Source organism: Coregonus clupeaformis, chromosome 21, assembly GCF_020615455.1.
Source record: "Coregonus clupeaformis isolate EN_2021a chromosome 21, ASM2061545v1, whole genome shotgun sequence".
Taxonomy (NCBI): domain Eukaryota; kingdom Metazoa; phylum Chordata; class Actinopteri; order Salmoniformes; family Salmonidae; genus Coregonus; species Coregonus clupeaformis.
In genome coordinates, this window is record NC_059212.1 from 22,783,131 (window position 1) to 22,927,309 (window position 144,179).

The following is a 144,179-nucleotide window of genomic DNA, read 5'->3' on the forward strand; positions in this document are numbered from 1 at the left end:
CTTCAGACGGGCCTGGACATGCGATGGCTTGAGCAGGGGGACCTTGCGTGCGCTGCAGGATTTTAATCCATGACGGCGTAGTGTGTTACTAATGGTTTTCATTGAGACTGTGGTCCCAGCTCTCTTCAGGTCATTGACCAGGTCCTGCCGTGTAGTTCTGGGCTGATCCCTCACCTTCCTCATGATCATTGATGCCCCACAAGGTGAGATCTTGCATGGAGCCCCAGACCGAGGATGATTGACCGTCATCTAGAACTTCTTCCATTTTCTAATAATTGCGCCAACAGTTGTTGCCTTCTCACCAAGCTGCTTGCCTATTGTCCTGTAGCCCATCCCAGCCTTGTGCAGGTCTACAATTTTATCCCTGATATCCTTACACAGCTCTCTGGTCTTGGCCATTGTGGAGAGGTTGGAGTCTGTTTGATTGAGTGTGTGGACAGGTGTCTTTTATACAGGTAACGAGTTCAAACAGGTGCAGTTAATACAGGTAATGAGTGGAGAACAGGAGGGCTTCTTAAAGAAAAACTAACAGGTCTGTGAGAGCCGGAATTCTTACTGGTTGATAGGTGATCAAATACTTATGTCATGCAATAAAATGCAAATTAATTACTTAAAAATCATACAATGTGATTTTCTGGATTTTTGTTTTAGATTCAGTCTCTCACAGTTGAAGTGTACCTATGATAAAAATTACAGACCTCTACATGCTTTGTAAGTAGGAAAACCTGCAAAATCGGCAGTGTATCAAATACTTGTTCTCCCCACTGTATATATATATATATATATATATATATATATATATATATATATACAGATCATGGTTTTATTGGTAAAATATTTTTATATATTCACAGATCATGGTTTTATTTGTGAGTTATGGTGAATATACACATGGATTGTGGGACATTATACAGACAAAACATTGAGAATTTTCTCACTCCATACTAGATTACCAGGCGTGTGTTTGTGTGTGTTGTGTGTGTGTGAAGAACATTGTCCATATGATTTGTTTTTGCTGCCAGGATGATCTATCTAAGTCAAAGATCTCATGACCTGAAATGCACAGTATAGTAGATCATCAACATCAGGAACTTTTTGGTGTAGCTAAACACTGACAAACTGTGGACCACCAAAGATTTTTGTAAAAAAATGTTTTTTTTGTTTTTAGTCAAAAAGACCACTAGGAATTCAGCCAAAAAAGTTGTTTAATTTGATAGTTCCCAATATTCCCACAAATAAAAAGAGATGTGATCATATCTCAAAATGCAATCAAGGTATTAAATAATGTTATTTTCAAATACAATCTATTTTTGGGCTTAGCTGTGGTCAATTTGCGATGGACAAATTATTATAATTATTTTATCTCCGACAAAAATCGGACTTTGGCTGAATCTAGTTGCCTACAGATGTAGCTGCGGAACACATTAACGTTAACAAGTGTATGGGACTTCTATAAACGTCATGTGGCTCATGGTCATGGTTGGCACGCTGTCACTCATCATCGCTCAAGGCGGGAAGAAGTCTGCATGCCACGCATATCTCTCGCGCCACGGAAGGAGAGTGTATTCCATCCCACGCGCTCATGTTCTAACCCGCCCCACAGTCTTTTTCTATCCTAGCGCTCACTCTCGCATGGACCTCTGAGCGGTGTCAAGACTGAGCTCGCCTATTCACCCAACACAATGTTTTATGGATTATCTTCCATTGTAGTAGCGAGAGATAGATGTGGATGGAACGCGGAGCGAGGTGGAGTACTGGACGGGTTACAGCAGTAGCCTAAAAACCGGGCGGCTGTGGGTTCCATTCAACCGGGGTTTTCTGATGCCCGTGGATCTCGTGGGGCTCAGTTCGCTTCACCTCTGTGACCATGCTTTACTTCCAGCTGGTGATCATGGCTGGGACTGTCATGTTGGCATACTACTTTGAGTACACCGACACTTTCAACGTGCACGTCCAAGGGTTTTTCTGCTATGACAATGCCTACACCAAGCCCTACCTTGGACCCGAGGCGTCCAGCGCTGTACCTCCTGCCATACTTTACGCAGTGGTCTGCGGATTGCCGTTGCTTTTGGTGAGTTTTGGGAAATGGGCAAATGTATGGATAAGGAAGGCATAAACTAATGGACACACCAACTGCATAGGGATGAACCACACAAATTTACAACTTTAGGTTAAAACAGTAGCAGTGGAACAGGTCTCCTTTAGGAAAGAGGTATTCTGACCTCAATGGTGCAACCAGTCTAGGTAAACATTCAATATTTGTTTTGCTACATTGGTAAATAATCGATGGAGATTAGTCGTGCCAACCATATATCTTATTGATAAGCCATACACTATATCCCCGTTGCTCTTACATGCCTTATACTATGGAGCACTGTGTTGTACCCTTTTGACAGTCCCCCTGGATGTATTCAGGTGTTTCATGACATGTAACATTCTACTGGGCAAAAACTGGTTGAATCAACGTTGTTTCCACGTCATTTCAACAACAAAAAAAATCTATGTGATGAAGTTAAATCAATGTGGAAAACTAATTGGATTTGGGGAAAATGGTGCTGAGTTATTAGTGCTTTTTGAGGTCAGCTCCGTTCGATTATAAGAACATTATCATTGTTTTCAAATGCATTTTGTGGGTTGAATGCTGTAACAACACATGATAAAACAATTAATAAAATCCCCATGATGGTAGTGACTGCTCATTACTGCTTATTTACATTTGAGTCATTTTAGCAGACACTCTTATCCAGAGTGACTTACAGTTAGTGAGTGCATACATTTTGCATACTGGCCCCCCATGGGAAACGAACCCACAACCCTGGCGTTGCAAGCGCCGTGCTCTACCAACTGAGCTACAGGGGACTTATCACTTATTAAACATAGTTTATTCACATTACTTTACTTAAATAAAATATTTCAGTTGTTATGTACAAGGGTTAGAATGGTTCAGGGAACAGAACCTAAAACTGGAAAATAACGATATTGCTTGAGAAACAAAACCCACACCGGAAGCGAAAGTGGTCTATACTGTTCCAGAAGAGAAACATTATTTTAAAAGCATGGGAACCGCTTAATAACGTTATTTTACGTTCCGTGTATATTTTTCCTGTCCCACAAAAATCGCAACACAGCGCCTATGCAAAGCCCTCACTCTGTCACTCAGAAACTTATTCCGGCTTCTGCCTGTCAGCTGGAAATCTTGTGCCAGTGGGTGTGCTTGTGTGTGTAGGCTACATGCCCCTCCCCTCTGAAGCATAGGTTACTGTAGCCTACTGACCACGTTACAAGCGTGATTCAAAAACTAGGGAGAGATGTTTAAAATAATGCATTAACTTTTTCAATGCTAGTTAACGATACTATACTTATCACGTTTCACATTGGGTTTATTAACTCCAAAAGGTAAGACTTGTTTTTAATTCTAGTGCTGCACACACAAGCATGTTAGCTACCGTAGCTAGCTAGCTAACGTTTGCTCTGGTCCAACATTAAACCAACTTGGAAGTTCAAAGACATTCAAAGTTCCTCCATAGAAGCCGCTCCTCCTTAGGTATAATCTGTGGGCCAAATTCAGATAATGCATGTCATCACAAGATGCCCAGCTCTTCAAGGCAAGCTTCCTCCATCCTCTCTCTCTCACTCTCTCCTCACCCGCAACATTTTTGTTGCATCTCGCGCCCTACACTGTGACTGGCAGCACAGTGTGTGGGTTTGTCTTTCATTATGATTAAACCATGCTGTTACGGAAAAATACAATTAGCTCTTAACGCTCCACAGTATGCTGCTCTATCCTCACTGATTGGTGAAGTAATTTAATGTTGAGCTAAATGTAAAAAAAAAAAAAAAAGGAACAGGAAGGAACGATATAAACCGGTACCTTTTTGGGGTTCTAACTGGTTCAGAACTTTATTTTGCTGGTCGGAACAGTGGAACGGAATGAAAAAAATTATGGTTCTGTTCAGAACAAAACGATTGGAAAATACACTGAACAAATATATAAACACAACATGTAAAGTGTTGGTCCCATTATCATGAGCTGGTATAAAAGATCCCAGAAGTGTTCCATACGCACTAAAATATTATTTATCTCAAATTTTGTGCACAAATTTGTTTACATCCCTGTTAGCTTTTGCCAAGATACTCCATCCACCTGACAGGCGTGGCGTATCAAGAAGCTGATTAAACAGCATGATCATTACACAGGTGCACCTTGTGCTGGGGACAATAAAAGGCTACTCTAAAATGTGCAGTTTTGTCAAACAACACATGCCACAGATGTCTCAAGTTTTGAGGGAGAGTGCAATTGGCATGCTGAATGCAAGAATGTCCACCAGAGCTGTTGCCAGAGAATGTAATGTTCATTTCTCTACCATAAGCTACCTCCAATGTCGTTTTAAAGAATTTGGCAGTATGTCCAACTGGCCTCAAAACCGCAGACCACATGTATTGCGTTGTGTGGGCGAGTGGTTTGCTGATGTCAACATTGAGAACAGAGTGCCCTATGGTGGCGGTGGGGTTATGGTATGGGCAGGCATAAGCAATGGACAACGAACACACCTTCATTTTATCGATGGCAATTTGAATGCACAGAGATACCGTGACGAGATCCTGAGGCCAATTGTCGTGCAATTCATCCGCCAGCATCACCTCATGTTTCAGCATGATAATGCACAGCCCCATATCGCAAGGATCTGTACACAATTCCTGGAAGCTGAAAATGTCCCAGTTCTTCCATGTTCTGCATAATCACCAGACATGTCACCCATTGAGCGTGTTTGGGATGCTCTGGATCAACGTGTACGACAGCGTGTTCCAGTTCCCGCCAATATCCAGAAACTTCGCACAGCCATTGAAGAGGAGCGGGACAACATTCCACAGGACACAATCAACAGCCTGATCAACTCTATGTGAAGGAGATATGTCACGCTGCAAGATGCAAATGGTGGTCACACCAGATACTTACTGGTTTTCTGATCCATACCCCTACCTTTTTTTAAGGTATCTGTGACCAACGGATGCATATCTGTATTCCCAGTCATGTGAAATCCATAGATTAGGGCCTAATGAATTTATTTCAATTGACTGATTTCCTTAAATGAACTGTAACTCAGTCAAATCTTTTAAATGGTTGCATGTTGCGTTTATATTTTATTTCAGAATAATTTTGGTTCCAACCCCTGGTTGTGTATATTACATTTGTTTTATTTGATTACTTTATTATTTCATTCCAAATCATGTGTCTATCGGTTCACCTGTGTATTTATACCCTCACTTCCCTGTGTTCCCTTGCTCAGTTTTCTCTGCTAGTTTCTCTATGTCCAGCAGTACTACTCAGTGTCTGATCGGAGATCTATGTACAGGTACTTGAGGAGTGTTCTGCCTGTTTCATTATTTGTTTCAGTCTTAGGTAGTGTTTCGTATTTTGGCTGTCAGCCAGTTTTTGGAGACTTATTTGCTCCGCCTTTCTTTTATCGTAATAAGTCCGTTATTTTGTATTTTGGCTTTTGGACCACCAGTAAAGATCCTTGTTTCACCATCTCTGCCTACTGCCTACTGTATATCCTGCACGGCACCTGGGTCACATCTCACCTCAACCCTTACGGTAATGTTCCATATAAATAGATGTATGTCTGTGCTTCAAGCAGATGTCTGACAGGAATAGTGAAGTCACCATATGGCCAAATAGAACTAAGGCATAATGTCACTTTTAATATAGTCATGCAGGTGCTGTACTCTGCTGTTTTGGATTTAGCCTTAAAAAACAGCTAGATGCATTGGGTAACAAGGAAATATTAAAATATTGGTTAAATACTAAATATAATGTAATTATTTGCCGTGGCCCATGGGCACTGCCATTTGCCAAACCTATCTGGTTTATTTGTGAAAAACACAGCCAAACCCTGTCTATGAATATACTCATATTCTTATACTTCTCTCTTCTTATCTGTCAAGATATGGTCCATTTGTCAAGATGTGGTCATCTTTAGTGGTCCCCTGAGTCATGACACCCACCTTTAGGGCTGTGGCGTTCACGAAATTCTGTCAGCCGGTGATTGTCAAGCAAAAAGCTGTCGGTCTCATGGTAATTGACCGTTAATTAACATAAACACATTTAGCATCTCCTGGTTTCCACACATAGCCTACAAGCCATTTTAAAAAGTCTAATAAATCCATGTAATATAGTCTACACCTTCACAATAAATCCATTATTCATTTTAGACAGGTCTAAAGAAGCATGATATGAAGAAAATGTAGTCTATTTCAGAAGAAAATAATAGCATACTCTGAGTTGTCCTTATGTTAGGTCCTGATGTGGCTATGCCAAATGGTTGTGGGCTACACTAGTTCATTTAGCAGACAAGATTTGCTTATAATTCCGTGGCATTATTTTATATTATTTTATAGCATGAAGAATACAATTGAACAAAGCTGAATAAAATATACATATTTTCTCCAAACGTTTTGAGGGAGTGCGCACATGCGGCTATTCTGTGTTGAGCGGTTAACAAAGAAATAGGTACTCCTATGCTTAATTTAGAGTTATTAATGTAACTTGAGTTGTTCTACAAACATTTGGCTATACAGTGGCTTGCGAAAGTATTCACCCCCCTTGGCATTTTTCCTATTTTGTTGCCTTACAACCTGGAATTAAAATGGATTTTTGGGGGGTTTATATCATTTGATTTACACAGCATACCTACCACTTTGAAGATGCAAAATATTTTTTCTTGTGAAACAAACAAGAAATAAGACAAAAAAAACCTGAAAACTTGAGCGTGCATAACTATTCACCCCCCCAAAGTCCCTGCCGATTAAAAACATCCCCACAGCATGATGCTGCCACCACCATGCTTCACTGTGGGGATGGTGTTCTCGGGGTGATGAGAGGTGTTGGGTTTGCGCCAGACATTGTGTTTTCCTTGATGGCCAAAAAGCTAAATTTTAGTCTCATCTGACCAGAGTACCTTCTTCCATATGTTTGGGGAGTCTCCCACATGCCTTTTGGCGAACACCAAACGTGTTTGCTTATATTTGTCTTTAAGCAATGGCTTTTTTCTGGCCACTCTTCCGTAAAGCCCAGCTCTGTGGAGTGTACAGCTTAAAGTGGTCCTATGGACAGATACTCCAATCTCCGCTGTGGAGCTTTGCAGCTCCTTCAGGGTTATCTTTGGTCTCTTTGTTGCCTCTCTGATTAATGCCCTTGCCTGGTCCGTGAGTTTTGGTGGGTGGCCCTCTCTTGGCAGGTTTGTTGTGGTGCCATATTCGTTCCATTTTTTAATAATGGATTTAATGGTGCGCCATGGGATGTTCAAAGTTTCGGATATTTTTTAATAACCCAACCCTGATCTATACCTTGGTCTTCATGGTGCCGCTTGCTTGGTGGTGCCCCTTGCTTAGTGGTGTTATAGACTCTGGGGCCTTTCAGAACAGGTGTATATATACTGAGATCATGTGACAGATCATGTGACACTTAGATTGCACACAGGTGGACTTTATTTAACTAAATATGTGACTTCTGAAGGTAATTGGTTGCACCAGATCTTATTTAGGGTCTTCATAGCAAAGGGGGTGAATACATATGCACGCACCACTTTTCCTTTATTTATTTTTTATAATTTTTTGAAATTGTAAGGCTGCATGACTAATGATGATTAGAAAAAAGTTGCTTGAAAGGCATGAGCTCTGCTTTGTTTTTTTGCGCAAGATGTACACACTCCAATAGTCTCTCATTCAAGATTTGACATGCACTTGATAATGCCTCGAATTTCTCGGCGGCATCCCCTTTGTGGCTGTAATCCACCCTAAAAAAATCCATGCCTTTTGTGGCCCGGAGTGTTGCGTTGTGCCCTTCTCCTTGATTGTCCGAAGCATCTCTCACTCACACGGCTCTCCATCAGGTGATCGGGTCTTTCTCACAGGCTACAAGTTAAGACAGACACAGAGGACGCAACTGCGCGCATCCTTATCCAATTCCGAGGTGCATATTGAAGATATTGGAAGAACTGTCCACATTTACTTTTCGTCAGCCAACAAGATGAGTAGGCCTAATGAACAGCTAAAGCACTAGCCTATGTCAATCTACTATCCCCCATAGTACAAAAGTCGACCTATTCTATTCTGTGCGAGAAATAAATATTCCAAACATAGTCTGGGACAGTTTTGGGATGCAATAGATCCCAAATTAATACAACCATTAGCAACAGATCAGAACGTTTGGCTTAAAATGTTGATAAACTATTAGGCTATTTCTTCACATTATAAGCGCAGCAATGCACACATGGTAGTAGGCTATAAGTGCGAATGTTCCATTAGCGGAAAACACCATTATCAAAAGTGACAGCAAATGCAATTATGCATGTAATGCTGTGCATTTTTATGGTGAAAATGATCTTCCCCAAACTTGAAACTCATGCGCTGCTTATACAGTGAGGGAAAAAAGTATTTGATCCCCTGCTGATTTTGTACGTTTGCCCACTGACAAAGAAATGATCAGTCTATAATTTTAATGGTAGGTTTATTTGAACAGTGAGAGACAGAATAACAACAACAAAAAATCCAGAAAAACGCATGTCAAAAATGTTATAAATTGATTTGCATTTTAATGAGGGAAATAAGTATTTGACCCCCTCTCAATCAGAAAGATTTCTGGCTCCCAGGTGTCTTTTATACAGGTAACGAGCTGAGATTAGGAGCACACTCTTAAAGGGAGTATAAAAGACACCTGTCCACAGAAGCAATCAATCAATCAGATTCCAAACTCTCCACCATGGCCAAGACCAAAGAGCTCTCCAAGGATGTCAGAGAAAAGATTGTAGACCTACACAAGGCTGGAATGGGCTACAAGACTACAAGACCATTGCCAAGCAGCTTGGTGAGAAGGTGACAACAGTTGGTGTGATTATTCGCAAATGGAAGAAACACAAAATAACTGTCAATCTCCCTCGGCCTGGGGCTCCATGCAAGATCTCATCTCGTGGAGTTGCAATGATGTCAATGGCTGATGTGGATGTGGTGTAGGAGTCAGGCGCAGGACACAGAAGCTACTTCCAACAGACTTTACTAGAGGACACGACAATAGAAGAAAAGGGCCTCAACAAAACAAGGAGGCGAGCGATTACGCAACAGTGCGCAAAAACACTCCAATGCACAAGCAATACGCAAAAGTGCGTCTGGACTCTAAACACAATAGAGCAAAATACCAGCACCTACGGACAGGCGGAACAATTACACACAACTCACTACAAACAAAACGAGACACTTATAGGGAACATAATTAACACTAACAGGAAACAGGTGAACAAGGAAGACAAAACCAAACCAACATCGATAACATACAACGGTGGCAGCTAGTACTCCGGGGACGACGACCGCCGAAGCCTGCCCGAGCAAGGAGGAGGAGCAGCCTCGGCCGAAACCGTGACAGTACCCCCCCCTTGACGCGCGGCTCCAGCCGTGCGCCGACCCCGGCCTCGGGGACGACCAGGAGGACGCGGAGCAGGGCGCGTGGGATGACCACGGTGGAACTCAGTCAGGAGAGATGGGTCTAAGATGTCCCTCCTCGGCACCCAGCACCGTTCTTCCGGGCCGTACCCCTCCCACTCCACGAGATACTGGAGACCCCCCATCCGACGTCTCGAATCCAAGATGGACCGAACTGTGTGCGCCGGAGCCCCCTCGATGTCCAATGGGGGCGGAGGAGTCTCACTTATCTCACAGTCCTGGAGTGGACCAGCTACCACCGGCCTGAGAAGAGACACATGGAACGAGGGGTTAATGTGATAATCAATAGGCAGTTGTAACCTGTAACACACCTCGTTCAACCTCCTCAGGACTTTAAATGGCCCCACAAACCGCCGACCCAGCTTCCGGCAGGGCAGGCGGAGGGGCAGGTTTCGAGTCGAGAGCCAGACTCGATCTCCAGGTGCGTACACCGGACCCTCACTGCGGTGGAGATCGGCGCTCGCCTTTTGTCGACAGATGGCCCGCTGCAGATGGACATGTGCAGCGTTCCACGTCTCCTCCGAGCGCCGCACCCACTCATCCACAGCAGGAGCCTCGATCTAGCTCTGATGCCATGGTGCCAGAACCGGCTGATACCCTAACACACATTGGAAAGGGGTTAGGTTGGTGGAGGAGTGGTTGAGAGAGTTCTGTGCCATCTCTGCCCAGGGGATATACCTCGCCCACTCCTCCGGCCGGCCCTAGCAATACGATCTCAGAAACCTACCCACATCCTGGTTCACTCTTTCTACCTGCCCATTGCTCTCTGGGTGGTACCCCGAGGTAAGGCTCACCGAGACCCCCAAGCGCTCCATGAACGCCCTCCAGACTCTGGAGGTGAACTGGGGACCTCGATCAGACACTATATCCTCGGGCACCCCGTAGTGCCGAAAGACGTGGGTGAACAGTGCCTCAGCGTTCTGTAGGGCAGTAGGGAGACCCGGCATTGGGAGGAGACGACAGGCCTTCGAGAACCGATCCACAACGACCAGTATAGTGGTATGCCCCTGAGAGGGGGGAAGGTCTGTAACGAAATCCACCGAGAGGTGAGCCCAGGGTCGTAGTGGAACGGGCAGGGGTTGTAACTTTCCCCTGGGCAGGTGTCTAGGCGCCTTACACTGGGCGCACACCGAGCAGGAGGAGACATAAACCCTCACATCCCTGGCTAACGTTGGCCACCAGTACTTTGCGCTAAGGCAGTGCACTGTCCAGCCAATACCTGGATGTCCAGAGGAGGGGGACGTATGAGCCCAATAAATCAGACGATCCCGAACCTCGAGCGGAACGTACGTCCGACCCACAGGACACTTTGGGGGACTAGGGTCGGTACGCAACGCCCGCTCGATTTCTGCATCGACCTCCCACACTACCGGTGCCACCAGACAAGACTCCTACAGGATGGGAGTGGGCTCAATGGACCTCTCCTCTGTGTCATACCGCCTGGACAGGGCGTCTGCCTTACCGTTCTGGGACCCAGGGATGTACGTTATTTTAAACACGAACCGGGTTAGAAACATGTTCCACCGAGCCTGACGAGGGTTCAATCTCCTAGCTGCCCGGATGTACTCCAGGTTACGGTGGTCAGTCAAAATGAGAAAAGGGTGTTGAGCCCCCTCAAGCCAATGCCTCCACACCTTTAGGGCCTGTACCACGGCTAACAGCTCCCTATCCCCTACGTCATAATTTCGCTTCTTGGAATAAAAAGCACAGGGGCGGAGTTTAGATGGCGTGCTGGACCGTTGCGATAGTACGGCCCCAATACCGGCCTCTGACGCATCCACCTCTACCTGGAATGGTAAAGCGGGGTCCGGATGCGCCTGCACCGGAGCCGAAGTGAACAGGTCCTTCAGTCTCCCAAATGCCCTGTCCGCCTCAGCTGACCACTGCAAACGCACCGGGCCCCCCTTCAGCAGGGACTTTATGGGAGCTGCCACCTGTCCAAAACCCCGGATAAACCTCCGGTAGTAATTTGCAAAACCCAAGAACTGCTGCACCTCTTTAACCGTGGTTGGGGTTTGCCAATTACGCACGGCTGACACACGGTCAACCTCCATCCCTGACGCGGACAACCGATAACCCAAAAAGGAGACCGACTCCTGGAAAAACAGACATTTCTCTGTCTTGACATACAAGTCGTGCTCCAACAGCCTCCCCAACACTCGGCGCACCAGGGCTACATGCTCGGCTCGGGTAGAAGAGTACACTAGAATGTCGTCAATGTACACGACCACACCTTGCCCCTGCATGTCCCGGAAGATCTCGTTCACAAAGGATTGGAAGACTGAAGGAGCATTCATCAACCCGTATGGCATGACGAGATACTCGTAATGACCCGAGGTGGTACTAAATGCTGTCTTCCATTCATCGCCCTCCCTATTGCGCACCAAGTTGTAGGCGCTCCTGAGATCTAGTTTTGTGAAGAAACGCACTCCGTGTAATGATTCCATCATAGTCGCAATCAGAGGGAGTGGATAACTGTATTTCACAGTGATCTGATTGAGACTACGGTAATCAATACACGGGCGCAACCCTCCATCCTTCTTCTTCACAAAAAAGAAGCTCGAGGACACAGGGGAGGTGGAGGGCCGTATGTATCCCTGTCTCAGAGACTCGGCTATGTAAGTCTCCATAGCCCCCTTCTCCTCTTGAGACAGAGGATACACATGGCTCCGCGGAAGCGCTGCTCCTGCCTGGATGTCTATCGCACAATCCCCCTGTCTATGAGGAGGCAACCGCGTCGCCCTCGTCTTGCTAAACACGAGTGCTACATCCTCATACTCAGGGGGAATGTGCATTGCGGGCACTTGGTTCGGACTCTCCACCGAGGTCGCCCCCACGGAAACACCTAGACATCGCCCTACACACTGGGCAGACCACTCCTTGAGAGCCCTCTGTTGCCACGAAATGGAGGGATTATGGGTAATCAACCAGGGAAGCCCCAGCACCACTGGATACGCAGGAGAGTCGATCAGATATAACTGAATAGTTTCCTCATGACCCCCCTGCGTACTCATCCTAAGTGGTGCTGTGACCTCCCTAATCAACCCCGATCCCAACGGGCGGCTATCTAGTGCATGGACAGGGAAGGGAGCATCAACAGGAAGGAGGGGAATCCCTAACTTTACACAAAAATTCAGATCAACAAAATTCCCAGCTGCGCCTGAATCTACTAGCGCCTTATGCTGGGAATGAGGTGCAACCTGTGGAAATTTTACAGGTATACATAAGTGAACAACAGAGAGCTCTGGGTAAGTGGGGTGCCTACTCACCTGGAAGGACTCCCCAGTGCGTGGCCTGTTGTCCCTTCCCCCTGGAGACCCTCCCCAGCACCTAGCCGCAGTGTGCCCTCCACGGCCACAGTTGGTGCAGGGGACGGCCCCCCTCGGGCTCCTTCTCCTCCTCTCTCTAGCGCCAGCACCCCCGAGCTCCATAGAGCTCGGCTCGGAGGTGCTGGAGGATGGAATGGACGGCCCCCACTCGGGACGTCCGCGGGTGGCCAGCAGGGTGTCGAGACGGATGGACATGTCCACCAACTGGTCGAACGATAGGTTGGTGTCCCTGCAGGCCAGCTCTCTCCGAACGTCCTCCCGTAGACTGCATCGATAGTGGTCGATGAGGGCCTGCTCATTCAACCCCGCATCCGCCGCTAGAGCCCGGAATTCCAGGGCGAACTCCTGTGCGCTCCTCTTCCCCTGTCGGAGGTGGAATAGACGCTCCCCCGCCGCTTTCCCCTCAGGTGGATGGTCGAACACTGCCCTGAAGCGGCGGGAGAACTCCGCGTAGGTGATGGTGGCGGCGTCTATTCCCCTCCATTCAGCGTTGGCCCACTCCAACACCTTGCCGGAGAGACAGGAGATGAGGGCGGGAACGCTCTCGTATCCCGAGGGCGCCGGGTGTATAGTGGGCAGGTAGAGTTCCACCTGCAGGAGGAACCCCTGACACCCGGCTGTGGCGCCATCATACGCCCTCGGGAGCGAGAGCCGAATCCCACTGGATTCTGGAGCTTGGATGGGAGGACTGACCGATGGTGGTGGTAAGGTCGGAAGAGGTGTGGGCACTCCTCTGGTCTCCCATCGGTGCAGAGTGTTGATCACGTCCTGCAGGGCGGACCCGAGTTGAAGGATCCGGTCGTCTTGCCCGCTGACGCGCTCCTCCAGCGACTCGGGTGCTGCTGCTGCTCCTGCTGACTCCATGATGGTGTGTAATTCTGTCAATGGCTGATGTGGATGTGGTGTAGGAGTCAGGCGCAGGACACAGAAGCTACTTCCAACAGACTTTACTAGAGGACACGACAATACAAAGAAAAGGGCCTCAACAAAACAAGGAGGCGAGCGATTACGCAACAGTGCGCAAAAACACTCCAATGCACAAGCAATACGCAAAAGTGCGTCTGGACTCTAAACACAATAGAGCAAAATACCAGCACCTACGGAGAGGCGGAACAATTACACACAACTCACTACAAACAAAACGAGACACTTATAGGGAACATAATTAACACTAACAGAAAACAGGTGAACAAGGAAGACAAAACCAAACCAACATCGATAACATACAACGGTGGCAGCTAGTACTCCGGGGACGACGACCGCCGAAGCCTGCCCGAGCAAGGAGGAGGAGCAGCCTCGGCCGAAACCGTGACAAATGATAATGAGAACGGTGAGGAATCAGCCCAGAACTACACGGGAGGATCTTGTCAATGATCTCAAGGCAGCTGGGACCATAGTCACCAAGAAAACAATTGGTAAAACACTATGCCGTGAAGGACTGAAATCCTGCAGCGCCCGCAAGGTCCCCCTGCTCAAGAAAGCACATATACAGTGGGGGAAAAAAGTATTTAGTCAGCCACCAATTGTGCAAGTTCTCCCACTTAAAAAGATGAGAGAGGCCTGTAATTTTCATCATAGGTACACGTCAACTATGACAGACAAAATGAGGAAAAAAAATCCAGAAAACACATTGTAGGATTGTTAATGAATTTATTTACAAATTATGGTGGAAAATAAATATTTGGTCAATAACAAAAGTTTCTCAATACTTGTTATATACCCTTTGTTGGCAATGACACAGGTCAAACGTTTTCTGTAAGTCTTCACAAGGTTTTCACACACTGTTGCTGGTATTTTGGCCCATTCCTCCATGCAGATCTCCTCTAGAGCAGTGATGTTTTCGGACTTTCAACTCCCTCCAAAGATTTTCTATGGGGTTGAGATCTGGAGACTGGCTAGGCCACTCCAGGACCTTGAAATGCTTCTTACGAAGCCACTCCTTCGTTGCCCGGGCGGTGTGTTTGGGATCATTGTCATGCTGAAAGACCCAGCCACGTTTCATCTTCAATGCCCTTGCTGATGGAAGGAGGTTTTCACTCAAAATCTCACGATACATGGCCCCATTCATTCTTTCCTTTACACGGATCAGTCGTCCTGGTCCCTTTGCAGAAAAACAGCCCCAAAGCATGATGTTTCCACCCCCATGCTTCACAGTAGGTATGGTGTTCTTTGGATGCAACTCAGCATTCTTTGTCCTCCAAACACGACGAGTTGAGTTTTTACCAAAAAGTTCTATTTTGGTTTCATCTGACCATATGACATTCTCCCAATCCTCTTCTGGATCATCCAAATGCACTCTAGCAAACTTCAGACGGGCCTGGACATGTACTGGCTTAAGCAGGGGGACACGTCTGGCACTGCAGGATTTGAGTCCCTGGCGGCGTAGTGTGTTACTGATGGTAGGCTTTGTTACTTTGGTCCCAGCTCTCTGCAGGTCATTCACTAGGTCCCCCCGTGTGGTTCTGGGATTTTTGCTCACCGTTCTTGTGATCATTTTGACCCCACGGGTTGAGATCTTGCGTGGAGCCCCAGATCGAGGGAGATTATCAGTGGTCTTGTATGTCTTCCATTTCCTAATAATTGCTCCCACAGTTGATTTCTTCAAACCAAGCTGCCTACCTATTGCAGATTCAGTCTTCCCAGCCTGGTGCAGGTCTACAATTTTGTTTCTGGTGTCCTTTGACAGAAAAAAATCTCAATTTGTCTGTCATAGTTGACGTGTACCTATCATGAAAATTACAGGCCTCTCTCGTCTTTTTAAGTGGGAGAACTTGCACAATTGGTGGCTGACTAAATACTTTTTTCCCACTGTACATGCCGGTCTGAAGTTTGCCAATGAACATCTGAATGATTCAGAGGAGAACTGGGTGAAAGTGTTGTGGTCAGATGAGACCAAAATGGAGCTCTTTGGCATCAACTCAACTCGCCTATGACCCCAAGAACACCATCCCCACCGTCAAACATGGAGGTGGAAACATTATGCTTTGGGGGTGTTTTTCTGCTAAGGGGACAGGACAACTTCACTGCATCAAAGGGACGATGGACGGGGCCATGTACCGTCAAATCTTGGGTGAGAACCTCCTTCCCTCAGCCAGGGCATTGAAAATGGGTCGTGGATGGGTATTCCAGCATGACAATGACCCAAAACACACGGCCAAGGCAACAAAGGAGTGGTTCAAGAAGAAGCACATTAAGGTCCTGGAGTGGCCTAGCCAGTCTCCAGACCTTAATCCCATAGAAAATCTGTGGAGGGAGCTGAAGGTTCGAGTTGCCAAACGTCAGCCTCGAAACCTTAATGACTTGGAGAAGATCTGCAAAGAGGAGTGGGACAAAATCCCTCCTGAGATGTGTGCAAACCTGGTGGCCAACTACAAGAAACGTCTGACCTCTGTGATTGCCAACAAGGGTTTTGCCACCAAGTACTAAGTCATGTTTTGCAGAGGGGTCAAATACTTATTTCCCTCATTAAAATGCAAATCAATTTATAAAATGTTTGACATGCGTTTTTCTGGATTATATTGTTGTTATTCTGTCTCTCACTGTTCAAATAAACCTACCATTAAAATTATAGACTGATCATTTCTTTGTCAGTGGGCAAACTTACAAAATCAGCAGGGGATCAATTACTTTTTTCCCTCACTGTATATGTGCCAGTTAGGCTCTACACCCCTTGTAAAGATTAATTTGCTTAATTTTAAGAAGTTATATGTCCACTTTAGTTGTGATACTGTCACGATCGTTGAGAGACGGGTCGGACCAAGGTGTAGCGTGAAAAGCGTACATGTTTATTAACTAAATAAACATTCAACAAAACAAGAAACAACATCACGTGAAGTCCAAAGGGCTATACACATACCAGCCTAACAGGAACAAGATCCCACAACACAGTAGGCAATAGGCTACCTAAGTATGATCCCCAATCAGAGACAACGAGCGACAGCTGCCTCTGATTGGGAATCATACCCGGCCAGACATAGAAATAGAAAACTAGAACATCAACATAGAATTTCTAACATAGATTTCCACACCCTGACTCAACAAACTAGAGGGTCCGGGTGGGCTTTCAGCCTCGGAGGCGGATCCGGCTCCGGGCGTGACGACCTCTGCCTCCCCGTTGCGCCTCTGGCCTGGTCTGGACGTCTGGGCCTGGATCGGCAATCCTCCTGCAATGCACCAAGCCCTGTCTGGACCCTGGTGTGGGAGGCCCCGACCCTGGAGAGGGGCTGACTTCTGGGTCTGAAGTGGAGCCGCTGACCGGAGCTGAACTGGCCCCCGGTGGAGAGGACTGCTCTGGCTCCGGAGTGGAGCCGCTGACCGGAACTGGACTCGGCACCGGTGGAGCAGACCGCTCTGGCTCCGGAGTGGAACCGGTGACCGGAGCTGGACTGGGCACCGGTGGAGCAGACTGCTCTGGCTCCGGAGTGGAGCCGCTGACCGGAGCTGAACTGGACCCCGGTGGAGCGGCCTGCTCTGGCTCCGGAGTGGAGCCGCTGACCGGAGCTGGATCAGGCACCGGTGGAGTGGATTGCTCTGGCTCCGGAGTGGATCCGCTGACCGAAGCTGGACTGGGCACCGGTGGAGCGGACTACTCTGTCTCCGGAGTGGAGCCGCTGACCGGAGCTGAACTGGACCCCGATGGAGAGAACTGCTCTGGCTCCGGAGTGGAGCAGCTGACCGGAGCTGGACTAGACCCCGGTGGAGCAGACTGCCCTGGCTCCGGAGTGGAGCCGCTGACCGAAGCTGAACTGGACCCCGGTGGAGTGGACTGCCCTGGCTCCGGAGTGGAACCGCTGACCGGAGCTGAACTGGGCACCGGTGGAGCAGACCGCTCTGGCTCCAGAGTGGAACCGCTCACCGGAGCTGGACTGGGCACCGGTGGAGCAGACCGCTCTGGCTCCAGAGTGGAACCGCTGACCGGAGCTGGACTGGGCACCGGTGGAGCAGACTGCTCTGGCTCCGGAGTGGAGCCACTGACCGGAGCTGAACTGGACCCCGGTGGAGCGGCCTGCTCTGGCTCCGGAGTGGAGCCGCTGACCGGAGCTGGATCAGGCACCGGTGGAGTGGATTGCTCTGGCTCCGGAGTGGATCCGCTGACCGAAGCTGGACTGGGCACCGGTGGAGCGGACTACTCTGACTCCGGAGTGGAGCCGCTGACCAGAGCTGAACTGGACCCCGATGGAGAGAACTGCTCTGGCTCCGGAGTGGAGCAGCTGACCGGAGCTGGACTAGACCCCGGTGGAGCAGACTGCCCTGGCTCCGGAGTGGAGCTGCTGACCGAAGCTGAACTGGACCCCGGTGGAGCGGACTGCCCTGGCTCCGGAGTGGAACCGCTGACCGGAGCTGAACTGGGCACCGGTGGAGCGGACTGCTCTGGTTCCGGAGTGGAGCCGCTGACCGGAGCTGAACTGGACCCCGGTGGAGCGGACTGCTCTGTTTCCGGAGTGGAGCCGCTGACCGGAGCTGAACTGGACCCCGGTGGAGCGGACTGCTCTGGCTCCGGAGTGGAGCCTTTGACCGGAGCTGGACCAGGCACCGGTGGAACGGGCCGGGCCGGACTGGGGACACGCACCACTGGTCTGGTGCGAGGAGCACGAACGGGCCGGGCCGGACTGGAAACACGCACCACAGGTCTGGTGCGAGGAGCAGGAACGGGCCGGGCCAGACTAGGGACACGCACCACTGGTCTGGTGCGAGGAGCAGGAATGGGCCGGGCCGGACTGGAAACACGCACCACTGGTTTGGTGCGAGGAGCAGGAACGGGCCGGGCCGGACTGGGGACACGCACAAATGGTTTGGTGCGGGGAGCAGGTACAGGCCTTACTGGACTGGCGACACGCACTACTGGTTTGGTGCGGGGAGCAGGCACGGGTCGCACTGGAGGTCTGGAGCTTAGAGCTGGCACAACCCGTCCTGGCTGGATGCCCACTTTCGCACGGCACGTGCGGGGCGCTGGCACAGGACGCACTGGGCTGTGAACGCGCACTGGCAACACAGTGCGTAGGGCTGGCCCAGGATATACTGGACCGTGGAGGCGCACCGGAGACCAGGAGCGTTGAGCCGGCACAACCCATCCTGGCTGGATGCCCACTTTCGCAGGACGCACTGGGCTCCTTCTGTTGCCTGACCAGCTCCTCTCTCCGTGCCTCCACTACTTCCTTCTCCCTTTGAGCCTCCTGTAGCGCCTCCCTCTGAACGGATAACTCCTGCTCCCTCTGAGCTAACAGCCCCCGTAACGTGGTGGCCTCCTCTCTCAGGCTGCTCCAGTCCTTCTCTCTCTCTCGCCAATTCTCCTCCAGTGAGGACTCCTCCGGGAGCCCCCACGAGTTAGGGAACAGAACCTCATCGTCGTCGTCATCCTCCGACTCCTCCGTGTAAAACTGTTCCCATTCCTGTTCCCATGGTCGTAGAGACTCCAACTGGAACCCAACCAGGTGCAGTGGTCGGGGCTCTTCTCTCTCGATCCCCGACCACCCCTCTAGCCCCCCCCAAAAAAATGTTTTGGGGTTGCTTCTCGGGCTTGCTCAGCGGTTGGTCCCGTTGGCGTTGTCATTGATCCTCTCTTGCCAGGGCCTGTACCTTCGCCCAGGGTCCTTTCCCAGCGAATATCTCTTCCCATGACCACCATTTGCCCACCTGTGACAAAGCTATTCGCTCTGCCTCGGCACGCTGCTTGGTCCTTTTATGGTGGGATCTTCTGTCACGATCGTTGAGAGATGGGTCGGACCCAAGGTGCAGCGTGAAAAGCGTACATGTTTATTAACTAAATAAACATTCAACAAAACAAGAAACAATGTCACGTGAAGTCCAAAGGGCTATACACATACCAGCCTAACAGGAACAAGATCCCACAACACAGTAGGCAATAGGCTACCTAAGTATGATCCCCAATCAGAGACAACGAGCGACAGCTGCCTCTGATTGGGAATCATACCCGGCCAGACATATAAATAGAAAACTAGAACATCAACATAGAATTTCTAACATAGACTTCCACACCTTGACTCAACAAACTAGAGTTCTATAGGTCAGGGCGTGACAGATACAAATCTTATTGAAACATATAGGCCAATGGGCTAGGCTACATGAGGTGTGCAACTATGATTCGAACAATTCGCAAAAAAAAGGCATTGTTTCTTATGCTGGGCATCATTCACAAGTGATACTATATAATTCACAAGTGATAGGCTAATATTGTCACCCATCAGACTATTGTTGATTTATTCTTGTCTTTACATATACTAAATAATATACATTTACATTTACATTTACGTCATTTAGCAGACGCTCTTATCCAGAGCGACTTACAAATTGGTGCATTCACCTTATAGCCAGTGGGATAACCACTTTACAATGTGTTTTATTTTTTTATTTTTTTTGGGGTGGGGGGGGGTTTGGGGTAAGGGAGGGGTAGAAGGATTACTTTATCCTATCCCAGGTATTCCTTAAAGAGGTGGGGTTTCAAATGTCTCCGGAAGGTGGCGAGTGACTCCGCTGTCCTGGCGTCGTGAGGGAGCTTGTTCCACCATTGGGGTGCCAGAGCAGCGAACAGTTTTGACTGGGCTGAGCGGGAACTATGCTTCCGCAGAGGAAGGGAGCCAGCAGGCCAGAGGTGGATGAACGCAATGCCCTCGTTTGGGTGTAGGGACTGATCAGAGCCTGAAGGTACGGAGGTGCCGTTCCCCTCACAGCTCCATAGGCAAGCACCATGGTCTTGTAACAGATGCGAGCTTCAACTGGAAGCCAGTGGAGTGTGCGGAGGAGGGGGGTGACGTGAGAGAACTTGGGAAGGTTGAACACCAGACGGGCTGCGGCATTCTGGATGAGTTGTAGGGGTTTAATGGCACAGGCAGGGAGCCCAGCCAACAGCGAGTTGCAGTAATCCAGACGGGAGATGACAAGTGCCTGGATTAGGACCTGTGCCGCTTCCTGTGTAAGGCAGGGTCGTACTCTCCGAATGTTGTAGAGCATGAACATACAGGATCGGGTCACTGCCTTGATGTTAGCGGAGAATGACAGGGTGTTGTCCAGGGTCACGCCAAGGCTCTTCGCACTCTGGGAGGAGGACACAACGGAGTTGTCAACCGTGATGGCGAGATCATGGAACAGGCAGTCCTTCCCGGGAGGAAGAGCAGCTCCGTCTTGCCAAGGTTCAGCTTGAGGTGGTGATCCGTCATCCATACTGATATGTCTGCCAGACATGCAGAGATGCGATTCGCCACCTGGTTATCAGAAGGGGGAAAGGAGAAGATTAGTTGTGTGTCGTCAGCGTAGCAATGATAGGAGAGGCCATGTGAGGATATGACAGAGCCAAGTGACTTGGTGTATAGCGAGAATAGGAGAGGGCCTAGAACTGAGCCCTGGGGGACACCAGTGGTGAGAGCACGTGGTGCGGAGACAGCTTCTCGCCACGCCACTTGGTAGGAGCGACCGGTCAGGTAGGGACGCAATCCAAGAGTGAGCCGCGCCGGAGATGCCCAGCTCGGAGAGGGTGGAGAGGAGGATCTGATGGTTCACAGTATCAAAGGCAGCAGACAGGTCTAGAAGGACAAGAGCAGAGGAGAGAGAGTTAGCTTTAGCAGTGCGGAGAGCCTCCGTGACACAGAGAAGAGCAGTCTCAGTTGAATGACCAGTCTTGAAACCTGACTGGTTTGGATCAAGAAGGTCATTCTGAGAGAGATAGCAAGAGAGTTGGCTAAAGACGGCACACTCAATAGTTTTGGAGAGAAAAGAAAGAAGGGATACTGGTCTGTAGTTGTTGACATCAGAGGGATCGAGTGTTGGTTTTTTGAGAAGGGGTGCAACTCTCGCTCTCTTGAAGACGGAAGGGACATAGCCAGCGGTCAAGGATGAGTTGATCAGCGAGGTGAGGTAGGGGAGAAGGTCACAGGAGATGGTCTGGAGAAGAGAGGAGGGGATAGGGTCAAGCGGGCAGGTTGTTGGGCGGCCTGCAGTTACAAGTCGCAAGATTCTATCTGGAGAGAGAGGGGAGAAAGAAGTCAAAGCATAGGGTAGGGCAGTGTGAGCAGGACCAGCAGTGTCATTTGACTTAACAAACGAGGATCGGATGTCGTCAACCTTCTTTTCAAAGTGGTCGACGAAGTCATCCACAGAGAGGGAGGAGGGGGGGGGAGGATTCAGCAGGGAGGAGAATGTGGCAAAGAGCTTCCTAGGGTTAGAGGCAGATGCTTGGAATTTAGCGTGGTAGAAAGTGGCCTTAGCAGCAGAAACAGATGAAGAAAATGTAGAGATGAGGGAGTGAAAAGATGCCAGGTCCGCAGGGAGTCTAGTTTTCTTCCATTTCCGCTCAGCTGCCCGGAGCTCTGTTCTGTGAGCTCGCAATGAGTCATCAAGCCACAGAGCTGGAGGGGAGGACCGAGCCGGCCGGGAGGATAGGGGATATAGAGAGTCAAAGGATGCAGAAAGGGAGGAGAGGAGGGTTGAGGAGGCAGAATCAGGAGATTGGAGGGAGAAGGATTGAGCAGAGGGAAGAGATGATAGGATGGAAGAGGAGAGAGTAGCGGGAGAGAGAGAGCGAAGGTTGCGACGGCGCATTACCATCTGTGTAGGGGCAGAGTGAGTAGTGTTGGAGGAGAGCGAGAGAGAAAAGGATACAAAGTAGTGGTCGGAGACATGGAGGGGAGTTGCAGTGAGATTAGTAGAAGAACAGCATCTAGTAAAGATGAGGTCAAGCGTATTGCCTGCCTTGTGAGTAGGGGGGACGGTGAGAGGGTGAGGTCAAAAGAGGAGAGGAGTGGAAAGAAGGAGGCAGAGAGAAATGAGTCAAATGTAGACGTAGGGAGGTTGAAATCCCCCAGAACTGTGAGGGGTGAGCCATCCTCAGGAAAGGAACTTATCAAGGCGTCAAGCTCATTGATGAACTCTCCAAGGGAACCTGGAGGGCGATAGATGACAAGGATATTAAGCTTAAATGGGCTAGTGACTGTGACAGCATGGAATTCAAATGAGGAGATAGACAGATGGGTTAGGGGAAAAATTGAGAATGTCCACTTGGGAGAGATGAGGATTCCTGTGCCACCACCCCGCTGACCAGATGCTCTCGGGGTATGCGAGAACACATGGTCAGACGAGGAGAGAGCAGTAGGAGTAGCAGTGTTTTCAGTGGTAATCCATGTTTCCGTCAGCGCCAAGAAGTCGAGGGACTGGAGGGTAGCATAGGCTGGGATGAAGTCTGCCTTGTTGGCAGCAGAACGGCAGTTCCAGAGGCTGCCTGAGACCTGGAACTCCAGGTGGGTGGTGCGTGCAGGGACCACCAGGTTAGAGAGGCAGCAGCCACGCGGTGTGAGGCGTTTGTGTAGCCTGTGCGGAGAGGAGAGAACAGGGATAGGCAGAGGCATAGTTGACAGGCTGCAGCAAATGGCTACAATAATGCAGAGGAGATCGGAATGAAATGAACTAAACATCTGGGAAAGGAGAGAGCGGGGCCTCCCTCAGCACAACTCCCAAATATAACTCTCCCAACTTCCACCTCAGAAACTATAATTGTTGTAAACTACAGCGGTTCAATGTTTCTAGGAATAGACTAACTCAGTTTATTCAGCTAGCTAACTAGGTGCAGTATTATTCCGTGAAAATCGTCCGGGCATCAGGTCATATGACGCCACAGCCAGCTAGCATGCCGGACTCCAGCAACACAGTTTAGCGTCAATACTCTGCCACAACAAACCACCAGTGTATCAACACGCAAGCAGATCGTTCGTGTCCGTGTCTAACGTTGTGGGTTAGTCCCGACAGCTTGAGCGAGTCCGTCGTCAACTTATTCAGCCAGTTAGTTAGCTAGAATAGTTAGCAAACTAGCTAGCCATTGCTTTCAGACAAAGAAGAACCCCTCCTTTCATGGCACGAACACACAGAGAGAGCCAAACTAACGTTAACTAGTCACCCATGTCCCAAATTCCTTGAACGACTCGGGCTATCAATATGTAAAAAACAAAACAAATGTAGGTTATGACTTACCCCTAGCAGCTACTGTTAGCTAGCCAAGTGCAAAGCTAGCCACTGAATTGACTCAGCCAGTTCGCGTCTGTTCACACGGTCGTTCCAGCTATTGTTTACTAGTAGCTATCCAGGTAGCAACAAGCTAGCTAATATTTCAAGCACAGTAGCCGCTTGCTACCTAACGTTAACGGTTCAGACAATGAGGTTAGGAAACAGCTGAATGGTAGGCAATTATTGTATGTAATTATTGTAGGCAGCCAGCTGGCGTAATTACAGGCACTCTCAGGCGTGAAATAACTATACCGTTGCTAATAGCTACTCGCCAGCTAGTCCCGGTGGTGGGTTAGCTAGCTAGCTTCATGCTACGCTGGGCTACGCTGGGCACAGCCGAATACAATACTAACCTACAATAATTACATACAACAACCCACAATAACTACCTACAATACCTAACTACAATCTAAATACATAGTTTAAGCCTTACTCGACAAAGCCCAAACTATGTGTAAAGCCAAGCTTACCCGACGACCCGACGACCTCCCCGATGACAACAACACAGAATTACAAGTGTGTGACATTTGTTTTGATTTAGAATGGATCATTATCATGCACCTGTATCGAAACAGGGGTCAGCGGGAAAAAATACATGCCATCTATGCACTTAAATAGCGAATGGAGGACGCTTTTCCCAATGGTTTGTTTTCATGCCAGCCAGGTAGGCTATACTCCTGTTGTAAATATAAGCAATGTGCTTAATATTAGGAAAGTTGATAAATAAATATAGTAGGCCTAGCCTATAGAAAGCTGATGGGATCCTCCTCTTTTTATTAGCGGCCATCACTGTTATCTCCCGCAATTATATAGCCTATAGAAATGTTGCGCAACATGAGCTCATGGGCTCTCATGAAGTGATTCGATTTTCGAAGACATTTGAATTGATGTCAGAGTGATTAGAGGGACAATAGAGTGCTGAGTACCAGGCAGTTAGCAAGTTTGTTTGGCTACTAATGACCAGCAGCAGCATCAGAGCTTGGAGAAGCCTAATTACCGTGACTAAACTGTCATGTGGAATCATATTTTTGGGGACTCGTGACTGCCGGTGTGACGGTAATACGGTCACCGCAGCAGCGCTAGTCTCGAGTAACATTTACCTTTTTAGGAAATTGAGCACATTGATATATATTAAGTCGTCTTTGAATAAGAACGCAATTGAAACTGTACAGCCTACCTGTGCTGGAGGACATCTGCAAGATGGTGCTGGCAGGCTTAAATAAGGAAATTAATGTCAAATCAATTGCACTAAATTGTTGTTCTTTTTGTTTGCTGTCACAATTTACCGTATGTTGTAAAAAAACTAGTTCTTAAGTAGTTTTTTGACCGGATACTTTTTTACTCTTACTTGAGTAGTTTCTTAAGAGGGCTACTTTTACTTGAGTAAATTACAATCTAAGTAACATACTTTTACTTAAGTACTGATTTTCTGTACTCTACCCACCTCTGGTTAAAAGGATAGTTCACCCAGCAGTCTATGGACAAGGTATGACAGCAACCCATGCTTTGGTTTGTTTACCTTGTGTGACTGTCCTTGTCTATCAGTGTATCAGTGTTTTGTTACATGTCATGTTTTGTGTTTTTTTGTGGATCCCAGGAAGAGTAGCTGCACTTTCTGCAAAAGCTAATGAGGATACAAATAAACAAATCTGGTCACCATTTAAAATGCAATCCTTTTAGAATTTGTGGCACAAATTCTATGCAAGTGAATGGTACCTATGATAGCATTTAAGCGCTTCATTTCCAAATCATCTATAAGTAACATCATTGAGTTACACAATCCATTTTTAGATAATTTAGGATAATTTGGATATGAAGTGTGAAAATGCTAATATACAGTAGAAGTCGGAAGTTTACGTACACTTAGGTTGGAGTCATTAAAACTCGTTTTTCAACCACTACACATTTACATTTTAGTCATTTAGCAGACGCTCTTATCCAGAGCGACTTACAGTTGTGAGTGCATACATTATTGTTTATATTTTTCATACTGGCCCCCCATGGGAATCGAACCCACAACCCTGGCGTTGCAAACGCCATGCTCTACCAACTGAGCTACATCCGGCCATTCCCTCCCCTACCCTGGACGACGCTGGGCCAATTGTGCGCCGCCCCATGGGTCTCCCGGTTGCGGCCGGCTACGACAGAGCCTGGATGGGACCACGCAGCCGTCATACACAAATTTCTTGTTGACAAACTATAGTTTTGGCAAGTCGGTTAGGATATCAACTTTGTGCATGACACAAGTAATTTTTTCAATAATTGTTTACAGACAGATTATTTCACTTATAATTCACTGTATCACAATTCCAGTGGGTCAGAAGTTTACAGACACTAAGTTGACTGTGCCTTTAAACAGCTTGGAAAATTCCAGAAAATGATGTCATGGCTTTAGAAGCTTCTAATAGGCTAATTGACATAATTTGAGTCAATTGGAGGTGTACCTGTGGATGTATTTCAAGGCCTACCTTCAAACTCAGTGCCTCTTTGCTTGACATCATGGGAAAATCAAAAGAAATCACAAGACTGGTTCATCCTTGGGAGCAATTTCCAAACGCCTGAAGGTACCACGTTCATCTGTACAAACAATAGTATGCAAGTATAAACACCATGGGACCACGCAGCCGTCATACAGCTCAGGAAGGAGACGCGTTCTGTCTCCTACAGATGAACGTACTTTTGTGCGAAAAGTGCAAATCAATCCCAGAACAACAGCAAAGGACCTTGTGAAGATTCTGGAGGAAACAGGTACAAAAGTATCTATATCCACAGTAAAACGAGTCCTATATCGACATAACCTGAAAGGCCGCTCAGCAAGGAAGAAGCCACTGCTCCAAAACCGCCATTAAAAAGCCAGACTACGGTTTGCAACTGCACATGGGGACAAAGATCGTACTTTTTGGAGAAATGTCCTCTGGTCTGACTAAACAAAAATAGAACTGTTTGGCCATAATGACCATCGTTATGTTTAGAGGAAAAAGCGTGAACTTACAAGCTGAAGAACACCATCCCAACCGTGAAGCATGGGGGTGGAAGCATCATACTGTGGGGTTGCTTTGCTGCAGGAGGGACTGGTGCACTAAACAAAATAGATGGCATCGTGAGGAAGGAAAATTATGTGGATATATTGAAGCAACATCTCAAGACATCAGTCAGGAAGTTAAAGCTTGGTCGCAAATGGGTCTTCCAAATGGACAATGACCCCAAGCATACTTCCAAAGTTGTGGCAAACAAAGTCAAGGTATTGGAGTGGCCATCACCAAGCCCTGACCTCAATCCTATAGAAAACTTGTGGGCAGAACTGAAAAAGCGTGTGCGAGCAAGGAGGCCTACAAACCTGACTCAGTTACACCAGCTCTGTCAGGAGGAATGTGCAAAAATTCACCCAACTTATTGTGGGAAGCTTGTGGAAGGCTACCCGAAACGTTTGACCCAAGTTAAACAATTTAAAGGCAATGCTACCAATGCTACCAAATACTAATTGAGTGTAACTTCTGACCCACTAGGAATGTGATGAAAAAAATGAAAGCTGAAATAAATCATTCTCTCTACTATTATTTTGACATTTCACATTATTAAAATAAAGTGATGATCCTAACTGACCTAAGACAGTGGATTTTTACTAGGATTAAATGTCAGGAATTGTGAAAAACTGAGTTTAAATGTATTTGGCTAAGGTGTATGTAAAATTCCGACTTCAACTGTAGGTACCATTGACCTGCATTGGATTTGTGCCACAAATGCAAAAAAGTTAGCATTTGAAACAGTGGCCTAAAAAACCAAAGCATGGGTTGCTGTCATACCTTGTCCACAGACTGCTTACAGGCTAAGGAAACTAATATGTAATTTAATAATTTGGGTGAACTATGCCTTTAGCATTAAGGGGGGAGTTCTTCAAACTTTCTTCACCTAATAGCAGGAACAGCACCATCTAGTGGTCAGAACCTGGTAATATTTGGATGTAGGATGGGACATGAACCTAACAAATTCAATGACTAATTTCTCTGAACAGGGGAAAGAACCATCACCTAATTCACTGAGAATACATTGCATAGGATGAAGAAACAATACTCAGAGCCACAGCTCCATACTACTTGTCAGACATAGAGAACTGGCCTACTGTAGCTCAGTTGGTAGAGCATGGCGCTTGTAACGCCAGGGTTGTGGGTTCGATTCCCACGGGGGGCCAGTATGAAAAATGTATGCACTCTCTAACTGTAAGTTGCTCTGGATAAGAGCGTCTGCTAAAATGTAAATGTAGAACTGATACAATATACGCGTTGTTAAGGTGGGATTTGCGTGGGTGGCTTTTGACAATTTCTTTGGATTCCTTATGTCTATCTAATTATTAGAAAAATGTTTGGTCCAAAAATAATGTTGAAGGAATGCTAATCTTATCTAACAACATAAGCTATTTCAGAATATTCTGAGATGGTGGGTGTTGAAATCCTCTTTCTTGTGCTTTTTGAGGTGGAACGACCTTACAGTGATGTTAGAGCAAAATTCATTCGTTTCAAACGCATTCATTGTAGTCCTGCTGCCATTTTAAACTCTTACATGGGAAATCATTAACAGTAAGATCAAGCCTCGAGCTGCAACATGCTTCTCAAGGATGCCATAAAAATGTAAGCTGTGTTTGTTCTTGTGTTTGTGTGTGCATGCATGTCATGTGTACCTATGTGTATGTGTGTATGTGTGCCTGTGTGTGTGTCCTCTTGGACTTAATTGAGCCTATAATAAAAACGTAATATCAGAACTCTGACTTTGTGATAGACTGAGTCAGGGTAGGCTTTGGGTCAGTCCTAACCTCATCTCTCCCCTCTCCCAAACTGAGTCTGACTACCCTGCACCTTTGTGCCGTTAAGCGCTTACTCAACTACGCTTTTACTCAACTGCACTGATACCTTAGCTTTGGACAAATTGCCAGAGGTAGAGAGCTAGATTAAAAAGCATGATTCGACACCTCAGTGTAGTATTGCAGATTTGAACTAGCTAGTGAGAGCTAGCCATTGCTTATCGAGTGGTCACCTTTCTTGATACCTGAAGTACTGCCATGGTTTTGGTAGGCAACCGGTTGTCAGTAGCTATGGTCTTACGTATTGTTGTGAACTCGAGTCCTTTTCAACCTTGCACCCAAATACTTTTGTCTAAGGACCTTTGAGTTGAGTACACCAATCCTTGACTCTGTGAGTTCCTATCCTGCGTTGTGCAGGGATGGATTTTACATCATTAGATGGGGTTGAAGCCTGGCACAGTCCAACCCCCGAATCCTAGGCAGACGAGAATCAGTAATGGTTGAAGCCTGGCACAGTCCAACCCCCGAATCCTTGACAGACGAGAATCATAAACATCCACTGAAGAGTGTCTCACCCCTAGCCTTCCCCTAGCCTTCCCCGGACATCCCTTATGGCCCTATGTAATGTTGAGGGGGAATTTATGATGAACGGATATTGACGGACTTAGCTATCAATAAAACAGTAGCAGCATGACCATTGAGACGCATTTCTAAACACCATAACTTGATCAATGAAAGGTTTGCCTTGCCTGATACCAAGGCCTCTTAGATTCCCTCTCCTAATCACTAATATTATCTGCTATGTTCTGGGGAGTTGTGTTCGATAACGGGCTAGGATGGATGAGACTACTATCAGGTCATAATCTCACACTCCACTAGACACGTAATGGTAGCCATTATTATCATACCCCTCCAGAAGCTGTTCAGGGATGCACTAAAAAGCGAACAAATTCACTCCTGCACCCTGAGGGTTATGGTGGTGTACATCCATTTGGTTATCTTGACAATGCCTAAGGGCGCTAGCTTTGCTGCAAGGTTGCTAACTTACAAAGAGAGTATAGAAACAAGGACAGAAATCATGCTTGATTTTTTAACGTGTTATAAACACAAACACATGTAATACATAGATGATACATGTTATGAGCTAAAAAGGGTATTCCTTTGGTATTTTAGGGATGGTGCTCCTTGAACTAAAGTCTCACAACATGAGGGTGACAAGCCGTTGTAAACATTGACTTTACAATCAAACAGTTTTTGATTCAGAACCACAGGTCCTCACTACTCTGTCTCGTCCTGACCCACAGCAGTAACTCACAGCTGTAAGAAACACACTCAGCAGGAGAAATCGATATGTGTGTGGAGAGCTGTCTCTGCATACACACAGACATACATGCAGGCACGTACGAACACACATACACACACTGACAATTCAAACAAGGACTAATCAAGCTGAATCAAAGGAGATGGCCCAGTTATCCAATGTGCCATCTGTCTGTCTGTCTAAACAACGCAGTTATGAAAAAATCAACACAGAGACTGTAAAATACATACCACAGTGGAACTAGAGAGAGGTGTATTTGGTTGTTGGGGAGAATAGAATTGAAAGCATCAAGCTGCGATTCCTACGCACATTGTGGGACTTTTAAATGAATTATGTGTACATCATGAGCTTGGTTTAACTGTTGTACCCCATCAGAACCCAAAATATAAGCTTGTTTTACTCCATTGATTGTAAACAATGTACACTGAACAAAAATATAAACGCAACATTTAAAGTGTTGGTCCCATGTTTCATGAGCTGAAATAAAAGATCCCAGAAATGTTGCATACACACAAAAAGCTTATTTCTCTCAATTGTTGTGTACACATTTGTTTAAATCCCTGTTAGTGAGTATTTCTCCTTTGACAAGATAATCCATCCACCTGAAAGATGTGGCATATCAAGAAGCTGATTAAACAGCATGATCATTACACATGTGTACCTTGTGCTGGGGAAAATAAAAGGCCAGTCTATGGAGCTGAAGGGAGGGAATAAAAACAACAAGATAACTAATGTAAAATATACTGTGTCCGTAAAATGTATATATGTTCAGAACTTTTGTGAAACAGCACAGTTACATATTTACGTCAAAACAGAAATCAAACTGGATTGGATTATGATATACAGTGGGGAGAACAAGTATTTGATACACTGCTGATTTTGCAGGTTTTCCTACTTACAAAGCATGTAGAGGTCTGTCATTTTTATCATAGGTACACTTCAACTGTGAGAGACGGAATCTAAACAAAATCCAGAAAATCACATTGTATGATTTTTAAGTAATTCATTTGCATTTTATTGCATGACATAAGTATTTGATACATCAGAAAAGCAGAACTTAATATTTGGTACAGAAACCTTTGTTTGCAATTACAGAGATCATACGTTTCCTGTAGGTCTTGACCAGGTTTGCACACACTGCAGCAGGGATTTTAGCCCACTCCTCCATACAGACCTTCTCCAGATCCTTCAGGTTTTGGGGCTGTCGCTGGGCAATACAGACTTTCAGCTCCCTCCAAAGATTTTATATTGGGTTCAGGTCTGGAGACTGGCTAGGCCACTCCAGGACCTTGAGATGCTTCTTACGGAGCCACTCCTTAGTTGCCCTGGCTGTGTGGTTCGGGTCGTTGTCATGCTGGAAGACCCAGCCACGACCCATCTTCAATGCTCTTACAGAGGGAAGGAGGTTGTTGGCCAAGATCTCGCGATACATGGCCCCATCCATCCTCCCCTCAATACGGTGCAGTCATCCTGTCCCCTTTGCAGAAAAGCATCCCCAAAGAATGATGTTTCCACCTCCATGCTTCACGGTTGGGATGGTGTTCTTGGGGTTGTACTCATCCTTCTTCTTCCTCCAAACAAGGCGAGTGTAGTTTAGACCAAAAAGCTCTATTTTTGTCTCATCAGACCACATTACCTTCTCCCATTCCTCCTCTGGATCATCCAGATGGTCATTGGCAAACTTTAGACGGGCCTGGACATGCGCTGGCTTGAGCAGGGGGACCTTGCGTGCGCTGCAGGATTTTAATCCATGACGACGTAGTGTGTTACTAATGGTTTTCTTTGAGACTGTGGTCCCAGCTCTCTTCAGGTCATTGACCAGGTCCTGCCGTGTAGTTCTGGGCTGATCCCTCACCTTCCTCATGATCATTGATGCCCCACGAGGTGAGATCTTGCATGGAGCCCCAGACCGAGGGTGATTGACCGTCATCTTGAACTTCTTCCATTTTCTAATAATTGCGCCAACAGTTGTTGCCTTCTCACCAAGCTGCTTGCCTATTGTCCTGTAGCCCATCCCAGCCTTGTGCAGGTCTACAATTTTATCCCTGATGTCCTTACACAGCTCTCTGGTCTTGGCCATTGTGGAGAGGTTGGAGTCTGTTTGATTGAGTGTGTGGACAGGCGTCTTTTATACAGGTAACGAGTTCAAACAGGTGCAGTTAATACAGGTAATGAGTGGAGAACAGGAGGGCTTAACAGAGGAAGAACAATGATTTCAATCACCACCCTACTTTTAAAGCTTCCAGTCTGTTATTTTAACTCAATCAGCATGACAGAGGGATCTCCAGCCTTGTCCTTGTCAACACTCTCACCTGTGTTAACGAGAGAATCACTGACATGATGGCAGATGGTCCTTTTGTGGCAGGGCTGAAATGCAGTGTAAATGTTTTTTTGGGATTAAGTTCATTTTCATGGCAAAGAGGGACTTTGCAATTAATTGCAATTCATCTGATCACTCTTCATGACATTCTGGAGTATATGCAAATTGCCATCATCAAAACTGAGGCAGCAGACTTTGTGAAAATTAGTATGTGTGTCATTCTCAAAACTTTTGACCACGACTGTGCTAACGACCTGTCCATAAAGTTCCCAGCTGCACCTGAATCGACCAGCGCCTTACACTGGGGAACTCCTGTGTAATCAGGGGAGTGGATGTGTAGGGTACAGTGCTCAGCAGAGGGGTCTGAACAAGTGTGGGTGTTCGATACCTGGGGTGACACGAGAGTGCCCTGCCTGTCGCCTCCAGACCCAAAAGAACACTGATGACAGCGCGCAGTAAAATGTCCTCTCGTGCCACAAGAGTGACACTGGCGCTGTCATCCTCCGCTCTCCCGGATCGTCGCACCACCCAACTCCATCATCTCGTGATCCGGGTTGGGGGGAGGGTGAAATGGGCAGGCCCTTTCCAGGGCGTCCTCTAGAAGCCAGCAGGTTGTCCAACCGGATGGCCATGTCCACCAGTTGATTGAAGGATGACATTGTGTCCCGGCAGGCTAGCTCCCTTTGGACGTCCTCTCGCAGGTGGCACCAGAAGTGGTTGATGAGGGCCCATTCGTTTCACCCGGACCCAGCCGCTAGAGTTCTGAACTCCAGGGAAAAATTCCTGCGCGGTCCTCGTCCCCTGCCTCAAATGGACCAGCTGCTCGCCTGCCTCTCTCCCTTCGGGAGGGTGATCGAAGATGGCCCCGAAGAGGCGAGCGAACTCCCTGTAGTTGTCCAACGCGGCTCCTCCTTCACTCCAGACTGCGTTTGCCCACTCCAGGGCTTTGCCCGAGAGGCAGAAAACGAAGGCGGACACCTTCTCCCGTTTGTATAGCAGTGTGTGTTACTATATTTAGTAGCCTCAAGCATCCTGACATATACTGTACCTCTCCCCAACTCATCAACCAATGTATTGGTTGCATTCACTTTGCTCTCATTGTAGCATTGATAGGACCAGGAAAAACCCAGGGCCCTCCAAACCATTCATTATTGAGTAGTGTTTTGACATCCATTATCCACAATGTGAAAAAGTCAATGCCTGCTATTTAATTATTGTCATGGTATCATGTATAGCATTTATGTTCATGGGAAGGGACACATTAGCTCTACACATTGTGCACTGCTATTAACATTGACTTCATCAGGACCTCAGTCTCTCTCCATGTCCAGTAGAGTATGTCCACATTGATTAAAACACACATGAACACACCCATGCATCCACTCAATCATGCAGACACAATCATTTGGACACACACACACACACACACACACACACACACACACACACACCCTCATACACCCTTATTACTTCCCCTTGGTTGTTGGACAACAATTCCCTTTTTCCTTTTACATTTACATTTAAGTCATTTAGCAGACGCTCTTATCCAGAGCGACTTAGAAATTGGTGCATTCAATTTAGGATAGCCAGTGGGACAACCACCCAATTTATTTTTATTTTTATGGGGGGCTGGGGGAGGGGGGGGGGGTAAAAGGGTTACTGTTATACTATTCCAGGTATTCCTTAAAGAGGTAGGGTTTCAAGTGTCTCCGGAAGGTGGTCAGTGACTCCGCTGTCCTGGCGTCGTGGGGGAGCTTGTTCCACCATTGGGGTGCCAGAGCAGCGAATAGCTTTGACTGGGCTAAGCGGGAACTGTGCTTCCGTAGAGGTGGATGAACGTAGTGCCCTCGTTTGGGTGTAGTGTCTGATCAGAGCCTTTTGATGGATGATTTCATTAAAACCGGAACTATGTGAACCTGTCATTACTAGTACAGTCTCCACACATATAGTGAACTTGCTTCCTCCCCACTTCAGCTGCCAGCTTTATGTATACTGTGCATCATCTGTTTAAAGCACTTAAGGCCCTGCGATTGGATCTCAGGATGCTTAAAGAAAGCCGGTTGAGAGGCCACTTATTAATCCACAGTGCTGTGTTGTGAGATTTTCCACTCGTCTTGCTTTAAAAGAGATCATGAATAATTTGACTCCAGGAGGTGGGCTCACTTTACCAGTGGGATTTTCGTAAGTGAGTCTTTAGGGTGAGTTTATCTCTTCCCCTAATCTCAAAATTGTGACAGATTGAATTTGGGTCATCATTGGTAGTCACTGGACTTTATTTCAAGTGGAAATGTTCATTTGTAATTCGTTAAATGAATCAGTTATCTTTTTACAAGATTCTCCAAGGCATTAGATAACAAATAGTTAATTACTATAGCAGTTGTAGACAGATCTGTCTTTCAGGCTTTTATTTAACTGTTTTGCTGCTTTGTTCAGTTCTTCAATGTCTTCACAAGTTCTTCAGGGGCTTACAAAATATACTAGTTAATAAACTAGTTAAGTTATACAGCAGTTAAGGATATTCCAAATGTAAAGGTTGTCCAATATGTCCTCTGTGCAGTCTCATGCTAGCACATAATTTTCAGATGTAGCCTAGCTCTGATTGTCTAGTCCAGCTCTGATTGACCACTAGCCACACAGCTTGAGTAACCTCTAACTAATAATCAACTCATTTCAATTTAATTTGAAGCTTCAAATGAGCAGTGTAAACAGCAAAGTTTAAAGCCATCTATGATGTACACACAGAACCCCACTATCTCTTTCATTTGGATCTTTCACCTAATCAAATGTGTATTTATGAGAGACATACAGTGCAAGTATCAAATTCCACCCAAAGTTGTGCCCCATATGAGAATGAGGTGTCATTTGTGACAAAGCCACAGGTATGGGTTTGGTGTCAATACTAGACCAGTGGTTCTGAACTGGTTTTGCTTCGGGACCCAAATTGAACCAGGTTGTCTCAGTCGCAATCCAATATAAACATCGCAATGTTTTTGTTGTTGCCAAAATGTAATGTGTAAAACTATTTTTAATGCTATATTGATAGTACATGTACCAATTATATGACAAGGGAACAACAGTCCCAACATATTCATTGTCAATCATTTCATTTAGCCTATATTCTTGATGAAGAATGTTAAGCTCACTGGTATGAGACAAAATCAACCAAATACGCTAAATAGCGCTGCTAATAACTCTATATTGAAAATACTGTTGATTGAAAAAAGTATTTAGTCAGCCACCAATTGTGCACGTTCTCCCACATAAAAAGATGAGAGAGGCCTGTAATTTTCATCATAGGTATACGTCAACTATGACAGACAAAATGAGGAAAAAAATTCCAGAAAATCACATTGTAGGATTTTTATGAATTTATTTGCAAATTATGGTGGAAAATAAGTATTTGGTCAATAACAAAAGTTTTTCAATACTTTGTTATATACCCTTTGTTGGCAATGACACAGGTCAAACGTTTTCTGTAAGTCTTCACAAGGTTTCACACACTGTTGCTGGTATTTTGGCCCATTCCTCCATGCAGATCTCCTCTAGAGCAGTGATGTTTTGGGGCTGTCGCTGGGCAACACGGACTTTCAACTCCCCTCCAAAGATTTTCTATGGGGTTGAGATCTGGAGACTGGCTAGGCCACTCCAGGACCTTGAAATGCTTCTTACGAAGCCACTCCTTCGTTGCCCGGGCGGTGTGTTTGGGATCATTGTCATACTGAAAGACCCAGCCACGTTTCATCTTCAATGCCCTTGCTGATGGTAGGAGGTTTTCACTCAAAATCTCACGATACATGGCCCCATTCATTCTTTCCTTTACACGGATCAGTCGTCCTGGTCCCTTTGCAGAAAAACAGCCCCAAAGCATGATGTTTCCACCCCCATGCTTCACAGTAGGTATGGTGTTCTTTGGATGCAACTCAGCATTCTTTGTCCTCCAAACACGACGAGTTGAGTTTTTACCAAAAAGTTCTATTTTGGTTTCATCTGACCATATGACATTCTCCCAATCCTCTTCTGGATCATCCAAATGCACTCTAGCAAACTTCAGACGGGCCTGGACATGTACTGGCTTAAGCAGGGGGACACGTCTGGCACTGCAGGATTTGAGTCCCTGGCGGCGTAGTGTGTTACTGATGGTAGGCTTTGTTACTTTGGTCCCAGCTCTCTGCAGGTCATTCACTAGGTCCCCCCCGTGTGGTTCTGGGATTTTTGCTCACCGTTCTTGTGATCATTTTGACCCCACGGGTTGAGATCTTGCGTGGAGCCCCAGATCGAGGGAGATTATCAGTGGTCTTGTATGTCTTCCATTTCCTAATAATTGCTCCCACAGTTGATTTCTTCAAACCAAGCTGCTTACCTATTGCAGATTCAGTCTTCCCAGCCTGGTGCAGGTCTACAATTTTGTTTCTGGTGTCCTTTGACAGCTCTTTGGTCTTGGCCATAGTGGAGTTTGGAGTGTGACTGTTTGAGGTTGTGGACAGGTGTCTTTTATACTGATAACAAGTTCAAACAGGTGCCATTAATACAGGTAACGAGTGGAGGACAGAGGAGCCTCTTAAAGAAGAAGTTACAGGTCTGTGAGAGCCAGAAATCTTGCTTGTTAGTAGGTGACCAAATACTTATTTTCCACCATAATTTGCAAATAAATTCATTAAAAATCCTACAATGTGTTTTTTTTTCACTCAATTTGTCTGTCATAGTTGCACAATTGGTGGCTGACTAAATACTTTTTTCCCCCACTGTAGTTCAAAGGTTACTTTCTACCTGGTTTTAGTCATTTAAGTTCAGACTGGAGTATTTTTTATTTAAGAAATCTGAAACTTGTGACCCATTTAAAACCTCTCACCAGTTGAGAATCACTGCTCTAGACTAGCTCCCCTCCCCTGGTCTCCTGTCAATCATGATTAGGTTTGCAAAATTCCGGGAACTTTCAATAAATTCCCTGGTTTACGCAAAATCACAGTTGGAGTATTCCCTCCTGAACTATTGAAAGTTGCCGGGATTTTGCAACCCTAATCATGATTGAACACCATAGATCGGAAAAGACTTGACCATTCCCATCAACAGGACACATTTGGGAAGGCTTTGGGACACACACTAAGCAGGATGTAAAGGCAACCAACAACTTCACAGAATCCTACTATAAATTTGAGAGTTTTCATTGAATAGATAGGCTGCAAATATAGCTGGGAGCTGTCAATATATGGAAAATGAACAAGAATAAAATAATAACCTGCTGAAGTCCTTGTAAAGCGGCCAGAGGAACATTCCCACTCATCAGTGTTATACTGTTTGACATTTATGGGCCAAAGATGGCATGATTGCTATTATTAGTGAGCAGTGAATAAGGCTCTGGCTCGCTCCTGTTCGCAGTAGTAGGGTGATGGGTTTGCAGTGAGATGTGAATAAACTGCATAGGGTTTAGGTCCCCGTGCTTTGCGGAGATACAGTGGAAAGGGTTGAGCATGTCAGAGCTTCATTAATGACTATGAGCTGCCTTTTTATCCTTCACAAGTGCAGTTTGAGACACATTAATTATGTTGTTTTAATGAAATATGAACAATATTTGTGCATGTTTTATCGTAAAGAACGAGTGATGCGTCATTAAGCAGATTGACAAACTCATGTCTTATTTACAGTTAGGCTTCTAAAGCCTAAATGATGACTGTTAGACAACATTAAAAGAAAAGTGGAAATATATTAAATGGATGGTTTGTTCAGTCATATAAAGGAATATTTATATTCTGTACAGGCTTCCTACTTTTCACTCTGTCAATTAGGTTAGTATTGTGAAGTTACTACAATGTTGTTGATCCGTCACAGCCATTAAACTCTGTAACTGTTTTAAAGTCACCATTGGCCTCGTGGTGAAATCTCTGAATGGTTTTCTTCCTCTCCGGCAACTGAGTCAGGAAGGACGCCTGTATCTTTGTAGTGACTGGGTGTATTGATACACCAGCCAAAGTGTAATTAATAACTTCATGCTCAAAGGGATATTCAATGTCTGCTTTAAAAAATATATATGTTTATCTACAAATAGGTGCCCTTCTCTCATTGGAAAACCTCTCTGGTCTTTGTGGTTGAATCTGTGTTTGAAATTCACTACTCGACTGAGGAACCTTACAGATAATTGTATGTGTTGGGTACAGAGATGAGGTAGTTATTCAATTATCATGTTAAACACTATTATTGCACACAGAGTGAGTCCATGCAACTTATGTCACATTTTTACTCCTGAACATATTTAGGCTTGCTATAACAAAGGGTTTGAATACTTTTTGACTCAAGACATTTCAGCTTTTCATTTTTTAATATTTTTAATTTTGTATTATTATTCCACTTTGAAATTATGGGGTATTGTGTGTAGGCCAGTGACACAAAATCTAAATTTAATCAATTTTAAATTCAGGATGTAACAACAAAATGTGAAAAAAGTCAAGGGATGTGAATACTTTCTGAAGGCACTATATATTATACATATTTGATCAAAGAGATAATGTTACATTTATTTATAAGTAGATGCATTGAAGATGACCCTTAGACCAGAGGGGAAGAGTGAAGGTAGAAGTAGCAACTTCTTTGAAGAAGGCAGGATTGCTAATACAGTATTATTGTCACGACTTCTTCCGAAGCTGTGAGAGTGTGATTTGAAGGAGTCAGGCACAGGAGGGTAAATCACAGAATACAGAGTTCATTCCGTAGTACACAGTTACGCTGGATTGCGTCAACAGTCCAGTGCACAAAACAGGTGCACTGGAACAAATACAGGCTGTGATGTCACGAGAGGCTGTGTCCTGGAGGGACGTTACATCCCCCTGAGGTGGCTGCAAACCCAGACAGCTATGGCTCCATCTGCTGGTATGGTCGGGAACTCCACCCCTCTATGGCCAATCTTCCCACGCAGCTGAAACAAATGAGGAGCTGATGAGCTGAAGGTTTGGGAAGGGAAGAGACACACTGAGGGAGTGTGTGGGGGGTGAAGAGACAGTCTCCAACCTGGGCTCTCTGGAGGACAAGAGTGCTGCACGTCCACTTCCACGAGGAATATAAGGATTTGGAGATACTTACCTTTGGGAAATACTCACCTTTGGATATATGCACCTGTGGAAATACGTGAGAGACATTTGGAAGGACTTTTTGCTGGGTTGGCCACTAGCTGCAACGTGGACTACAGTAAGGCTGGGGAAAAGTTATCTGAGCGAGTGAGAATTATGATTCTGGATGTGGAAGAGACATCCCTGAACTGTTAACCCTTAAAGAGCCACAAGAGAACAGAATTTTGTTATATTTTCGTTAATTTCCCAAGACCTATAATAAAATCCTTGTTTTGTTTGAACCTTGTCTCCTTGCACTACTTGAGCAATCCCGCTGAAAGCTGTGTAGCCTCTCGTGACGTCACAAGGCATACGGGAAAAATATACCCCGGCAATACAAAGTACAGGTAGCTCCACCGAGCTACACTAATCTCACATGAAACAATCACCCACAAGGACAAGGGGGCAGAGGGAACACTTAAACACATACTAATGAGGGGAATATGAACCAGGTGTGTGTAATTGACAAGACAAGACAAATGGAATGATGAGAAATGGAGCGGTTGTGGCTAGAAGGCGGTTACGACGAACTCCGAAGCCTGCCCGAACAAGGAGGGGAGGCAGCTTCGGAGGAAGTCTTGACAGAAGCTGCCTCCTCTCCTTGTTCGGCCAGGCTTCGGCGTTCATCGTCACCGGCCTTCTAGCCACTGCCGCTCCTCATATGTTCATTCCATTTGTTTTGTCTTGTTTATTACACACACCTGGTTCATATCCCCTCATCAGTACCTGTATATATGTTCCCTCTGCCTCCTTGTCTTTGTGTGTGATTGGTTATTGTAGAGGAGATTATAGCTCGGTGGAGCTTGATTATATTGTGTATCGCCGGGTTATTTCACCCGTGTGCCTTGTCATCCCCAGTGTGTTTGTCCGCACTGTTTATTGATTAAACCATTTATTCCGTGATTTACCCTCCTGCGTCTGACTCCGTCCAACATCACCTGCAACCCGCAACAATTATGCACAATTGATTGCATGAACTTGTCAAACCTTTGATATTTACCTATGGAAAAGTTCTATAACAAGAATAATTGAAAGTGGCACAGTTAGGGTGGCACACTCAAATTCAGAGATTAAATAATTAAAATCTGGCTTTATTCCAGATGGAAACAGGAAGGAACATATGTTATTGCTGGATTTCTGTCCGATTTTTGAGCGCTTCAGAACGGTGCCATTATGACTTGTAAAATGAAAGTTAACAGCTTACAAAGTGCTGAAAATCTAAGTACTTACAAGGCATAGGCCCAGTTGGCGTACTTTTCTGGTGTGATTCCATCATGATTCTGTTCTTGATTGGACCACACTCATTAGGTCTGGTAAGGACAGCAGCTAGAGTCTAGGGACACTAGGGAGACAGTGGAATATAATCTCACTGAAGTCAGAAACAGCTCTGAACCCATAGCTGTATACTGTGTGGATAAAACACAGTATCCCTGATGCGCTGGTCTAGGTGTTGGGAAAGGTAAACCTGCAGTCTAGAGCTGATGCCCTGTCTCACCAATTTGTCATGATTGCCAACCTACAGTGAGGGGAAAAAAGTATTTGATCCCCTGCTGATTTTGTACGTTTGCCCACTGACAAAGACATGATCAGTCTATAATTTAAAGGTAGGTTTATTTGAACAGTGAGAGACAGAATAACAACAACAAAAATCCAGAAAAATGCATGTCAAAAATGTTATAAATTGATTTGCATTTTAATGAGGGAAATAAGTATTTGACCCCTCTGCAAAACATGACTTAGTACTTGGTGGCAAAACCCTTGTTGGCAATCACAGAGGTCAGATGTTTCTTGTAGTTGGCCACCAGGTTTGCACACATCTCAGGAGGTATTTTGTCCCACTCCTCTTTGCAGATCTTCTCCAAGTCATTAAGGTTTCGAGGCTGACGTTTGGCAACTCGAACCTTCAGCTCCCTCCACAGATTTTCTATGGGATTAAGGTCTGGAGACTGGCTAGGCCACTCCAGGACCTTAATGTGCTTCTTCTTGAGCCACTCCTGCCTTGGCCATGTGTTTTGGGTCATTGTCATGCTGGAATACTCATCCACAACCCATTTTCAATGACCTGGCTGAGGGAAGGAGGTACATGGCCCCTTCCATCGTCCCTTTGATGCGGTGAAGTTGTCCTGTCCCCTTAGCAGAAAAACACCCCCAAAGCATAATGTTTCCACCTCCATGTTTGACGGTGGGGATGGTGTTCTTGGGGTCATAGGCAGCATTCCTCCTCCTCCAAACACGCGAGTTGAGTTGATGCCAAAGAGCTCGATTTTGGTCTCATCTGACCACAACACTTTCACCCAGTTCTCCTCTGAATCATTCAGATGTTCATTGGCAAACTTCAGACGGGCCTGTATATGTGCTTTCTTGAGCAGGGGAACCTTGCGGGCGCTGCAGGATTTCAGTCCTTCACGGCGTAGTGTGTTACCAATTGTTTTCTTGGTGACTATGGTCCCAGCTGCCTTGAGATCATTGACAAGATCCTCCCGTGTAGTTCTGGGCTGATTCCTCACCGTTCTCATGATCATTACAACTCCACGAGGTGAGATCTTGCATGGCGCCCCAGGCCGAGGGAGATTTACAGTTATTTTGTGTTTCTTCCATATGCAACTAATTGCACCAACTGTTGTCACCTTCTCACCAAGCTGCTTGGCGATGGTCTTGTAGCCCATTCCAGCCTTGTGTAGGTCTACAATCTTGTCCCTGACATCCTTGGAGAGCTCTTTGGTCTTGGCCATGGTGGAGAGTTTGTAATCTGATTGATTGATTGCCTCTGTGGACAGGTGTCTTTTATACAGGTTACAAGCTGAGATTAGGAGCACTCCCTTTAAGAGTGTGCTCCTAATCTCAGCTCGTTACCTGTATAAAAGACACCTGGGATCCAGAAATCTTTCTGATTGAGAGGGGGTCAAATACTTATTTCCCTAATTAAAATGCAAATCAATTTATAACATTTTTGACATGCATTTTTCTGGATGTTTTTGTTGTTATTCTGTCTCTCACTGTTCAAATAAACCTACCATTAAAATTATAGACTGATAATTTCTTTGTCAGTGGACAAACGTACAAAATCAGCAGGGGATCAAATACTTTTTTCCCTCACTGTACCTTGTCACACACAAAAGATTAACACTCTACCACCACAAAACGCCTATGTTTAGTTGACTGTTTCAGGAAATGATTGCAGACATTATTCTGGGCGTCTGCACAGTGTCTTTACCTAAAGGCGCTTATCAATGTTTCACCTCATTGAACTTTGGCAATTGAGCTAAATGGGCCAATCAAGGCCAACAGCTGTAGTGGAACACTGGCATTACAGCTGAACCGAATCAGAGCCCAAATCAATTTAATTGTTCATTGGTGCAGTATTCTTCCGCCTTAGGTCTATCTGTTGTACTCTATGCTTGGTTGCAGACAGAAAACAGAATAGGTCTTAATGCATGCCGTCAATACGACATTTGGTTAAATGTGGCACAAAGGCATTGCTACAGGGACCATGGTTTATCGGGGACCATGGTAGCATTTTTTGCTAAAAAACATCACAATATTCAGATCCTGTTATCAGTGATTAAAGTCTCTCTCTCTCTCCCTCTGTACATTAGATCACAGCCATAGAGTCTGTGTTGTTTCTGCTCCAGTATGTGTCGGAGGACCTGGACAACAGGGAGAAGATCATCGTCATGGGAGACTGCTGTTACCTCAATCCTCTGGTGCGCAGGACCTTCCGCTTCCTGGGTACGTGTTTTGGCAGTAACCTACCTCCATACCACTTGCCGAATTATTACTGTCCCCATGCAGAATGGCTGCCCTAACTCATGACGCGGTAGCAAGGAGCTTTGTTGCAATATAATGTCAAAGGTCTGCACTCAAAATAAGACAAAATTGTTGGTATACAGTAAGTGGTGTACAGGAATTGTCTGACTCAAAATGATAAGTGATGATAAGTGATGTTTACCTATATTTAATGCAGCTAGTAAAGTACAATGTAACAGCATCTTCTAAGCTATCATCAGTGTCAACAAAGTTATACCTACCCACATATGCCTGTTCTGGCTGCAGTCAAGATGGTGAATGGAATGTTTGTCATTGCCGTGTGCTTGCTTGAAGCAATGCTCTGGGGTGTTCACCCTTGCAGTAAGAAAATAAAATTAACAAAAGCCCTGAATAAATTAAATGGAGCGGAATTGATTGGATAAAAGCTGTTTGAATATCTATAATAAAATCCGCAAAGTTTCCTAAGAGCTAGTCGCGAGGCCGACATCTCCGTGGGTGCCACTGTCTGTGTGGGTGGACCACTTCAGATTGTCAGTGATGTGTACTCAGAGGAACTTGAAGCCTCACCTTCTCCACTGCGGTCCCGTCAATGTGGATAGGGGTGTGCTGTCTCCTGAAATCCACGATCAGCTCCTTCGCTTTGTTGACGTTGAGGGAGAGGTTATTTTCCTGGCACCACTACGCCACGGCCCTCACCTCCTCCCTGTAGGCTGTCTCATCATTGTTGGTAATCAGGCCTACTACTGTTGTGTCGTCTGCAAACTTGATGATTGAGTTGGAGGCGTGCGTGGCCACGCAGTCATGGGTGAACAGGCAGTACAGGAGGGGGCTGAGCACGCACCCTTGTGGGGCCCCTGTGTTGAGGATCAGTGTAGTGCAGGTGTTGTTTCCTACCTTCACCGTCAGGAAGTCCAGGACCCAGTTGCACAAATCGGGGTTCAGACCCAGGGCCCCAAGCTTGATGATGAGCTGGGAGGGTACTATGGTGTTGAAGGCTGTGGTACAGTAAATGAACAACATTTACATATTCCTCTTGTCCAGATGGGATAGGGCAGTGTGCAGTGCGATGGCGATTGCATTGTCTGTGGATCTATTGGGGCGGTATGCAAATTGAAGTGGGTCTAGGGTGTCAGATAAGGTGGAGGTGATATGATCCTTAACTAGCCTCTCAAAGCACTTCATGATGACAGAAGTAAGTGCTACGGGGCGATAGTCATTTAGTTCAGTTAAATTTACTGCTCGACTGAGGGACCTTACAGATAATTGTATGTGTGGGGTACAGAGATGAGGTAGTCATTCAAAAATCATGTTAAACACTATTATTTCACACAGTGAGTCCATGCAACTTATTATGTGACTTGTTAAGCACATCTTCAGCCATAATGTTGTAGAAAATTATGAAAACAAACAAAGTACTTTCAGAGTTTTTGTAGAATCAAGATATACTTTTTTTACACAAGCAATAGAGCCGAGCTGGTCTGCAGAGCAACTGCCGTCCCAGACTTGGAGCTCTCTTTTTATACAGCTTCATCTTTTCATATCATATCTGAGCCACTATGGTTTCTTTGTCTAGCTTCTTTCCTGTCTATCCCCATGTCTGCTTGGCCTTCTTTTCATATCATATCGGAACCCCCTCTTTATCCAAACAGCCCCCCTCCCTTGACCTGGAGCCACTATGGTTATCTTCTTGTGGCTATGTGTATCGGGTCATAGCGCACAAACAAGTGATAACTTTAGTTACGTTACTACTCATATCTCCACACAGCTGTGCCCTTGGAAGATAGTAAAAGACAGGATGAACTGAAAAACTGTGGTCACTCTGAGGCTCTTTGTCTTGACCGTGTCACCAGGTTACTCAGAAGCAACAAGAAATGTAAACAATACAGGTCTATCTGTTCCTAAAGTTTATCTCCATCCCATGTCCTTGACTACACGCCAGACCAGCTGCAGGGAGCTAGAGGGAACCATCCTTTCTCAGAATCACAGCATTTGCACTAAAGAAATGTCTCTACTGATGTTAAGCATATTATAATATATGTTATGGAAAAATACCTGTAGAGCCATTTCATCATGGCTCTGTTTTAACCCTTTCATTGATTTATTGGGGCGGCAGGTAGCTTAGTGGTTACGAGCATTGTGCCAGTAACCGAAAGGTCGCTGGTTCTAATCCCCAAGCCAACTAGGTAAAAAATCTGTCAATGTGCCCTTGAGCAAGGCACTTAACCCTAATTGCTCATGTAATTGCTCATTTTTAACATTCTTAATCCATAGGCATATAGGTGTTTCATTCTACAACATTCATATAATTTGTTTGTTATGTTGTCTGCCCTTAAGTGAGACAGTGTAGTTATAAAGTCTCCCCTTTATGACTTTATAGGTCCCACACAAACACTACAAATGTACAGTTGAAGTTTGAAGTTTACATATACTTAGGTTGGAGTCATTAAAACTCGTTTTTCAATAACTCCACAAATGTCTTGTTAACAAACTATAGTTTTGGCAAGTCGGTTAGGACATCTACTTTGTGCATGACATAAGTAATTTTTCCAACAATTGTTTACAGACAGATTCTTTCACTTATAATTCACTGTAACACAATTCCAGTGGGTCAGAAGTTTACATACACTAAGTTGACTGTGCCTTTAAACAGCTTGGAAAATTCCAGAAAATTATGTGATGGCTTTAGAAGCTTCTGATAGGCTAATTGACATAATTTGAGTCAATTGGAGGTGTACCTGTGGATGTATTTCAAAGCCTACCTTCAAACTCAGTGCCTCTTTGCTTGACATCATGGGAAAATCAAAAGAAATCAGCCAAGACCTCTGAAAAACAATTGTAGACCTCCACAAGTCTGGTTCATCCTTGGGAGCAATTTCCAAATGCCTGAAGGTACCACGTTCATCTGTACAAACAATAGTACGCAAGTATAAACACCCTGGGACCGCACAGCCGTCATACCGCTCAGGAAGGAGACGCGTTCTGTCTCCCAGAGATTAATGTACTTTGGTGCGAAAAGTGCAAATCAATCCCAGAACAACAGCAAAGGACCTTGTGAAGATGCTGGAGGAAACAGGTACAAAAGTATCTATATACACAGTAAAATGAGTCCTATATCGACATAACCTGAAAGGCCGCTCAGCAAGGAAGAAGCCACTGCTCCAAAACCGCCATAAAAAAGCCAGACTACGGTTTGCAACTGCACATGGGGACAAAGATCGTACTTTTTGGAGAAATGTCCTCTAGTCTGATTAAACAAAAATAGATCTGTTTGGCCATAATGACCATCGTTATGTTTGGAAGAAAAAATTGAAGGATTGCAAGCCGAAGAACACCCTCCCAACTGTGAAGCACAGGGGTGGCAGCATCATGCTGTGGGGGTGCCTTGCTGCAGGAGGGACTGGTGCACTTCACAAAATAGATGGCATCATGAGGAAGGAAAATTATGTGGATATATTGAAGCAACATCTCAAGACATCAGTCAGGAAGATAAAGCTTGGTCGCAAATGGGTCTTCCAAATGGACAATGACCCCAAGCATACTTCCAAAGTTGTGGCAAAATGGCTTAAGGACAACAAAGTCAAGGTATTGGAGTGGCCATCACAAAGCCCTGACCTCAATCCTATAGAAAATGTGTGGGCAGAACTGAAAAAGCGTGTGTGAGCAAGGAGGCCTACAAACCTGACTCAGTTACACCAGCTCTATCAGGAGGAATGGGCCAAAATTCACCCAACTTATGGTGGGAAGCTTGTGGAAGGCTACCCGTAATGTTAGACACAAGTTAAACAATTTAAAGGCAATGCTACCAATTACTAATTTGAGTGTATGTAAACTTCTGACCCACTGGGAATGTGTTGAAAGAAATAAAAGCTGAAAGAAATAATTCTCTCTACTATTATTCTGACATTTCATAATCTTAAAATAAAGTGGTGATCCTAACTGACCTAAGACAGGGAAATTTTACTAGGACAAAATGTCAGGAATTGTGAAAAACTGAGTTTAAATGTATTTGGCTAAGGTGTATGTAAACTTCCAACTTCAACTGTACATAGTGACTAATATATGAATATAGAGATATGTAGTGACTAACATCCTTGCTTTAAATATATATTTTCAAACATCACAGTCTTCAGCAGTAAAGGGTAGCTCAGTTAATCATTCGCAACATGCATTCTGGCCCTGGGTCATGGCAACATTACATTTGTTACCAGTTTTAAACACATATTGCAGCAAAATTTTAACATGAGGATGAGCAGCAAAATCAATACAATGACTAAAACAACGGTCAGACACAGTTGCATGATCCACCCTCCAAACCCGGTATTATCTTGCCTAGCAAACGAAGGTGGGCCTGTGTGGTTGTGTAATACAGAGAACGTCATGGGGTCAGGGTTACATGGTATCTCTACTAAGAATGGTACGTTTATTTACATATTTAGATTTACACCTATGGGAACTCCCACAAGCGGTAAACCTGCTCCTACCTTAACCGGCCCCAATCCACACAACCTACACTCTTTTTGTCAAGATGTAAGATTAGCAACCATTTCTGCTCTAGATCAAATTGTCCTTTGTTGTTGTGAGGGACAAGCAGGGCTCTCTTCCGACGATGACATCTACTTCTGGGCCTCTACTCCGGGCCGGCGTTGGGTCCCTTTGGCTCGGGACCTTCTTCCGTCACTAGGGTCTCGGGCTCAGGCAGAGTCTTTCTCAATTTATCAACATCGGTCTGTGGAGTGTGTCCTTCTGGCAGCGTACCAATAGGGAAGCTGAGAGTCACTGCTGCAAAGACACATAGACACAGACAGGCAGAAAATAAAACAATGCTACGCAGTAGCGGGCCATCTTCCTCTTCTTCTGTTTCTGTTTCCTCTCCGTCCCTACTGGGTATTTCGGCAGCCTCAGCCTCCTTATCTCTCGGTCGTCGGTTTCCATGCGGTACTCGGGTGCAGTGGTTTAGATGATACCAGGTCAAGCTCCCCTCGACCCTTACGGCAGTTGGTGTAGCCTGGGTGACGGTGTAGGGTCCCTTACGTCTCTGTTTGTTCCACTTCCTTCTGAAGACCCTGACGTAGACCTTCTCCCCCGGGACCACTGTCGTGGTGGATTCACCTCTGGTTCTGGAACTCTGCTTCTCTCCTGTTGGTATATAACTTAATGTATAACAGTTAGTTGCCTGATATACTCTTCTAATTCCCTTTCCAACTGTTCTAGAGGTGGACCCTCATATGGTCCCGTAAGCATTTCATGCGGTGTTAGATGCGTTATTCTGTTAGCTTGCATGCGATAGCTCATTAGTGCCAGAGGTAAGGCATCTACCAAATTCAATCTCGTACTCTCACAGATCTTTGCAATTTTCGCTTTCAGAGAACCGTTTACTCTTTCCACCATACCCTGCGATTGGGGATGGTAAACACATCCTCATCTTTGCTTTATGCGCAACTGCTGCATCACTAGTTTTGCCATGTTATGTATAAATGCTGAACCATTGTCTGAACTGATTACTGTCGGAATCCCAAATTGTGGCATCGCTTCTCTTGTTAAGAATTTTATTACTGGTGCTGCCCCTAGAGTTTTAGATGGAACTGCTTCTACCCATCTGCTAAATCTGTGAATTGCTACCAACATATATACCTTTTCCCATTCACTGGTTTTATCATATCCACATAGTCTATTACTAGGTGTCTAAAGGGTCCCTCTGGTACTGGAATATGTCCAATTGGTGCCGTTATTCCTTTTACGATATTCTTTTGTGCACGTTTCACATTCTGTTAATCTTGTACAGTGAGGGAAAAAAGTATTTGATCCCCTGCTGATTTTGTACGTTTGCCCATTGACAAAGACATGATGAGTCTATAATTTTAATGGTAGGTTTATTTGAACAGTGAGAGACAGAATAACAAAATGTTATGAATTGATTTACATTTTAATGAGGGAAATAAGTATTTGACCCCTCTGCAAAACATGATTTAGTACTTGGTGGCAAAACCCTTGTTGGCAATCACAGAGGTCAGACGTTTCTTGTAGTTGGCCACCAGGTTTGCACACATCTGAGGAGGGATTTTGTTCCACTCCTCTTTGCAGATCTTCTCCATTCATTAAGGTTTCGATGCTGAAGTTTGGCAAATCGAACCTTCAGCTCCCTCCACAGATTTTCTATGGGATTAAGGTCTGGAGACTGGCTAGGCCACTCCAGGACCTTAATGTGCTTATTTTTGAGCCACTCCTTTGTTGCCTTGACCGTGTGTTTTGGGTCATTGTCATGCTGGAATACCCATCCACGACCCATTTTCAATGCCCTGGCTGAGGGAAGGAGGTTCTCACCCAAGATTTGACGGTACATGGCCCCGTCCATCGTCCCTTTGATGCAGTGAAGTTGAAAAACACCCCCAAAGCATAATGTTTCCACCTCCATGTTTGACGGTGGGGATGGTGTTCTTGGGGTCATAGGCAGCATTCCTCCTCCTCCAAACACGGCGAGTTGAGTTGATGCCAAAGAGCTCGATTTTGGTCTCATCTGACCACAACACTTTCACCCAGTTCTCCTCTGAATCATTCAGATGTTAATTGGCAAACATCAGACGGGCCTGTATATGTGCTTTCTTGAGCAGGGGGACCTTGCGGGCGCTGCAGGATTTCAGTCCTTCACGGCGTAGTGTGTTACCAATTGTTTTCTTGGTGACTATGGTCCCAGCTGCCTTGAGATCATTGACAAGATCCTTCCGTGTAGTTCTGGGCTGATTCCTCACCGTTCTCATGATCATTGCAACTCCACGAGGTGAGATCTTGCATGAAGCCCCAGGCAGAGGGAGATTGACAGTTATTTTATGTTTCTTCCATTTGCGAATAATCGCGCCAACTGTTGTCACCTTCTCACCAAGCTGCTTGGCGATGGTCTTGTAGCCCATTCCAGCCTTGTGTAGGTCTACAATCTTGTCCCTGACATCCTTGGAGAGCTCTTTGGTCTTGGCCATGGTGGAGAGTTTGGAATCTGATTGATTGATTGCTTCTGTGGACAGGTGTCTTTTATATAGGTAACAAATTGAGATTAGGAGCACTCCCTTTAAGAGAGTGCTCCTAATCTCAGCCCGTTACCTGTATAAAAGACACATCTCAGGAGGGATTTTGTTCCACTCCTCTTTGCAGATCTTCTCCAAGTCATTAAGGTTATGAGGCTGAAGTTTGGCAACTCGAACCTTCAGCTCCCTCCACAGATTTTCTATGGGATTAAGGTCTGGAGACTGGCTAGGCCACTCCAGGACCTTAATGTGCTTATTTTTGAGCCACTCCTTTGTTGCCTTGACCGTGTGTTTTGGATCATTGTCATGCTGGAATACCCATTCACGACCCATTTTCAATGCCCTGGCTGAGGGAAGGAGGTTCTCACCCAAGATTTGACGGTACATGGCCCCGTCCATTGTCCCTTTGATGCAGTGAAGTTGTCCTGTCCCCTTAGCAGAAAAACACCCCCAAAGCATAATGTTTCCACCTCCATGTTTGACGGTGGGGATGGTGTTCTTGGGGTCATAGGCAGCATTCCTCCTCCTCCAAACACGGCGAGTTGAGTTGATGCCAAAGAGCTCGATTTTGGTCTCATCTGACCACAACACTTTCACCCAGTTCTCCTCTGAATCATTCAGATGTTCATTGGCAAACTTCAGACGGGCCTGTATATGTGCTTTCTTGAGCAGGGGGACCTTGTGGGCGCTGCAGGATTTCAGTCCTTCACGGCGTAGTGTGTTGCCAATTGTTTTCTTCGTGACTATGGTCCCAGCTGCCTTGAGATGGTCTTGTAGCCCATTCCAGCCTTGTGTAGGTCTACAATCTTGTCCCTGACATCCTTGGAGAGCTCTTTGGTCTTGGCCATGCTGGAGAGTTTGGAATCTGATTGATTGATTGCTTCTGTGGACAGGTGTCTTTTATATAGGTAACAAATTGAGATTAGGAGCACTCCCTTTAAGAGTATGCTCCTAATCTCAGCTCGTTACCTGTATAAAAGACTCCTGGGGGTCAAATACTTATTTCCCTCATTAAAATGCAAATCAATTCATAACATTTTTGACATGCGTTTTTCTGGATTATTTTGTTGTTATTCTGTCTCTCACTGTTCAAATAAACCTACCATTAAAATTATAGACTGATCATTTCTTTGTCAGTGGGAAAACGTGCAAAATCAGCAGGGGATCAAATACTTTTTTCCCTCACTGTATCTACTCTTGCTTGCATATATGGAGACCAGAAACCTTGTTTTCTAATTTTCCTTATTACCTCCCCTCTTGCACAATGATCGAAACCAAATCAAATCAAATGTTATTTGCCACATGCGCCGAATACAACAGGTGTAGACATTACCGTGAAATGCTTACTTACAGCCCTTAACCAACAATGCATTTATTTATTAAATAAAAAAGTAATGTAAAACAACAACAACAAAAAAGTGTTGAGAAAAAAAGAGCAGAAGTAAAATAAAATAACAGTAGGGAGGCTATATACCGGGGGTTACCGGTGCAGAGTCAATGTGCGGGGGCACCGGCTAGTTGAGGTAGTTGAGGTAATATGTACATGTGGGTAGAGTTAAAGTGACTATGCATAAATAATTAACAGAGTAGCAGCAGCGTAAAAAGATGGGTTGGGGGTGGGGGGGCAGTGCAAATAGTCCGGGGAGCCATGATTAGCTGTTCAGGAGTCTTATGGCTTGGGGGTAGAAGCTGTTGAGAAGCCTTTTGGACCTAGACTTGGCGCTCCGGTACCGCTTGCCATGCGGTAGCAGAGAGAACAGTCTATGACTAGGGTGGCTGGATTCTTTCATAATTTTGAGGGCCTTCCTCTGACACCGCCTGGTATAGAGGTCCTGGATGGCAGGAAGCTTGGCCCCAGTGATGTACTGGGCCGTACGCACTACCCTCTGTAGTGCCTTGCGGTCGGAGGCCGAGCAGTTGCCATACCAGGCGGTGATGCAACCAGTCAGGATGCTCTCGATGGTGCAGCTGTAGAACTTTTTGAGGATCTGAGGACCCATGCCAAATCTTTTCAGTCTCCTTAGGGGGAATAGGCTTTGTCGTGCCCTCTTCACGACTGTCTTGGTGTGTTTGGACCATGATAGTTCGTTGGTGATGTGGACACCAAGGAACTTGAAGCACTCAACCTGTTCCACTACAGCCCCGTCGATGAGAATGGGGGCGTGCTCAGTCCTCTTTTTTTTCCTGTAGTCCACAATCATCAATCATGTGCACTGGTAATGAGTAAGTTCAAAAGCATTATAGGAGCCACTATTAGTCCATCCTGTGTTCTCCACAATCCATTCCTGTCCTTTGTTGCACCTCTTTATTCCCACATAGTATGCTCATTTATGTTGGCTCTGTCCTGCATTCTTATTATATCATCTATTTCTGGGGCTGCTTCTATCAAAATCAGTGGAGCCTGTATGGCTACTTTGCATTTAGATGCTAGTATTGCCGCTTCATCTGCTGCGTTGTTTTCTTTGGTAACATATTCCTTTCCCTTCTTGTGTGCCTGGCATTTAACAACTGCTATCTGTTTTGGCCTCATTAATGCAATCATTAGTTGTTGTGTTTGTTCAAAATTCAAAATTGGGCTTCCATCTGTTTTCCTAAACCCTCTGTTTCCAGACTGCTCCAAACAGGTGGCATACTCCATGCGCATATGCTGAATCAGTGTAAATATTTACTGCTTTATCCCTTCCTAGGTTACTTGCTGCCGTAAATGCTCTTAGCTCTGCTAGTTGAGCAGAACATGGTTGGTCACAACTTTCACTCTCTATGGTGTAGAATTGGTCGTCTGGTCCTTTCCTTACTACTGCATAACCAGCTCTAAAGCAAGACCCATCTACAAACAATTCCTCTGTAGCTCCCAGTATTGGAATTGACAACAAATCAGGTCTCAATTTAGTGAACGCCAAGGACTCTGCTACACAGTCATGTGTTTCGCCTTCAGTTTCTATTGGCATCCTTTCTGCTGGGATAACTGTAGTACATCGTTTTATGGTTACATCTGGATAGGTCAATAGTGTCAAACGCTCCAAAATTCTGGCATTGGTCAGTACAAATGTTCCTTGCTCAATCAACTCAGTTATTTTATGATGAGCATAGATCACCACTGGGTATCCCATTGTGATCGTGGATGCTTTGTCATATGCATACTGTACAGCTGCCAATCCCTGGTAACATGGTGGATGCCCTTGTGCTACTGAATCTAAAAAATGCACCACATAAGTCATCACTGAGAACCATTTTGCATCTGGTTGAACGTTTGTGAACAGTGTGTGTGGATTGGGTACCTCTGCTTGGTAGTCTTGAACTACTTCATTCACTGCTCTCAGGTCATGGACCAGTCTCCACTTCTGTTTGTCTGCTTTTAGTACTGGTAGCAGTGGCGTGTTACAGTCACTCTGGGTTTTAACCAGTACTCCTGCTTCTATCAGTCCCTCTATTGTAGACTGAATTCCTGCCTCTGCTTCAGGTTTCATTGGGTATTGCTGTTTCCATGGGGGTCTTGTGTCTGCCTTTACTTTAATGCAGACTGGATTAGCTGATTTTACCAAACCCACATCTGTATCATACTTTCCATTTGTTTCCTTAGATTTTCTTGTTTTGTTTCTTCTTCAACTACTGGCATCTGTCTTTCCTCAGTTATTTCCACTTCCTGAGGTTCCCCCATGAGCTATGCAAAGCATATGACTTTAATGAGGTTTTTGTCAACAGACTGGAAAATTAATGGATTCTCTGTTTTTACCCACTGTGTATTTTTAGCCTTCTTCATCATTGGTCCTAGGTCTTTTGCCTGATATCCCTCAGCCGCTAAAAGTGTTATGTGAGGTTCTGTTCCTGGTATATCAAACCAGGTCTGTATGATATCAGACCCTGGAGCATCTTGTGCTTCCATTGCTGCCCCTTGTTTCCCTATTATAAAATATTGCGATCTCATGGAGGTCGGTTTACCCCATGCCTTCCTCAACCATAGTCGTTCCAGCAACTGATTTTGATATGGGTCATATTGCAGTGTACAATGATAGCCTAACTTCATTTCTGGAACCTGAGCCCTGATACATTTTCCACACTTCTTTAGTACCTCTTGTACTGGTGATTCTATGTTCCCTATCCAGTATACATTTGACTTTCTGTCCATAGCCATCATCATGTGTGGACGTACACCTTCCTGATCTATTATTAGTCCCTCTGATGTGCATTTAATTTGGATGCCCACTCTACACAGTGCATCTCTCCCTAATAGATTAACTGGAGTTTGTTCTGATACTAATATAGGTATGCAGGTAGCTTTTCCTCCTGCTTCTAGTTTTACTGGAACTGTCATAGGTATTAGCTGCGTTTGTCCCGAAAATCCTACTGTCTTTGCATATTTGCCTGACATGTGGAGGTGAGAGGCATAATTTGGACTTACACATGAGTAAGTTGCTCCAGTATCTATCATCATTGGTGTGCCTCTATTATTCACCTGAACCTGCAGCATAGGTTCTTCATCAGCCTGCATAGTTACTGCCACTAGCTGACCCTCCCCTTTAGGATTCCCTGGGCATCCCTAGTATCCCTGATTTAGTCCTCCCCACGGGTTCACTGGGACCTGTGGAGCCTGTGTCTGAGACTGCTGCTATGCATCCGAGCTGGGGCCATTTCTTCCTGTATTTTTCCACTGCGTGGATAACATGGTCGCAGAACTCTTTGTGTGACTTTGACGTAAGTCCAACCATATCTTCCAGTCTGCTTCTGACAGGCATTGGCATTGCTTCCATCAGTGATGTCCTGAACAGTGTTGTCATCAGTGGATCCCCCTCTGGGTCTCTTTCTGTTTCTTGTCGCCACCTCTTGAGCTGGTCCTCCAGGTAACCTGCCGGGTTTTCTTTATCCCCCAATGGCTCCCCTCTCAGTGCTTTAGGCTCTATTTTGGCTGGATACTCTATTCTCAGAGTGTGCCATAGTCCTGGCCTATAATTGTAAAATGTCACTCCATCCAGTAACGTCCTCCGCACTGCCTGTATGAGGCCACCTGCCTGCAACAGGTCCTCCATTTTGGCCACTCCCACCATCCTGGCCAGCAATGCCTTCAAGTCTCCCCTTTATTTGTTCTTCAAATGTTCTAATCCATTTTCCTGCTCCTTCATGCATGTTTGGCAGTCTAATCACCAGGCCTTCCAGGTCCTGCGATCCCCAGGGCACATAGTGAACATGTGTCCCCTTTACCAAAATGGGATATTGAGCTCCATACCTTTCTGGCTTTTTTATTGTCCTTCTGTTTCTTAATTATCTTTTTGATTTTTCCAGGTGGGCTTGCAGTGCCTTACCTAATTATGTTACTATAGATTTGCCTCCTGTGGCTCCCTCTGTCTCACATTGTTCTTGATCAGAGTCAGCACACTGTCTAAGTTCTTCATCTTCCTCATCACTTGCATCCTCCCGCTTACTTTGCCCATCATAATCTTGTTCATCTATCCTATAATTTTCCAGTTTTGTTAACATGCCCCTCAGTCCCTCATAACAGTCTATATCTAAGTGAGATCTTCTTTCTCTTTTTGGGGTGGAAGCTTGCTCCTTCCCTTTTTCTACTTTTAGCTCTACATTCCCTGTTATTGAGACTAGTCCTGTGACCTGGGGATATTGTCCCTCTTGTGTGTATGGTGGAGGTGCAGTTAAGCCAACCTTCTTTGGTTCTTTTTCCATTATTATCCTTCTGACTTTGGCCATGCTCTCTCCATCCCGTTCCTTCCTCCCACAACATTTCTCTCTCTTTCTCTCTCTTCTTCTTTATTTTCTCCCCTTTCTATCCTGTTTTATAGTACTTTATTATGGTATCCATTTCCTAACACACAGTCACATCAAACGTCCCTTCCTTTGGCAATTTTGTTGCCATTTTTCTGGTTCTTATTTCCCATTTATTAGAGCTTTTTCCAATCTCTTCTTTGTGATTTCTATTGGTGTTCCTGCCATCTCAATTCCCTGTATTCTTGGTCTCCCTGACGCTAGCTTTATGTTTGGTTCAGTGTCTATGTTAGGGTGTAGGGTCAACAATATTTTCCTTACTGTTTTCCTTGTGCCTAATTGTTCCCTTATTTTATTGCTGCTCATTTTGGATAATCCACTGAACTTCTCTCAATACTATAGACACTTTTATTTGTGGTTCTCTTTATTATCTTTCCTGTCCAATTAACCTGGTATCGTTACTGGATCAACGACATAGGTAATAGCTGTTTCGCTTTAGATTGTGCCCCTTTCTGGTAATGTTATCATTGTAACCTATTGCATTAATTTAGTCAAAATATAAATTTGTTGTTTAACAAATCTAGAACCTACAAAAAGTTGGTGCTGTCCCATCAGCGTAATATTCAAAACTACCTGCAATCCACTGTTCCACGTAACGGAAACAGATTATCGTTTTAGAATGAATGAAATGTTTGCATAAATCAATGGTGTTACGCAAACTATAGAATTGAGTAATAATAATTAGAAATTGTCCAAGAACGTTTCCGATTAAACTATTCAGACCTCTGCTGATATAGCCCAGCGAGCACGACTCTCTTTCACCCACGGACTAAAACATGGCATTAGTAAAGTCTATCCACAAACCACCAAAAAACGAATAACATATTTGCATTCACATTATTAGAAGGCATTATTTTCTTTCCAGTCTACCTGTCACGGTTTCGGCCGAGGCTGCCTCTCTTCCTTGCTCGGGCAGGCTTCGGCGTTCGTCGTCTCCGGAATACTAGCTGCCACCGTTGTATGTTTCTATGTTCGTTTGGTCTGGTCTGGTATTGTACACCTGTTATCGTTTAGTGTCATTAGTGTCCTATAAGTTCTCGTTGTGTTTGTCAAGTGTTGTGTGTGATTGTTTTCACTGTCGTGCGTTTGCTTGGACGTATACTGTTTGCTCGGTTGAGCTGTTCTCCATTGTGTTGGAGTGTTTTGTCGCACATGTTTAGTGCGCCCGTTTTATTTTCGCCTGCGTGCGGAGTTCTCGCCTCAGGGCATTTATTTCGTGCTTGTGTTTTGTGCAACCACTAAAGTCTGTTGGACTTACTTTCTGCGTCCTGCGCCTGATTCCACCACCACACCCACCTACAGCAACACTGACACTACCCAAACAATTCAAATTCGAAATTCTCACTTAATATAAACTTACTTTCCTTTGTTATCAATTAAGATCATGGCCACAGCTCTATTGCAATTGCCAAGCCGCTATTATTAAAGTCAGTAGATTTAGGTAACTGTCCTTTCTGATTAGGCTACAGGTAACAAAACAAACACTTGCTGTAGTTGACAAGCATATATTCAATTAATATCCATATTAAATTCAATATTTTAAATTACAACCCCATTCTCAGTAGGTTCCTCAAGCAAACCATTAGGATTAGGCCACACAAATCGTTCCGCTATTCATGTTCAATAACTTAGCCTCTCAATTTGAACTAAGCAAGCTGCTAAATCGTTCAGTTTACATCTTAAAATAAACACTGGCTGCTATTTCAATCTAAGCAACCCATGGCCATAGTTGAATTCTAATCAGAAACCCAGATTTTAGTCAGTAACACAGAACCTATGCCTATTGAAATTACAAGTAAATCCCGCAAATATCTCAATTACAATGGTTTGTAGTCTTAACATCTGGCACATAACACAATTACCAGAAAATAGCCTTAAAGGTTGTCCAAGTGTTTCTTTGCAAAGATCTTACATGCTCAAAGGGAATAACTTAGCAGTCAACAAGTCAAATCTACATTCATTGATTTGGAAACAAAATCCACATTCATTGATTTGGAAACAGATCTGGCGAGTTTAATCAAACGGATTATGTTTTTCCTTGCGTCATAATGAAATTCCTTTACTACATCACATTAGCTCCGCAATGATAATTAGTTTGATGGAAACCCTAAATTGGCTTTGTACTATGTTATAAATTACGTAGATCATTTCCAGGCCTTATGGGCAGTTTTTCCTTACATGTTTTACTTGGATGGAGAAAATCCCATAAGCCTTTATAGTTACATCGTCAGGGTAAGTCAATTCCCCATATTTTTCAAAAAGTGGACATACGCCACTCAGTTTCTGAGACTATTGCCCAGACTTTGTAGACAGTCATATAATGCTTAACCTTATCTCTATCAAATGATCCATAAATGGCACCAACTCAGAAAATGTTTATTTATTGTTTCCCACCCCTGACGTATGTCTACGTTTGGGTGCACACGTTAGTATATTAATATTATTCCAATTATTACTTTATCAAATCTCTAGCAATCGATTACACACACATAAAATTCATCATATTTTCATACACATTTCTATCTCTTATTATCCAAACTTCAGATTAAGACTTATTTCCACATTCATACAATGCTATTCCCAAACACACTTAATCAATATTTGTATAACCTGCAGGAAAATGTTCTTCTGTAAAAGGTGCCCAAATTTGGAATGTCAAATCTATCACATTACCATTTTACTATAACCAATTTTACCATAATCATAAATAACTTCTAAGGTTTCCAAATTAGGGAAACCTGCAGGGATCGGTCCCACCGAGATACAATGGCCGGACCACACCCTAATTTCCCCTATTAATACCCACGTTACTATTTTCTCCAATATTCCTACACTTCTATTTTCGTAAAGTCTTTCATATCTAAATTCCTATATCTGCTTTTCCTGCTTTCAGTATATCTACATCATATGTTATTATTTTTATGTTTGCTGTCACTGTGTATTCTACTAATGTACATCCCTTTATCCTATATCTGAATGCCGCTGGTTCTCATTCTATTCTTCGTCTTGGCATTTATTCCCTAACTTTCCTTTTTAGTTTTCCTTTTTACTTCTTTATATACTTGTTTATACCTGGACGGCTAGTCCATATCTCAAATTCTCCTAGATAGTTTTCTATTATTACTATTTCCTGTATCCACCACTGTTTAAATAATTGTGGTTTGACTGTTATCTTTTCTCCCGGTCCACGCCACCACCTTCGAATGTTATATTGAGGTGTTCTTATTTGTGCCCACCTTGCTCTTGATTCTAAACCTCCTGGAAACGTGAATTTTTCCACACTCAGTATGTCAATGAACATTCACGCACCGTTTATTCTTCTCCTAAAGCGAGACAGAAACTTCAAGCGACCTCAAATCTAGTCCCTTTCCTGATTCACCTCCTCAACACAGAAAAGGCTATTATTCGCAGGATTTTCTTTTCTGATCACCCACACAGATGAGCAGCCGCTCGCGCCAAAATAAATCGAACAGAATGGCCAGCAGGACGAACAAATGAATCAGACGAATTGAACAAATACACCAGATGAACAACTGAGTGACCTCAATGAATTGAATGCATGAATTGAGTCAGACCGGTTGACCAAGATGAACGGATTGCTTTCGCAAACTCTAACAGGTCAAATAAAACCAGTCTTGTACAAAACGAGTCAGACAAAACAATCGAATCAAACAGATTGATCAAACTGATCAAATGAGCAACCTGAATGAGACATGAACCATCCAACTTAACCAAACTGAATGAATCACAGCCGCCCAAGCAAACTATCCACCCACACAGGCTGAGCAGACCTACTCTACCTAGCGCTTTCTCTATGTATTGCAGCCCTTGCAGCTATTTCGCTTCTGCTCACCTACACAGGATGAGCAGCACTACTCTAATTATTACATCACCTACTCAGGATGATCAGAACTACCCTACCTAGCTTTCCTCTATGTATTGCAGCCCTGGGCTATATACACAGGATTGTTTTAATGTATGCACAGCCTACCCGCGCAGCCCTCTAACGATGCACTTCCTCAACACGTTAGAGCGGTATCCATAGGCAACCTATCCGGGCAGTTCTTTTGAGCTCTAACCTTAGCTCTCCAAAGCGATATCCATAGGCTCTTAGACTTATATTACTGAAACAACAATATTACATGCATGCTTATTTCTCATTCCAACAAATACTCTGTACTTTTCCTAGATTTAGTCCATAATACTGCAGAGACCCCCGGTACCTGACCTTCCAGAATCAGCTGAGCGAACCACACAATTTCTATGCTAAAAGTAAGAGCGCTGCTTACCTCTGTTTACAGTGGCCACTGTGTTTGTGTGATTCATTCAGCCTCCTCCAGATGGCGCAGCACCCCTATGATTTCTTTTTCCAGTCCCTTCGTGTTCGCCAATTATGTTGTAGAAAATTATCAAACAAACAAAGTACTTTCAGAGTTTTTGTAGAATCAAGATAGACTTTATTACACAAGCAATAGAGCCGAGCTGGTCTGCAGAGCAACTGCCGTCCCAGACTTGGAGCTCTCTTTTTATACAGCTTCATCTTTTCATATCATATCTGAGCCACTATGGTTTCTTTGTCTAGCTTCTTTCCTGTCTATCCCCATGTCTGCTTGGTCTCATTTTCATATCATATCGGAACCCCCTCTTTATCCAAACAGCCCCCCTCCCTTGACCTGGAGCCACTATGGTTTTCTTCTTGTGGCTATGTGTATCGGGTCATAGCGCACAAACAAGTGATAACTTTAGTTCCATAACTACTCATATCTCCACACAGCTGTGCCATTGAAAGATAGTAAAAGACAGGATGAACTGAAAAACTGTGGTCACTCTGAGGCTCTTTGTCTTGACCGTGTGACCAGGTTACTCAGAAGCAACGAGAAATGGAAACAATACAGGTCTATCTGTTCCTAAAGTTTATCTCCATCCCATGTCCTTGACATATTATAATATATGTAATGGAAAAATACCTATAGAGCCATTTCATAATGGCTCTGTTTTAACCCTTTCATTGGCATATAGGGCATATAGGTGTTTCATTCTACAACATGCATAATTCATATAATTGGTTTACATTTACATTACATTTATGTCATTTAGCAGACGCTCTTATCCAGAGCGACTTTCAAATTGGTGCATTCAACTTATGATAGCCAGTGGGACAACCACTTTTTATTTTATTATATTTTTTATGGGGGGGTGGGGGAGGGGGGGTAGAAGGATTACTTTTATACTATTCCAGGTATTCCTTAAAGAGGTAGGGTTTGTTCTGTTGTCTGCCCTTAAGTGAGACAGAGTAGTTCACTAAACATCTATATTAAATAGCCATAACAAAAGGGTTGAATACTCTGGCACCCCAATGGTGGAACAAGCTCCCTCACGACGCCAGGACAGCGGAGTCACTCACCACCTTCCGGAGACATTTGAAACCCAACCTCTTTAAGGAACACCTGGGATAGGATAAGTCATCCTTCTACCCCCCTTACCCCCCAAAAAAAATTATAATTGTAAAGTAGTTATCCCACTGGCTATAAGGTGAATGCACCAATTTGTAAGTCTCTCTGGATAAGAGCGTCTGCTAAATGACGTAAATGTAAATGTTATAGACATTTCAGCTTTTAATTTTTAATTAATTTGTAAAAATATCTAAAAACATAATTCCACTTTGATATTATGGGGTATTGTGTGTAGGCCAGTGACACAATATCTCCATTTAATCCATTTTAAATTCAGGCTATAACACAACAACATTTGGAAAAAGTCAAGGGGTGTGAATACTTTCTGAAGGCACTGTAAATGTGTCAGATCTAATAGTAAATGGATACCCACTACCACTCTGCCTCGTTCTTACCACTCATTTGGAGATCTGAAAGTTATCTATAACCTTGCCAGACATGCTGTGGAGCTATTCAACTCAATTACTAGTAGTTTGTCGTCTTACCTAATCCAGTTATTGGCAACATTGATGGGGTGGGGGCCACAAACAATCTGAACTCATCATGAGGAACCACAGTGGCTCGCGGGTCTGTGTACCCACATCCATACCCACACATGCAGTCAGAGCTGGCCCTAGACTTTTGGGGGCCCTAAGTGAAATGAAGCTTTTTTTGTTGTTTAAAAAAAAACTATAGAGAACATGTTTGTTTTAAAGAAAGTTTGCTGCAATTCTAACCATTTTGCCATGGGGCGGAGAGAAAAATGTGCAGTTTCACAGCAAATTTGTCACGGTTTCGGCCGAGGCTGCTCCTCCTCCTTGCTCGGGCAGGTTTCGGCAGTCGTCGTCCCCGGAGTACTAGCTGCCACCGATCTATGTTTCATGTTCGTTTGGTTTTGTCTTGATGTTCTTCTAGTTAGTCTTCATTAGTGTCCTATTTAGTTCTCGTTGTGTGTGTCAGGTGTTGTGTGTGATTACGCTTCTGTTTGGTGTTCTGAGCTACGTGTTTCCCTCTGTTGTTTTGGAGAGGTTTTCGCACATGTTAGTGCGCCTTTTGTTTGACGCCTGTGTGCGCCTTTATTTCGCCTCCGGGCTTGTTGGACTCGTGTACTACGTGAATATTTCACTAAAGTCTTTTGGACTTAGTTTCTGCGTCCTGCGCTTGATTCCTGCACCACACCCACCTTCAGCACCCGTGACAGAATCACACACCATATATAATGGAATCAGCAGGAGCAACAGCCACACCTGAGTCCCTGGAGGAGCATGTCCGCGGCCAGGATGACCAGATCAGACAACTGGGGACCGCTCTACAGGATGTCATCAACACCCTGCACCGATGGGAGTCCAGAGGGGTACCCACACCTCCACCTACCTTGCCACCCCCCATCGGCCGGTCCACCAGTCCCAGGTCCGGAACCCAGTGGGATTCGGCTCTCGCTCCCGAGGGCGTATGACGGCACAGCTGCCGGGTGTCAGGGGTTCCTCCTGCAGGTGGAGCTCTACCTGGCCACTGTACACCCGGTGCCCTCGGGACACGAGAGCGTTTCCGCCCTCATCTCCTGTCTCACGGGCAAGGCGTTGGAATGGGCCAACGCCGAGTGGAGGAGGATGGACGCCACCACCATCTCCTACGCAGAGTTCTCCCGTCGCTTCAAGGCCGTGTTCGACCATCCACCTGAGGGCAAAGCGGCGGGGGAGCGTCTATTCTACCTGAGACAGGGGAGGAGGAGCGCACAGGCGTTCGCACTGGAGTTCCGGACTCTAGCGGCAGACGCAGGGTGGAATGAACGGGCCCTCATCGACCATTTTCAATGTAGTCTACGGGAGGACGTTCAACGTGAGTTGGCCTGCAGGGACACCAATTTCACCTTCGACCAGTTGGTCGACATGTCCACCCGTCTGGACACCCTGCTGGCCACCCGTGGACGTCCCGAGTGGGGTCCGTCCATTCCACCCTCCAGCACCTCCGCGCCGAGCCCTATGGAGCTCGGGGGTGCTGGCGCTAGAGAAAGGAGGAGGAGGAGCCCGAGGGGGCCTGTCCCCTGCACCAATTGCGGTCGTGGAGGGCACACTGCGGCCAGGTGCAGGGGAGGGTTCCCAGAGGGAGGAGACAACAGGCCACGCACTGGGGAGCCTTCCCAGGTGAGTAGACGCCCCACTTACCCAGAGCTCTCTGTTGCGCACTTTTGTATACCTGTTCGTTTTCCACAGGTTGCACCTCATTCCCAGCATAAGGCGCTAGTAGATTCAGGCGCAGCTGGGAATTTTGTTGATCGGAAGTTTTGTTTAGATTTAGGGATTCCCCTCCTGCCTGTTGACAAGCCTTTTCCCGTTCATGCTTTAGATAGCCGCCCGTTGGGGTCGGGGTTGATTAGGGAAATCACAGCGCCACTTAGGATGTGTGCGCAGGGGGGTCATGAGGAGACTATACAGCTATATCTGATCGACTCTCCTGCGTACCCGGTGGTGCTGGGAATTCCCTGGTTAAGTACCCATAACCCTGCCATTTCGTGGCAACAGAGAGCTCTCAATGGGTGGTCTGCTCAGTGTGAGGGGCGATGTCTGGGTGTTTCCGTGGGGGCGACTTCGGTGGAAAGTCCAAACCAAGTGCCCGCACTGCACATTCCGCCTGAATATGGGGATTTGGCTCTCGTGTTTAGTAAAGCTAGGGCGATGCAGTTGCCTCCTCATAGACAGGGGGATTGTGCGATTGATCTCCAGGCAGGAGCAGCGCTCCCACGGAGCCACGTGTATCCTTTGTCTCAAGAGGAGAGAAAAGCTATGGAGACTTACATAGCCAAATCTTTGAGACAGGGATACATACGGCCCTCCACTTCTCCCGCGTCCTCAAGCTTCTTTTTTGTGAAGAAAAAAGATGGAGGGTTGCGCCCGTGCATTGATTACCGTGGTCTCAATCAGATTACTGTGAAATACAGTTATCCACTCCCTCTGATTGCGACCATGACGGAGTCATTGCACGGAGCGCGGTTTTTCACAAAACTGGATCTCAGGAGCGCGTATAACTTGGTGCGCATTAGGGAGGGCGACGAATGGAAAACAGCGTTTAGTACCACTTCGGGTCATTTCGAGTATCTCGTCATGCCATACGGGTTGATGAATGCTCCATCAGTCTTCCAATCCTTCGTGGATGAGATTTTCCGGGACATGCAGGGGCAAGGGGTGGTCGTGTACATTGATGACATTCTAGTGTACTCGCCTACCCGAGCCGAGCATGTAGCTCTGGTGCGTCGTATATTGAGGAGGCTGTTGGAGCACGACCTGTATGTCAAGGCAGAGAAATGTCTGTTTTTCCAGGAGTCGGTCTCCTTTTTGGGTTATCGGTTGTCCGCGTCAGGGGTGAGAATGGAGGTGGACCGTGTGTCAGCCGTGCGTAATTGGCAAACCCCAACCACTGTCAAAGAGGTGCAGCAGTTCTTGGGCTTTGCGAATTACTACCGGAGGTTTATCCGGGGTTTTGGACAGGTGGCAGCTCCCATCACATCCCTTCTGAAAGGGGGTCCGGTGCGCCTGCAGTGGTCAGCCGAGGCGGACAGGGCCTTTGGGAGACTGAAGGACCTGTTTACGTCGGCTCCGGTGCTGGCGCATCCGGTTCCCGCCTTACCCTTTCAGGTCGAGGTGGACGCTTCTGAGGCCGGTATAGGGGCCGTACTCTCTCAACGGTCAGGCACGCCACCTAAACTCTGCCCCTGTGCTTTTTATTCTAAGAAGCACAGCCCGGCGGAGCGAAATTATGACGTCGGGGACAGGGAGCTGTTAGCTGTAGTCCAGGCCCTTAAGGTGTGGAGGCATTGGCTTGAGGGGGCTCAACACCCTTTCCTCATTTTGACTGACCATCGGAACCTGGAGTACATCCGGGCAGCGAGGAGACTGAACCCTCGCCAGGCTCGATGGAGTATGTTTCTCGCCAGGTTCGTATTTAAAATCACGTACATCCCTGGGTCCCAGAACGGTAAGGCAGATGCGCTGTCCCGGCGGTATGACACGGAGGAGAGGTCCGTTGAGCCTACTCCCATACTACCGGCGTCTTGTCTTGTGGCACCGGTTGTGTGGGAGGTCGATGCTGAAATCGAGCGGGCGTTGCGTGCCCGACCCTAGCCCTCCACAGTGTCCTGTGGGTCGGAAGTACGTTCCGCTCGAGATTCGGGATCGACTCATTTACTGGGCTCACACGTCACCCTCCTCTGGACATCCGGGTATTGGCCGGACAGTGCATTGTCTTAGCACTAAATACTGGTGGCCCACGTTAGCCAGGGATGTGAGGGTTTATGTCTCCTCCTGCTCGGTGTGCGCCCAGTGTAAGGCGCCCAGACACCTGCCAAGGGTAAGTTACAACCCCCGCCCGTTCCACAACGACCATGGTCCCACCTCTCAGTGGATTTTGTGACAGACCTTCCCCCCTCGCAGGGGAATACCACCATCCTGGTCGTTGTGGACCGGTTCTCTAAGGCCTGTCGTCTTCTCCCTATGTCGGGTCTTCCTACTGCCCTACAGACCGCAGAGGCACTATTTACCCACGTCTTCCGGCATTACGGGGTACCCGAGGATATAGTGTCTGATCGAGGCCCCCAGTTTACCTCCCGAGTCTGGAGAGCGTTCATGGAGCGTTTGGGGGTCTCGGTGAGTCTTACCTCGGGGTACCACCCGGAGAGCAATGGGCAGGTAGAACGAGTCAACCAGGATGTGGGTAGGTTTCTGAGGTCGTATTGCCAGGACCGGCCGGAGGAGTGGGCTCGGTATATTCCCTGGGCCGAGATGGCCCAGAACTCTCTCCGCCACTCCTCTACCAACCTAACCCCCTTCCAATGTGTGTTAGGTTACCAGCCGGTTCTGGCACCTTGGCAGCAGAGCCAGATCGAGGCCCCTGCGGTGGATGATTGGATGAGGCGCTCGGAGGAGACGTGGAACGCTGCACACGTCCACCTGCAGCGGGCCATCCGTCGACACAAGGCGAGCGCCGATCTCCACCGCAGTGAGGGGCCGGTGTACGCACCCGGAGATCGAGTCTGGCTCTCAACCAGAAACCTGCCCCTCCGCCTGCCCTGCCGGAAGCTGGGTCGGCGGTTTGTGGGGCCTTTTAAAGTCCTGAGAAGATTGAACGAGGTGTGTTATAGGTTACATCTGCCTATTGAATATAAGAATATTAACCCCTCGTTCCATGTGTCTCTTCTCAGGCCGGTGGTAGCTGGTCCACTCCAGGAAGGTGAGATAGGAGAGACTCCTCCGCCCCCACTGGACATCGAGGGGGCTCCGGCGTACACCGTTCGGTCCATCTTGGACTCAAGACGCCGGATGGGGGGTCTCCAGTATCTCGTGGAGTGGGAGGGGTACGGCCCGGAGGAGCGGTGCTGGGTGCCACGGAGGGACATCCTAGACCTGTCTCTCCTGTCGGAATTCCACCGGGGCCATCCCACGCGCCCTGCTCCGCGTCCTCCTGGTCGTCCCCGAGGCCGGGGTCGGCGCACGGCTGGAGCCGCGCGTCAAGGGGGGGGTACTGTCACTGTTTCGGCCGAGGCTGCTCCTCCTCCTTGCTCGGGCAGGTTTCGGCGGTCGTCGTCCCCGGTGTACTAGCTGCCACCGATCTATGTTTCATGTTCGTTTGGTTTTGTCTTGATGTTGTACACCTGTTTCTAGTTAGTCTTCATTAGTGTCCTATTTAGTTCTCATTGTGTGTGTCAGGTGTTGTGTGTGATTACGCTTCTGTTTGGTGTTCTGAGCTACGTGTTTCCCTCCGTTGTTAGGAGAGGTTTTTCGCACATGTTAGTGCGCCTTTTGTTTGACGCCTGTGTGCGCCTTAATTTCGCCTCCGGGCTTGTTGGACTCGTGTACTACGTGAATATTTCATTAAAGTATTTTGGACTTAGTTTCTGCGTCCTGCGCTTGATTCCTGCACCACACCCACCTTCAGCACCCGTGACAAATTTCCTGTATTTCTACACATTTTGCCATAGGGTGGAGAGAAATGTTTGCCATTTTTAATATGATATCTGAGTGAGAGTGACTAACAAAATTGACCATGATTACTACAAGTTTAGATAGCTGTCTAGACTAATTTAACAGTCACATTTTTTTTTGCTGACATGGGCTAATTGAGTGACTGTCAGTGACTGACATAACAGGAGAAAAACTTCTGATGCACAACCAAACTTCTAAATTGCACCTTGTGTATTCTGCTATTTTAACTCTCAACAATAAGTTGAGACCCCCACTGATGCCGCATTCACATGCTAGTCGGAACTAGGAAACTCTGAAATTTCAGAGTTGGTAATTCGTTGAACACGAATTACAAGTTAGACATTTCAGAGTTTCCTAGTTCTGACTAGCACGTGAACACGGCTATTGTGCCACCAGTTGCCCATCCCTGGTCTAATCAGAAACTGCAGTCAAGCGTTTAACAATTTTTTATTTTCTGGAGAAGTTCAAGCTGAAGGAAGACATTCAAGGTGAAGGACTCGTCTAGACAAAGATAATCACATACTCATCATTAGTCTATGACTCATATGACCTGTCTCTTCACTTCCTCACCTCTAACCTTTGTTCTCATCAATCACTCTCTTTCTTTGTTTCTTCCGGCTTGTGCCTCTCTCTCTCTCTCTCTCTCTCTCTCTCTCTCTCTCTCTCTCTCTCTCTCTCTCTCTCTCTCTCTCTCTCTCTCTCTCTAGGTGTGTATGCGTTCGGACTGTTCTCCACAGACATCTTTGTGAACGCAGGCCAGGTTGTGACAGGAAACCTGTCCCCCCACTTCCTGACAGTGTGTAAGCCCAACTACACGGCCCTGGGCTGCATGCAGACTGCCCGCTTCGTCAACCAAAAGGGGGCGTGCACGGGAAATGAGGACGACATCATGCGCAGCCGCAAATCCTTCCCCTCCAAAGAGGCGGCACTCAGTGTCTACGCCGCGCTCTACACAGCGGTAAGTGTAGTATACTATTTGTAGAAGTTACCATATTTGTTTGTTTGTTGGTGGGCGTTTTTCCTATTTTGTTGCATTACAACCTGTAATTTAAATGGATTTTTATTTGTATTTCATGTAATGGACATACACAAAATAGTCCAAATTGGTGAAGTGAAATGAAAAAAATAACTTGTTTCAAAAATGTCTACAAAATAAATAACGGAATAGTGGTGCGTGCATACAGTGGGGAGAACAAGTATTTGATACACTGCCGATTTTGCAGGTTTTCCTACTTACAAAGCATGTAGAGGTCTGTAATTTTTATCATATGTACACTTCAACTGTGAGAGACGGAATCTAAAACAAAAATCCAGAAAATCACATTGTATGATTTTTAAGTAATTAATTTGCATTTTATTGCATGACGTAAGTATTTGATCACCTACCAACCAGTAAGAATTCCGGCTCTCACAGATCTGTTAGTTTTTCTTTAAGAAGCCCTCCTGTTCTCCACTCATTACCTGTATTAACTGCACCTGTTTGAACTCGTTACCTGTATAAAAGACACCTGTCCACACACTCAATCAAACAGACTCCAACCTCTCCACAATGGCCAAGACCAGAGAGCTGTGTAAGGACATCAGGGATATATTAATGTAGACCTGCACAGGCCAATAGGCAAGCAGCTTGGTGAGAAGGCAACAACTGTTGGCGCAGTTATTAGAAAATGGAAGAAGTTCAAGATGACGGTCAATCACCCTCGGTCTGGGGCTCCATGCAAGATCTCACCTCGTGGGGCATCAATAATCATGAGGAAGATGAGGGATCAGCCCAGAACTACACGGCAGGACCTGATAAATGACCTGAAGAGAGCTGGGACCACAGTCTCAAAGAAAACCATTAGTAACACACTACGCCGTCATGGATTAAAATACTGCAGCGCACGCAAGGTCCCCCTGCTCAAGCCAGCGCATGTCCAAGCCCGTCTGAAGTTTGCCAATGACCATCTGGATGATCCAGAGCAGGAATGGGAGAAGGTCATGTGGTCTGATGAGACAAAAATAGAGCTTTTTGGTCTAAACTCCACTCGCCGTGTTTGGAGGAAGAAGAAGGATGAGTACAACCCCAAGAACACCATCCCAACTGTGAAGCATGGAGGTGGAAACATCATTCTTTGGGGATGCCTTTCTGCAAAGGGGACAGGATGACTGCACCGTATTGAGAGGAGGATGGATGGGGCCATGTATCGCGAGATCTTGGCCAACAACCTCCTTCCCTCAGTAAGAACATTGAAGATGGGTCGTGGCTGGGTCTTCCAGCATGACAACGACCCGAAACACACAGCCAGGGCAACTAAGGAGTGGCTCCTTAAGAAGCATCTCAAGGTCCTGGAGTGGCCTAGCCAGTCTCCAGACCTGATCCCAATAGAAAATCTTTGGAGGGAGCTGAAAGTCCGTATTGCCCAGCGACAGCCCCGAAACCTGAAGGATCTGGAGAAGGTCTGTATGGAGGAGTGGGCCAAAATCCCTGCTGCAGTGTGTGCAAACCTGGCCAAGACCTACAGGAAACGTATGATCTCTGTAATTGCAAACAAAGGTTTCTGTACCAAATATTAAGTTCTGCTTTTCTGATGTATCAAATACTTATGTCATGCAATAAAATGCAAATTAATTACTTAAAAATCATACAATGTGATTTTCTGGATTTTTGTTTTAGATTCCGTCTCTCACAGTTGAAGTGTACCTATGATAAAAATTACAGACCTCTACATGCTTTGTAAGTAGGAAAACCTGCAAAATTGGCAGTGTATCAAATACTCCCCACTGTATGTATTCACCCCCTTTGCTACGAAGCCCCCAAATAAGATCTGGTGCAACCAATTACTTTCAGAAGTCACATAATTAGTTAAATAAAGTCCACCTGTGTGCAATCTAAGTGTCACATAATCTGTCACATGATCTCAGTATATATACACCTGTTCTGAAAGGCCCCAGAGTGCAACACCACTAAGCAAGGGGCACCACCAAGCAAGCAGCACCATGAAGACCAAGGAGCTCTCCAAACAGGTCAGGGACAAAGTTGTGGAGAAGTACAGATCAGGCTTGGGTTATAAAAAAATATCCGAAAGTTTGAACATCCCACGGAGCACCATTAAATCCATTATTAAAAAATGGAAAGAATATGGCACCACAACAATCCTGTCAAGAGAGGGCCGCCCACCAAAACTCACGGACCAGGCAAGGAGGGCAATAATCAGAGAGGCAACAAAGAGACCAAAGATAACCCTGAAGGAGCTGCAAAACTACACAGCGGAGATTGGAGTATCTGTCCATAAGACCACTTTAAGCCGTACACTCCACAGAGCTGGGCTTTACGGAAGAGTGGCCAGAATAAAGCCATTGCTTAAAGAAAAAAATAAGCAAACACGTTTGGTGTTCGCCTGTGGGAGACTCCCCAAACATATGGAAGATGAGACTAAAATTGAGCTTTTTGGCCATCAAGGAAAACGCTATGTCTGGCGCAAACCAAACACCTCTCATCACACCGAGAACACCATCCCCACAGTGAAGCATGGTGGTGGCAGCATCATGCTGTGGGGATGTTTTTCATTGGCAACTGGGAAACTGGTCAGAATTGAAGGAATGATGGATGGCACTAAATACAGGGAAATTCTTGAGGGAAATCAGTTTCAGTCTTCCAGAGATTTGAGACTGGGACGGAGGTTCACCTTCCAGCAGGACAATGACCATAAGCACACTGCTAAAGCAACACTCGAGTGGTTTAAGGGGAAACATTTAAAAGTCTTGGAATGGCCTAGTCAAAGCCCAGACCTCAATCCAATTGAGAATCTGTTGTATGACTTAACGATTGCTGGTCACCAGCGGAACCCATCCAACTTGAAGGAGCTGGAGCAGTTTTACCTTGAAGAATGGGCAAATATCCCAGTGGCTAGATGTGCCAAGCTTATAGAGACATACCCCAAGAGACTTGCAGCTGTAATTGCTGCAAAAGGTGGCTTATTTCAAGTTTGTTTCACAATAAAAAATATTTTGCATCTTCAAAGTGGTAGGCATGTTGTGTAAATGAAATGATACAACCCCCCCAAAAAATCTATTTTTATTCCAGGTTGTAAGGCAACCAAATAGGAAAAATGCCAAGGGGGTGAATACTTTCGCAAGCCACTGTATACAGTACATACAGTGAGTGGGGGATCTCATGCTAACTATGCATATCTGATCCTGCCGACTACGCCAAATGTACTACTAAGGACAGTTTGAAGATGATCTATGCCACTTTTTTTAAAGGCCTATTATACATACTTAATTTCTATTGGTGGTCCTACTTCAGAAGTTTGATGTTAACTCTGCCCATATCTCTTTAACATTTGAGAATACAGAATCTTCCCTGATCTGTCCAAAGCGAGGTTGCTGCTATCAAATCCTATATTGAATTTCTGCTTATTTCAGAATGTTCATGATTGCCCATTAATTTCATGTTTATGAGACTGAACTTGGTTCCATTAAAAGTTGTTTTGCCTATACTTCTTTGAACAGCCAAATTATGTTAATTTGTACAATAGACAGTTGTACAATATCCCTGTGGTAACCATCTTAGTTCAGATTTAGAACATAATTGCATCTATGTTTACAAAAGTAGGTCCATATCTTTTCACCCCAAGCATATATTGTGCTGCTGCTGCTGTGCTATTGAATTAAACAGTTGGATCTAGGCTGAGCAGAATGCTGCTCCGTTGATGTTTTGGAGGGTTGCTGCTGTTGTTGTTGATGTCTGTTGTTGAGCACTTTGAATAATAATAATTATTATTAGTATTATTTATTTTTTAATAATGGGGGTATATCAGCTTTAATATTGCAGACAGATTGTAACTTCAATTAATGTAATTGTCTGCATCACTTCCAATCCCCCATATGTTTTTTTTCTTCTTGCAAATATACAGTTGAAGTCGGAGGTTTACATACACATACACAGTTTTTCAACCACTCCACAAATGTCTTGTTAACAAACTATAGTTTTGGCAAGTTGGTTAGGACATCTACTTTGTGCATGACACAAGTAATTTTTCCAACCATGTCACACCCTGGCTCTGGGGACTCTATATGTTGAGCCAGGGTGTGTAAATTCTATGTGTTTGTGTTCTATGTGACTTATCTAGTATTCTATTTCTATGTTGGCCAGAGTGGTTCCCAATCAGAGGCAACGAGTGTCAGCTGTTGCTGGTTGTCTCTGATTGGGAGCCATATTTATACAGGCTGTTTTCCCACAATAGTTGTGGGATCTTGTTCCAGTTGGTTTTGTGTTAGTACCGTGGTCTTCACGTATCGTTTGTTGTTTTGTTTATTTTGTGTGTACACTTAATAAAATAAGATGTACGAATCTCACGCTGCGCCTTGGTCTACTCCGTCTAACGATCGTGACAGAAGATCCCACCATACCAGGACCAAGCAGCGTGTCCAGGAGCAGGCAGCCTGGACATGGGAGGAGATATTGGACGGGAAAGGGTCCTGGACTTGGAAGGAGATACAGGCCGGGATGGATCGGCGTCCGTGGGAAGAGACGGTGGAGGCGCGCCGTAGAGAGGAGCAGCGGCGCCAAACGGGTCAACGTCGGACAGGCGAGAGGCAACCCCAAAACATTTTTAGGGGGGGGCACATGGCATGGACGACGGGGCTGCTGGAGGCAGATAAGGGGCGAGTTCAGAAGGCCACCAGGTTACGGGAGCCATTGGTGAGAAGAGGGAAGGAAGTTGTAGAGGCACGGCGAGAGGTACTGAGGTGTATTGCCAGTCCGGCCCGTTCCTGATCCCCGTTTAAGGCCAGTGGTTTGTGTTCCCAGTACGGCCCGGCCTGTTCCTGTCCTTCGCACCAAGCCTACGGTGCGCGTCGCCAGCCCGGCCCGGCCTGTTCCTGCCCCTCGCACCAAGCCTACGGTGCGCGTCGCCAGCCCGGCCCGGCCTGTTCCTGCTCCCCGCACCAAGCGAATGGTGCGCGTCGCCAGCCCGGCCCGGCCTGTTCCTGCTCCCCGCACCAAGCTAAGGGTGCGCGTCGCCAGCCCGGCCCGGCCTGGCCTGTTCCTGCTCCCCGCCCACAATGTTGGCGGCCCTCCCGCACCAAGCTAAGGGTGCGCGTCGCCAGCCCGGTCCGGCCTGTTCCTGCTCCCCGCACCAAGCTAAGGGTGCGCGTCGCCAGCCCGGCCCGGCCTGTTCCTGCCACTCGCACCAAGCCAGGGGTGCGAGTCGTCAGCCCGGCACGGCCCGTTCCTGCTCCACGCACCAAGCCAGGGGTGCGAGTCGTCAGCCCGTGCGGCCCGTTCCTGCTCCACGCACCAAGCCAGGGGTGCGAGTCGTCAGCCCGCCCGGCCTGTTCCTGCTCCCCGCACCAAGTTAATGGTGCGCGTCGCCAGCCCGGCCCGGCCTGTTCCTGCCACTCGCACCAAGCCTACGGTGCGCGTCGCCAGCCCGGCCCGGCCTGTTCCTGCTCCCCGCACCAAGTTAATGGTGCGCGTCGCCAGCCCGGCCAGGCCTGTTCCTGCCACTCGCACCAAGCCTACGGTGAGCGTCGCCAGCCCGGCTCGGCCTGTTCCTGCCACTCGCACCAAGCCTACGGTGCGCGTCGCCAGCCCGGCCCGGCCTGTTCCTGCCACTCGCACCAAGCCTACGGTGCGCGTCGCCAGCCCGGCCCGGCCTGTTCCTGCCACTCGCACCAAGCCTACGGTGCGCGTCGCCAGCCCGGCCCGGCCTGTTCCTTCACTCGCACCAAGCCTACGGTGCGCGTCGCCAGCCCGGCCCGGCCTGTTCCTGCCACTCGCACCAAGCCAGGGGTGCGAGTCGTCAGCCCGGTACGGCCCGTTCCTGCTCCACGCACCAAGCCAGGGGTGCGAGTCGTCAGCCCGGTACGGCCCGTTCCTGCTCCACGCACCAAGCCAGGGGTGCGAGTCGTCAGCCCGGCCCGGCCTGTTCCTGCTCCCCGCACCAAGTTAATGGTGCGCGTCGCCAGCCCGGCCCGGCCTGTTCCTGCCACTCGCACCAAGCCTACGGTGCGCGTCGCCAGCCCGGCCCGGCCTGTTCCTGCCACTCGCACCAAGCCTACGGTGCGCGTCGCCAGCCCGGCTCGGCCTGTTCCTGCCACTCGCACCAAGCCTACGGTGCGCGTCGCCAGCCCGGCCCGGCCTGTTCCTGCCACTCGCACCAAGCCTACGGTGCGCGTCGCCAGCCCGGCCCGGCCTGTTCCTGCCACTCGCACCAAGCCTACGGTGCGCGTCGCCAGCCCGGCTCGGCCTGTTCCTGCCACTCGCACCAAGCCTACGGTGCGCGTCGCCAGCCCGGCCCGGCCTGTTCCTGCCACTCGCACCAAGCCTACGGTACGCGTCGCCAGCCCGGCCCGGCCTGTTCCTGCCACTCGCACCAAGCCTACGGTGCGCGTCGCCAGCCCGGCCTGGCCTGTTCCTGCCACTCGCACCAAGCCTACGGTGCGCGTCGCCAGCCCGGCCAGGCCTGTTCCTGCCACTCGCACCAAGCCAGGGGTGCGAGTCGTCAGCCCGGTACGGCCCGTTCCTGCTCCACGCACCAAGCCAGGGGTGCGAGTCGTCAGCCCGGTAAGGCCCGTTCCTGCTCCACGCACCAAGCCAGGGGTGCGCATCGTCAGCCCGGTACGGCCCGTTCCGGCTCCACGCACCAAGCCAGGGGTGCGCATCGTCAGCCCGGTCCGGCCCGTTGCTGCTCCACGCACCAAGCCAGGGGTGCGCATCGTCAGCCCGGTCCGGCCCGTTCCTGCTCCACGCACCAAGCCAGGGGTGTGCGTCGTCAGTCCGGCACAACCCGTGCCTGGGTCACCGGTGCCTGGTCAGGTACCGGTCAGCTGCTCCACACCGGAGCTTAAGCAATCCGCTCCTACGATGTCCAGTCCAGCTCCAGCCAGCGGGGCCAGACCGGATCAGGGGCGCTACGGGGGGATTGTTGGAGGGTGGTGGGCAAGCCCGGAGCCGGAACCGCCTCCGAGGAGGAATGCCCACCCAGCCCTCCCCTGTTTGGTTTATGTTGAGGCGCGGTCGCAGTCCGCGCCTTTGGGGGTACTGTCACACCCTGGCTCTGGGGACTCTATATGTTGAGCCAGGGTGTGTAAATTCTATGTGTTTGTGTTCTATGTGACTCATCTAGTATTCTATTTCTATGTTGGCCAGAGTGGTTCCCAATCAGAGGCAACGAGTGTCAGCTGTTGCTGGTTGTCTCTGATTGGGAGCCATATTTATACAGGCTGTTTTCCCACGATAGTTGTGGGATCTTGTTCCAGTTGGTTTTGTGTTAGTACCGTGGTCTTCACGTATCGTTTGTTGTTTTGTTTATTTTGTGTGTACACTTAATAAAATAAGATGTACGAATCTCACGCTGCGCCTTGGTCTACTCCGTCTAACGATCGTGACAAACCATTGTTTACAGACAGATTCTTTCACTTATAATTCACTGTATCACAATTCCAGTGGGTCAGAAGTTTACATACACTAAGTTGACTGTGCCTTTAAACAGCTTGGAAAATTCCAGAAAATGATGTCATGGCTTTAGAAGCTTCTGATAGGCTAATTGACATCATTTGAGTCAATTGGAGGTGTACCTGTGGATGTATTTCAAGGCCTACCTTCAAACTCAGTGCCTCTTTGCTTGACATCATGGGAAAATCAAAAGAAATCAGCCAAGACCTTAGAAAAAAAATGGTAGACCTCCACAAGTCTGGTTCATCCTTGGGAGCAATTTCCAAACGCCTGAAGGTACCACGTTCATCTGTACAAACAATAGTACGCAAGTATAAACACCATGGGACCACGCAGCCATCATACCGCTCAGGAAGGAAACACGTTCTGTCTCCTAGAGGTGAACGTACTTTGGTGCGAAAAGTGCAAATCAATCCCAGAACAACAGCAAAGGACCTTGTGAAGATGCTGGAGGAAACAGGTACAAAAGTATCTATAACCACAGTAAAATGAGTCCTATATCGACATAACCTGAAAGGCCGCTCAGCCAGGAAGAAGCCACTGCTCCAAAACCGGCATAAAAAAGCCAGACTACGGTTTGCAACTGCACATGGGGACAAAGATCGTACTTTTTGGATAAATGTCCTGTGGTCTGATGAAACAAAAATAGAACTGTTTGGCCATAATGACCATCGTTGTGTTTGGAGGAAAAATGGGGAAGGGTTGCAAGCCGAAGAACACCATCCCAACCGTGAAGTACGGGGGTGGCAGCATTATGCTGTGGGGTTGCTTTGCTGCAGGAGGGACTGGTGCACTTCACAAAATAGATGGCATCATGAGGAAGGAAAATTATGTGGATATATTGAAGCAACATCTCAAGACATCAGTCAGGAAGTTAAAGTTTGGTCGCAAATGGGTCTTCCAAATGGACAATGACCCAAAGCATACTTCCAAAGTTGTAGCAAAATGGCTTAAGGACAACAAAGTCAAGGTATTGGAGTGGCCATCACAAAGCCCTGACCTCAATCCTATAGAAAATTTGTGGGCAGAACTGAAAAAGCGTGTGCGAGCAAGGAGGCCTACAAACCTGACTCAGTTACACCAGCTCTGTCAGGAGGATGGGCCAAAATTCACCCAACTTATTTTGGGATAAAGTGGTGATCCTAACTGACCTAAGACAGGGAATTTTACTAGGATTAAATGTCAGGAATTGTGAAAAACTGAGTTTAAATGTATTTGGCTAAGGTGAATGTAAACTTCCGACTTCAACTGTACATACACATACAGTGGGGGAAAAAAGTATTTAGTCAGCCACCAATTGTGGAAGTTCTCCCCCTTAAAAAGATGAGAGAGGCCTGTAATTTTCATCATAGGTACACGTCAACTATAACAGACAAATAGAGGGAAAAAAATCCAGAAAATCACATTGTAGGATTTATAATGAATTTATTTGCAAATTATGGTGGAAAATAAGTATTTGTTCAATAACAAAAGTTTCTCAATACTTTGTTATATACCCTTTGTTGGCAATGACACAGGTCAAACGTTTTCTGTAAGTCTTCACAAGGTTTTCACACACTGTTGCTAGTATTTTGGCCCATTCCTCCATGCGGATCTCCTCTAGAGTAGTGATGTTTTGGGGCTGTCGCTGGACAACACAGACTTTCAACTCCCTCCAAAGATTTTCTATGGTGTTGAGATCTGGAGACTGGCTAGGCCACTCCAGGACCTTGAAATGCTTCTTACGAAGCCACTCCTTCGTTGCCCGGGCGGTGTGTTTGGGATCATTGTCATGCTGAAAGACCCAGCCACGTTTCATAAAGAAGAAGTTACAGGTCTGTGAGAACCAGAAATCTTTCTTGTTTGTAGGTGACCAAATACTTATTTTCCACCATAATTTGCAAATAAATTCATTAAAAATCCTACAATGTGATTTTCAGGGAAAAAAAATCTCAATTTGTCTGTCATAGTTGACGTGTACCTATGATGAAAATTACAGGCCTCTCTCATCTTTTTAAGTGGGAGAACTTGCACAATTGGTGGCTGACTCAATACTTTTTTTCTCTACTGTACATATAAATACATATACATACATATATATATACATATCCTTTAAAAAATATATATTTCCCTTTATTACTTTCCAACTTTGATCAAATTAGTTCTTATTGAAGAGTTTCCTCTCTGAAGACGGTGCAGGGAGAACGGTGCTCCAAAATCAGCAGCATCACCGCCCCATCCTATTCTGTGCTCCCTCATTTCCAGTTTCAGCTCAAGTGGCTTGCCCTCAAAGATTGGATGTCTCTGTTTTTCTCAAAGCGACTGATTGTATGTGAAGCCCGAAGGTAGAGGCTAGACACAGCAATTTGGGGACATCCTTTTCAGAAACGATAACAGTTAATGATAATGGAACCTTCGAAGATTACTATAAAACTGTCAGATCTGTTTGGCTCAGTTGTTAAGAGCATGGCGCTAGCAGGCTAGCCACACCAAGGTTGTGGGTTAATTTCCTGCAGGGATCACAGCCACACACATACAGTGGGGAAAAAAAGTATTTAGTCAGCCACCAATTGTGCAAGTTCTCCCACTTAAAAAAATTAGAGAGGCCTGTAATTTTCATCATAGGTACACGTCAACTATGACAGACAAATTGAGAATTTTTTTTTCCAGAAAATCACATTGTAGGATTTTTTAATGAATTTATTTGCAAATTATGGTGGAAAATAAGTATTTGGTCACCTACAAACAAGCAAGATTTCTGGCTCTCACAGACCTGTAACTTCTTCTTTAAGAGGCTCCTCTGTCCTCCACTCGTTACCTGTATTAATGGCACCTGTTTGAACTTGTTATCAGTAAAAAAGACACCTGTCCACAACCTCAAACAGTCACACTCCAAACTCCACTATGGCCAAGACCAAAGAGCTGTCAAAGGACACCAGAAACAAAATTGTAGACCTGCACCAGGCTGGGAAGACTGAATCTGCAATAGGTAAGCAGCTTGGTTTGAAGAAATCAACTGTGGGAGCAATTATTAGGAAATGGAAGACATACAAGACCACTGATAATCTCCCTCGATCTGGGGCTCCACGCAAGATCTCACCCCGTGAGGGTCAAAATGATCACAAGAACGGTGAGCAAAAATCCCAGAACCACACGGGGGACCTAGTGAATGACCTGCAGAGAGCTGGGACCAAAGTAACAAAGCCTACCATCAGTAACACACTACGCCGCCAGGGACTCAAATCCTGCAGTACCAGACGTGTCCCCCTGCTTAAGCCAGTACATGTCCAGGCCCGTCTGAAGTTTGCTAGAGTGCATTTGGATGATCCAGAAGAGGATTGGGAGAATGTCATATGGTCAGATGAAACCAAAATAGAACTTTTTGGTAAAAACTCAACTCGTCGTGTTTGGAGGACAAAGAATGCTGAGTTGCATCCAAAGAACACCATACCTACTGTGAAGCATGGGGGTGGAAACATCATGTTTTGGGGATGTTTTTCTGCAAAGGGACCAGGACGACTGATCCGTGTAAAGGAAAGAATGAATGGGGCCATGTATCATGAGATTTTGAGTGAAAACCTCCTTCCATCAGCAAGGGCATTGAAGATGAAACGTGGCTGGGTCTTTCAGCATGACAATGATCCCAAACACACTGCCCGGGCAACGAAGGAGTGGCTTCGTAAGAAGCATTTCAAGGTCCTGGAGTGGCCTAGCCAGTCTCCAGATCTCAACCCCATAGAAAATCTTTGGAGGGAGTTGAAAGTCTGTGTTGCCCAGCGACAGCCCCAAAACATCACTGCTCTAGAGGAGATCTGCATGGAGGAATGGGCCAAAATACCAGCAACAGTGTGTGAAAACCTTGTGAAGACTTACAGAAAATGTGTAACCTGTGTCATTGCCAACAAAGGGTATATAACAAAGTATTGAGAAACTTTTGTTATTGACCAAATACTTATTTTCCACCATAATTTGCAAATAAATTCATAAAAAATCCTACAATGTGATTTTCTGGATTATTTTTTCTCATTTTGTCTGTCATAGTTGACGTGTACCTATGATGAAAATTACAGGCCTCTCTCATCTTTTTAAGTGGGAGAACTTGCACAATTGGTGGCTGACTAAATACTTTTTTTCCCCACTGTATTAAAAATGCATGCGATCACTGTACTGTAAGTTGCTTTGGAAGTGTCTTCTAAGTGGCATATTTGTATTAGTGTCAGATGGATAAGTATGTTACTCCAGTGTTGCCACAATATATAGTACAGTACAGTCATGTTCCTGTTAATGAGAGAGAAGTCGGACCTCTAACATGGCGCTTCAGGGCAAATTAACTTTCACTTAACCTCATACATGAGTGGCTAATGTATCCGGAATTTCTATTATTAACACTCATCCAGCATTAGAATGTTAAGAAGACAGTATTTATATTTGCGCAATAATTTCTAATGTTTTGTTAGAATTGTTTTATTGTTGCCAGAGGAGGGGTACATTTGGAGTCAATGCAGAGCGAACGCAGGGCTAGTTATTCAAATTGCTTTCTGGGTAATACTGTAGGCTATGTCTCTGGGTCTCAGGGCTGTTCTGTGCCTACCAGCTAGCGCTTAGCTGTAGTCGCTGCCTCTGGCTCTTCAGCCTTATTGGACATTGTCTCTTAGAATCAGACATAGACTCGGCTGCATAACCCTTGTCTCTCCTTCATGCTTGTCGCTAGTGGGGTGAGGGACTGGAGGTGAGCTGGGAGAGTAGAAACAATGTCCTCTCCAAACGTTACTAGAGCAAAAGTTTTATCTCATCTCCACTTCATTGAAACTGCAAGTTCATTGAAATGTTAAATGTATACTGAACAAAAATATAAACGCAACTTGTAAAGTGTTGGTCCCATGTTTCATGAGCTGAAATAGAAGATCCCAGAAATTTTCCATACGCACAAAATTCTTATTTCTTTCAAATTTGTGCACAAATTTGTTTACATCCCTGTTAGTGAGCATTTCTCCTTTGCCAATATAATCTATCCACCTGTGCCACGATCGTCATAATGATTGGACCAAGGTGCAGCGTGATATGCGTACATCTCTTTAATAGTGTACTAGCAACACGATACAAAATACAAAACAACAAAACGAAACGTGACGTCCTCGGTCATGAACACAAACCAACACGGAACAAGATCCCACCAAACACAAGTGCACAACAGGCTGCCTAAGTATGGTTCCCAATCAGAGGCAACAAGCAACAGCTGATTCTCGTTGCCTCTGATTGAGAACCACCCCGGCCAACCTAGAAAACACATGAACTAGAAACTGAACATAGAACACAAAACATAGACCCTACACACCCTGGCTCAACATATAAGAGTCCCCAGAGCCAGGGTGTGACAACCTGACAGGTGTGGCATATCAAGAAGCTGATTAAACAGCATGATCATTACACAGGTGCACCTTGTGCTGGGAACAATAAAAGGCCACAGATATCTCAAGTTTTGAGGGGGCGTGCAATTGGCATGCTGACTGCAGAAATGTAACCACGCCAGCCCAGGACCTCTACATCCGGCTTCTTCACCTGCTGGATCATCTGAGGGTGGTGGGGTTCTGAAGAGTATTTATTTCTGTAATAAAGCCCTTTTGTAGGGACAAACTAATTCTGATTGGCTGGGCCTGGCTCCCCAGTGGGTGGGCCTATGCCCGCCCATGGCTGCGCCCCTGCCCAGTCATGTGAAATCCATAAATTAGGGCCTAATTTATTTACTTCAATTGACTGATTTCCTTCTATGAACTGTAATTCAGCAAAATCAACTACAGAGACATATATTTTTTAGAGCTCTTAATAGTGTTCATTGCAACTGACCCTGGAGCGGTAAGATAAGCAAGCCTTACCTGAGTCAGAATGGCCCATAGGGCAGGAGCCTATCTCCTGTTTCTGTAGTGTGAGGCAGCTTGACATACAGCCCCATAGACAGCAGAGACACCAGGTCCCAAATGTTTTGTCTTTCATATGAAACGACTGGAAATCGAACACCCAACCTTCCAAAAAGAACCAAAAAGGGTTCTTCAAAAGTTATCTTATGGGGACAGCTGGAGAACCCTTTTAGGTTCTAGATAGCACCTTTTTTTCTAAGAGTGTAGAATACCTCATTATAAGCTGTAGACCAGGGTTATTCAACTCTTGCCGTACAAGGTCTGGAGCCTGTGGAACTGGCTTCAAGGTCCAGTGTTGAGTTTTAGGGCTGTAGACCACACTATTCACCAAGAGAGTTTTCATCTGTATTTTTCGTAGCTATCTATTTACCATCACAAACCAATGCTGGCACTAAGCCTGCACTCACCGAGCTGTATAGAGCCATATGCAAAAACGAAAATGCTCATCCAGAGGCAGCGCTCCTAGTGGCCAGTGATTTTAATGCAGGAAAACTGAAGTCCGTTTTACATCATTTCTACCATCAATTCAACTGAGCAACTAGAGGGATGAAAACGCTAGATCACCTTTACTCCACACACAGAGACACATACCAAGCTCTCCCGCGCCCTCCATTTGGCAAATCAGACCATAACTATATCCTCCTGATTCCTGCTTACAAGCAAAAACTTAAACAGGAAGTACCAGTGACGTGCTCAACACGGAAGTGGTCCGATGAAGTGGACGCTAAGCTACAGGACTGTTTCGCTAGCACAGACTGGAATATATTCTGGGATTCATCCGATGGCATTGAGGAGTTTACCACATCAGTCACCGGCTTTATTAATAAGTGCATCGACGGCGTTATCCCCACAGTGTCAATACAGGACTAAGATTGAATCCTACTACACCGGCTTTGACGCTCGTCGGATGGGGCTGCACACTATCCCGGATTACAAAGTGAGACCCAGCCGAGAGCTGCCCAGTGACGCGAGCCTACCAGACGACCTAAATGCCTTCTATGCTCGCTTTGAGGCAAGCAACACTGTACCATGCATGAGAGCACCAGCTGTTCCAGATGACTGTATGATCACGCTCTCCGTAGCCGACGTGAGTAAGACATTTAAAGAGGTTTACATTCACAAGGCCGCAGGGCCAGACGGATTACCAGGACACATTTATATAGAGCTTGCACTGACCAGTTGGCAAGTGTTTTCACTGACATCGTCAACCTCTCTCTGACCCAGTCTGTAATACCTACATGTTTCAATCAAACCACCATAGTCCCTGTGCCTAAGTACGCCAAGGTAACCTGTCTAAATGACTACCGCCTCTGTAGCCATGAAATGCTTTGAAAGGCTGGTCATGGCTCACATCAACACCATCATTCCAGACACCCTGGACCCACTCCAATTCGCATAGCGCCCCAACAGATCCACAGATGACGCAATCTCTATTGCATTCCACACTGCCCTTTCCCACCTGGACAAAAGGAACACCTACGTGAGAATGTTGTTCATTGACTACAGCTCAGCGTTCAACACCATAGTGCCCTCAAAGCTCATCACCAAGCTAAGGACCCTGGGACTAAACACCTCCCTCTGCAACTGGATCCTGGATTTCCTGATGGGATTCCACCAGGTGGTGAGTGTAGGCAACAACACATCCACCATGCTGCCCCTCAACATGGGGACCCCTCAGGTGTACGTGCTGAGTCCCCTCTTGTACACCCTGTTCACCCACGACTGCGTGGCTGCGCACAACCCCAACACCATCATTAAGTTTGCTGATGACACAACGTTGGTAGGCCTGATCACTGACGACTATGAGACAGCCTATAGGGAGGAGGTCAGAGACATGTCAGTGTGGTGCCAGGACAACAACCTCTCCCTCAACGTCGGCAAGACAAAGGAGCTTATCGTGGACTACAGGAAACGGAATCCCGAACACGCCCCCATTCACATCAACAGAGCTATAGTGGAGCGGGTCAAGAGCTTCAAGTTCCTCGGTGTCCACATCAACTAAGGACCTATCATGCTCCAAACACACCAACACAGTCGTGAAGAGGGCACAAAAACGCCCCTCAGGAGGCTAAAAAGATTTGGCATGGGTCCTCAGATCCTCAAAGTTCTACAGATGCACCATTGAAAGCATTTTGACTGGCTGCATCACCGCTTCGTATGGCAACTACTCGGCATCCGACCATAAGGCGCTACAGAGTGAAGTGTGTACGACCCAGTACAGTACAACTCCAACACACACTCACACGCTCTCTCACACACACACACACACACACACACACACACACACACACACACACACACACACACCTACATACACTCACACACATGCATATTGACGCCACACACACCCACACATACACATTGTCACGCTTCACATACGCTGCTGCTACTCTGTTTATTATCTATCCTGATTGCCTAGTCACTTTTACCAGTACCCACATGTACATGCTGTATTACCTCAATTACCTCAACTACCTTGTACACCTGCACATTGACTTGGGACTGGTACTCCTTCTATATAGCCTCGTTATTGTTTTTATTGTTTTACTATTTCCTTTTTTATTTAGCAAATATTTGTCTTACTTTTTAACTGCATTGTTGGGAATGGGCTCATAAGTAAGCATTTCTCTGTAAGGTCTACACCTGTTGTATTCGGCGCATGTGACCAATACAATTTGATTTGATTTGATGTGTGTCTCCCTGCTGCAGATGTACATCACGTTAACAGTGAAGGCCAAGGGGACCAAGCTGGCCAAGCCTGTCCTATCGCTGGGTCTCATATGTCTGGCCTTCCTCACGGGCATCAACAGGGTGGTGGAGTACCGTAACCACTGGTGTGACGTCATCGCCGGATTCATCATCGGAGGGGCCATAGCAGTCTTCATGGTGAGGGAACTCACCATCTTTATACTACAGCCTTCTGTTTAAAGATAGAGGGATCGTTTCTTTGAACGTGTTTGTTACGTATGTGTTACATGCTTATTATATGCTTGTTACATTAACTCTTCATGATGAGGCCCTCTCTGTGGTCACATGTACATACTTTTGACATGTAACATGTTTGAACTCTATACAGTCCATAGTGAAAGTCTACACACCCCTTGCACAGTCTTCACATTTTGCTGCCTTAAATCTAAAAAGGGATTAAGTTAGATTTTTTCTTTACTGATCTACACAATGTACTCCACATTTTCAAAGTGAAAGAAAAGTAATTACTTATACTGGTCCAAGTAAATTTGCCTACATAGGAGAAATTCTGGTCTTGAACTTACCTTGGTGAGATTTCAGGGAATAGAAAAGACTGCTCTATTAATATTTTATACGAGATGAATGCAGAGATAACAATCTGTAGGGGACTATGACACAACGTCCCAAGACTGTCCTAATAACGTCCTCATGGATGTCCCTGGGACTAACCAGGAACTAGACAAAATCTCCATGGGACTATGGCACAACGCCCAAGAACGACCTAAAAACGTCCTCAGCGATGTCCCCAGGATAAATCGGGAACTAGCCAAAACCTCCAGGGGACCATGACACAACGCCCAAGAACGTTCTAAAAACATCCTTGGGGACGTCCCCGGGAAAAAGCAGGAACTACACAAAACCTCCAGGGAACCATGACACAAAGTCCTGACCACTTTAGGCAACCATTTTGTGACATTAACGGGAACGTCCTAACAACTTATTTTTGTTTGCAGGGACAATCCTTTGGGACCATCACACAAAGTCCTAATGACTAGTAAAATAAAAGTCCTGAGAACGTCTTAAAAAGGTCCTGACATGGTCCTCAGTGATGTCCTGGAAACGTACAGTGAACTAGGGAACTAGACAAAGGTCCCTCAGAGAACATTCCCTTGGGACCATCATGCGACGTCACCTTGACCATCATAAAACATCCCCTTGTGGTCATTGAATGTCCCGTGGATAACGTCTTATCAGAACCAAATAGGAACCTTTTCATAACGTTCTCTAACATGCTGACTACACCGGGCGCGATGCGTCCGTGTGTTGTATTTGTCCACCTTCACCAGACTCGATCAGGACACGCAGGTTGAAATATCAAAACGAACTCTGAACCAACTATATTAATTTGGGGATAGACGCAGGTCGAAAAGCATTAAACATTTATGGCAATTTAGAAAGAGGAGTGGGAGGACCCAGTGCACAACTGAGCAAGAGGACAAATACATTAGAGCAGGGTTCTTCAATTCCGGTCCTGGAGGGCCGAAACACCTCTGTTTTTCATCCTCTCCTTCTAATCAGGGGCTAATTCAGACATGGGACACCAGGTGAGTGCAATTAACTACCAGGTAGAAATAAAAAACAGAAGTGTTTCGGCCCTCCAGGACCGGAATTGAAGAACCCTGCATTAGAGTGTCTAGTTTGAGAAACAGACGCAGGTCAAAAAGCATTAAACATTTATGGCAATTTAGCTAGCTAGCTTGCTGTTGCTAGCTAATTTGTCCTGGGATATAAACATTGGGTTGTTATTTTACCTGAAATGCACAAGGTACTCTATTCTGACAATTAATCCACAGATAAAAGGGTAAACCGAGTTTGTTTCTAGTAATCTCTCCTCCTTCAGGCTTCTTCTTTTTCTTTAGACTTTATATGGCGGTTGGCAACAAACTTTAAGGTGCATTACCACCAACTGGACTGGAGTGTGGACCTCAGTTCATCTTTCAATCACCCACGCAGGTATATACTCCTAAAAACCAGTGAGGAGATGGGAGAGGCGGAACTTGCAGCGTGTCAAGAGTCACAAATAGAACCAAGTTCTATTTTAGCGCCTGGCTACGCAGATGGTCGTTGACGCGCACAAGCAGTGTGGATGCAATGATGGAATAACATGTACACTACTGTTCAAAAGTTTGGGGTCACTTAGAAATGTCCTTGTTTTCGAAAGAAAATCATTTTTTTTGTCCATTAAAATAACATCAAATTGATCAGAAATACAGTGTAGAAAGAGGAGTGGGAGGCCCCGGTGCACAACTGAGCAAGAGGACAAATACATTAGAGTGTCTAGTTTGAGAAACAGACGCTTCACAGGTCCTCAACTGGCAGCTTCATTAAATAGTACCCGCAAAACACCAGTCTCAACGTCAACAGTGAAGAGGCGACTCCGGGATGCTGACCTTCTAGGCAGAGTTGCAAAGAAAAAGCCATATCTCAGACTGGCCAATAAAAAGAAAAGTGCTTTTCTTTCGAAAACAAGGACATTTCTAAGTGACCCCCAAACTTTTGAACGGTAGTGTATGTGTACATTTATTTCGCAACGCTCACACATGTAACGCGGGCGGTGTGGTCAGCATGTAATGGACATCAAAATACCTTATTATAATGTTATACGTGACCAAACCAGGACCTGTACTGAACATTCTCTTATGGTCCCGAAGTTAACGTTTTAATATTCCTGGAACGTTCCCAGAATGTGAGTGGGATAACGTCTCGCCAAAACCCTTAAAGGGACCTAATGGCAACTTCGCCGAATGTCCTTAGGACGTCCCCTGTTTTCTGGGTATTGAATACGACCCTGTGTTTGCCTGTGTCCCTTCTCTCTCACCATCTTTTAGAAAATAAGGGCCAGGGATAGCCACAAGATGTAGGATGAAGTTGCCCCTAAACACTGATCTAAGGCCTGTTTTACCATTTCCTCCCAATTATTAATATTAAGACTGTCATAGATTATGCTGATCCTGGATATATTACCTTGATCCTTGTTTAACTATCTACTGTAGATCTGGGTGGAAAACCTGGAAAATCACTGGTCATGGCTCAGTTCTGTTTTCTGTAAGTACATAGAGTAGCCAGCCAAATAACAAAAGTAGCCAGCCAGGGAAAAAATTGCAGGACAAGCTCTATTTTGGTGGCCTCTGGTACATTCGAATGCCTTGAAATACACAGCTAAATTATTGAATAATTTAACAATTTTACCTCCCAGATTGATAAAATGAGTTGTGGTATTGAGTAAAAAGACATTGCTTTACAATTAAAATGACTGAAAATGTATGAATTCAGTGTGTTAGTTGATTTGGATATACTATTTTTAAGTAAGATAACCTTTTTTAACATTAAACCTGTGTTCTCTTGAGATTAAAGTCATATTTACAGTTTTACTGCAATATATTAATTGCCACAATGATGTTTGTTCGTCAAATTACAGTGCATTCGGACAGTATGCAGACCCCTTGACTTTTTCCACATTTTGTTACGTTACAGCCTTATTCTTAAATGGATTATATTGTTTTTTCCCCTCATCAATCTACACACAATACCCCATAATGACAAAGCAAAAACTGGTTTTAGTAATCTATGAAAAATAAAAAACGGAAATATTGCATTGACATAAATATTCATACCCTTTACTCAGTACTTTTTTGAAGCACCTTTAGCAGCGATTACAGCCTCGAGTCTTCTTGGGTATGACGCTACAAGCTTGGCACACCTGTATTTGGGGAGTTTCTCCCATTCTTCTCTGCAGATCCTCTCAAGCTCTGCCAGGTTGGATGGGGAGCGTCGCTTCACAGCTATTGTCAGGTCTCTCCAGAGTTTTTTGCTCTGACATGCACTGTCAACTGTGGGACCTTATATAGACAGGTGTGTGCCTTTCCAAATCATGTCCAATCAATTGAATTTACCACAGGTGGACTCCAATCAAGTTGTAGAAACATTTCAAGTATGATCAATGGAAACAGGATGCACCTGAGCTCAATTTCGAGTCTCATAGCAAAGGGTCTGAATACTTATGTGAATAAGGTATTTATGTTGTTGTTTTTGTTTTATTTGCAAGAATTTCTAAAGACCTGTTTTCGCTTTGTCATTATGGGGTATTGTGTGTAGATTAATGAGAATTTGTTTTTAATTTAATCCATATTAGAATAAGGCTGTAACTCAAGGATGATCAATGGAAACAGGATGCACCTGAGCTCAATTTCGAGTCTCATAGCAATACTTATGTAAATAAGGTATTTCTGTTTTTTATTTTTAATAAATGTACAAAAATATATAATAAAAAAGTTTTTGCTTTGTCATTATGGGGTATTGTATGTAGATTAGAACAAGGCTGTAACGTAACAAAATGTGGAAAAGGTCAAGGGGTTTGAGTACTTTCCGAATGCACTGTATGTATTTTATTGGCTCTGCTGCTGTGGACACTTACGGTAAGGAAACCAACATAATTTTGTAATTTGGGTGAACTATCCCTTTAACAGTTTAGCCTTTCAGTCAATCACTGTGGGTGGGATTGTCAGAGGAGGGGGCAGGATGTTTTTGAGTCACAGAGTTGTTAGGGTTTCAGACCTGTCCCACTGTAGGTGGGACTGAGGGGAAGGCAGTAGATTAGTAATCTAGTCAGAAAAACTACTCTAGTCTACTCTTTCAATTTAATTTATTGTGGCAAAAACCTAAGAAAAAATGTTGTGTTCTTTCAAATAAACATGGATTCCCTGTTGAGAAACAATATAGAGAGGGAGCCATCATTTTGCTGTAATTCTATATTATTTCTCAACAGGGAATCCATGCTTACTTGAAAGAACACAACATGTTTTCTTAGGTTTTAAAAATGCTAACATTTTCAGGGGGAGGACCCTCAGACCCCTCTCCAGATTGTGCACCCACACTTTTATATAAAGTCAGGCACCCATGAATAGACCTACAGGTATGATTCAGTGGAGGCTGCTGAGGGGCGGACGGCTCATAATAATGGCTGGAACGGAGTGAATGGAATGGCATCAAACCATGTGTTTGATGTATTTGACACCATTCCATTCAAAATGCTCCAGCCATTACCGCGAGCCCTTCCTCCCCAATTAAGGTGCCACCAACCTCCTGTGGTATGATTCCTAGTATCCTGATGGCTAATGTCCAAACGCTGGAAAATAATCTTTGTGAACTCGAGTAAGGCTTCAATCACATAGGGACATCAGGGAATGCTGTATCTTTGTTTTTACAGACATGGCTTACAGACAATTCACTCGACTGTGCTTTTCCATTTTCCGTGTGGATCGTATGGTGGCTTCTGGTAAGAGTATGGTGGGAGGTGTATGCTTCCTCATCAACAATTCCTGGTGTACCGAAGTTGAAAACATCTCGAGCTCCTGTTCACCCGACCTGGAGTTTCTGATGCTAAAATGCCGACCCCACTATATGCAAAGGGTATTCACGTGTGTTATTATCACAGCTGTGTACATACCGCTACAAGCAAACATCAAGGCGGCACTTAGTGAACTGTATAAGAACATTAGCCTGCAAGAATCGTCTCACCCGGAAGCAGCCTTTATTGCCGTGGGAGATTTTAATCAAGCTAATTTTATACAAATTATTCCAAAGTATCACCAACATTTATACTGCCCCGCGGTAGGAAACAACGTGCTGGACCATGTGTACGCAAACAGCCTTGACGCGTACAAAGCCATCCCTGCCCCCACTTCGCCCAATCAGATCACATCTCTCTGTTCCAACTCGCCACCTACAAGCAGCAACTCAAGAGGGAGCCATCAACACAGAGAATAGTGAGGCGCTGGACAAAGGAGGCAGACTCGATGCTGCAGGACTGTTTTGAAAATACTGATTGGAATATGCTCAAAGATTCCTCCACCCAGGACTCATCCATCAATATTGAGGAATATGTATCGTCAGTCACAGGCTTCATTAGGAAATGTGTTGATGATGTTGTACCCACAATAGCAATCTGGCCATACCCCAACCAAAAAACCTGGATGAACGTAGAAATCCATACCTTGCTGAGAGCCTGTAGTGCAGCATTCAATGTCAGCAGAACGAACCCCGACGACTCGGTGTCGTGCAATGCGTACAAGGCAAGCAGGTACGAGCTCCGCAAATCCATTAGGCGATGCTATCACGGACTACAAAGGCAAATCCAGCTGTGTGGTGCACACACACATACAGTATATACATTCATGCTACACACACATTACAACTGCTGCTACCAGACTCTTATTTACTATTGCTCATACTGCAGAATTTAAACACTTGCCCCCCAATCCCCCCTCCAGTGATACATGTGTAAATATTGTACTATAAATTGTGCCTTCCTGTATTATACTTATACTAAAATGTATTTTCTATTCTACTCAGCCATTTACTTTATGTTCATATTTGTATTTTCTTACTTCTTATTGTTGTTGCATTGTCGAGAAGGAACCTGCAAGTAAGCATTTCGTTGGACAGTGTATACCATGTGTATCCTGTACATACGACTAATGAAACTTGAAACATGATTGAAGCATGTTGTTGATCAGGCCTACCACTGTTGTGTCGTCAGCAAACTTGATGATTGAGTTGGAGACGAGCGTGGCCACGCAGTCATGGGTGAACAGGGAGTACAGGAGGGGGCTGAGCACGCACCTTTGTGGGGCCCCCATGTTGAGGATCAGCGTGGCGGAGATGTTGTTGCCTACCTTCACCACCTGGGGTCGGCCTGTCAGGAAGTCCAGGACCCAGTTGCACAGGGCGGGGTTCAGACCCAGGGCTCCGAGCTTAGTGATGATCTTGAACAGGGAGTACAGGAGGGGGCTGAGCATGCACCCTTGTGTGGCCCTGTGTTGAGGATCAGCTTGGCGGAAGTGATGTTGCCTACCTTCACCACCTGGGGTCGGCCTGTCAGGAAGTCATGGACCCAGTTGCACAGGGCGGGGTTCAGACCCAGGGTCCCGAGCTTAGTAATGAGCTTGAAGGGCACTATGGTGTTGAAGGTCAGTGTTCAATCAATAAATTATGTTCAATGGTGTTCAATCAAGAAATTGCTAATGAAAAGATTGCGGGAGCTGTTTTGTTAGACTTTGCTGAAAAAACATATATGTTATGGCTTTACGTTCTCTGCTACAGTTGAAGTCAGAAGTTTACATACACCTTAGCCAAATACATTTAAACTCAGTTTTTCACAATTCCTGACATTTAATCCTAGTAAAGATTCCCTGTCTTAGGTCAGTTAGGATCACCACTTTATATTAAGAATGTGAAATGTCAGAATAATAGTAGAGAGAATTATTTATTTCAGCTTTTATTTCTTTCATCACATTCTCAGTGGGTCAGAAGTTTACATACACTCAATTAGTATTTGGTAGCATTGCCTTTAAATTGTTTAACTTGGGTCAAACGTTTCGGGTAGCCTTCCACAAGCTTCCCACAATAAGTTGGGTGAATTTTGGCCCATTCCTCCTGACAGAGCTGGTGTAACTGAGTCAGGTTTGTAGGCCTCCTTGCTCGCACAAGCTTTTTCAGTTCTGCCCAGCCTATCAGAAGCTTCTAAAGCCATGACATCATTTTCTGGAATTTTCCAAGCTGTTTAAAGGCACAGTCAACTTAGTGTATGTAAACTGTGAATTAACAGTGAATTCAAAGTGAAATAATCTGTCTGTAAACAATTGTTGAAAAGATATCTTGTGTCATGCACAAATTAGTTGTCCTAACCGACTTGCCAAACTATAGTTTGTTGAAAAATGAGTTTTAATGACTCCAACCTAAGTGTATGTAAACTTGCAACTTCAACTGTGTATCATGGATCAAGATTTACCTGTCTAACCGAACATAGAGGGTGTTTTTTAACGGAAGCCTCTTCAACATAATCCAGGTAGAGTCGGGCATACCCCAGGGCAGCTGTCAAGCCTCGTACTTGTACCTTTTTTTTTTACTAATGACCTGCCACTGGCACTGAGTAAATCCTGTGTGTCTATGCATGCTGATGACTCAACATTATACACGTCTGCTACCACAGCAAGTGAAATCACTGCAACACTTAACAAAGAGCTGCAGTCAGTTTTAGAATGGGTGGCAAGTAATAAGCTAGCCCTAAATATTTCTAAAACTAAAACCATTGTATTTGGGACAAATCATTAACTAAACCCTAAACCTCAACAAAATCTTGTAATGAGTAATGTGCACGGAGAGCTAACATCAATAACATGCATGTCAATCTCTCCTGGCTCAAAATAGAGTAGTGATTGACTGCATCACTGCTTGTCTTTGTGAGAGATACTGACTTGTTGAATGCACCGAGCTGTCTGTTCAAATGGCTAGCACACAGCTCCGACACCCATGCATACCCAACAAGACATGCCACCAGGGGTCTCTTCACAGCCCCCAAGTCCAGAACGGACTCTGGGAAACACACAGTGCAACATAGAGCCATGACTACATGGAACTTTATTCCACATCAAGTAACTCAAGCAAGCAGTAAAATCAGATTTAAAAAAACAGATAAAACTACACCTCATGGAACAACGCGGAGAGGCACACACACACAAGCAAACATATGCTAACACACACACTCTACACACACGTACATTGTAATGTTGTAATATTGTAGTATTAAATATTTTGTATTGTAAATATGTAGCGGTAGAGTAGTGGTGTAATAATGTGTTGTGTGTTGTACTTTTGTATTTACAATTTTGGGTGATGTAATTGCCTTAATCTTGTTTTGACCTTGGCAGCAGCTAATGGGGATCCATAATAAATACAAATGCAAATCTGTTTTCTTTTATCATATTTTGGACCAGAATGAGGCTCTTTCTCTACTACCTATTGTTCCTGCAGTGAGGATTCAACACCTCCATCAAATGTTTTCATAATTTATTTGCAGATAATCGCTAAAAAACAGTAGTGGTCTACCAGTTTGCATGTGCCACAAAACAATAATTCAGTGGATTTCAACTCATCGTTACCACTTACATTACATGGGACATGTCAATTCACTCACAGGAGACAATGAAGAAGCATCATGCTCTCCTCCCTCCTCCATAAAAATAAATTTGACTTCAGCAAACCACAGCGCACAAAAATAACACCGGTACCAAGAGGTGGGACAGACAGTAGACTGACAAACTACACAAACTAGCAGTCTTCCTGTCATCGCTCGCTTTGTGACTGACAGGCGCCTGTCCTATCAATAGATCACTAGAAGATGCATATCATTCATTCTAGCGGGAGAAGGCTATACTGATAGCAAATTAAAACTTTTAAATGGAAAGAATCCTAGTTAATTTATGAAGTGGAAAAAGTAGCCGGCTTATAATGACTCTGTTATCGGCTATTTAGTCGACGGCCGGCACTTATGGAAAACACTGGGTTTTCCGCCAAGTATGGCTGGATAATTGGCTCAGATGAACGCAGTGGGGCCATGTGGATCTGTTGTGTTTAGACAGGGCAAGTGAGTTAGCTCCTATATGAGTGGGCTCCTTTGATATCTCTGCAATACACTTATTAGTTGGTGTGTCTCTTGCTAGAGTGAGTATGAACACCGTTAGATTTGCTTGAGTTTCTCTGACTTCAAAGCACTAGTCTGTGGATAAATCTTGCTTAATTGGTTGTGCATACATTGGTGTGGATACATGAGTGCTAGGTTGCTGCTCATGACATGTTTATCCTCAACAACTCTAAATTACTACTAGCACAAACGTATCTTCAAAGATCATCCATTTCTGACAGGATAGGTGGAGAGTTTTAGTGAGTCCCTGGGTAGAAGAGAGGTGTGCTAAAGTGCGTCCGAAATGGCACCCTATACCCAATGTATTTTTTTACATGGCCCTGGTCAAAAGTAGTGCACTATGTAGGGAATAGGGAGCTATTTGGGACACACACCTAGTATGACCTAGTTAACGAGACTGAATAGGGAAAGGGGATAGGTGGGAAAGGACCCAGCATGAGATATCTGAGATCAAACCACCGTATCACAGGCGAGCAGGCACACATCACGCATCATCAGCAAGAAAGCACAGTGCCTAACAGAAACAGCAGGGTGCCTGGGCCATGGGGTATAGGTGTGTGTGTGTGTGTGTGTGTGTGTGTGTGTGTGTGTGTGTGTGAGTGTATGAGCGTGTGTGTGTGTGAAAACCGCAGGGTGCCTGGGCCATGGGGTAAAGGTATGTGTGTGCGTGTTTACTTGCATGCATGTCTATGTGTTGTGTGTGTCTGCATGTTTTTTTCCCTAAAGTGTTGTTATAGAGTGAATGAACCTATAACTACAGAATGTTATTTTCTGGATGCAGTCACAACATGTATGTATCTCACGTTAAGGCACATCTGTCTTTTAGATGTCCCCTACTTCTGTCAATGTATGCTTGTGTTATTCACTCTCACATGCTGTGTTCAGTCATGCATGTGTATATAATTTAGTGCCGTGGCGTAACATGACAAATTGCGCACAAACGATTATTACCACATTGCAGTTTCATAACATACCATATCTGAAGCTGAGGCAGGTTTCTATGATGAGTGCTATAGCAACCTGCTGAGATAATGGAAGTATACTGATACATATACTGAAAAGAAGATAATGGAAGTATACTGATACATATACTGAAAATAAGATAATGGAAGCATACTGATACATATACTGAAAAGAAGTACCACATATACGCACAGTTGAAGTCAGAAGTTTACATACACCTTAGCCAAATACATTTAAACTCAGTTTTTCCACAATTCCTGACATTTAATCCTAGTAAAAATTCCCTGTTTTAGGTCAGTTAGGATCACCACTTTATTTTAAGAATGTGAAATGTCAGAATAATAGTAGAGAGAATGATTTATTTCAGCTTTTATTTCTTTCATCACATTCCCAGTGGGTCAGAAGTTTACATACACTCAATTAGTATTTGGTAGCATTGCCTTTAAATTGTTTAACTTGGGTCAAACTTTTCGGGTAGCCTTCCACAAGCTTCCCACAATAAATTGGGTGAGTTTTGGCCCATTCCTCCTGACAGAGCTGGTGTAACTGAGTCAGGTTTGTAGGCCTCCTTGCTCGCACACGCTTTTTCAGTTTTGCCCACACATTTTCTATAGGATTGAGGTCAGGGCTTGGTGATGGCCACTCCAATACCTTGACTTTGTTGTCCTTAAGCCATTTTGCCACAACTTTGGAAGTACGCTTGGGGTCATTGTCCATTTGGAAGACCCATTTGCGACCAAGCTTTAACTTCCTGACTGATGTTTTGAGATGTTGCTTCAATATATCCACATAATTTTCCTTCCTCATGATGCCATCTATTTTGTGAAGTGCACCAGTCCCTCCACAGCATGATGCTGCCTCCCCCATGCTTCACGTTTGGGATGGTGTTCTTCGGCTTGCAAGTTCCCCCCTTTTCCTCCAAACACAACGATGGTCATTATGGCCAAACAGTTCTATTTTTGTTTCATCAGACCAGAGGACATTTCTCCAAAAAGTAAGATCTTTGTCCCCATGTGCAGTTGCAAACTGTTGTCTGGCTTTTTTAAGGCGGTTTTGGAGCAGTGGCTTCTTCGTTGCAGAGCAGCCTTTCAGGTTATGTCAATATAGGACTTGTTTTACTGGGGATATAGATACTTTTGTACCTGTTTCCTCCAGCATCTTCACAAGGTCCTTTGCTGTTGTTCTGGGATTGATTTGATACACCTTCAATTGACTTAAATGATGTCAATTAGCCTATCAGAAGCTTCTAAAACCATGACATCATTTTCTGGAATTTTCCAAGCTGTTTAATGGCTCAGTCAACTTAGTGTATGTAAACTTCTGACCCACTTGAATTGTGATACAGTGAATTATAAGTGAAATAATCTGTCTGTAAACAATTGTTGGAAATATTACTTGTGTCATGCACAAAGTAGATGTCCTATCCGACTTGCCAAAACTATAGTTTGTTAACAAGACATTTGTGGAGTGGTTGAAAAACAAGTTAATGACTTCAACCTAAGTGTATGTAAACATCCGACTTCAACTGTATTTATATATTTATTTTGGGAATGTAATTCAACAAATGACTGCAGGGCCTTTTGGCCTGTAATGGTAATGGAAGAGACCCTCTAGATCAGTGGTCACCAAACTTTTCTGAGCCAAGATCACTTGCAAGGCGAGATCTACCGTTCAGTTTTGTCACACAACACAATGCCACAGATGTCTCAAGTTTGAGGGAGCGTGCAATTGGCATGCTGACTGCAGGAATGTCCACCAGAGCTGTTGCCAGAGAATTTAATGTTCAGTTCTCCACCATAAGCCGCCTCCAACGTCGTTTTAGAGAATTTGGCAATACATTCAACTGACCTCACAAGGCTCCCAGGCCCACCCATGGCTGTGCTCCTTCCCAGTCATATGAAATCCATAGATTAGGGCCTAATGAATTTATTTCAGTTGACTGATTTTCCTTATATGAACTGTAACTCAGTAAAATCTTTGAAATTGTTGCATATTGGGTTTATATTTTCGTTCAGTATATATACAGAAAAAGGTATAGGATCAGACTGGTATTAGATAATATGTTGTATTACTTGTGAGGCACAGCTGAGTGAGCATAATAATTTGCTTTTTTTTATTTTACTGGACTGATGGCCTGCATCTGATGGTAAGTCTGAGGGGAGGGAGGGAGAGAGAGCTCTCTCCCTTAGTCTTCCAGCTGATGGCGAAACGCAAGTCACACTGCATTACAGTGGGGGAAAAAAGTATTTAGTCAGCCACCAATTGTGCAAGTTCTCCCACTTAAAAAGATGAGAGAGGCCTGTAATTTTCATCATAGGTACACGTCAACTATGACAGACAAATTGAGAGAAAAAAATCCAGAAAATCCCATTGTAGGATTTTTAATGAATTTATTTGCAAATTATGGTGGAAAATAAGTATTTGGTCACCTACAAACAAGCAAGATTTCTGGCTCTCACAGACCTGTAACTTCTTCTTTAAGAGGCTCCTCTGTCCTCCACTCGTTACCTGTATTAATGGCACCTGTTTGAACTTGTTATCAGTATAAAAGACACCTGTCCACAACCTCAAACAGTCACACTCCAAACTTCACAATGGCCAAGACCAAATAGCTGTCAAAGGACACCAAAAACAAAATTGTAGACCTGCACCAGGCTGGGAAGACTGAATCTGCAATAGGTAAGCAGCTTGGTTTGAAGAAATCAACTGTGGGAGCAATTATTAGGAAATGGAAGACATACAAGACCACTGATAATCTCCCTCGATCTGGGGCTCCACGCAAGATCTCACCCCGTGGGGTCAAAATGATCACAAGAACGGTGAGCAAAAATCTCAGAACCACACGGGGGGACCTAGTGAATGACCTGCAGAGAGCTGGGACCAAAGTAACAAAGCCAACCATCAGTAACACACTACGCAGCCAGGGACTCAAATCCTGCAGTGCGAGACGTGTCCCCCTGCTTAAGTCAGTACATGTCCAGGCCCGTCTGAAGTGCATTTGGATGATCCAGAAGAGGATTGGGAGAATGTCATATGGTCAGATGAACTCAAAATATAACTTTTTGGTAAAAACTCAACTCGTCATGTTTGGAGGACAAAGAATGCTGAGTTGCATCCAAAGAACACCATAACTACTGTGAAGCATGGGGTTGGAAACATCATGCTTTGGGGCTGTTTTTCTGCAAAGGGACCAGGACGACTGATCCGTGTAAAGGAAAGAATGAATGGGGCCATGTATCGTGAGATTTTGAGTGAAAACCTTCTTCCATCAGCAAGGGCATTGAAGATGAAACGTGGCTGGGTCTTTCAGCATGACAATGATCCCAAACACACCGCTCGGGCAACGAAGGAGTGGCTTCGTAAGAAGCATTTCAAGGTCCTGGAGTGGCCTAGCCAGTCTCCAGATCTCAACCCCATAGAAAATCTTTGGAGGGGAGTTGAAAGTCTGTGTTGCCCAGCGACAGCCCCAAAGCATCACTGCTCTAGAGGAGATCTGCATGGAGGAATGGGACCAAAATACCAGCAACAGTGTGTGAAAACCTTGTGAAGACTTACAGAAAACGTTTGACCTGTGTCATTGCCAACAAAGGGTATATAACAAAGTATTGAGAAACTTTTGTTATTGACCAAATACTTATTTTCCACCATCATATGCCAATACATTCATTAAAAATCCTACAATGTGATTTTCTGGATTTTTTTTTCTCATTTTGTCTGTCATAGTTGACGTGTACCTATGATGAAAATTACAGGCCTCTCTCATCTTTTTAAGTGGGAGAACTTGCACAATTGGTGGCTGACTAAATACTTTTTTTCCCCACTGTATTTCTGCCTTATGCACCAATTCATGTTGTTACTCCTATGACCAGAGAAAGTGAAATATTCCTCAATATTAAAAAAGACACAAGCCGCTAATAAGAACATTGCAAGCTTATCAAAACGCTTTACTATACTCATTCATTGCAGCTGCTGTGCTGGTTGTAGCGTGAGTGGAAGTAGGGAGAATGCACATTTAAGGCGTATAAAAGTGTTGAACAAAATGTTGACAATGCTGAATAACAACTTAAACAGGAATTTACTTATAAAAACAGCAGCTATTTGCTGTATTCATTGTCTCTCTCTCTAGTCATGGTTTTAAAAGTTTTGAAATCTCACAGTATCAACTTTGCTGTGTGCTCAAGGCTTCTTTTTATGTCTACGACTCGAGGAAACTGTGCTGACACTGTGATCTGAACTATCTGATTGGCAAGCCGTAGGCCTATAGGTGCACTTGATTTGCTCTCTGGGCCTGCCGGGCTGCTGAATCAAGTGCACCTACCACCAACAGCGCTAAACAAAGAAAAAAGAATTCATCTTTTTTTTTTGTGGTTTTTTCCAGCAATGTTTGGTAAACGACTATAAATGCCTTGGAGATTGAACAGTTGATCGCGATCGACCGGTTGGTGACCACTGCTCTAGATTATAATTGTTCTCTGACTCGCATTTCTCCTCCGTCTGAACATTGCCTTAGATAGACGTCTCACAAAAAATGGATGGTAATGGATGAAACTCCTTGAGGAGACACATACACACACGCACAACTCTGATTGAATTAATGTTTTTGGGCAACAAGCTGGGCGATTCCTTTATTACATTTACATTTACGTCATTTAGCAGACGCTCTTATCCAGAGCAACTTACAAATTGGTGCATTCACCTTATAGCCAGTGGGACAACCACTTTACACATTTCTTTATTTTTTTTTATTTTTTTTATCCTATCCCAGGTATTCCTTAAAGAGGTGGGGTTTCAAGTGTCTCCGGAAGGTGGTGAGTGACTCCGCTGTCCTGGCGTCGTGAGGGAGCTTGTTGTTTATAATAGAAAAAATACTTACATAACCCATGTTATGAGAAGTGAAAGGCACTCTGCTCTGCAAAAACACCACAGAGTCTCTATCTCCATCTCAGCCTAACTAACTAACTAACTTACTAAGTCTCCCACTCCTCCTTCTCTCTCTCTCCCTCATCTCTTTGTCTTTTCTTTCTTTCGTTCCCTCTCTCTCTTCCTCGCACCTCTCTCTCTCTCTCTCTCTCTCTCTCTCTCTCTCCCCCTTCTCTATCTATTTTCCTTTGTCTGTCCCGTGACCGTGGCTGTGAGTGCAGGTTCTCGGGGTGGTGCAGAACTTCAAAGGGAAGACCCTGCTGAACGAGATCCCGCCGGAGGAGAGTGTGGCCAGCAGTGTTCCTATGATGGGCCAGCCCCGCATCATGGACAACACCATGGAGAAGTACATAGCCTCACAGGTATTGTCAGCCACACTTCATTGCAGTGATACAATATACTGTGCTTTGCTAGGGACCGTTTCCTAGAGTACCTTGTTTGTCAGCCTCAGTCCATTCTGCTGTGGTCACCATACAGAAAGACACATCATATACAGTATATCCTCCATTTCCTGTACAGAAATATTAACATTACTTCCAGTTGTGTAGTGTGAAGGTTGAAAATTGACCAAAATATATGAACATTGACAAAAATATACATTGGTGTTTGGAATACAAAGTATGTATCACTTTGGGTTGAGAGTCTCATCTTCTTCGTTTTATGGTCCAGGTAAAATTACTATAAACTCTTACAATGCCTCTGGCAAGAGGTACACAATCCCAGTCCCTGAGGAAGAGTGTCTGTCTGCTAATCATCTGTATACAGGTGATTAGCTAGAGGACACACATATTGTTACGTTGGGCTAAATCGCACACTGTGTAAACTGATAATGTAAGAATGAAAACCTGCATGCCTCGTTACCTGTCTATACAAAGAATCTTGATAGCAAAGCTGTGCAGGTATAAACATCATGTGTGTTAAATTGGGCTAAGTAGCCCATTTGCTGTGTATTGATTAAAACACTGTTCAGAACATTGGGAGCAACAGTTACCCTATAACTGTCAGGAGAGAAGAACAGAACTACTGACCTGACACTCTGAAAACTGACAAGCTACTGGAAATACACAGTGTTTGTAGATGGATGTGGTTATGTGTTTCACAACATAAATTATTCATTTTTATAATAACTTTACTTCACTTTAGTTATTGTTTTCAGATGAATTCATGTATCCTACAGTGCCTTGCAAAAGTATTCATCCCCCTTGGCATTTTTCCTATTTCGTTGCATTACAATCTATAATTTAAATTGATTTTTATTTGGATTTCATGTAATGGACATACACAAAATAGTCCAAATTGGTGAAGTGAAATGAAAAAAATAACTTGTTTCAAAAAATTAAAACAAATAAATAACGGAAAAGTGGTGCGTGCATATGTATTCACCCCCTTTGCTATGAAGCCCCTAAATAAGATCTGGTGCAACCAATTACCTTTAGAAGTCACATAATTAGTTAAATAAAGTCCACCTGTGTGCAATCTAAGTGTCACATGATCTGTCAGATGATCTCAGTATATATACACCTGTTCTGAAAGGCCCCAGAGTCTGCAATACCACTAAGCAAGGTGCACCATCAAGCAAGCGGCACCATGAAGACCAAGGAGCTCTCCAAACAGGTCAGGGACAAAGTTGTGGAGAAGTACAGATCAGGGGTTGGGTTATAAAAAAATATCAGAAACTTTAAACATCCCACGGAGCACCATTTAAATTCATTATAAAAAAATTGAACGAATATGGCACCACAACAAACCTGCCAAGGGAGTGTCGTCCACCAAAACTCACGGACCAGGCAAGGAGGGCATTAATCAGAGGCAACAAAGAGACCAAAGATATCCCTGAAGGAGCTGCAAAGCTCCACAGCGGAGATTGGAGTATCTGTCCATTAAGCCGTACACTCCACACAGCTGGGCTTTACGGAAGAGTGGCCAGAAAAAAGCCATTGCTTAAAGAAAAAAATAAGCAAACACGTTTGGTGTTCACCAAAAGGCATGTGGGAGACACCCCAAACATATGGAAGAAGGTACTCTGGTCAGATGAGACTAAAATTTAGCTTTTTGGCCATCAAGGAAAATGTCTGGCGCAAACCCAACACCTCTCATCACCCCGAGAACACCATCCCCACAGTGAAGCATGGTGGTGGCAGCATCATGCTGTGGGGATGTTTTTCATCGGCAGGGACTGGGAAACTGGTCAGAATTGAAGGAATGATGGATGGCGCTAAATACAGGGAAATTCTTGAGGGAAATCAGTTTCAGTCTTCTAGAGATTTGAGACTGGGACGGAGGTTCACCTTCCAGCAGGACAATGACCCTAAGCATACTGCTAAAGCAACACTTGAGTGGTTTAAGGGAAACATTTAAATGTCTTGGAATGGCCTAGTCAAAGCTCAGACCTCAATCCAATTGAGAATCTGTGGTATGACTTAAAGATTGCTGTTCACCAGCGGAACCCATCCAACTTGAAGGAGCTGGAGCAGTTTTGCCTTGAAGAATGGGCAAAAATCCCAGTGGCTAGATGTGCCAAGCTTATGGAGACATACCCCAAGAGACTTGCAGCTGTAATTACTGCAAAAGGTGACTTTGGGGGGGGGGGGGAATAGTTATGCATGCCGAAGTTTTCTGTTTTTTTGTCTTATTTGTTGTTTGTTTCACAAGAAAAATATTTTGCATCTTCAAAGTGGTAGACATGTTGTGTAAATCAAATGATACAAACCCCTCAAAAATCCATTTTAATTCCAGGTTGTAAGGCAACAAAATAGGAAAAATGCCAAGGGGGGTGAATACTTGGGAAAATGCTATTATGCCTTTTAAAATAATAATTTTGCCTTTTTAAAACAATATTATATGACATTCTTTCTTAGCAAGGTATGATATCCTTCACTACTAACTACTGGCTTACTTACGGGATGGTGTGTGCGTGTTTAATTTACCTCCCTTAAAATATATTAATACTGAAGCAGGCAGCCAGGCAGTCAAAGGGAGCAGTGAGCCAGGATCCAAAGGGTTTTCTAAAGCATCCTAATGTGTCAGATTTATTTGGGTCACCTTCTGTACTCAGTTTGCAGATGGCCTTTGGCCATGGTGATGTTGTGTGTAGCAATGCATTTAGTGTGGAAATGCATTTAGCTACAGCCTCCCTGCTGCTACTCTAAACTGTACAATGAGTGGATCCATACTGCAGTTTAGGTTTCCATTGGGTGTATTTGGATTTCTAAAGTACATCTAGTCCCTCAAACCTCAACTAATACAAATTTGACCATTCTTGCCATTAGTGCTTTGCTCATCTACCACTCATGCACGCACACACAAACTCACCTCTCCACATCTCCTCGTCCTTATTCCCCTCACACACCTCAGTCTAACGAGAGGAGGTCATCCTCCTTTGCGTTGACAAATGGCCCAATGTAACTTCCCCTGGACTCATTGTGAATTCAAATAGGGGGAGCACCGGGTCTCCATAAGGCACTTCATCAAGATTACCAAGGGGGTCGGAGACTGTATGTCCCTGTAATGCATGGCCTAGCATTCCCCTCGCTATAGGGTCTGCAAAGGCTACATCATTAATCTTCAGGAGCGATGCTATTGTATTATGCTTATAGAGGCAACCCAGGAGCTGTACAGTGTGCTAGCCTCATGCTACTTGGCCCACTCTGTATGTGTGTGTGTGTGTGTGTGTGTGTGTGTGTGTGTGTGTGTGTGTGTGTGTGTGTGCTGTGTGTGTGTGTAGACAGACAGCCTAACAAGCCCCTCAGCGCAATCAAAGCAACTGACTTAGCTTGAGGTTATGTAAGGGTCGTTATATAATTGAAATAGGGAAAGGTAGAGATGTTGGGGACCAAGATGTCACAGGACCGATACTGTATCTTGACTGTGCTATTTTGTGTTTTTTATATCAAGATCGCAAATATCATGTTACCAAGTAATGTCTAATCTGACTTAATCAGTTTACTTCATATTAATTGAAGACACATTTCTGTTCTGTTTCTTCTTTTTTCCTTTAGAATCCTCTTACTTTCGCCGAGGTCACATGACAATGAATGTGTCACATGACACACAGTTGGATGTGGTTGCTGCTCACTGTCATGGTCGCCAGAGGACAACACAGATCCTGATGATGATATCTATGTATAACAGGGTTGGAGTCAGTTACATTCCAATTCAGTCAATTCTGGAAGTAAACTCAAATTGCAATTAAATAATTGAAAAAAGGCATATATTTTCAAGACCTCAATAAACAAAACAAAAAGTTGTTTTCCATTATTTTATTTTAAATTCAAATCACTTCAAGAATTTACTTAAATTCAAATTGACCCCAACCTTGATCTATACAGTATGACCCTATTTCCAATCAAACATTATGATGACACTGCCTATTCCAACTAAAATGTAGCAATTCCTGTAGCTTTACCATTTTATTTCTCCAATCAACATGTTCTCTCCTTCTCTTCTGTTCTTCTCCTGATGAATGGTGTTCATTGAATTCCCAAAAAGTATTCATTATTTTCATATACTATAAGGTACTGTATCAAACACGTCTCATACTGCTGTATATGTATTGTACAGCATTTTTATTTCCTTCAACGTCAAAGATCATGAATCCTAGCCAACAGCGTAAACGTATATGATGTGTTTTCTATCATGTCTGTTTATTACTGCAAAAGTGCAATCCAAACTGTATCTTGTCAGAGCCAATATGTGTGGGTTTACTTCTGTCTAGATTTACCAACTAGACCTGAGAGAATTTTATATAGGCTTTGGTTTTCAGAGAAATCAATCAATGGATTGTGTCCCTCTTATTACGATTTGCCAGAAATACATGGGCATGTAGGTGTGCAACTCTGCGACTGTGTGTGCATGTGTGCATGGATCCGTACAAGTGTGTCCGTGTGTGTGTGCTTGATAAACCTTAATTTTCTCTTGTGGATTGAAGGATGTTGCTTATGGCTTGCCAGACAATCAACAACCATAATATTACCACAGTCAGGCAACAGAGCCAGTGCGGGAATAATATGGAAATAAACAGATGTTTTTTTATTTCTCGGTTTCATTCCTCCTATTTTATTGTGTTGCAAAAGCATGGATCTATACTGTATGTTGATACTTCAGATACTTGTTTAGTACAATATGGAGTATTGTTTTAAGCTCACAGGCCAGCAATGAGATGTATAGTTGATGCACGACTAGGCTTCAGTTTCCCAAATGCATTATGGGTAAAGTTGTTTTATACTACCACAGTTTAATGAAAACCTGTGTTGTATGTTAATCTCCATGATAAGATTTGTACACCATTTTACACTGTTGTACTGTACGTGGCTGTACTGTTTACCGTCTAAATGGCATGTCGTACTGTATGACCCCTCGCAGTCTCAGACCATTATTTGAAAATGGAGGGTTCTGCTATTCATGTGCAGGTGGAAAAGGTTTCTATCCATGTACAGTGTAATGACATGTTTGTATGCGTTTAACATCTCATTATTTTGATTTAAAAATAATAATTCCTATCATACTTTGTCTTAGTTTTTCTAGAAATGTATGGGGCATTTGAATGATTCTGGAGATGTTGTTCACTGTCAACCATTCCGGTACTTAAAAAAAGATGTAAAGATATTAATTATAATATATCATATAAAATGCCTAATATTAAAGTTGGATTTGTGTATTGCTTTGATCTTATATGTAGTTAATGAGTGTTAGTTTTTTCGTTTGTACAGATTTTGTTACTTTTATAGCTCTTTCGTTTTGAAATTGTCCCATGATACCTGATCTTTGTTTATTGATCTTGTCACTATGAGTAACATTAACCCAGCAGCAGCTGCATGACCTCTTACACTGTAGAACATGAAAAAAAAACTAAACTGTGAGAAAGTTGCGGTGTAAAATGTATTTGAATAAAATCAAAAGAAATAGGTTTGAATAAAGCATGTCTGTTTTGTTGAATATGAAGTTTCATTCCAAAACGTGATACTGTATATCAATTGTCAGAAATGTTTGTAAATTGACATGAATTAAAAACACATCTTGTGCAAGAGATAGAGCTATTATTTTTTCATCTTACCATGACAGGGTCTAGTGAAAAGACTGACGTGATTTTGTTTGAAATATATTGCAGGGTAATTTTATTTTAGAGAGACAAATAACCATGTTTTGTGGCAAAACGCTAAATACCCACTCCAAACAACAGAACTCCAATAGAAAAAGTATCCTGATTGGGTTTTAAACAGTTATATATAATAAAGTATCGATACATAAAGAAATAAATATTAAAATAATCAATTTCTTTATTTCTTTATTGTGCAAAATAGCCTATATCACATAGCCAATTTATTGTATCCAGAGGGTGAACAGTGTATACAGTCGTGGTCAAAAGTTTTGAGAATGACACAAGTATTGGTCTTCACAAAGTTCGCTGCTTCAGTGTTGTGAGATATTTTTGTCAGATGTTACTTTGGTATACTGAAGTATAATTACAAGCATTCCATAAGTGTCAAAGGCTTTTATTGACAATTACATTAAGTTTATGCAAAGAGTCAATATTTGCAGTGTTGACCCTTCTTTTTCAAGACCTCTGCAATCCGCCCTGACATGCTGTCAATTAACTTCTGGGCCACATCCTGACTGATGGCAGCCCATTCTTGCATAATCAATGCTTGGAGTTTGTCAGAATTTGTGGGTTTTTGTTTGTCCACCCGCCTCTTGAGGATCGACCACAAGTTCTCAATGGGATTAAGGTCTGGGGAGTTTCCTGGCCATGGACCCAAAATGTCGATGTTTTGTTCCCCGAGCCACTTAGTTATCACTTTTGCCTTATGGCAAGGTGCTCCATCATGCTGGAAAAGGCATTGGTTCAAACTGTTCTTGGATGGTTGGGAGAAGTTGCTCTCAGAGGATGTGTTGGTACCATTCTTTATTCTTGGCTGTGTTCTTAGTCAAAAATGTGAGGGAGCCCACTCCCTTGGCTGAGAAGCAACCCCACACATGAATGGTCTCAGGATGATTTACTGTTGGAATGACACAGGACTGATGGTAGCGCTCACCTTGTCTTCTTCGGACAAGGTGTTTTCCGAATGCCCCAAACAATCGCAAAGGGGATTCATCAGAGAAAATTACTTTACCCCAGTCCTCAGCAGTCCAATCCCTGTACCTTTTGCAGAATATCAGTCTGTCCCTGATGTTCTTCCTGGAGAGAAGTGGCTTCTTTGCTGCCCTTCTTGACACCAGGCCATCCTCCAAAAGTCTTCACCTCACTGTGCGTGCAGATGCACTCACACCTGCCTGCTGCCATTCCTGAGCAAGCTCTGCACTGGTGGTGCCCCGATCCTGCAGCTGAATCAAATTTAGGAGACGGTCCTGGCGTTTGCTGGACTTTCTTGGGCACCCTGACGCCTTCTTCACAACAATTGAACCTCTCTCCTTGAAGTTCTTGATGATCCGATAAATGGTTGATTTAGGTGCAATCTTACTAGCAGCAATATCCTTGCCTGTGAAGCCCTTTTTGTGCAAAGCAATGATGACGGCACGTGTTTTCTTGCAGGTAACCATGGTTAACAGAGGAAGAACAATGATTTCAAGCACCGCCCTCCTTTTAAAGCTTCCAGTCTGTTATTCTAACTCAAGCAGCATGACAGAGTGATCTCCAGCCTTGTCCTCGTCAACACTCTCACCTGTGTTAATGAGAGAATCACTGACATGATGGCAGCTGCTCCTTTTGTGGCAGGGTTGAAATGCAGTGGAAATGTTTTTTGGGGATTAAGTTCATTATCATGGCAAAGAGGGACTTTGCAATTAATTGCAATCCCATCTGATCACTCTTCATGACATTCTGGAGTATATGCAAATTGCCATCATCAAAACTGAGGCAGCAGACTTTGTGAAAATTTGTATTTTTGTCATTCTCAAAACATTTGACCACGACTGTACAATGTGTTTTTTCTTTTTGGATATTTAAACAACTTTTGGGGAAAAAAACGTGGGTTTTTTACAGGTCTTTTCATTAGGATAAATCAAGGGAAGCTTTTTGAGTTTCATTATATACAGTGCCTTCAGAAAGTATTCACACCCCTTGACTTTTTCCACACTATGTTGTGTTACAGCCTGAATTTAAAATGGATTAAATTGAGATTTTTTGTCACTGGCCTACACACAATACCTCATAATGTCAAAGTGGAATTATGTTTTTAGACATTTTTACGAATTAATAAAAAATGTAAAGCTGAAACTTCTTGAGTCAATAAGTATTCAACCCTTTTGTTATGTCAAGTCTAAGTTCAGCAGTAAAAATAATAAGTTGCATGGACTCACTCTGTGCAAAATAAAATAGTTCAACATGATTTGTGAATGACTACCCCATCTCTGTACCCCACACATACAATTACCTTGGTCAAGCAATGAATTTCAAACACAGATTCAACCACAGACCAGGTACGTTTTCCAATGCCTCGCAAAGAAGGGCACCTATTGGTAGATGGGTATAAAACACATAAAAAAGAGGCATTGAATATCCCTTTGAGCATAGTGAAGTTATTAATTACACTTTGGGTGGTGTATCAATACACCCAGTCACTACAAAGATACAGGCGTCCTTCCTAACTCAGTTTCCGGAGAGGAAGGAAACCACTCTGGGATTTTACCATGAGGTCAATAGTGGTGGTTAACAGTTACAGAGTTGAAGGGCTGTGATAGGAGAAAACTGAGGAAGGATCAACAACATTGTAGTTACTCCATAATACTAACCTAAATGACTGAGTGAAAAGAAGGAAGCCTGTACAGAATAAAAAATATTACAAAACAATCACCCTGTTTGCAATAAGGAACTAATGTAAAATTGGGAAAAAAATTGCCAAAGAAATTAACTTTATGTCCTGAATGCAAAGTGTTATGTTTGGGGCAAATCAAACACAACACATCACTGAGTACCACTCTTCATATTTTCAAGCATGGTGGTGGCTGCATCATGTTATCGGTATGCTTGTCATCGGCAAGGACTAGGGAGTTTTTTAGGATAAAAAGAAACAGAATAGGAAAAATCCTAGAGGAAAAACTGGTTCAGTCTGCTTTCCAACAGACACTGGGAGACAAATTCACCTTTCAGCATGACAATAACCTAAAACACAAGGCCAAATATACACTGGAGTTGCTTACCAAGACGACATTGAATGTTCCTGAGTGGCCTAGTTACAGTTTTGACTTAAATCGGCTCGCAAATCGATGCAAGACTTGAAAATGGCTGTCTAGCAATGATCAACAACCAACTTGACAGAGCTTGAAGAATATCTAAATAATAATGTGCAAGTATTGTACAATCCAGATGGGCAAAGCTCTTAGAGATTGACCCAGAAAGACTCTCAGCTGTAATCGCTGCCAAAGGTTATTCTAACATGTATTGACTCAGGGGGTTGAATACTTATGTAGTGAAAATATGTTAGTGTTTTATTTTTCATTAATTTTTAGAAATGCCCTTCCACTTTGACAATACAGAGTATTTTGTGTAGATCGTTGACAACAAATGACAATTAAACCCATTTCAATCCCACCAAAATGTGGAAAAAGTCAAGGGGTGTGAATACTTTCTGAAGGCACTGTACACTTTAGGGAAGGTTTTAAGGAATAATAAGGACATTGAAAGTCTGTTGCAATGAATTTGCCGGTCAAGGATGGATTGATTCTTATTGTCAGAGTGACACAGCCCGCTGTTTGCCTCCGTATGTTTGCAGTGTTTCCCGTCGCTGGATATTGACTCTGTAACGATCCCGGCTGTCTGAGTCGGGTCCTGTCTGGGGACTAGTGTTCCGGTTCGTAATCTCCAGTTTCCCGAGGGTTCGGGAACGCTCCGGGGAGCGCTCTTGTTTTCCGCACCTGCATCCCATCAGCAATCTGCACACCTGGTCCTGATCATCACCCTTCTTAGGCTCTGGCCTAACATCCAGTTCCTGCCGGATCGTTAGCTATGAACAGTATGTTGTCAGCGTATCAGCCTCTGAGCCATTAGTGTTAGTTTTGTTGTTTTGCACCTTGTGACTTGCTGTGTACTGACCTCCGTTTTTGTTCTGTCTGCAGTTCTCACCCGAACCTTCACCCAACCTCTGCCTGATGGTCGGCGGCTGCCGAGCCAGTACCGACCAACCACTGCACCCTCAACAACCCATCCACGCCCACCCGCTCTGTTCCCTGGATTATTCAGCCTCACTCGAATCTATTAAATAAACACTCACCTTTCTCTCAACGTACCTTGTCCTGGTCTGCTTCTGGGTTCTGGCATAGTAAACCGTGACAGAACGATCCGGCCAGTAATGAACCCAGCGGACCTGGACTCTGTTCGCCATGCTATTACCCAGCAGGAGAAGATGTTGGGCCATCATAGCACGGTACTACAGGAGATCGCGTTGTCAGTTCGGAACCTTTCTACCGGTCTGACGGAGGTCCAGAACCAACGTAAGTGTCCGGTGGAGGATCCACTACCGGTTTCACCCATCTCGCCTGCCGCTTCTGAAGCTGTGTCCATCCGTGAGCCCAAGGTTCCGACGGATAAATATGAGGGGAGCTGGGAAGATGCCGTTCCTTCCTTATGCAGTGTGGATTAGTGTTCGATCTACAACCCTACTCTTATGCCACAGACAAGGCTAGGATAGCCTTTGTGATTGAGTTGCTGCGTGGTCGAGCGCTGGAGTGGGCTTCAGCTGTTTGGGAACGACAGGATCCCTGCATGGCTTCATACCAGGGGTTCACGGCCGAGATGAGGAAGCTCTTCGACCATTCCGTCCGAGGGAGGGACGCAGCTAGGCGCCTGTTTTCGCTTCGCCAAGGAACTCGCAGCGTGGCCGACTTCGTGATCGAGTTCAAGACGTTGGCTGTGGAGAGTGGGTGGAACGAGGAGTCTCTGCAAGCGGCCTTTACCAGGGTCTGTCGGAGCAGCTCAAGGATGAGTTGATCTCCTATCCGGAGCCTAGTGACCTGGACAGCTTGGTAGCCTTGTCTATTCGGGTGGATAATCGAGTCCGAGAGCGAAGGAGGGAGAAGCAATGGGGTCCGTCCAGTCGATCAGCTTCTCAGTTCCCAGTCGGGTCGGGTGGTGGACCAGAACACGTCGATCATTCTCCACCACAATGGATTAGTGGAGAGGTCCTCTCTCCCGATTCTGAACCCATGCAAGTGGGGCGGCACGGGTTAACCAAGGAGGAGCGTCAACATAGATGTAAGACCAACTGCTGCCTCTACTGTGGTAGCTCGGGACATTACATCTCCACTTGTTCCCGGGCGGTCGTCAAACTGCCCGGCTCGCTAAAGTTGGGAGGACTTTTAGCGAGCCAGTTTCAACCTCTCAGTACCTCTGTCAGACCCCGTTTCCCGGCTACCCTTGTGAACAGGAATCAGAGCTTAGCGCTAACGCTTTTATCGATTCAGGTGCCGATGGAAGCTTTCTTGATGCCGAGTTGGTGGAACAGCTGGGGCTTTCCAAGGAGCAATTGCCGGAAGCCATTGAAGCGACCACTCTGAACGGCAGTAGTCTGGCACGTATCACGATGAGGACTGAACCGGTTAAGATGCGGTTGTCGGGGAATCATTCTGAGATGATTTCATTCTTCATTCTGCCGTCTTCCCATGTTCCTCTGGTCCTTGGATACCCTGGCTGAAGGAACACAATCCCACGCTCGATTGGGTGACGGGCAAGGTAACGAGTTGGAGCCTTGATTGTCATGCTAACTGTCTCAAGACTGCCTGCCCCCCATTCGGTTCCCAGTCAGGTGATTGAGGCTAAACCCCCAGATTTGTCCCTGGTTCCCCGAGACATATCACGATTTGGGGGAGGTTTTCAGTAAGCAGAAGGCTCTGTCACTCCCTCCCCACCGACCATATGATTGTGCCATCAACCTGGTCCCTGGAGCTGTCTACCCCAAGGGAAGGTTATACAGTATCTCCCGACCTGAACGTGAGGCGTTGGAGACCTACATCAAGGAGTCCCTAGCTGCTGGTCTCGTTCGTCCCTCGTCATCACCCCTGGGGCAGGATTCTTCTTTGTGGGTAAGAAGGATGGCTCTCTTCGACCGTGTATTGATTATCGGGGTTGAATGACATCACGGTCAAGAACAAGTATCCCCTGCCCTTGATGAGTTCTGCCTTCGACTCCTTACAGGGTGCTACGGTGTTCACCAAGCTAGACCCTACGCAATGCGTATCACCTGGTCCGGATCAGAGAGGGGGACGAGTGGTTGACGGGTTTCAATACACCGATGGGTCACTTGAGTATCAGGTGATGCCGTTTGGACTGACCAATGCTCCAGCGGTATTCCAGAGTATGGTGAACGACGTCCTGAGAGATATGATCGGTCTCTTTGTGTTTGTTTACCTGGATGACATTCTGATCTTCTCGAAGGAACCTTCCGACCACGTCCAGCATGTCCGGCAGGTTCTGCAGCGATTGTTGGAGAATCGCCTGTTCGTGAAGGCCGAGAAGTGCGAGTTTCACGCCCACACGACATCCTTTCTCGGGTACATCATCTCCAGGGGAGAGATTAGGATGGACCAGGAGAAGGTTAGAGCGGTTCTGGAATGGGTCCAGCCCGGTCACGAGATTGCAGCTCCAGAGATTTTTTGGGGTTTGCGAATTTCTACCGCAGATTCATCCGGGATTACAGCCGTGTGGCCGCTCCGTTAACTGCCTTGACTTCCAGTATCAGGACCTTCAAGTGGAATCCGGAGGCGGATCGAGCGTTTCTGGATTTGAAGAGGCGATTCACCAACGCACCGATTCTCTCTCAACCGGACACGGCCCGTCAGTTCGCCGTTGAAGTGGACGCGTCTGATGTGGGAGTTGGCGCCATCCTGTCGCAGCGATGCTCCACGGACAGTAAACTCCATCCCTGCGCCTACTACTCTCGTCGCCTTTCGCCTGCGGAGAGGAATTACGATGTGGGTAACCGGGAGCTTCTCGCGGTGAAACTTGCCTTGGAGGAGTGGCGCCACTGGTTGGAGGGGCGGAGCAACCGTTTATTGTCTGGACTGACCACAAGAATCTTGCTTACGTGCAATCGGCTAAACGTCTCAACTCCCCGTCAGGCCAGGTGGGCGTTGTTTTTCGGACGATTCAAGTTTGCCCTGACGTTCCGACCTGGATCTAAGAACGGCAAGGCGGACGCCTTGTCCCGGATGTTCTCCAAGACGGAGGAGAGTGGGTCCAAGACCGAGACAATCCTCCCCCGGAACTGCGTCGTGGGAGCAGTTATGTGGAAGATTGAGGAGGAGGTGCTGGCGGCCCTTCGGACTCAGCCCGGTCCCGGTAACGGTCCACCCGGTCGGTTGTTTGTGCCTGAGTCGGTTCGTCCTGCTGTCCTCAAATGGTCCCACGCCAGCAAGATGGCTTGTCACCCTGGCGTGGCTCGGACAATGGCGTTTCTTCGCAGACGCTTTTTGGTGGCCTGCCATGGCCGAGGATACTCGGGGTTTTGTTGCTGCCTGTCCAGTGTGTGCGCAGAATAAGAGTACCAATCGGCCCAGCTCTGGACTACTTCACCCCCTTCCTATTCCCCGGCGACCATGGTCGCATCTGGCCCTGGACTTCGTCACTGGGTTGCCCGCTTCTGAGGGGAACACGGTCGTTCTGACTATCGTGGACAGATTCAGCAAGTTCGCCCACTTTGTGCCTATTGCCAAGCTTCCCTCTGCCTCGGAGACGTCCGAGATCCTGGTTAGGGAGGTTTTCAGGGTCCACGGTTTGCCCAGTGATATCGCTTTCCGACCGTGGCCCTCAGTTTACCTCTGCTGTCTGGAAGTCCTTCTGTTTGGCCATTGGAGCTACAGTCAGTCTCACATCTGGTTTTCACCCCCAATCCAATGGTCAGGCGGAGAGAGCCAACCAGAAGATGGAATCCACGCTACACTGTCTGGTCTCTTCCAACCCCACCTCCTGGGTCTCTCAGTTGCCTTGGGTTGAGTATGCCCACAATACTCTTCCTACATCTGCCACTGGGATGTCTCCCTTCCAGTGCCTGTATGGCTACCAACCTCCCCTGTTTCCTTCTCAGGAGAAGGAGCTCTCAGTGCCTTCTGTTCAGGCCCATATTCGCCGTTGCCACCGGACCTGGCATCGGGCCAGAAAGGCACTCCTTAGAGTTTCGGACCGGTATCAGCTCCAGGCGACCGTCGCTGATCCCCGCTCCCACCTATACCATCGGAGATAGGGTTTGGTTGGCCACACGGGATCTTCCGTTACGGACTGAGTCTAGGAAGTTGTTACCGAGTTCATTGGTCCGTTTGTGGTGGAGAAGGTGATCAATCCAGTGGCAGTTCGACTCAAACTACCGAGGACGCTCAGAGTCCATCCCACCTTTCATGTCTCCTGCCTCAAGCCTGTCTTCCTCAGTCCTCTGTTGCCTCCTCCGCCTCCTCCTCCTCCTCCCTCGGATGATCGGAGGTGGTCCTGCCTACACGGTGCGTCGCATCATGGATTCCAGACGGCGGGGCCGGGGTTTCCAGTATCTCGTGGACTGGGAGGGGTATGGCCCTGAAGAGAGGAGTTGGATTCCGCGGCGACAGGTCCTAGATGCGGACCTCATCAGTGACTTCTACCGCCTCCATCCTGGCGCTCCGGGAGTCCGCCCGGTGGCGTTCGTCGGAGGGGGGTACTGTAACGATCCCGGCTGTCTGAGTCGGGTCCTGTCTGGGGACTAGTGTTCCGGTTCGTAATCTCCAGTTTCCCGAGGGTTCGGGAACGCTCCGGGGAGCGCTCTTGTTTTCCGCACCTGCATCCCATCAGCAATCTGCACACCTGGTCCTGATCATCACCCTTCTTAGGCTCTGGCCTAACATCCAGTTCCTGCCGGATCGTTAGCTATGAACAGTATGTTGTCAGCGTATCAGCCTCTGAGCCATTAGTGTTAGTTTTGTTGTTTTGCACCTTGTGACTTGCTGTGTACTGACCTCCGTTTTTGTTCTGTCTGCAGTTCTCACCCGGAACCTTCACCCAACCTCTGCCTGATGGTCGGCGGCTGCCGAGCCAGTACCGGACCAACCACTGCACCCTCAACAACCCATCCACGCCACCCGCTCTGTTCCCTGGATTATTCAGCCTCACTCGGAATCTATTAAATAAACACTCACCTTTCTCTCAACGTACCTTGTCCTGGTCAATCAATCAATTTTTCAATTTTATTTTATATAGCCCTTCTTACATCAGCTAATATCTCGAAGTGCTGTACAGAAACCCAGCCTAAAACCCCAAACAGCTAATAATGCAGGTGTAGAAGCACGGTGGCTAGGAAAAACTCCCTAGAAAGGCAAAACCTAGGAAGAAACCTAGAGAGGAACCAGGCTATGAGGGGTGGCCAGTCCCCTTGTCCTGGTCTGCTTCTGGGTTCTGGCATAGTAAACCGTGACAGACTCTCTCCTTTTCATGAGCATGTTTGGAATGTTTCCTTTTTCGGCCAACAGGAACAGATATCACAGGCTCTAAACTCTCGAAGGGACCCATAATAATCAAAAGGTCCACGACACTCAAAGCTAACGTAACACTAGGTAGCCAGTGCTTGAACACCTGATAGCTGTCTATCACCACATCTGGCTGACTTAAGCTTACCGTATGCTTCCCAATTGAAACAGTTTGCGCATATATTATGATGAAATTTACGTTTTTGTTTATTTTGGTCTTCCGCAGGTTATTTTTGTGCTGTTCCTGCACACAATTTTTTTTTGTCTGGCAAATCGAAGTTTGTTAGCCTAAGTCTACACTCCTTCCTCAGTTATTGGTCAACAGTACTAATTACATTTTTTTACATTTTAGTAATTTAGCGACTTACAGTTAGTGAGTGCATACATTTTCATACTTTTTTTTCATACTGGCCACCCGTGGGGATCGAACCCACAACCCTGGCGTTGCAAACACCATGCTCTACCAACTGAGCTACAGTAGGAGTGGGAACATGAAGTGTTTGTTATCATTCAACGAGCGATGACTAGTTTTCATGCAATATTTTTCACTTGAGGAATACTGCACCAAATATCTTAGCTAGATGTAAAATTGTGCAACTAAGACCTTTGCAAAAACATCAAAATGAATGATAGATTTCTTGATTTATCTTAGATTAATTTGGACTATTTTGAGGATGTGTTTCTGCTTATGTTGTTGCTACAGTGGCTCAAGAGGGACAAACAACAGTATTATTGCCGCTTTTTTATTGTTTTTCAAGCAAAGGTTTATAGGGAGTAAGAGACCACAGATGGTCGCTTCGCCTAGCCGAGTTCTGCTAGGAGCAAACTGAACCTATGTATGCAGACCCCTTAAGCCAGGGGTTAACCTAAATTAATATTGATTACATTCTGCTGATACTGATTACGTTCCTAAGTGTGGAAAAAATATTTAGAGAAACCTCACTTTCAACTGAACAGAAATGATTCACTAAATGACTCACTTTTGCGCCAGCAGCAAAAACCATATGGCATGTTCCATCCATCTGGACAGTGGATATAAACAGAGCCATACATTTGGAGAGTTGGGCCAACTTTTAGAATTTTGAATAGTGTTCTAATTCTAGACATTCAGTTACATAGCGTTTTTTCCCTGTGTAATGTTAACAAGGCTGCCATAGAATTTTGAAGTTTCATGTAGGCTAAATGCCATTGTCTCACGTCAGATGGTGTCACTCCTACGCCACGCTCGACCCTTAACCAATCTGTCTTGTATTTAGTATGTTATTAGGATCCCCATTAGCTACAGCCAAAGCTGCAGCTACTCTTCCTGGGGTCCACATAAAACATAAAACATAAAACATGACATAATACATAACATAGACAATTACAGTTGAAGGGCAGAACTACATAAAATTACATAATACATAACCATTAATAGACAGGTACAGTACGTAAATTACATGTAAATAAAAAAGACAATACATAGCATTAATAGACATGTACAGAACTACATACATTTAAAACAAGAATACACACTTTAATATTCTTATGCGTTAGCAAAACATTCAACATGATAACTCATAATAACGGCTACACTGCAGTCATCCATTTTGTTACAGTTGCTTACTGTTACAATTGCAGGTCCTGATCTCTCAGAACCAGTTGTTCGGTAAACACTAGCGAGAATTTCACCCGTGTCCTTGATTCTCCCATTTGACATCTGTACTATTCATAATAATAATGTGATTCATAGATGCTACTGAATGCAAGTGCAACGAAAGTGACAATGGAAATGCAACAATTCCTCCAGCTAAGGCTTCACCACAATTTTCACCCTAGCAACCGTGTCATTCAGCTCAAAGCAATGAGCTACAGATAATGCTCCCCGCTGAGGCTTTAATTTCATCCTTCACCTCAGCAACTGTGTTAAGTTTCAATTGAATCATTCACTTTAGCTAAATACGTGGACTCTTTAGAGATCCATCGCTCCATCATTATCATCAGATGGGCTTCACTTACATCCTTCACCCTGTCTAGTGCATAGAAATGAACTAAACCAAACATTTGCTGTGTTAACAGTCTACCGCCCGTAAATGGTTAACTGAGGTATAGTGCGTGGCCTTTGGACTTATTCATAAAATGTATTAAGTCCCCTTGATATGGAGTTTCCTCCAGTTCTCTGATGGAGTTTCCTCCAGTTCTCATAAACTTGTTTTGAATTTACATTTTCATTCCCCGTACCATACTTACACCCAGCAGCATCCAGTCACACACAAAATAAGAATACACTTTCATACACTTCAATAAAACTTTGCTCTACTGACTAACATCAGCAAGCTGACCAGACTATCATATCATATGGAGCAGTACGTTCTTACTATACTGAGGCTTTGCTTTCAAATGCTTTCTCTGAGCAGGCCCTGATATCTTGATGCCAAGGGCACATCTTATCTTTAACTTGAACCCAAACACCAGATGTGCTCGGGAGGGAGATGCTACAGCTACAGTGAGGAAAAAAAGTATTTGATCCCCTGCTGATTTTGTACGTTTGCCCACTGACAAAGAAATGATCAGTCTATAATTTTTATGGTAGATTTATTTGAACAGTGAGAGACAGAATAACAACATCAAAATCCAGAAAAAAGCATGTCAAAAATGTTATAAATTGATTTACATTTTAATGAGGGAAATAAGTATTTGACCCCCTCTCAATCAGAAAGACTTCTGGCTCCCAGGTGTCTTTTATACAGGTAACGAACTGAGATTAGGAGCACACTCTTAAAGGGAGTGCTCCTAATCTCAGCTTGTTACCTGTATAAAAGACACCTGTCCACAGAAGCAATCAATCAATCAGATTCCAAACTCTCCACCATAGCCAAGACCAAAGAGCTCTCCAAGGATGTCAGGTACAAGATTGTAGACCTACACAAGGCTGGAGTGGGCTACAAGACCATCGCCAAGCAGCTTGGTGAGAAGGTGACAACAGTTGGTGCGATTATTCGCAAATGGAAGAAACACAAAATAACTGTCAATCTCCCTCGGCCTGGGGCTTCATGCAAGATCTCACCTCGTGGAGTTGCAATGATCATGAGAACGGTGAGGAATCAGCCCAGAACTACACGGGAGGATCTTGTCAATGATCTCAAGGCAGCTGGGACCATAGTCACCAAGAAAACAATTGGTAACACACTACGCCGTGAAGGACTGAAATCCTGCAGCGCACGCAAGGTCCCGCTGCTCAAGAAAGCACATATACAGGCCCGTCTGAAGTTTGCCAATGAACATCTGAATGATTCAGAGGAGAACTGGGTGAAAGTGTTGTGGTCAGATGAGACCAAAATGGAGCTCTTTGGCATCAACTCAACTCACCGTGTTTGGAGGAGGAGGAATGCTGCCTATGACCCCAAGAACACCATCCCCACCGTCAAACATGGAGGTGGAAACATTTTGCTTTGGGGGTGTTTTTCTGCTAAGGGGACAGGACAACTTCACAGCATCAAAGGGACGATGGATGGGGCCATGTACCGTCAGATTTTAGGTGAGAACCTCCTTCCCTCAGCCAGGGCATTGAAAATGGGTCGTGGATGGGTATTCCAGCATGACAATGACCCAAAACACACGGCCAAGGCAACAAAGGAGTGGCTCAAGAAGAAGCACATTAAGGTCCTGGAGTGGCCTAGCCAGTCTCCAGACCTTAATTCCATAGAAAATCTGTGGAGGGAGCTGAAGGTTCGAGTTGCCAAACGTCAGGCTCGAAACCTTAATGACTTAGAGAAGATCTGCAAAGAGGAGTGGGACAAAACCCTCCTGAGATGTGTGAAAACCTGGTGGCCAACTACAAGAAACGTCTGACCTCTGTGATTGCCAACAAGGGTTTTGCCACCAAGTACTAAGTCATGTTTTGCAGAGGGGTCAAATACTTATTTCCCTCATTAAAATGCAAATCAATTTATAACATTTTTGACATGCGTTTTTCTGGAATTTTTTGTTGTTATTCTGTCTCTCACTGTTCAAAAAAACCTACCATTAAGATTATAGACTGATCATGTCTTTGTCAGTGGACAAACGTACAAAATCAGCAGGGGATGTATTTAGGTCAGAGGAGGTATGCTGTGATGTGCTGTTTTATTTGTTTTTTAAAGCTACTTTTGCTGCTTTCTTGAGTGATTTGAGATGGCAAGGACTTCCATACTATCATGGCTTTATATGTTACCTTGAATTTGTTTTTACTTTAGGGACTATGAAGAGACCTTTAGTTGCATGCCTTGTGGAGTATGAATGTCTGTCAGAGCTGTATGCTAGTTGATTGAATAGACAGTTTGGAGTTTTTAACACATTCATATTTGTATCAAACACTAGAAGTGATGCAGACAATCTCTCCTCTACTTTGAGCTAGGAAAGGTCAACATGCATTTTGTTGACAGTAGCTCTCTTGGAACATTGCAGGGCAAGACGTGCTGTTCTGTTTTGAGCCAGCTGTAGCTTTATTATGTATTTCTTTGCAGCACCTGACCATATTACCGGGCAGTAGTCAATATATGATCAAACGAGTGTAAAATGTTGGAATTCAACTCTAAAAATCAAGATTTTGCACATCCGCCAAACACTAGTTCCTAATTCTGAAAATCACTCCGCTCTCGGTAGTTATGACGTACTGGCTACTATGGCAAACCGTGCTCAATCAGCTGAGCAAACTTGCTCCAGCTAGCAGCCTAGTGCAAGCTTGTTTGAATGGCCATATGGCAGCTAGTTTGCCAGCTTGTTGATGAAGCAGCAAAGTTATGGGACTGTTCTCAGAAATCAGCATGTATTTGACAGCTGGCACTGTGCCTCGCTAGCTTTGTTACATTTGGCCAATGCAATGATGTCGCAGAGCGCATTCAGCTGTGCTGTACAACTCGACACACTATTCACGGCAGAATAGATATTATAAAAACTAATTTGTGCATTATCTAGAACATCACTAGGCTAGCTAGCTAGCTAGAGGGAGTATTCAGCATTGAGTGTGTGAACTGGCGTTGTTAGCATCCCTGCCTTTCATTTCATATGGATAGATTTGAGACTGGTTCAGCCAGCAAGCAGACACTAGCTAGCTAACACATTAGTTAGCACATTTTTGTGCACATTTTGAATGTTAGGACAGCATATTGTTGCCGAACTTCTTTTTAGCTATCCCATGAGCGTTTGTGAATTATCAGACAGATCATCTAACATGAGACAATGGGCTAAATATATCATAATGATCATTCTGTTAACGGGAGCTAACATGGCTGCCATATAATGTTGTAGTGTCATCTAAATGCATCATACAGTAATGCAGAAACCTCAACGTCCCATGACGTAAATGTCCCAACTCTCTGGAGATTTTTCAAAAAAACATATTCTAAAGCACATATAAAGTAAATGTTTTAAAAGAACAGCCATAATTCATACACTTAGAAAGGGTACCATGAGCATTCATTTCAGATGAAAAAATGCAAATGTGAAGAAATGGCGTTTATCGGGTTTTGGAATTAAACCCTTCATATGTATCAGACTAGTGACGATGACTGGGCAACAAGCAGATCAAAAATAATCAGGTGCTGGCCAACCCAAGGGGTTAAGCCAATTTATTCAAAACCAGAGGGTTACTGGTTAAATTCCTATATATTGGCTATACAGCAGTGGAACAAATGCCCTTGACAAAGAGCTATGCTCAGTTAAATTAAATTGAAACATACTGTGTACATGGCTCATAATCCTGGTTTGTGATCCCATACTGGTGATAAGGCATCCATATTAGGATTTCAGATATCAAGCAAAACAATCTGACGACTTCCTAATATGGATGCCGTATATACAAAAACTGGTTGAATCAACATTCTTTCCACTTAATTTCAACAAAAACATTGTATGTGATGACATTAAATCAATGTGGAAAACTGATTGGATTTGAAAAAAGTCCTCAACATAAGGAATTTTGTCTTTTTTTCATCTAACTTTTAACCTAAATCCAATTACATGGTGAACTTTTGTTGTTGATTTCACGTTGAATTCAGGTTAGTTGACAACTCAATCAAATGTAAATCAAAGCTAGACGTTGAACTGAGGTCTGTTCCCAGTGGGTTATCTCTTAATGTATACCATAGGCCTACTACTCCAAACCCTACAGGATTCCTGGAAATAAAGTCAGTGGCATAAATAAAAAATAAAAAATATAAAACTGTTATTGTCACATACACCAGATAAGTGCAGTGAAATGTGTTGTTTTACAGGATCAGCCATAGAATTACGGCACCCCTGTAACAAATTAGGGTTAAGTGCCTTGCTCAAGGGCACATCAACAGATTCTTCAACTTGTCGGCTCAGGTATTCGAACCAGCAACCTTTTGGTTACTGGCCCAATGCTCTAACGGCTAGGCTACATAGCCCTCCCCTAGGTGGCCTAGTGCGGTCAGGCCAATACATTACCAGGGGCACACTGCCTGCCATCCAGGACATTTACAGCACCTGGTGTCACAGGAAGGCCAAGAAGATCATCAAGGATCTCAGCCACCCGAGCCATGGCCTGTTCACCCTTCTACCATCTAGCAGGGTTAAACAGTGCAGGTGCATCAACGCTGGGACAGAAATAATTAAAACAGCTTCTATTTCTAGGCCATCAGACTGTTAAATAGTCATCACTAGCCGCCCGGTACCTTGTCCTGCACCTTAGACACTGTCACTAGCCGGCTACCACCGGTTACTCTACCCTGCACCTTAGAGACTGCTGCCCTATGTACATAGAGTCATTGAACACTGATCACTTTAATCATGTTTACATAATGTTTATTGTTCTGAAATCGTTTCTGTAGTTAGGAACAGATACGATTAGCATTCCAGCAACATTATTCTGTAGAATGTTTAAAACTAATTAATTACTCACTTTATATGTAAATACTGTATTCATCGATATACAGTGGGGAGAACAAGTATTTGATACACTGCCGATTTTGCAGGTTTTCCTACTTACAAAGCATGTAGAGGTCTGTAATTTTTTATCATAGGTACACTTCAACTGTGAGAGATGGAATCTAAAACAAAAATTCAGAAAATCACATTGTATGATTTTTAAGTAAACAATTTGCATTTTATTGCATGACATAAGTATTTGATCACTTACCAACCGGTAAGAATTCCGGCTCTCACAGACCTGTTAGTTTTTCTTTAAGAAGCCCTCCTGTTCTCCACTCATTACCTGTATTAACTGCACCTGTTTGAACTCATTACCTGTATAAAAGACACCTGTCCACACACTCAATCAAACAGACTCCAACCTCTCCACAATGGCCAAGACCAGAGAGCTGTGTATGGACATCAGGGATAAAATTGTAGACCTGCACAAGGCTGGGATGGGCTACAGGACAATAGGCAGGCAGCTTGGTGAGAAGGCAACAACTGTTGGCGCAATTATTAGAAAATGGAAGACCTGGTCAATGACCTGAAGAGAGCTTAGACCACAGTCTCAAAGAAAACTATTAGTAACACACTACGCCGTCATGGATTAAAATCCTGCAGCGCACGCAAGGTCCCCCTGCTCAAGCCAGCGCATGTCCAGGCCCGTCTGAAGTTTGCTAATGACCATCTGGATGATCCAGAGGAGGAATGGGAGAAAGTCATGTGGTCTGATGAGACAAAATAGAGCTTTTTGGTCTAAACTCCACTCGCCGTGTTTGGAGGAAGAAGAAGGATGAGTACAACCCCAAGAACACCATCCCAACCGTAAAGCATGGAGGTGGAAACATCATTCTTTGGGAATGCTTTTCTGCAAAGGGGACAGGACGACTGCACCGGTTTGAGGGGAGGATGAATGGGGCCATGTATCGCGAGATCTTGGCCAACAACCTCCTTCCCTCAGTAAGAGCATTGAAGATGGGTCGTGGCTGGGTCTTCCAGCATGACATCGACCCGAAACACACAGCAAGGGCAACTAAGGAGTGGCTCCGTAAGAAGCATCTCAAGGTCCTGGAGTGGCCTAGCCAGTCTCCAGACCTGAACCCAATAGAAAATCTTTGGAGGGAGCTGAAAACCGTATTGCCCAGCGACAGCCCCGAAACCTGAAGGATCTGGAGAAGGTCTGTATGGAGGAGTGGGCCAAAATCTGCAGTGTGTGCAAACCTGGTCAAGACCTACAGGAAACGTATGATCTCTGTAATTGCAAACAAAGGTTTCTGTACCAAATATTAAGTTCTGCTTTTCTGATGTATCAAATACTTATGTCATGCAATAAAATGCAAATTAATTACATAAAAATCATACCATGTGATTTTCTGGATTTTTGTTTTAGATTCCGTCTCTCACAGTTGAAGTGTACCTACGATAAAAATGACAGACCTCTACATGCTTTGTAAGTAGGAAAACCTGCAAAATCGGCAGTGTATCAAATACTTGTTCTCCCCACTGTAGCTCATCCTATATAACTACTGCTGTACATACCTTTTCCTACTTATATATTGTCCATACCAGCGGAGGCTCCTCAGAGGAGGAAGGGGAGGACCATCCTCCTCAGTGAATTAAATAAAAGTTAAAATGGTAAAACATTAAAAAGGTTATCATTTTTAGATAAAACTATACTAAATATAATCACGTCACCAAATAATTGATTAAAACACATTATTTTTCAAAGAAGGTCTACAGTAGCCTCAACAGCACTCTGTAGGGTTGCACCATGGTGTAGCCGGAGGACAGCTAGCTTCCGTCCTCCTCTGGGTACATTGTCTTCAATACAAAACCTAGGAGGCTCATGGTTCTCACCCACTTCCATAGACTTACACAGTAATTATGAGAACTTCCGGAGGATATCCTCCAGCCTATCAGAGCTCTTGCAGCATTAACTGACATGTTGTCCACCCAATCAAAGGATCAGATAATGAATCTAGTACTGAAAGCATAAGCTACAGCTAGCTAGCACTGCAGTGTATAAAATGTGTTGTGGTTGACTCAAAGAGAGAGAGAAAGACAATAGTTGAACAGTTGAAGGAGAAGCAAGAGAGACATTTTCACTTTCAGTTTCACTTACATAGCTAGCAAATGCAACTAGCTAGTTTAGCCTACTGAAACACCCTGCTCAAACAGAGGGATGCTTGGAAAGGTTTTTTCGCCTGGTCACATACAGCTGATGTGTTGTGCATTGAAGTCCACAAGCAAAGGGAAGAGTTGAGAGGAGGAGAGCACATAGATGTGAGAAGAAATACAACGTGGCTGAAAGTGAACTGTGTTTACGCGTGATCAGGGGTGTATTCATTCCGCCGATTCTGTTAAATGTTTCTTAAACAAAAGCAAACGGAACAAAACAGGGATAAACATACCTGAATTTGTCCAATAGAAACTCTCGTTTGCAACTGTTGGACTAATTATCAAATCAAATCAAATTTAATTAGCCACATGTGCCGAATACAACAGGTGTAGACTGTACAGTGAAATGCTTACTTACAAGCCCTTAACCAACAATGCAGTTTTAAGAAAAAAAATGTTAAGTGTGTCATCTTAAAATGTGTCATCTTAAACAGTACTGACATCCACTGGTCCATACTGTCTATACACACCACGTATAGACAGGTGAGAATGACGTCGGAGGGGATGGCTGCCGTTTTACAGGCTCATAACCAATTGTGACTCATTTCAGGAAACTAGGCGTATGTCGTGCGTCACCACTTCACACGAGAGCCATTTTAACATAAAACATTTTTTTTAATCAAAATGCTTTTTTTGGAAGAAATGCCTTCTGGAACATGTGAACTTTCATGTGCCTTAATAACAAACTTGTATGCCATCTGTAAATACGAATGAAATGGTTCAATTACGAGCCTAGTTGGTTTAGCCACAGAAAAAGACACCAACCTTCCCGCTAGCCATGATTGGCTGAGATAATGAGTGGGCTAGACATGCCGAGAGATCGAGTTTTGAAATCAGTGGAATTAGAGTATAATAGCTAAGGAGATGGCGAAAACACCTGTCTCCGGATTACATCTTCAAACTAAGGGCAACCATGGCATCCGTGACAGAGAGGAAGAAGCGTCCATCCATGTATACGGGTAAGATAGTCTAGCTAGCTACATTTTCAGATATTACACAGCGTTTTCATTTCAAGTTAAAGTGTACTGTTAGCTAGCTAGCTAACGCTAGCTGGCTGGCTCACTAGCTAACATTATATGTATGATCTGTGTAGTAATATTATTCATATCTCAGAGCTATTTGCTTTGCTAGTCATAGCCTAATGTTTGCTAGCTGGTTGGTTAGCTACCTGCAGATTCATGCAGGGTAGTAACATCATGAGTTGGGATTATGGTTTATTGTTTAGCTAGCTAGCTAGCTACATGTCTTAACAAAAGACTCCCCTATGCAAGTAACCATTTCAATAGAATGTTCATGATGTCAATGCGACAACTGTTGATAGACGTAGCTGGTAAATTAGCTAAGGCTATCTACTTCGATTTCAGAGCACTCTCATCTGAGTGTGCCAGAGTGCAGAATAACTGACGAATTTACGAATGCTCAACACCCGTTGAATATGGCCAGTATCAGTAAACGTTGGCAAACATTTTTTGCCAGCAGGACAGTTGCAGTCACCAACTCTCTGGATAACATAAAAACAGCCTAACCAGCTCTAAAATGGTCAGAGTGTTCTCTCATTTGTGTCTGGAATTATCAAGCAAGCTGGCCAACTTTAGCCAGTTAGCTTAGGTGCTTGACTGCTGTTGTTAGGACAGAACGCTCGGATCAACCCTACTCCTCGGCCAGAGCATCCAGTGTGCGCTCTGAATGCTCTGAGAGCGAAAAGCTCTGAATTTACAAACTGACAATCTGACAACGCTCTGAGTTTATGGGCGGGGCTATAGCTTAAGAGGCTGTGAACGATGCTGAATGGGTGTAGACAAAGAAGAGCTCTCCAGTGGGTGTACCAAAACATTCAAAGGCCATTTTCTCAAAAGTGAGGTTACAAGTGTATCAATTTTCAAAGCAGAATTACTTTCCCATTGTTCCTCAACTGTAGTGTATGATACACCATTTTCTAGCTCTGTCTCTACTTTTATCCAAAGTAAAAAACACAATTTCAAATTTGCTACATAAGACCGAATCGAGCTGGTCGGTCACAATTGTGCTATTCTGTGTGTTTTTTTTGCATTGTTTGTAACTTATTTTGTACATAATGTTGATGCTACTGTCTCTTATGACCGAAAAGAGCTTCTGGATATCAGAACAGCGATTACTCACCTTGAACTGGATGAAGATTTTTTATTGAATGAGTCGGACGCGAAGGATATAATGTTGCTCCCAGACAAGGCCCAAATCTCCATCATTCGCATGAAGAAAATAAGGAAATACAGGGGGCTGTGATCAGGGTGCCTTGTGAGAATTTGTCGGCGAGTGAGTAACCTGTCTCTACCATCTGTTCAATTAGCCAACGTGCAATCACTGGAGAATAAACTGGATGAGCTGCGTTCAAGACTATCCTACCAACGGGACATTATAAACTGTAATATCTTATGTTTCACCGAGTCGTGGCTGAATGGCGACACGGATAATATACAGTTGGCTGGGTTTTCCGTGCATCGGCAGGACAGAACAGCTACGTCTGGTAAGACGACATGTGTGTCTATTTGTCAATAACAGCTGGTGTGCAATGTCTAATATTATGGTAGTCTCAAGGTATTGCTCGCCTGAGGTAGAGTACCTCATGATAAGCTGTAGACCACACTATCTACCAAGAGAGTTTTCATCTATATTTTTCGTAGCCGTCTATTTACCACCACAAACTGACGCTGGCACTAAGACCGCACTCAACGAGCTGTATAAGGCCATAAGTAAACAGGAAAACGCTCATCCAGAGGCAGCGCTCCTAGTGGCCGGGGACTTTAATGCAGGGAAACTTAAATCCGTTCTACCTAATTTGTTAAATGTACAACCAGAGGAAAAAAAACTATAGACCACCTTTACTCCACACAAAGAGACGCATACAATGCTCTCCCTCACCCTCCATTTGGCAAATCTGACCATAACTCTATCCTCCTGATTCCTGCTTATAAGCAAAAACTAAAGCAGGAAGTACCAGTGACTCGGTTAATAAAAAAGTGGTCAGATGATGCAGATGCTAAACTACAGGACTGTTTTGCTAGCACAGACTGGAATATGATCCAGGATTCATCCAATGGCATTGAGGAGTATACCACCTCAGTCACCGGCTTCATCAATAAGTAAATCGACGACATCGTCACCACAGTGACCGTACCTACATATCCCAACCAGAAGCTAAAGGCTAGAGCTGCTGCTTTCAAGGAGCGGGACACTAATCCGGACGCTAATAAGAAAACCCCGCTATGCCCCCAGACGAACCATCAAACAGGCAAAGTGTCAATACAGGACTAAGATTGAATCCTACTACACCGGCTCTGACACTCGTCGGATGTGGCAGGGTTTGCAAACTATTATGGACTACAACGGGAAACCCAGCTGCGAGCTGCCCAGTGACACGAGTTATCAAGCAAGCTTGTCTTTTATGCTCATTTCAAGGCAAGCAACATTGAAGCATGCATGAGAGCACCAGCTGTTCCGGACGACTGTGTGATCACGCTCTCCAAAGCCGATGTGAGCAAGACCTTTAAACAGGTCAACATTCACAAGGCCGCGGGGCCAGACGAATGACCAGGACGTGTACTCATAGCATGCGCGGACCAACTGGCAAGTGTCTTCACTGACATTTTTAAGCTCTCCCTGACCGAGTCTGTAATACCTACATGTTTCAAGCAGACCACCATAGTCCCTGTGCCCAAGAACACTAAGGTAATCTGCCTAAATGACTACCACCCCATAGCACTCACGTTGATAGCCATGAAGTGCTTTGACAGGCTGGTCATGGCTCATATCAACACCATCATCCCGGAAACCCTAGACCCACTCCAATTCGCATACTGCCCCCAACAGATCCACAGATGACGCAATCTCAATAGCACTCCACACTGCCCTTTCCCACCTGGACAAAAGGAACACCTATGTGAGAATGCTGTTCATTGACTACAGCTCAGCGTTCAACACCATAGTGCCCACAAAAGCTCATCACTAAGCTAAGGGCACTGGGACTAAACACCTCCCTCTGCAACTGGATCCTGGACTTCCTGACGGGCCGCCCCCCAGGTGGTAAGGGTAGGCAACAACACATCTGCCACGCTGATCCTCAACACGCGGGAACCTCAGGTATGCGTCCCCTCCTGTACTCCCTGTTCACCCACGACTGTGTGGTCAAGCACGACTCCAACACCATCATTAAGTTTGCTGACGACACAACGGTGGTAAGCCTGATCACCGACAACGATGAGACAGCCTATAGGGAGGAGGTCAGAGACCTGGCAGTGTGGTGCCAGGACAACAACCTCTCCCTCAACGTCGGAAAGACAAAGGAGCTTATCGTGGACTACAGGAAACGGAAGCCCGAACACGCCCCCATTCACATCAACAGAGCTATAGTGGAGCGGGTCAAGAGCTTCAAGTTCCTCGGTGTCCACATCAACTAAGGACCTATCATGGTCCAAACACACCAACACAGTCGTGAAGAGGGCACAAAAACGCCTCTTCCCCCTCAGGAGGCTGAAAAGATTTGGCATGGGTCCTCAGATCCTCAAAGTTCTACAGATGCACCAGGATGTGCCAGGACAACAACCTCTCCCTCAACATGAGCAAGACAAAGGAGATGATCGTGGACTATAGGAAAAGGAGGCCCCATCCACATAGATGGGCCTGTAGTGGAGCGGATTGAGTGTTTCAAGTTCCTTGGTGTCCACATCATCAACAAACTATCATGGTCCAAACACACCAAGAATGTCATGAAGAGGGCACGACAGCGCCTTTATTGTTATTGTTATTTTATTGTGTTACTTCTAAAAAATATATACTTTTTTTAAATTGTAGTAAATATTTTCTTAACTCTATTTTCTTAAAACTGCATTTTTGGTTAAGGGCTTGTAAGTAAGCATTTTACGGTAAGGCCTACACCTGTTGTATTCGGCGCTTGCGACATATAACATTTTATTTTATTTTATTTATATCCCGGACTATGACATTGCTAGTTAATCTGTTGTGTCTTCTTCTTTTTTATTTTCTTGTTTTTGGGGAGATTATTTGTGTATTAGTATTGTGCTGTCAGACATTTACTGCACTGCTGGAGCTAGAAACCAAAGCATTTCGCTGCACCTGCTTTAACTAATTTGTGTACGTGGCTAATAAACTTTGATTTGATTTAATGAACAGACTCTGGCTGCAGCCTTGACAACAGGTCCTTTTTTCTCTTTTCTTTTAGGTTTTCTTTTAGGTTTGAATGGATATGTCCAAGATGGCGTAGCAGTGCGGTCGTGACCTATGTGTGTGTCCTTGTAAATAGCCTGTTTTTTGTATTTTTTTTTTGTATTTTTTGTACATATTTCCCTATCACACTTTTCATCCTTCTACTAAATATACTTTCCTGCAACCCGCCTCACTCAATGTGGAACGGATTCTATTATTGACTTACCATTTATCTTCAGTTGAAACTATCTAGCCAGCTAACTAGCTACTTGCTATTAGCCACCGTTAGCGGTTTTCACCCAGAACATCGGATTTTCTGCCGGAATAACTGAATCACTGGACATTAACACCGGATCGCAACTAGATAGCCACAACCGAATGGATGTTGCTGTTGGCTAATCACCACTCCCCCCGAAGCAAGCACCATTTAGCCTTGAGCTAGCCTCGAGCCAGGCCCATATCCCGGCTACCTACCTCTCTGTCTACCAGACGGGAGTAGCCAGCTAACTAGCTACTTGCTATTAGCCACCGTTAGCGGTTTTTCACCATTGTCCGTGGCCTGCACTACCTACCAGCCAGCTCTAGCCTGGACTATTATCGGCCGGTCTGCACTGTCTGCACAGTGCGTTATCGACCCAGAACATATTGTTTTTTCTGCCGGAATCACTGAATCACTGGACCTTCAACTCCGGATCATCGCAACTAGCTAGCTGCAACCAAATGGATGTTGTTGTTGGCTAATCAGCCTTGAGCTAGCCTCGAGTCAGGCCCATCTCCCGGCTATCTACCTGTCTGTCAACCGGACGGGACCTCCTAGAGTCGACACGGAGCCCCGCCGATCCATCACGACTGGTCTGCCGACGTAATCGTCTATGGTTTCAACAGGCTTCCCGTTGCGACGACCACGAAGATCCATCTGCTAGCCCCGGCCCGCTAGCACACGCAAACAACAGCCGTGCTTCCTGCTAGCCAGTGCTGTAGCACCAATTCGAACTGCTCTCGGACTCACATATTGCTGTTCACTGGACCTTATGATCACTCAGCTGCATAGCTGATGCCTGCTGGACTGTTCCTTTACACGGTACCCTGTCCTGTTTATCTGTTTAGCCTCAGCCCAAACTTTCATCGCCATTACCAGTTGTTGTCTTAGCTCTCTCGAATAACACCTGTGATTGCTTTATGCCTCTCTCCCATGTCAATATGCCTTGCCTATTGCTGTTCCAGTTAGTTCTTATTATACAATTTCAATGTAAAGCACCAACTCCCTCTCAAACTGCCTCAAATAGCTCCTTTGTTCCACCCCCCCATACACGCAGAGACCGGCTCAACTGGTGCCACCAGTGATGCTATCTCTTTCATTGTTACCCAACGCTTACGTTTACCTCCACTGTACTCATATCCTTCGATATCCTTGTCTGTACATAATGCCCTGAATCTATTCTACAATGCCCGGAAATCTGCCCCCTTTACTCTCTGTACCCAACGCACTAGAAGACCAGTTCTTAAAGCCTTTAGCCGTATCCTTATTCTAGTCCTCCTCTGTTCCTCTGGTGATGTAAAGGTTAACCCAGGCCCTGCAGCCCCCAGTATCACTCCTACTCCCCAGGAGCTATCATTTGTTGACTTCTGTAACCGTAAAAGCATTGGTTTTTTGCATGTTAACATCAGAAGCCTCCTCCCTAAGTTTGAGTTATTCACTGCATTAGCACACTCCGCCAACCCTGATGTTCTAGCAGTGTCTGAATCCTGGCTTAGGAAGGCCACCAAAAATTCAGAAATGTCCATCCCCAACTACAACATTTTCCGTCTAGATAGAACTGCCAAAGGGGGTGGAGTTGCAATCTACTGCAGAGCTCTATCATACTATCCAGGTCTGTGCCCAAACAGTTTGAGCTCCTACTTCTAAAAATCCACCTTTCCAGAAATAAGTCTCTCACTGTTGTCGCTTGCTACAGACCCCCCTCAGCCCCCAGCTGTGCTCTGGACACCATATGTGAATTGATTGCCCCCCATCTATCCTCAGAGTTTGTACTGCTTGGTGACCTAAACTGGGATGTGCTTAACACCCCGGCCATCCTACAATCCAAACTAGATGCCCTCAATCTCACACAAATGATCAAGGAAACTACCAGGTACAACCATAAATCCGTAAACATGGGCACCCTTATAGATATCATCCTGACTAACTTACCCTCTAAATACACCTCCGCTGTCTTCAACCAGGATCTCAGCGATCACTGCCTTATTGCCTGCGTCCGTAACGGGTCTGCGGTCAAACGACCACCCCTCATCACTGTCAAACGCTCCCTAAAACACTTTAGCAAGCACGCCTTCCTAATTGACCTGGCCCAGGTATCCTGGATGGATATCGATCTCATTCCGTCAGTAGAGGATGCCTGGATGTTCTTTAAAAGTGCTTTCCTCTCAATCTTAAATAAGCATGCCCCATTCAAAAAATCAGAACTAAGAACAGATATAGCCCCTGGTTCTCTTCAGACTTGACTGCCCTTGACCAGCACAAAAGCATCCTGTGGCGTACTGCATTAGCATCGAATAGCCCCCGCGATATGCAACTTTTCAGGGAAGTTAGGAACCAATATACACAAGCAGTTTGAAAAAGCTAGCCTTTGCATTCCTAACAGAAATTTGCATCCTGTAGCACTAACTCCAAAAAGTTTTTGGACACTGTAAAGTCCATGGAGAATAAGAGCACCTCCTCCCAGCTGCCCTCTGCACTGAGGCTAGGAAACACTATCACCACCGATAAATCTACAATAATCGAGAATTTCAACAAGCATTTTACTATGGCTGGCCATGCTTTCCACCTGGCTACCACTACCCCGGTCACCAGCTCTGCACCCTCCGCTGCAACTTGCCCATGCCTACCTTCAAACTCAGTACCTCTTTGCTTGACATCATGGGAAAATCCAAATAAATCAGCCAAGACCTCAGGAAACAAATTGTAGACTTCCACAAGTCTGGTTCATCCTTGGGAGCAATTTCCAAACGCGTGAAGGTACCACGTTCATCTGTACAAACAATAGTACGCAAGTATAAACACCATAAGACCACGCAGCCGTCATACCGCTCAGGAAGGAGACGCGTTCTATCTCCTAGAGATGAACGTACTTTGGTACGAAAAGTGCAAATCAATTCCAGAACAACAGCAAAGGACCTTGTGAAGATGCTGGAGGAAACAGGTACAAAAGTATCTATATCCACAGTAAAACGAGTCCTATACTGACATAACCTGAAAGGCCGCTCAACAAGGAAGAAGCCCCTGCTCCAAAACCACCATAAAAAAGCCAGACTACGGTTTGCAACTGCACATGGGGACAAAGATGGTACTTTGTTGAGAAATGTCCTCTGGTCTGATGAAACAAAAAAATAACTGTTTGGCCATAATGAGCATCGTTATGTTTGGAGGAAAAAGGTGGATGGCTTGCAAGCCGAAGAACACCATCCCAACCGTGAAGCATGGGGGTGGCAGCATCATGCTGTGCGGGTGCTTTGCTGCAGGAGGGACCCAACTTATTTTGGGAAGCTTGTGGAAGGCTACCAGAAATGTTTGACCCAAGTTAAACAATTTAAAGGCAATGCTACCAAATACTAATTGAGTGTATGTAAACTTCTGACCCACTGGGAATGTGATGAAAGAAATAAAAGCTGAAATAAATCATTCTCTCTACTATTATTCTGACATTTCACATTCTTAAAATAAAGTGGTGATCCTAACTGACCTAAGACAGCGAATTTTTACTAGGATTAAATGTCAGGAATTGTGAAAAAATGAGTTTAAATGTATTTGGCTAAGGTGTATGTAAACTTCTGACTTCAACTGTATGCTGAGCTCATCCCAAACCATCTCAATTGGGTTGAGTTCGGGTGATTGTGGAGGCCAGGTCATCTGATGCAGCACTCCATCACTCTCCTTGGTCAAATAGTCCTTTCACAGCCTGGAGGTGTGTTTTGGGTCATTGTCCTGTTGAAAAACAAATGATAGTCCCACTAAGCCCAAACCAGATGGGATGGCGTATCACTGCAGAATGCTGTGGTAGCCATGCTTGTTAAGTGTGCCTTGAATTCTAAATAAATAATTCTACAATGTAGAAAATAGTAAAAATAAAGAAAACCCTTGAATGAGTAGGTGTGTCCAAACTTTTGACTGGTACTGTATATTATAAATTTTTTCTTCACATTCTGAGCTGAGAGAACACTGCATGACCATGATGCATAGCATACATGGCTGCTCCTCTTGTGGAGCTGAACTACAAGTAGAAGATGGTCATGACCTGTGCCCCGCCTGCCTAGGCGTTTGCCACCTGCGTGAGGCCCTTTCTGAGGCCCTGCATTAACTGCGCCATCCTGCCTGTGAAGGTGAGGGAAGCGCGACTAGCCAGAGTTGAGGGCCTGGTTTTCGCAGATAATTTACCAGCGTCCGGCGTTGGTCGCCAGGACCCACCCAGGACCACCACAAGAGGGAAAGCCCATGAAACCGATGGCGCCCCCACCCCCCCTAAAAATGCTTTTGCATCTCTTCAAGCCCCCTGAGTCGGGGCCCTCTAGCACTCACTCCAGCAGGGGAGACGCAACAGAGGACTCAGATAGCCGTGATGATGACCTGCTCTTCACTCAGGCATCCAACCGGGATGATGACATGCCCAACATGGTGAAGGGGGTGGCAACCTGTGAAGGAGGTGCCAACCATTCAGTCTCAACGCTAAAGATGGGTCAGAGGAGTCATTCCGAGGCTCTGATCACACTGAGTCAGAGGAAGGCTCTGAGCTGTCCTGTGTGCGGCCTTAGCTAAACTAAAGCTTGATGACCCTCAAGCCACAGCCCCTGCAACTAACCCGTTCTTTAAGAAGACCCAGACAGCTACACCATTCAGTGTGCCACCTTCACCGTCTTTCTTACGGAGCTTCAGGATAGTAGGACACTATCTGCCATGCGCGACGCAAAACAACATGGGCTGGACCATATACAGTACATAAGGTGGATGAATGCATAGCAGAGCTGATGCTCTTCCCAGATGAAGTCCTGAAGGATGACGCCCGCTGCCCCAGACCTCAGTGTAGGGCCACAGATGAGCTACTGTCACGGGCCTACGACACAGCAACCCGCATTACCCGCATTGGGAACTCCCTCTCAGTGCTCCTGCTATCACAGAACAGAATGCTCGAGCCATAGCACGCAGACCTGGACCTTTGCAACCTGAATGACGCATCTCTCCAAGTGTTTGCGCTCATGACCAGAGTGCTAGGCAGACTGATATCCACCCTAGTTGTGACTCGTCGCCAGGTCTGGCTCGCCCAAGCCCCAATGTCCAATTACTCTAGACAGACGCTGAGAAAGCTCCCAGTGGTCCCCGGACTGCTCTTTGGCCCAGCGGCTGAGCGGGCCATCGAATGTAGAAAACAGCTGAGTCAGGCTACACCACAGCCCAGAAACCAGGCATCACAGAGTCGTGGCTGAGGGAGACCTGACACGCGTGAACCTCTCACTCAGCCCAGCCCTACACACGCCCTTGGCCCTACCACCAGCCTAACACAGGTGCTCGCCAGCGCCAGACAGTGATGCAGTCACCCCCAGCCCCCAAGAGGCCGAGGCCAAAGCTCTGAACTCCCGAACTATGAGGGCATGTATAACACCTCAGCGCATTGACAGCAACAATTTCAGTTGAACCCATTAGTGAAGGTACAAACGTTCCAACAACGTATGGGCATTCTCGCAGCGGCCTCCGCGGTGACACCATTAGGCCTGCTGTCTTTAAGACCACTACAAGTGTAGTTCAACGACTTCTGCTTGGACCTCAAGCAGGACAGAAACACCAAAATATGGGTGACAAGGGCGTGCTACTCTACTCTGCGGCCGGGGAGGAAGAGAACCTACCTGACTACAGGTGTCCCCCTCGGATCAATTCCGGCAAGGCGGGTAGTGACCACCGACGCTTCACTAACAGACGGAGGGTCTGTATGGAGAGAGTGGTGCCCCTGGTGGGGGAAAGAGCACATCAACGTGATAGAACTTCAGACACTTTACCTAGCCCTTTCTGCCGATTATTAAACACAAACATGTCCTGATACGATCAGACAATACATCGACAGTATTCCACATCAACCATTAAGGGGGAATGAGGTCTGTACGGTCCCTACAGGTATCTCCCAGGCAAGGTGAACGATGTGGCAGCCTTCTTGTCGTGACAGAAACCGCCCAGAGGGAATGGAGACGTCACCCACAAGTAGTAAAGATGATAAGGCAGCGGTTTGGAACAGCACATGTGGACCTGTTCGCCTCAGAACAAACATCCCACTGCTCCCTCTGGTTCTCTCTGGCAGAGTCCAAAAGCCCCCTGGGCATGGATGCCTTAGCCCACTCATGGCCAGAGGGTCTACTGTATGCTTCCCCTACACCCCCCTTTTAGCAACGCTGCACGGGGTCTCTCAGGCTCAGCACAGGCTGCTGCTTGTAGCCCCCAGATGGCCAACGAGACCCTGGTTTCCAACCCTCCTCAGTCTTCTGTAGGGAGAGCCATGGCAGCTCCCTCACATACAGGACCTGCTCTCACAGTTGGACGGCAATATATGGCATCCCAGCCCAGACCAACTACAGCTATGGGTGTGGCCTCTGAAGAGCCCGACCCTCTACTGATTGGCTGCGATCCTGCTATTATCGAGACGGTACAGAACGCAAAAGCCCAATCGACCAGGATGATGTATGCTGGTCGCTGGAAGCTGCTTACCGAATGGTGCTTTACCAGGGGGGAGGAACCGATGTCCTGCTCTGTACCTGTTATACTGAGCTTCCTTCAGAAACTATTGGACTCAGAGCCTCCCGATTGGCGCAGCGGTCTAAGGCACTGCATCGCATCGGCCGTGATCGGGAGTCCCATAGGGCGGCACACAATTGGCCCAGCATCGTCTGGGTTAGGGGAGGTTTTGGCCGGGGGGGATTTACATGGCTCATCGTGCTCTAGCAACACCTTGTGGCGGGCCGGGCGCCTGCAGGCTGACATTGGTAATAAGTTGAAGTGTTTCCTCCGACACATTGGTGCGACTGGCTTCCAGGTTAAGCAGGCGGGTGTTAAGAAGCACGGTTTTGTGGGTCATATTTCAGAGGACGCATGACTCGACCTTCGCCTCCCGAGCCCGTTGGGGAGTTGCAGCGATGAGACAAGAAAAAGGGGGTAAAATACCAACAATAAAAAAATATTGGACTCTTAACTCAGGTCGCTCTGCCTCTACCTTGAAGGTGTATGCCTCAGCCATATCGGCTAACCATTTACACATTGATGGAAAATCGGCAGGGGCCCATAACCTCATCTGCCAATTCTTACAAGATGGCTGCCGGCTGCATCCCCCCAGGGCCGTCCGTGCAGCATCTAGGGATCTGCCACTAGTATTGGAGGCTTTGACGAAACCCCCCTACGAGAATATGGAGGAGCCGGACATAAAATGGTTATCTCTGAAAACGGTTTTCCTCTTAGCTATTTCATCAGCGAAACGTGTGAGTGAGCTCCACACACTCTCTATGAGCACTGTCTGTCTACGATGGAAGGCCCTTATGGCCCAATCCAGCCTTTTTGCCTAACGTTTTATCACCCCTTCACATCAATCAAGCCATCAAACTGGCGGCCTACTGCCCCCCTCCTTTCCAGAATGTGGAGGAGGAGTGAGCAAATCTCCTGTGTCCAGTCCGTTCCCTCAAACGCTATATGCAAGCCTCGGAGCACTACAGGAAATCAGACCAGCTGTTTCTGTGCTTCGGTGGGAAGTCAAAAGGCCTTGCATTGTCCAAGCAGAGGCTTTCACACTGGGTTGTGGATGTCATCACTCAGGCCTACACGGGTGTAGAGCTCCCTGTCCCAGAAGGTGTGATATGTCACTTGACCAGAAGTGTCGCCACATCCTGGGCTGCGCTGAGAGGCGTCCCCTTGAATGATATATGTGCAGCTGCTACCTGGTCGTCGCCCTGCACGTTCGAAAGATTTTACAAGGTCAACGTTGCATCCTGCCACACCATGGGCACTGCCATTCTTCCAGTGGCACTGCCCGCATAGTAGTGCTATTCCTCGTGACCTTGTTGGTATGAGTCATCCATTCTTTCAACCGTACTGGCGGTCTGAAAGGTATGAAGTAGAACGGAAGTTATGAATGTAACTATGGTTCTACCAATACCTGGAAGACCATCAGTCCTTTCCGGTCACTCAGAATCTTTTGGCGAGAAGATTCTCTGAGACAGTGCGTGGTCTGACGTACGGTTGTATATGAACCGCGGGCACGTCCTCCCACGCTGTCACGTCAGCAGTGTGACTTTGTTGTTATTATTACTCGACCTACGCAGAGTGCAAGGGATATAATCCATACTTTCAACTGTACTGACGGTCTTCCAGGTATTCGCAGAACCATAGTTACATTCGTTACTTCCGTTATGGACTTGGGGCTCCTGTACGACGCACTTCAACTCGCCCTACTGTCCAAGTGCTAAGCTAACAGAAACGTACCACCTCTATTGCGTATGCAGACAAACTGACCCACCGCATAAACCTTATCACCAACCATATAATAATAATAATAATAATAATAATAATAATAATAATATGCCATTTAGCAGCCGCTTTTATCCAAAGTGACTTACAGTCATGTGCGCATACATTTTTACGTATGGGTGGTCCCGGGGATCGAACCCATACCCATACCTATACCCACTGTTTACATAACAGATCTGCCTTGATGTTCATAAAACTCCACGGACCCCCCTCTTGTGCAGTGGAACCCAGAAATATATGTGACCACTTGGTTATGGTGCAGTCCTTTCATCACCACGATTTGAAAGGCTCTCAAATCGCTTAAAATAACCCTCATCAAGTTATGTTGCCTACGCCTAATAGTCCTACTCATCACTTATTATTATAGAAGATTATCACTTCTCATAATGGTGCTTGTTTGTAAAGTTAGATCAAAGCTAGATCAATGTCTCGCAAGATAACAATGATTAATTAGTATTTTACATAACAGAACCGAATATAATACAGACTCAGATTCAGATTCAGATCAACTTTATTATCCAACCAGGGGGAAATTCATTTGGTCATGTGCTTAAAAAGACGGTACATAAACCATGAAAACACAGAAACTACACAAAATAATTCATTCAAAGTGCTATAGCTACACAGTTAAAGTGAAAGTGCAATATGCTGTATACTCGAGGGACCAACAGACAATATATTATACAGCCTAATGGCTGTTGGAATGAAAGAGTCCCCATATCTATCTGTTTTAATTTTCTTTTGAAGAAGTCTCTTTCCCCTTGTCCGGCTGCTGCTGTGACTGAATTTTGAGTGAAGGGGATAAGTACTGTCCTGTAAAATGCTTTCAAGTTTTAGGAGGATGAGTTTTGATCTATACCAATTATCCTTCCCGCCGTCTTAATCAAGTGCTGAAGCTTGACTTGGTCTTGCACTTGCATGTTTCCGAACATGCATATCAGACCAAAAATGGCACACTCTACAGGACAGATTTATAGAACATTTGTAAGATATGGCAGTCGACATTAAAATGGTTCAGTTTGCATAAAAAAATTATTATCTGTTTCAATTTCTTTATCTTTGCAAAGGCACAGTCATTGAATGTCAGTTTATTGTCTATTTCGATTCCCAGGTACTTACATATGGTCACTCTATCGACTGATTCCCCATTGATCGTGGAGTTTTGTTCCTTCTGAAATCAATTTCCATCTGTTTTGTTTTCTTAACGTTTATTATCTGCACACCACTGAACGTATTTTGCCTTTTCTCTGTCAAAACCTTGAAGAGAGGCTTGGTCTGAGTGAAGGAAACCCACAACAGCGGTACATCTGCATATTAAAAAAATGGGTGGGCTGCTTCAGAGGCTTGACAGTCGTTTGTGTACAGTATCAGTGAAAGTATGTAACCTTGAGGGGCTCCAGTATTCACCATTCTAGATGTAGAGATGGCGGAGTTAAACTTCACTTGTTGAGTACGGTTCACAAGGAAACGATTAATCGACTTGATCAGTAGAGAGTTGACACCCAAATTCACCAGTTTATCCACCAGTAGGTGGGGTTGGATGGTGTCAAACGCGTTACTGAAGTCAATGAATACAATTTTCACTAGGGTATTTGCCTTTTCTAAATTTTGTAGATATTATTCAGCATGACCAGTAACGCATCATCAACACCTCTGGAAGCAAGGTAGGCGAATTGGTTTGAGTCTAATTGGGATGAGAGACCAGAGAGAATTTGTTTTTGAATTATTTTTTCAAAACATTTCATAGGTACAGATATCAGGCTACAGGGCGTACATCGTTCTTTTCTTTTGGCCTGTTGTTTTTAGGTATTGGGACAATCAGCGACTTATTCCATAAATCTGGAATCATCACACTGTTCAGTGACAGCTGGAACAGCTTCTGGAACGGTAATGCGAGCTGGTCTGCGCATGCCTGAAGTGCCTTGCTGCTGACGCGGTCTGGACCATAATATTTTCGTGGGTTGACACGTTGAAATAGCATTAACTGTAGCATTGTAAGACTATAATATGTTACACCAAAAACACATCATCAGTCATTTCTTGTCTGTAGCTGAATAGTAATTGTTTTTCCCTTCATGCGGCCAAAACTCGACAACGTGCGCCACTAGGCAGGATATATGTTTTGATGGAAACAGTAATTCAAGAAGATCTAAATGCATATTCCCATGAAACTGATTGAGATCAAATGATTGGCATGCAGTTTGGACATTTCGCCGGTAAAACGTGAAGAATTATCGTTCACAAGTGACAGTGATGATGGTCTATTTTGAAATAAGGTATGCCTAACTTGGTGTTTGGTGGTATTAAAAATAGAAAATGTTCTTGAGACAATATGTGTGGGCATAAGCAGACGTACACTATTTCTGCAGGGGCAAACCATTCTGGTTCACATTTTTTTAATTTTTTCGTTCTGGAAAAGAAAAGCACTGCTTGAGGGTACCTAAATCTGTACACAATAAGGGAGGGAAAGTCTTTATTTGTATGAGCAGACACGAAGAAAGTGGCTTCAGCAATTTTCCAACCCCTTGCAAAAAAATAATAATAAGATCTTTATGAAAGGCAAATAATGAGTCAGCATGCAGGAAGAGAAAGGGAAAGTACATTTATGTCCTGCAGCGAAGGTTGTTGGTTATTTTGACACTGGCGGTGAGTGCTGTTGGCTCTCACTGAGTCTAAGTGGTGAGAGGAAGGCGATAAGAGAGAGAGAAAGAAAGGAAAGCACCATACAGTGAGGGTTGTCAGGTCTTCATGTCCATCTCTAATGCGTTCAGCCCTTTCTTCCATGTGCGTTTACTTACGAGCGTATCAGACTATAGAGTAAAAGGTGCTCTGAGGGCTCTTAACGAGGCATTCATTATATTCGCAGGCTTGCATCATATAACATGCAATTTGGCATTCAAATTGCATATTTAGCTACCACCCACTGGGCAAAAACTGGTTGAATCAACAATGTTTCTACATCATTTCAACCCAAAAAAACAATGTGATGATGTTGAATCAACGTGGAAAATTGATTGGATTTGCTAAAAGTCATCAACTTTTATCCGAAATCCAATGACATGGTGTCATTTTTTTGTTGATTTTGTTGATTGGCAATTCCTCTTCCTGGTAAAGTTGTCAGTCGGACTACTGTTATCATGACTATAGATGGCAAGCAAATCAAACAATATTTGGATTTAGCCATCTAGTTTATCTCCTGAAAGTTAGCTTGTTAACTAGCTGGACATTATACAGTGGGGGAAAAAAGTATTTAGTCAGCCACCAATTGTGCAAGTTCTCCCACTTAAAAAGATGAGAGAGGCCTGTAATTTTCATCATATGTACACGTCAAGTATGACAGACAAATTGAGGAGAAAAAAAAAATCGAGAAAATCACATTGTAGGATTTTTAATGAATTTATTTGCAAATGATGGTGGAAAATAAGTATTTGGTCACCTACAAACAAGCAAGATTTCTGGCTCTCACAGACCTGTAACTTCTTCTTTAAGAGGCTCCTCTGTCCTCCACTCGTTACCTGTATTAATGGCACCTGTTTGAACTTGTTATCAGTATAAAAGACACCTGTCCACAACCTCAAACAGTCACACTCCAAACTCCACTATGGCCAAGACCAAAGAGCTGTCAAAGGACACCAGAAACAAAATTGTAGACCTGCACCAGGCTGGGAAGACTGAATCTGCAATAGGTAAGCAGCTTAGTTTGAAGAAATCAACTGAGGGAGCAATTATTAGGAAATGGAAGACATACAAGACCACTGATAATCTCCCTCGATCTGGGGCTCCACGCAAGATCTCACTCCGTGGGGTCAAAATGATCACAAGAACGGTGAGCAAAAATCCCAGAACCACAAGGGGGGACCTAGTGAATGACCTGCTGAGAGCTGGGACCAAAGTAACAAAGCCTACCATCAGTAACACACTACGCCGCCAGGGACTCAAATCCTGCAGTGCCAGACGTGTCCCCCTGCTTAAGCCAGTACATGTCCAGGCCCGTCTGAAGTTTGCTAGAGTGCATTTGGATGATCCAGAAGAGGATTGGGAGAATGTCATATGTCATATGGTCAGATGAAACCAAAATAGAACTTGTCGTGTTTGGAGGACAAAGAATGCTGAGTTGCATCCAAAGAACACCATACCTACTGTGAAGCATGGGGGTGGAAACATCATGCTTTGGGGCTGTTTTTCTGCAAAGGGACCAGGACGACTGATCCGTGTAAAGTAAAGTATGAATGGGGCCATGTATCGTGTGATTTTGAGTGAAAACCTCCTTCCATCAGCAAGGGCATTGAAGATGAAACGTGGCTGGGTTTTTCAGCATGACAATGATACCAAACACACCGCCCGGGCAACGAAGGAGTGGCTTCGTAAGAAGCATTTCAAGGTCCTGGAGTGGCCTAGCCAGTCTCCAGATCTCAACCCCATAGAAAATCTTTGGAGGGAGTTGAAAGTCCGTGTTGCCCAGCGACAGCCCCAAAACATCACTGCTCTAGAGGAGATCTGCATGGAGGAATGGGCCAAAATACCAGCAACAGTGTGTGAAAACCTTGTGAAGACTTACAGAAAACGTTTGACCTGTGTCATTGCCAACAAAGGGTATATAACAAAGTATTGAGAAACTTTTGTTATTGACCAAATACTTATTTTCCACCATAATTTGCAAAGAAATTCATTAAAAATTCTACAATGGGATTTTATGGATTTTTTTTCCTCATTTTGTCTGTCATAGTTGACGTGTACCTATGATGAAAATTACAGGCCTCTCTCATCTTTTTAAGTGGGAGAACTTGCACAATTGGTGGCTGACTAAATACTTTTTTGCCCCACTGTATGTCATTAGGTAGCTAGCCAATTTTGATATGGTCCATTAATCAATGTAGCCTGCCATACCTGTCAGCAATCATGATTAAACACTCTTTAAAAAAGCGGATAATGTTCGCTAAATTCGCTAGGTAGGCTTACATTGTTTGGAGAAAAAAGTACATTAGGTCTACTTACCACTATGTTTAGCCAGCTGTTCAACGTTTCTACCGGTAGTTTGCAAAGCAAACACTATCAGCTAACAGTACATCAGCAAATGCGCCCTTCTGCTGCTTGACAGGCAGAGCCTGCAAAGGATGGGAAATGAACCTAAACCACTCATACTTGTCAGGTATAGTTCATTTTTATTGTATATCACTCAAATATCCAATTAATGGTGGCCAATATTGAGAAATACACTACATGACAAAAGTATATGGACACCTGCTCGTCAAACATCTCATTCCAAAATCATGGGCATTAAATGGATTTGGTCCCCCCTTTGCTGCTATAACAGCCTCCACTCTTCTGGGAAGGCTTTCCACTAGATGTTGGAACATTGCTGCGGGGACTTGCTTCCATTCAGCCACAAGAGCATTAGTGAGGTCGGGCACTGATGTTGGGCAATTAGGCCTGGCTCGCGGTCGGCGTCCCAATTCATCCCAAAGATGTTTGATGGAGTTGAGGTCAGGGCTCTGTGCAGGCGAGTCAAGTTCTTCCACACCGATCTCGACAAACCATTTCTGTATGGACCTCGCTTTGTGCACTGGGGAATTGTCATGCTGAAACAGGAAAGGGCCTTCCCCAAACTGTTGCCACAAAGTTGGAAGCACAGAATCATCTAGAATGTAATTGTATGCTGTAGCGTTAAGATTGCCCTTCACTGGAACTAAGGAGCCTAGCCCGAACAATGAAAAACAGCCCCAGACCATTATTCCTCCTCCACCAAACTTCACAGTTGGCACTATGCATTGGGGCAGGTAGCGTTCTCCTGGCATCCGCCAAACCCAGATTCGTCTGTCGGACTGCCAGATGGTGAAGTGTGATTCATCACTCCAGAGAACGCATTTCCACTGCTCCAGAGTCCAGTGGCGGCGAGCTTTACACCAACGCAGCCGACGCTTGGCATTGCGCATGGTGATCTTAGTCTTGTGTGCGCCTGCTCGGCCATAGAAACCCATTTCATGAATCTCCAGACGAACAGTTCTTGAGATGACGTTGCTTCCAGAGGTAGTTTGGAACTCGGTAGTGAGTGTTGCAACCGAGGACAGGTGATTTTTACGCGCTTCAGCACTCGGCGGTCCCATTCTGTGAGCTTTTGTGGCCTACCACTTCGCGGCTGAGCCGTTGTTGCTCCAAGACGTTTCCACTTC

General features: G+C 45.2%; 1 protein-coding gene and 1 non-coding gene across 2 annotated transcripts; both read left to right on the forward strand.

Annotated features, from left to right (window-relative positions):
- The first annotated feature begins 1,546 nt into the window (after positions 1–1,546).
- On the forward strand, positions 1,547–105,778 carry LOC121535102 (phospholipid phosphatase-related protein type 5-like). The gene is made up of 6 exons (XM_041841824.2): positions 1,547–2,071; positions 42,961–43,093; positions 68,035–68,285; positions 84,374–84,550; positions 99,998–100,138; positions 103,775–105,778. The coding sequence occupies exons 1-6, from the start codon at positions 1,868–1,870 to the stop codon at positions 103,802–103,804; spliced, it is 936 nt and encodes a 311-aa protein (XP_041697758.1). The 5' UTR covers positions 1,547–1,867; the 3' UTR covers positions 103,805–105,778.
- Positions 27,946–28,019, forward strand: trnat-ugu. Its single transcript has one exon. It is a non-coding gene; the product is annotated as a tRNA-Thr (tRNA).
- Positions 105,779–144,179: the final 38,401 nt, after the last annotated feature.

What these genes read in the sequence shown, in the direction of transcription:
- LOC121535102 (XM_041841824.2), top strand. Translation starts at nt 1,868, where the DNA reads ATGCTTTACTTCCAGCTGGTGATCATGGCTGGGACTGTCATGTTGGCA. An exon ending in CAGGACCTTCCGCTTCCTGG is followed by an intron (nt 43,094 to 68,034) that starts GTACGTGTTTTG and finishes CTCTCTCTCTAG; the next exon opens with GTGTGTATGCGTTCGGACTG. An exon ending in GGGCCATAGCAGTCTTCATG is followed by an intron (nt 84,551 to 99,997) that starts GTGAGGGAACTC and finishes CTGTGAGTGCAG; the next exon opens with GTTCTCGGGGTGGTGCAGAA.